The sequence below is a fragment of the Lagopus muta genome, chromosome 6 (genome assembly GCF_023343835.1).
Source record: "Lagopus muta isolate bLagMut1 chromosome 6, bLagMut1 primary, whole genome shotgun sequence".
Taxonomy (NCBI): Eukaryota; Metazoa; Chordata; class Aves; order Galliformes; family Phasianidae; genus Lagopus; species Lagopus muta.
Window position 1 is genome coordinate 51,576,208 of NC_064438.1, and position 142,041 is coordinate 51,718,248.

Below are 142,041 nucleotides of genomic sequence, written 5' to 3' on the forward strand. Positions count from 1 at the left end.
GATGTAGGTGACACATTATAGTAACCTGGTTATGTTTTCTTGGCCATAAACTTGCAGAAATTACCACTATGCTTTTCTCTTACCAAAGGATTTTGAATAAGGGAGCCATGAAGAAATTTCTGCTAAGCATTTTAGCTGAGGTTATTGACTTAAATGAAAGCAAGCGTTTTCTTGTGTGGCAGCCACATATCATCTGTACTGACTTTTCAGCCCTCCTGTTTACATCTACAGACAATAAATGGGGAGTTGTCTCAACCCAGAGTATTTTTCCCCCTCATGCCACATCTTCCCAGAGAAAGGCACACAGCAGCAGTGGGTTATCTGAGGATATGGGCTATAGGAACAGCAATGTTAGAATAGTGGAGTTTATGCATGAGATTATAGGATAGCGGGAAGCTGCTGACTAATCTGCCCTAGGATTACCTTGTGCATTGACACAGCAAAAGATTTGGGTGGTAATGCCTAATTTTTCCTTATGTTTTTATTATGATTGCCAGCCAGTCGTCGCATCCCTGTGTGGGGAGGGAGGTGAGCAGAGATTTGCATACAGAGACATCCTCTGCCCTGACTGCTTGCCCAATGTGGGCTGCATGCATGCATCCTACCATGCGATGCTGGCCTTTCTGCCTGGCACACACAGTCCCAGGCTGGCATAGAAGGGAGGTGGAAATGGAAAAGATGGGTTCATTGCCAGGTGCCACATGTGGAAATGAGCAGAAGAAAGCACACTGATGTGACTTAATGGCCTGTCTGTGAGTCTGGCTTTTTTAAGTTGCCTTATTTCAGGAATGGAAGCAAATGGAGGTCTGATATGGTAGGATGTTTGGTGTTGCTAGTCTGCCTTTTTTCAAGGTGCCTTCAGAGCCAGCAGGCTGCAGGCTCTTGGGAAGAAAAAGACAAGTTAGGGAGGGGGAAGGAAAGAAATCTCTTCTCGCTGCAGATACAGCCTAAAGTTGATGCTGGGGGAATTCTGAGTAACTGTTGCTTCATTCTAAAGTAAAACAGGATAGATTTGGCGTTTTCTTCAGAAAAGCTGTTTGTGATGTTAGCAGCTACTCAGGCAAAATAAAGGAAAACTGCACAACTTCCAAGGGCTTGAATGTTTTCCTTCTGCCAGCAACTGACAGCTCTGCTCTGCCTGTCATCTGCAAACAAGCTGAATTACTCACCGTAACAACAGTTGGAGGAATCTGTTTTTATAGCCCAGAAATGGGTTTTGGCCTTGCCCTTTTTTGGTAATCTGTTTGGAATTTGTTGGTGTTGGTGATCAACAGTTGTTCAAGGCTGCTGGCAGCCCGCTGGTCTTCACAGAATGAATTGGTGGTCTTGGGCCCTTTCCAGCTCTGTGCATTGAGCATTGCTTTCTCATGATGCAAGGGAAAGGGTGCAGTCAACACTAAAAGGCAGAAAATTTAAAACTGATGAAAGGAAATGCTTTTCCACACAATTAGCCTTTGGGATTTGTTACCACATGGAGCTGCTTACACCAAACATTTAGCATGTCTTTGGGGGAGGAAAGGGCATCAGGGTATTTATATGGAAAACAGATTTTCCTAGGAAAAAGGTTCAAACACATAACAGGATTCTGAGGTCCAGAGCAGAAGTTTCAACTTTGGTTTGAGCAATGTATGTTCTCTCTGGACCATGGCAAGGTCTTGAATTGCAAACTGAAGTCCCAGGTGAGCATCATGACCACAAGTTACACTGTTCATCTGCTGTTATAATTGTTTTCCCTGCCAGTGGCTCGCTCAGCAGCACGAACTTTCCAGGTGAAGGCATTTCAGCAGTGGCACAGCTAATATTGCTTTCCCTGTTCCTGTGCCACAAAGGACTGGTTTCATCTGTGCATTTATTAGGGGAGCAAATGAGTTCATAGAATCATAGCATCATGGAATTGGTTGTGTTGGAAGAGACCTTAGAGCCCAGCCAGCTCCAACCACTGCCATGGGCTGATTACCCCTACCAGCTCAGATTGCACAGGGATCCATCCAGCCCAGCCTTGAGCACCTCCAGGGATGGGGCACCCATGGCTCTCTGGGCAGCAGTGCCAGGGCCTCACTGCCCTCTGAGTGAAGAATTTCTTCCTAACATCCAATCTAAAATCTAGACTACTTTCTTTTAGGTGTAAACCATTACCCCTTGTCTTCAGATGTCTGGTGGAGGTGAGAAAGCAGCTCCTACCTCAAGCTCCCTGATGACTCTTTGTGTATTTGTTCCAGCCTGAGCAGGCCACGTTGGTTAGATCACCAGTTTGCCCTTGTGTTACTTGAGGAAGGAGATCTGTTTGAGTTCTGTCTCCGTGGAGCTTTGAGAGACAGGTGTGTGTTGCCCTGGGATGCTTTCCCTGTGCATCTCCAGGGATGAGGTATAACCTGTGTGCTCCTGCGCCTTCCTCATGATCTGTCTGTCTCTCATGCAGGTTCCAAGCCCAGCAGGTTTGTGTTTGAAAGGAGTTTTGCTGAATGGAGTGTTGAGAGTGAAGGATGAAGCAAGCCTGGCTCCTGAGAGAGTTTTCTTATGGCCTCACAAGCTCTGTTCCCTCAGGAGCCACCCAGGCTGGAGTTTCAGAGTGGTTATCACAGTCGCAGCCTCCTCATGTCACCTCATGATGAAATCAGCGTGGCATTTTGTGGTGGGTTTTCCTTTGTCTTTTGCTTTGAAAACACCTGATCTGTTTTTTAAAAACAAAAATCCCCCCTGGGTTTTCCAGCTCCCCCAGAAATGACAAGCCCTTCATTTGGAGTCCTTTCTCTACTCTCAGTTCAATGCTCACCTGACAGCCTGCATTTGCATGCAGGTGTTCCATTACACCAAATTTTTTCCAATGCACTGCAACTGTTTCCATACTGTAAAATTAGGCAGTTTGATGAAAAAGGTCCTTTTAGATAAAACAATCAGGTCACTCAGGTGCTCGGTGTGCTCTGACCTCCTGCTGGCCTCCACAAGAGCCATTCCTGTCCTGGCACTGTGCAGAGCCACCCAGATCCCCTCCTGTCCTTTCTTCCTTGCTGTCAGCAATATCAGTGACAGCCAGTCAAGGTTACAAAGGGCCTCTAGCTGATGTTTGCCCTCCATGCTGTAGCCAAAATACAACTCGTCCCATGTAATATATAATCAGTATGTAATCAGAAAAAAAAAAAAAAAAAAACATTGGGCTTGTCCAGGTCCCTGTCTCTGTCTGAATGCAGGCAGACTTTAAACATACACTACTTATATTGAGCAGTAATACAGTTGAACAAGCAAGGAGGAGAAGGTTTTGTCACTACTATATCATTTACATTACACTATGTGAACATTTTTTCGTATCTTTTCTAAGTCTCACGTCACTGTCTAAGCCGTGAAACACTTTCTGAGCCCTGGAAACATCTTGAGCCACTGCAGGTTGAGAGCAGGAGGAAGCAGCTTGTCTCTCACTGATGACCCAAGAGCATCCTCTAGTGCATACTTAAGGTAGTACTTCCACATTCCCTGCCTGTTTGGCTTGCAAAAATAATAATTAACGAGTAAAGGACCAAAATCATTTGTGGAGTTTGTGCTGAGTGGCAATACAAGGTGCTAGCTGAGGAAGCAATGCAAACACAGTAAGTGCTTGCTAATGTTGGAGGTTGGTTTCAGTAGGAGTCAGCAGCACCAAAAACCTTGTGGGGCCAAGCCTTTCGATGGTACAGTTGTGTAGCTCTCACATGAAACTCTGAGCATCACCCACTTTATAATGGTAAATGTAAGTGTTCAGAAGTGTTAAAATGAAAGGCTTATTGCAGAGAAACATCTTAAAATGAGTTAAAATGTGTATTACATATTTACAGATTAATGCCTGTAAGGGGTGCGTTTTGACTACAAATGCATTTTGCTAATTAGCAAAGGTAAAAGTTATACTGCCAGTGAGATTGTGAGACTCCTTCTTTTGCCACAAAAAACCTGCTCCACATGTTTGGTAACTGTAAGCCATTTTCCCACACTGGGCCACTTTTATTTTTGTTGCACTACAAAAAACAGAGCGCAGCTAAAGATTCTAAAATAGTCGTTACAAGCAATTATGCATATGTATGTTGTTATGGTATTATATTACATAAATCTAGTCCACCCCATGCCTTACTTTTTATCCTGTAAAGTGAAAAATGTTAATTTCCCTGCCTCAGAAGGGAATGAGCCTGTTACGGGCTGCTGAGTGTTCAGTTAGAAGATGATAGGGAGCTGTATAAGTATTTTAAGTGGGCAGATACGTGGCCAATGACAACATCCTGCTTTCCAAGTCCTGGATAAAAATGATGCCGTACTTTCCTTCCTCACCCCACTGTGCTATAGTGCTTTGGCTTTTCTCAGCGAGCAAACTACTCCTCTCTCCAGTGAAGTCATGGATATGGTTTCCTCTGGCCAGCTCCTTTTGCAGAAAGTCATGACTGTGTGCTTTTGAGCACTGTATGTTTGCTTCATAGTTATTACTTTCTGCTAAAAGTATGCAGCAAAACACAGCTGAAGACTTCCGCAGAGAAGGTTTAAAGCCCATATGATCAAATCTGGAGCAAATATCATGGCAAATAACACACAGCATTTGTGCACAAAATTAAAACAAGTAGCGAGGAAAGGTGAGCTCAGGACAGCCACAGGTTGGATTAATCTTACCTCAATGCGATGAAAGGCTTTAAAAGAAACTTTGAAGGAATGAGCAATTATTGCTATGGAAGCAATAGAAGATGAGATAATATTACCCCAAGTCAACCATGCCAGCCTAACCTGTTAGCTTTCTTTGATAGGAGAACTGATCTTCCAGATAAGATGTACAGCATGTACCTATCTTGTTTCCCAGAGCTGTTGATTAAGCGCCAAACAGGAAATTATGCATTAAGGTGGGAATTACTAGGAGTGTTTTGATGGGATAAGGAACTGGCCAGGGTGTTGTGAGCAGTGAGGAAGGCACTAGCACTGGGAGAAAGCTGCTGGAGCTCTTCCTACAGGAGGAAGGTGGAAAATGGCTGTGGAGAGGGAGAGCTTGCATGTCCTAGTGGAGCATGAATGGCAGGAGAAGAAGAAGATCAAATTCAGTTGCTCTGAGCAGGAGCTCACAGAGTAACAGTGGATCTTTGGCCATGAAACAGGCCATTGACACTTGGGAATGACTGGGAAGACCTCAGGGCTTCATCCAAGTGAAGGAGGTCCAAGACTCACCAACATAACATGGTGCTGATGGTGGTGTGTTTACTCTAAGGATGTAAGGAGTGGGGATGTGTTTCCAGTAGGTATGAGGAAGGATGAAGGCCATGAAGGTACATAAGCTGGTGAGACTTCGTCTGGGACGCTCTGCTCAATCCGGTTCTGTATGTGAAAGGAAGATGAATGTAGGAGGAGGCAATGAGAGAGCATTTCTCTCTCAGGAGGCTGGTATGGCCACCAAAGGGAGCAGTCTTGACAACGAAGGTGTGTGCTTTTTATTTGTGTGTTTTGTGCTGTTGTTGCTGTTGTTGTTTGTATTTCCTAATGAAATGATTTTAGCACTAGCACAAGCAAGGAGTATCCACAGTGTGAAGCAGGGCAGCAGCTCCAGTGAGAAAAGATGACGATTTCCAGTACTTCATAGCATATGCCCTTCCACCGTTGCTTCTTGAGCAAAAGAGATCAGAGACAGTCAGCAGTCAGGCAAACTGACAGAGATGGGCTGTGTGTCTGACCATGCTGTGCTGTGGGACTATCCACTGCAGAGAGGGCAGGCATTGGTTTTGTGCTTCAGTGGCAGCACCAGGGTCAGCAGGGCCAGGTTGTCCCATGAGGAATATTGGTTTGGAAGGAGACAGCTTCTAACTCTTGGGGCTGCAAGAATGTCCTCCTTGTAGGGATGAGTACTGGAAAGAGAAGCCCAGAGTGATTCTCAAGGTAGAGCCTGAGATGTTTATATTTGGGGTTTTGAGATGTGGTTGCCTGAGGACAGCAGAGCACTAGCCAGAACCTGGGAGGCAGCTAAGCTTTGTAATGCACATAAAGAAGTCTGTAATAAAGGGAAATGGGGAAGGGAAAAGGACCTGAAATTTGAGAGCACTTGGCTTTGAAGAGATGAATGTGAAATACTGAACAGTAAAAAGAATCAAATAAGGCGGCTTTGAGTGATTGATCTGAAAGGAGCTGACCATCTACATGCACACCACAGCAGGTGTGATGGTCACAGGAGGGCCAATCTTAAGGCATTCCCTGCTTTTTTCACCTCTGTATTGCATCCCAGATGCAATCATTCACGTGAAGAAACAATTTCCACTTCTGCTTCTGCCTCTCTAATTATACTGGCATCACTACAAGAGAAAATTGCTCATCCATCTCCATTCTTCACAAAGGCACTGTTTTAGTACAAAAGAGATTGTAACAATTCTAGTATTCATTTTTGGAAGAAAAGAAAGCCAGACAGGCATAAAACTCCCTATACACCACTTCATACTGGTGAACTGCATTACAATAAGCTTATTTAGTTTTCAAAACTGAGAGTTCATATTCTTAAAGATTCTCCAAGTGTTTGTTTTTGGGTTTTTTTTTGCTTGTTTGTTTGTTTGTTTTGTTTTTTGGCAGGTTGGTTATTTTTTAAATTCTATTTTTTTTATTTCACACGCATTGATGTATACAATTATTTGTATTTAAAACTAATGATGGTGGTATTCATGTGCTGCTCTGTGCAGGACCAGCATTACAACAGCTGAAGGAATCATAGAAAAAGCAGGAACTTAGAACCCACATAATCTACAAGAGTCTTAAAATTCCTTATTTCACCTAGGCACTGTCCAAGTGATTCTCTAATTAAGGATATCTCTTGATGTGATCAGGAATATGAAGGAAAAAGCTCACAGCCTATTACAGATCTTGCGGAGGACTAAAACCACAAAATGTTGAGCGTGGTTGACATAATGCCTTCCCGAGGTGAGGTTGGCATTGCTACTTCTAACTTCCTCTCACAAACCCATTTTCCCTTAGTTATGTTTTGTTTAAGGCTTAGTCATTTGGGTTAAAGCCCTCCAACCTATCTCTGTCTCGGGCCCATTAACTCAGGCCAGCTTTCTTTAGCTATTTCTAAGGAAAAGACAGGAAGAGAAAAAGTGTTTTACAGTAAACACTGGTAACCCTCCATTTTCAGAAACCCTAGCAATACTATCTGTGTCAACAAGACACAGGAGATCAGCCTGCTTCTCCTGCACACCTGTACTGCCTTCCTCCCCTGGCCAAATGAAGATGGCCAAGATGCCGTCTATGCCTCTGAAGGCCAATATACCAGATTTACTAGGCATATCATACAAGGCAAGGAAGGTGGCTCTGGGAAAAACATGTACGGCTTTTTATAGGCAAGCTATTTTGATACCTTAAAGAGAACTGCTGGGCAAACATCATAATTTTGAGCTTAATTCTTTTGCTGACTTGTGATTTAATCAGATCATGGAGCTAGACGCAGGATAAACAGGTTCAAGCAACACAGATCTTGAAAACCAAAGCAGAAATGTTCATGTCATCCGCCGCTCTGAGTTTTCCTGCTCCAGCTGTTAACTCAATTGCAGACTGCTCAATGTGATGAGCTAATGCATTTCTGTATGCAAAGGGACACTTGAATGTGTTGGGCATGGATGTGAATATTCACTCATGGACTTGTCAGGCTGATCGCTCACCTCCTGCCCTGCCCCACACACATGTTCTGGGTAACCCATTGCAATCCCACCTTGAGAGAGCACACAGACAGCTTTCAGCCTATACCTGCAGTGGTGTCATTGAGGCACTGAGGACAGCAGGGACATTGCAACAACCATAACTCACAAATGCCCACAGGTGGGGCCCAGTGATGTGTCATTTGCCCAGTAAAACGCCTCTTAATAAATACTTGATCTAGATTGTAGTGCTGCTGCATAACAGTGGGCAAGGGAGGGGCTGTTAGAGTTATCCATGCACACTGATGGAAAATCTTGCAACCCTGTGCCTCTTCCCATCGCACCCTGCTGAGAACAACAGAGCCTCGACTGCCCAGTGAAACCAACATCGCATCAAGAATTTCATTTTCATTTTCTTTCACTCTGCTCTTCATGGCACTGCCACCTGCACCACCTCTGCTCCCCAAATGTCAAGCGATGCCTCCCCTGCCCTCTTTGCATCTCTGCCTGTCTTCTTTCCAAATGGGCTGTTTCCTATCCCCAGGCCTGTGTTTTTTTCCCCATGGCTGGTGCAGCAGGGCAGATTTGGAGTCTCTCTGCTGTTCCTCTTTGCTCCTTGGCTTCTCTGTTTTGTGGAACTCCATGATACCTTCCCAACACCCACGCTGTTCCCAAACCCAGCCTTCTACCTACCTATGACATCTCCCTTCAAGCCTTAGATACCCCGAAGTTTTTTTTCTCCAGCAGAGATTTGATTTATAAAATCTATGGCTATGATCAGTGCAAGTGACTGCTGAATTCCTTTTAAGCCTCTCCTTTTCCCTAGAAGGCTTAGTAGTTGCAAGATCCTTTGTACTCACCTCCCAGATTTGCTGAGCACAGAGGTTGTAGCGGGAAGTGTTCCAGAGCCACATTGCCTTGTGTGTGACTCAATCCAGGTGAATCATTAGCATCCAGTGCCAAGGAATCACACTAATTTCATAAAGGCCTGCAGGAAAACTCAGTTCTGGACATCACTTACCATTAGATTGCAAAGAAGCAGAGAGGGAAGAGCCCCATGCAACTGTCTGCAGCCAGCAAAGCCTCATTTGCAGCAGTGAATTGATGAATTTTCATGATATCTATTATTAGTAAGCTGCATTCCTTGAAACAGACTTTTTGTTAATTAAGCTTCTAAATATGCTCTTTTTTTTCGTAACCAGTGAATGAATCTGGTGTTCAAAGTCTTTCCCACATGCCCCTACCTCTTCTTTTTCTCTTCCTTCCAGGTTAATGGCTATGTAATTCTTCATGGGGAGTAAAATAATTACCAGGAGGCAGTGGTGCTAATTACACAGAGCAGAATAAATGCACACAGTCAGACCCTCTGCTAACATAAATAGATTTCCACAGATTTACTCCATGAGAGTGTTCAAAGCTTTCCTTGCCTTTCTCCCTGCCCGAGAAGAGAAATTTGGAGCCTAAGCTCTCAGCGATGTGAAATCTTGCTCTGTAAGGACATTGACATGTCCATGTTTACTTCCCAGCTTTCTATTTTTAAGCTACCCGGCCAAAACTGCGAGAGCTCAGATGAAGCACTCAGCTGTGCTAAATATTCCCAGCATGACTGTTTTGATGACTGAAACTCTGACTCCCAAAATCTGTGCCTTTTGAGCTCTCCCATGGGTCCCTGCAGCTGGGTCACAGCACTCCTCCTTTCTGCTTGAGCTGGGACAGATCTCATGTATGTCAGCTGCCATCCAGTTATACAGTCATGTTTTTCCATTCGGGGCACAGGCCAAGCCAGTTGCAGAGGAGGCAGTGGTAGAAACTGGCTTTAGCAGTGACTCCTACAAACTGTGACATCATCCTTTTTTAACTGAAGTCCATTTTACACCAAGTGCACAACGCTCTCACCGTAGAAAAGAAAGCTGAGTGGTGCTGTGCTGGGTGTAGTGTCAGAACCTGGCTGCACTTTCAATTCCTGCCAACTCCTTACTGATGGTTGCATTTTACTTTAGATTTGCCAGTTACTCGGTTCTTAATTCACTTACTTACAAAGTTATTAGCTACTGCCTTAACTTAGAATGACAGTACTGCACAATCTACTGTATGTATTTAGTTGCTGTTGTCAGCCAAACGGATAGTTTCATGAAAATAGAAAATCAAGCTTCTTTCACAAGACTTTTTTTTCCCCATAAATCATGTTGACCTCTGTTACTTACACCATTCATTTCTTGACTTCTGTATCAGTATTTCATTACTTTGCCCAGAATTGCTATGCTAACTGGCTTAGAATGACTTAGATGCTCTAGTTATTTTTATTAGTTTGTCCAAACGCAGCATTTCTCCGATCCTGTAAAATGTCTGAAGTCCTCCAAGATGAAATGGGAGAGGAGCAGAGATCCCTTGAGCAAATTCACTCTGGTTGTGAGGGTGACAATTGCACGGACCTGTTAAGGTAATAATGTTTATCCCCAGTAATGCTGTTTAATAGCCTCCTTGGTTACTAATGGGATGGAAAGTGCATTGTCTCCTCATGACATCAGTGCATGATTCTTCTTGTTTCCAAAGTCTGAACAAAAATATTTATTGAACACCTCAGTCATCTTCACATCAACATCAACAATTTGACCACTTCCATCTTGTGATGCTCGTGCTTCTGAAACAAGCACCAGCTTACATGTAAACTACAGCCAAAAGGCAGCTTATTGCCTTGCTCTATCTGAAATCCCCGTGACTGACTTAGGACCTGATTGTTCAAGACTGCAGCAATGAAATCCAAAAGGCTGCTCAGGGATGAATGCAGCCTCCCAGGATGCTGCTGTCTTTGCTTCTGGACGCCAACACGACTTCAGATTGAAACGGGCAATGGCTGACACTGCGTATGCTCTTACTGATTTTGTTAAAGGTAAAGATGGCTGCAGTTCAAGATTTAAACTAGTGTGAAAGGCAGCACTGTATTCTCCTTAAGCCTCAAATTTGTTTTATAACTGCGGGCATTTTTCATTTGATGTTTTTAAAAGCTGATTTCTAGGCACCATCCATTCTAAGTGCTTCCAATGTAAAAAATTAACCAGCTGCAGCACAGAGATGGAAGAAAATGGATTAACTTTGATAACACAGCTCAGAAATGGCACAGACCTACAAACCTGCAGAGTGAGGCAGTGCCCGATGGCCGCTGACGTCAGTGCTCTCTCAGTTAATGACTATGGTCTGTGACCGGATCTTGTGATTAGGGCTCTGAAGGTGCCGACTTCCATTCATGTGGGTTGGGTTACATCACACAGACTGCTCTCTTCCTGGACACTCCTGGCACTCTGAGGTTCATGTGATGGGAGTGCCCTGGCTGTGCAAGTGCTGTGCACTCCTCCTATTCATTGCGTGCATGGCTCTGCAGTGTGCAAGGAATCACACTGTTGTTCTTGGTCTCCAATTCTGTCCCCTTTAAGGACAAACAAAAAGCATATTTTAAAACATAGGCTTTCTGGATGATGTTCTGCATTTTGGTTTGGTTTTGCCATAAAGCAGGAAATGTCATCTCTTGGAAAGCTGTGGGGGAGAGAAAGCATGAACCATGCTTCTGCAAGACATTTGCCCTTCAGGGACAAAGAAACCTGGCAAACGTGGACAGTGCACTCTTCAAAACACTTTCAAGTGTTAACCGGAAATTTCAAAAGGCCTTTTGTCCCACCAGTCCAGTACTGTATTGCTCTTTACCCTCCCTTCAAGTATGTGCAGAATATATTTGCATAAACGTTGCTGAATTCACTGTGAAAAGGCACAGTGAGCTCTGCGCGGTTAACCTCGGCTCCTCTCCCTGTCCAGACGTGTCCCAAGCAATCAGCTTACTGCTGAACAACAGATCACAGGACCAGTCAGGCCACACACTGGAGAATTTCCTGTTCATCTTCTCCTCATGTTAATAAGAGGGCTTCTTATAAATGTGATTATTGGAGTCAAAGATGTTGCTTAATTTCTTTTTTCTGTGTGTTCAGCTATTACAAGCTATAACAAAAAAAGAAATTACAGACAACACAATCAGCCTTAACTATACCATCTCTTGCCCCTCCTCACTTTATTGCCTTTCTTTTTAAAACTCTAGTAAGTTATCTCCAGTTTACCTAAGATCTTGGTGGGATTTGATTTTCATCTTCTCCGGTATACATTAGGTTCTACTGAATGATGATTTATACTTCAGCAGTGCTGAGCAGCTCAATGCATAGTACAATGTATGCAGTCCAGTCTCAAAGCACACCACTTGGAGTATCTCTTCGTGGCTTCTCTATGCTGTGTTTGCTCCTCTAATCTCCACCATGTGTTGGAGGTAATGGATATGCAAACCCAGACACTGAGAAATGCCTAACGTTAAAATGGAGAGTGAGGATGATAACTCTTGAGAATGAATGAGAAATTAAGACAATGCAGAGCTAATGAATGTCTCTGTATTTAAATTCAACTCACAGTGTGTGGGTGGAAAGCTCAAGGACGTTTCTTTAAGATCCCAAGAGGAGAAATCTGGCCTACAGCAGCTAGGGGAAAGACAAAATGCAGATAGACAAGATGGAGAGAGGAGGTGATGTGCATGGAAAAGGCTCTGCACTGTGATGTGTTACAAAAGGATTGTCAACCGCCTCCTTAGTGATATTTAGCAGCATAATCCATTCCCATCTTTAAGCAATTGGCTGTTAGGCATGATTGACCAGCAGGGATTGCTGCTTTTTCTCAGAGGCACTATTTGCTGGTGTTACACCTGCCTCCTTGCTGCTCTGGAACTCTCAAACTGGTGCTACAGAAAAGCACAAATCAGTGAAAAAAATGTGCACAAATCTGCTCCACTTCCAGGGAAAGTTTGGTGATGGCTGTACTCTTCTCTGAGAGCTTCTAAACCCTTCACAATATGTGACCTGGCCAGTGAAATACAACGTGGCCCTGCCTGCTTGTGGTAACAAGACTCAATAAATTGAGAGCTGCTTCTCCTGAAGATTTTCCTGCAGAAAGTGCAACTCACCCCCAAACAAACTGATACAACAATGGCAGTCAGACGGTGCTGTTATCTCCTAATGGGCACCCACACCATATGATAGATATTGGAAGGGTCCAGACAAACGGCAATGTGGTACCTCTGGTTCTTGTTCAGGTGTCTCTTTGCCTTCCTCTGCCCATCGTCTCACGTATCCACAAGTAGTTTTCAGGACTTAGCTTTCTCATGATGAAAATACCCCGCAAAATATGAAAATACCTTGCACTCTTGTGTCATGTAGACCAGCGTGGATGCACTGAAACAATACCACAATCCATGCCTGTCTTGCCTTAGCTTGTGTCAGTAGGAAATGCTCTGTTTACCTGAAGCAGATGGAGCTTTTTGGTGAAAAGCACAGCCCTGAGCATGTGCATGTATTTAGCTGGCACACGTACTTTGCAGGGTTTTAAGATGATTCAATGAATGTGGAGAACATGGGAGTTCATGCACCTGCTGACTAAAGAAGATTATCCCAAAGTATCCTGAATCTTTTAAGAACCTGCTAGTAATCAATCCACCACTCGTACATCATGAAAATACTGCTCTGCTGGTCTCCTTCTGGTGGCTTCTGCACTCCTATGGTGCTGCGAATCCAACTGTTTCCCCCAAAGAAATAAATATTACTCTGATGACTTCTTTTAAAATGCCTGGCAAGCATATAAATCTCCAGCTGATGGCTTGCATCCTATAAATAATTAAAGCTGCCCCCCCAGTTGACCCTGTGGAAGCAGGCTGGCTCATCCTGACACTGATGACCTTTTCATCCATATTCATATCATTCCCCACTGATCTCAAGTGACGGAAGCACAGTGCTGAAGATCAATACAGCAGGATATAATTTAACTTCCACCAGACAGAAAATGGGTGAATCTCCAAGTAAATTCCCTGCAGGCCAATAAATTAAAAAACTTCCCTCCCTGTAAGGCCTTCACCTCTGCAGTGGATATTACTGCAGAGATGTTCTTCAGTTTTAAGGAATTGTGATATTTTCTTTTATGTATGTTAGATATTCCATCAAAGCTTTCCATCTTACAGGCAAAAAGTATAGTGTAATAGAATGCAACAAGCCAATAAGATAGTTTCAAGCAGAACTGACCTTTTCATTAAACGTGAATGGTGTGATCTAGTATCAGTTGGCAGAGCAAATACTTCTTGCTACAGAATCCTCTAGAGAAGCAGCAATCTACTCTAACCTAAAAATCTCCTTTATTTGCCTTATTTATAAGGCCAGGAAAGAAATTTCAACAATTCCTGTGTGATACATTACTTTGATAAAAATGTACAGGAGCGTTTTCTCTTTTTTCATGAGGTCTCATTCACCTGTTGTGTACTCTCTAAGTCTGGTCTCTGAGACAAGGAAGAAATCCGTGCAGTTCATAAGTCAGTGATCTGCAGTTGAATGACAGCCTCAGTTTTCCTTAAACTGATGCTTAAATTCGAATCGGGATTTTCATCCTTGACAGAACAAGGGGGAATGGTTTTAAACTGAGACAAGGGAGATTTAGGTTAGATATGAGGAGGAAGTTTTTCACACAGAGGTTGGTGAAGCACTGGAACAGGTTGCCCAAGGAGGCTGTGGATGCCCCATCCCTGGAGGCATTCAAGGCCAGGCTGGATGTGGCTCTGGGCAGCCTGGTCTGCTGGTTGGTGACCCTGCACATAGCAGGGGGTTGAAACTAGATGATCATTGTGGTCCTTTTCAACCCAGGCCATTCCATGATTCTATGATTCTATGATCTCTTTCATAAATATCAATCAAATGGACTCCGTGAGCTAAATATCAATATTTTCCTGGAAAGGATGTTCCTGATATTTATCCTAGTGATGAAGTGCCATAAAGTATCTTCTGAACAGGCAGACTCCGGAGACACAGCAGTAGAGGATGATCTTCCTGAAACAGTCTCTACCATGGATGTGCTGTCAAAGTAAAGCTCAGCCTGGGTCTGAAAGTGCATGAGTGGAGTAAAAGGGGAAAAGGAAGAAAAAGAAAAGCAGAGGTACTGGAGCAAAACAGATTAAGGAAATCTTGCATCTATGGTATTCAACCAAAAGTACATGCCTGACCATTATAATCAAAGCCACAGAGGAACGGGAGAAGGAATTTGCTCATGTTTTGGAGGGCAAAATACAGCTTCCTGGCCATGTGTGCTGCACTGGATTCTTCAGGCCACGTAAAGTCATTTTTCTGTTTAAAGATGCATGCAACCTTTCTCATAACAAGCATGCACATACACAAATATTAACTGAATAAATAAGAGAAAAGAAACTGAAATGGAGATGATCTGAGGCTGCCCATTGTCCCCATTCTCCCACACAGGAATCCTCAAAACCCTGCTGCTTCTCTTATGAAACCCATCAACTTTCCCTGAGAAGCAATTTCTTTCAATGTGACATCGAAATAGCTCCTACTTGCCATAAGGTGGCTCCTATTTAAGATGCCACACCACACAGCCATGTATCATCTGACCTAATCTCATCATGCAGCACGACATCTTCATTGCTGAGCTTTCACTAATTAAAAATGCCAAATATAAGATCACTTAAGTATATTCTTTAAGTCTTTCGATAAAGTTTTATACTGCATGAATCCTAGATGAGACATTCTGACAACGCTCACACTCTACTATCTCCACTCTTTTATTGCTCTGATATTTCTTCTTGGCCCCCCGACTCGAGTAACGAGGGTCATAAATTGAACATCGCTCTATGATTTAAGTTACATAATAAAAATTAAATAATTTCTGTGGCATAGTGGGGGAATAAAGCGAGATGACTAGAGAAGGCCGTACTGCATATAATGAAAAGAAGTGTTAATGCACAGAAGGTTTTATTTTAATAAATTCCACTGTACTAAAAGTAAATGTCATGTTGGTACTTGAAACTATGCTGTGGATGAAGAAATACAGGAAAAGCTCTCAAGCTGATAAAAAGCAAGGAAGCCAAAGTGAAGCCATCTTGAGTGATACTACTATGATCCTGCTAAGAATCTGCCTCTACAGCTCTTTAATAAATGAATTGAAAACATTAGTGTTGTAAAATTCCATCCTTTAGAAGTGTTCAAACAAGAAGTCCGTCCCAGTCAGACTGTATCTCTGCAAACATTTGTCCAAGTGAATAACTGCACACATGAATGGTGCCATTGTCTTCCATTTGACTGGGCAGCTCTGCAGTCTGTTGCTGGCTGCACAGGAGAAGGGAATGCTGGCAAGCAGCACAACCAATACATTTGGCAGAGCAAAAGATTGATACTTAGAGAGGAGGAGCAGAATTGCTTTGCTCTTGCTGATACAAATCAGGATTCAGCAACGTTGTTACGCCAGCGTTACTAAATGGAAGATAAACATCCATGCGCTGGCAAATACCTTGCAATTAAAAGATAAATCAATCAATCAGAATTAAACAAGAAAAACCAAGGCAAAGACATTCAAAATGACACTTAAAAGAACATATTCAGAAAGCAGATGGTTTGCGAAGTGCATATTCAGAAGGGAGATGATTTGCATTCTGTGGTGAACCAGCTTGGGTTGATATTCAGAATTAGTGATGAAAGGCATTGGTCCTAAGCCCTACAGGGAGGGCCCAATCCTGTACTCTCTGTTGGCAGGCAATAGAACCATTTGCTGCATGAAGGACATGGGTTCAGACCTGCTTTGTCCTCTTCCAAAAGTCCACAGATCTTTGCAGCTGGCACTAAAAATGAAACTAGGAATTCTGGTCCAGAGGGAGAATGCTGCAAATGTGGAACAGGAGCACATCCAGCTCCCTGCAGCAGGGCCTGAAGAACCAGCCTTGATGCAGTTTTTTGCTTTCTGGGATAGAAAGTCATCACATGGGAGCAGAAATCATCAGAGTGAAGAAGAGCATTAAGGAAGCCTGTGTGACCTACTTATGAACCCTTCCTGATGCATCTCAAGTAAGTTAGTGAAGAGCAAATGAAATAATCCTGTGGAACAGTGCCTGATGACTCCTTCTGCAGTGCCTTTGATGCAAAGCAGCTGGGAATTCACAAGCTGTACACGTGCCTGTGAACGTATGTGCATGCTACTGCACGTACCTGATTTCAGGCAGCATGTGATGGGTTCCTCAGGCAGAGTTCCTCCAGCAGTTCTTACATCTTTACTTACAAGCTAACCACCGTGTGAGTACCTAAGCAGTAATATTTTTTTCTTTCACTTATCCCATTTGCATTAAAAATTGCCATTCTGGGGGGGGAGGGGGGGGGAGGATCTGCATGGTGTATCTGGATCAGGCTATGATCAGCCTGGAACAGAAACATTTTCTGCAGCAAGATGTGGCAAGATGCTTCACGTTTGGGAACTCTGTCAAGACTCCCCTGACATCAGAACCTGGCAAAAAGAGCATGATCTAATTCAGCTCCTTTGGAGTGGCAGGATCTTTGTTTTGAAGTAAGGAACTAAAGTCGTTCTGGTCCAAGCCATGATCACCATGGGCTCAGAGCGCCAAACAAAAGATATTTCAGTAAAGAAGATGATCTTTGTGTCTAGATTCAACAGTTCTGGTTACAAAAAACTGGCTTTTCAACAGGCCTATGACCCACTGTTATTCTTTCGGTGAGATTTTATCTCACCTTCCCTCTCTTTGTTTTCTGGGAATATGAGCCAAAGCTTCAGGACAGGAACTGCTCCTTACTCTGCACCTGCACAATGTACAGTACAGTGAACCTCCTGCAGCTTGGGTTGTGCAGGTTCATACAGCCACAGGCATGCCCCTTGGAGTTGAAGGTGACTGTTCTACAGTAATGTAGAGATTTGCATGATAAGCACCACCTGTTGCAAACACAAGCTGCACTGTGCTGCTGCTGCATCCAACTTCTCGAGGTCTTTCCTGAGCCTTCCCTTCTCCTTGCATGCCTGGGTGGCTGCCTCACCGCCCTGCAGCAGTACACGTTTCCCCAGTGCAATTGGAGGCAGACTGGGCGCATGGACAGATGAGGTCAGAGCAGGGGCATTTTAATTGTTGAATGTAAGTAATGTTCCCCAGTGTTTAGGGAATAGGGCTGAAAGCACTGTAATAATGATGTCTAGAGAATGTTTAAAACAGACAATATACCTGAGTGGGAACTGCTGGATTTCACATTCGATGTGCAACTTAACCCAGTCCTGCCCCTGGGCAGGATACTCAGCGTATCCTGTACACAAGCACCCTCAACACTTGCCATCACTTAACTTCATTTTCAATGCATCTTCTGTATTTTCTCCTCTTCACAGTCTTTCTTCCATGTCAACATTTTCTCCTTGAAACTCCCTCCCTCATACTCTTCCTCTTCTTCAAATATATTGTTCTTGTGTTTGCGCTGAACTGCCACACTGAGAAAACCAGGGGTGGTTTTAAGGAAACTATTTACTAGCATCATGCTTCCAAAGGCAGTTGCGTGTTTGGTGAACCCTTGGTGTCAACCAGGTCAGCGCACATGTTGCAAAGGCTGCCAACAGAATTCGTTCCAATGGGGAAAAAGAAGTGAAAAAGCAAAGAAGCAACAGCTTCTCCTTCCCACAGATGCATTCTTTTGGGTGGGATTTAAAGATAATGGTGTAGCACCATGCTATTCTGCAGCCCCCAGTGCCCACATGCTTTTTTAGGGCCCTTATTATATTTTAATTCCCTCTAGATCACTGGAATAAAACTAGAAGGCTGTAACAAAGCATTCAGGCAAGCCTAGTGCATTGGCCTAAACTGTGTTTTCAATCAGGTCAGAAGACACGTGGCACTATTTTTCTTCTCTATAAATAGTGAAGCACTGGCTGCTCAGATAAATACACATGTATTGGTTAAACCAAGCTTAAAGAGGAACTAAAGCAATCACTAACCTTTTTATAGTAACTTATAGCAAAGATTTGCCTAGATGGCAGGCTTGTATAAAGAAGTAAATTATCCTACCTCCTTATAGCTGTATAGAGCTGCATTGGCTGATAGAGCAGCATCTCTGGATGTAGTTCAGAGAGAAGTGAGAAATATTTATAAAATCCTAAACTATGGGGCAATTAAATCAATAATAAGATATGACTCAACAACAGGACAAGACAGAAAACAATAAGAAGTCTGCTTTTATTTATAAAGGATATACATCAGTTTATGACAGAGCTCAATGCAAAAAGCTTTTAAAATGGCCCAGAAGTGACTACTGCTCACCCTGTCCTCCTGCCTGGCACCCCAGGGATGCAGAGAGCAGCAAGGCATGGTGCATTTCTCCTCTGCAAGGAGATAGCAGGAGTGCTCCAATAAAATACAAATGCTGCAGCCTCAGCCAGCTTTTAGGCCTTTGAAGATAATCACACCTTAAAGTCACCCCCTGGGCAAGATGTATTTGCCAGAGAAGAGCTCAAATGTTGATTAAAGAAGGCAATAATACTAGTCATTAAGCAATAATGAAGTTCTACTGCTCTTTAGAAAGAGGAGGGAGGTGTTCCTAACTCCCTCCTGCTCCTGCTGTTGCTCACTTCACCCTTTCTGTTGCTGGTTCCAGAGGGTTGGTCCTACTGCTGTCCATGAGGAGGAGCAAGTCCTTGGAGGGATGCTGCGTGTCATGGAACCATAGGGTCACAGAGCATCCCAAGTTGGAAGGGACCCACAAGGACTGTCCAGTCCAACTCCTGCCTCCACCCAGGACCATGCACCAGACCTGCAGTTTCCATGTAATCAGATGTTGTTGAGACAAAATTTTTGGAAGACAGCATTGAAGCCATATAGGGAAGCTCCTACAGGTGACTGAGAAGTGATATTTAGAATTAAACATGCAATACAGAAATGCAAAGACGTCTCTTTTGTCTGGAAGGTAAGCCTGGGCAAGTATTGCTATGATCTTGACATCTTGGTAAGTTTTTCAGCACCCTGTGGAGACAGAGCCAGTGTGTGGCTGTTGCTGTTTCCAGTCGCACTGACTGCTGCTGGAGCTGAGGGGACAAAAAATTTGCATTAGGAAGCAGCCACATTCATTATCGCAATACTCAGCTTTCCTTTGAGCTGGGAAAAAAAAAAAAAAAAAAAGTGGTTATCGCTCTTCACACGTGGACTCTTCACTGATTTCCTGGTCACCTGGCCCGCAAGGGAACCTGGTGCAGAACGAGGGAGGAAGGGCTGGCGGCTGGGCGGGCATACCGGGGCACACCGGAGGGCTCCGGGACGGAACTGCCACAGCTCCCCAGGCTCGCTGAGGAGAAGGCCGCGTGGCCCTGAGCCGCGGAGCCGCGGCGGGGGGAAGGCAGGCGCGGCCCGGCCGCTGGGGCCGCCTCCTGACGTCGGGAACCTGCCGTGCGCGGGGCGGGGCGGGCGCCGGGAGCGGGCGGGCAGAGCCGGCTGCGGGGCGCGGCGCCCGGCCTGTCCCCGCGCCCAGGGCCGGAGCAGGTAGGGCGGCGGGCGGCTCCCCCGGAGGGAGGGCGCGGGGCCGGGGGGAGGCCGCGCCGCGCAGACAAAGGGCCGGGTCCGGCCCGCGGGGGGGCTTCGCGCTGCACCTGGGGCCGAGCTCCGCGCTCCGCCGCTGCTGACGGCCCGCGCGGTTCCTCCCCGAACGCTCGGGCCCGGCCGGGGCCGCGGGGAGAGAGCGGGGGCCGTTCGCCCCGGGTGCGTGACCGGGCCGCGGGGGCGAAGCGGCCGGATCAGCGCCGCCGGGAACCACGTACGGACGGGGCGTCGCGGAGCCGCCCGGCAGCATCTATCCGTCTGCTCTGCGTCGAGGGGCAGCCCTGCCGCACGCTGCGGGGTAGGGGAGACCCAGCCCTGTTCCTAAATGCACCGGGAAACGCAGCTTCGGTCTCGGGAAAGAAGAGGAGACGATGCCCTGACGTGCGCTGCTTTTTTCCTTCTTCCTTCAGGCAGAGAGAAGAGAGGAAAATGCGATATTGCGGGAGAGCGAGGAGGAGAGGCAGCAGGGCTGTGCTCTGTGCTGCCGGCCTGTAGCAGCGACAACAAACAGGTGTGGCTTTGCGTTCCCGAGAAGTGCTGCTTTAACCTCCCCCCCCGGGTGAGAGCTGCCTCTTTGCCATCCCTTCCGAAAAGGGGATGCTGCTTCCTGCCGGTGGGAATTGCAGCTTGTGATTCCTACCCACTGGTAGCACTTCTATCAGCACCTGTGAGAAGGGAGGAAGCAATTGTGAGTGCCCAGCTTATCTGTCTGGAAGTGGGATGAGCGATAAAGAGGCTGTTCTGCTCTCAGCACTGCTGTCGCTGCTCCTGGGAGTCTGCTGTGGAGCCTGGTTATGTCATCATCCTGATGTTTTGGCCCAGGTCTTGGAGGATGGAGAAACATGAGCTGTGCTTTGTGTGCAGTGAGTTGCTAACTACCAGAAAATGTTTTGGAAAAGTTTTTTGTTTTTTAAACCGTATTTTGGTATTTCAGTGGTTGGATTCAGACGCATATTGCATCTTTGAAATCCCTTGCTCAGCCTTACTTTGCTGTGGGAATATGTCCAGGGCTGCAGAGCAGTGGCTCCTACCAGCGGCACATGGAATGCATGCTTCACCAACGCTTGTGGTCAGAAAAAAATCAATGCAAACGCAGGTTGCAGGCAGCCACTTTGGCTCCCATGGCTCAGGAAAGTTTGGGATCTGCAGCTGTGCACTGATGTTCTTCCATACTTCAGTAGCAGCTCACTATGTGTTCCTCTTTTTTGTGTGTTTAGGATGCGTGAAGATTAAGTGCCAAGTGCCAAAATGAGTGTGACTTCGTGGTTCTTGGTGAGCAGCGCTGGCATTCGCCATCGGCTCCCAAGAGAGATGATATTTGTTGGCAGAGATGACTGTGAATTGATGCTCCAGGTAATGTGGCTTTCCTACTCTCTTTAAAAGATGCAGAAGGTGTAATGCTGGGGGTGTATAGAGATATTGTGTGCTTTCCTCAAAAGACATCTTTTAAAACATGCTTTTATGTTGAGTATGTAATTCCCACAAAGAGCTCATATATTAATGAAAGTGCAAGTGAGGCTTCTTTCAAACAGCTTTGTCATCAGATGGATGAAGGATAGGAGCATCCAGGATCATACAGATAGGAGCTGTACTGGTAGGAGATTAATCACGTGGAACAGATTAACCGTCTTGATGCAACAGAAGTAGTAAGCAAAGACATACCACTCCGTCCTGATCTGCAAGCGATTGAATTACTGGGTTTTGTGGCATGTGATTTGGAGGGGAGCAGGATGTTTTTGCCTGTTTTCCCCACTACTGGAAGTTTGATGAAATTTCAGAGCTTGTATCTCTTGGTTGGTTGGTTTACTTGTTTATTAATTTTTATCATGGTAGGAAATGCTGATCTCTAGCAGAGAAATGCTGGCTATTTTGGTGGGGTGACTAAGGCATTGTCCTCCTGCTCCCAAAGTAATTGTGTTACTTGGGCAAGCTTGCAGCTTGCATTAGTGCGCTCCATGCAAGCATATCTTTTTGCTGGACTGACTCCAACGTGCCTGAAGTGTTGACTGTGGTCTGATGTTTGACAGTGCCATGTAATGGACGTCACTCCAAATAAATGGAGCTGGAATCTTGTGAATAGCTTTTGACAGGAGCAGCTTAGCTCAGGACTTTGTAGAAGCTCACAATTAAATTGATATTTCTGCTAGACTTGTGTGTGAATATTTGAAGTACAAAAGAAATTTGGTTGCACCTGTCTGTCGCCCTTTTGCTCCTTTACAGAAGTGGCAGAAGATTTTGTGGATCATCTGTAAAGCCTCTGTGGCTGCTGGTGTTACTGTAAGGGAGTTTCCTGAACAACGGGGCCTCCCTCCCCATTGCTTCCACTGATAACCCAGTAACAGCTATTTCCTAAATGCTTTGCTGACATCCTTCCAGGCAGGCTGTGTTTGTAGCTACTGTGCAGATTTTGTATGATACGTCAGCAGGAGGTCTGCTGAGGGGACAGAAGTTCTTACTTATAGCTGTATTTGGAAGGCAGTTGTTTGTTAAGGTGTTGTCTGGCTCTAATAAAATGGTAGTGTCCAGAAAAGGAGAGCTTGCAGTATTTGTGCTGCTCTGCTAGTTGGCAGTGAAGGAAATGGCTCTGCCATTTGGTGTGTCAGCTTGAAGCATACTCTGGTTTGACAGCAGATCATTTGTTTGGGTTTTCCGATGAATCACACTATCTTTTATTTCATTTTTCCACGTCTGACAGGTGAGATGTGTAATGGTGAGACACTTACAATGTCTTAATGTTTTCTGTAAGTCTGCATTTGCTCAGAAACCTGATGGCTGTATTTTCTTGTGACTTAAAGGGAAACAACATGTACAATGGCCTTACTATGGCCTTACTATTCAAAAATGGCTTGAGACTCTGGGTGCACCTTAATTAAGTACCCTATAAAGGTATTCAAGTTTTCTTTACAGCCAGGGCTTCACACATGGAGAATCACAGTTCTCGAGCTGTGCAGTCCAACATGAAAGTACCCAAATATCACTAATTGTGAAGATGTGCTGCTTATTTCACTGGTTATTTATGGGGTTAACTGGACAGCATGGACTCTGAAGTTCCCCATACTTCATGGAGTTTTTAATGCTGCTTTAAAAGTCTAAACTGGCTTGTTAATGTTGCATGTGGGCTGGCAACCTTGCAGTGCTATAAACTTGTCATGCTCTTCTCTACAAGGTAAATGAAGTGGGATTCTTGGAGGAGCCAGCAGTATCAGTGAGAAGAAGGATGCAGTTGCGTTTGGGGACTGGCAGGTGGTGGGAGGTGGTAGAGGAGATTTTCGTAAAAGACATTTCTATTGTTTTGCTGGAATGAAGGCTCTGAGCTGTCAGTAAGAGCCAGCTGCTTATGTTTGTGGGCTGAATTATATGACCCTTTATAAACATATTAGTTTACTATATTATATAGTTCATATTATATTATATAGTTATATTAGTTTACTATAGTATTATATTAACATACTAGTCTTGAGTAATGCAGCTTTTTCTCAGATCACGTGAATGGTCTTATTTTGAACAGCATGTAATTTTCCTAGCCATTTGCTTATAAAGATGTTTTCCCAAGAGCTTTCTTGGGCTCCAGCTGACATGACTGTTGTAAGATGATGGGTAGGAGAGAGGCTCAAGTGCACTCTTGATATCCAGGCGAAGTTGCATGTGAGCAGATGGAGGATGAGGTCTAAAAATAGGCTTTTTCCCTACTGTGACTGTCCGTGTCACAGAATCGTTGTGCAGGTTGGCACAATTGATTGTCCTGGGGAAAGCTTAAGGAGCTGGGAGGTTATTGGAGCTGATGGACAGAGCTCTTGTGGCAGTGTAACTGTCATATTCCTCCGGTGATGACACTGAAATTATGTGTTCACTGAATGGTTATTTTGGATATAGACTTCAAGATACGGGCACTCACTACTCCCATGTGCAGAGTTGAGAACAGACTGGCATTGTCTAGGAGGGGGGCTGGATGATCTGGGCACTGTTTTTCATCTCTAAGATTATTTCTGCTTAGTGATTTCATTGTGATATGGTCTGTGGTCCCCTTTCAACAGGGCTCCAACATGCAACACAAGAGATAAGCTCTTCTAGTCCTGAAGATCTAGCAGACTTGCCTTTCTCATCTTACTGTTTTAGGAACGCCTTGTCTTTGGAAGTTTCTTGGCAAAGTTACTTTAAGGTATCAGATCCCTAAACAGCAAAAAATGATGTCTTTGTTACCAAACAATCAAGCCTTAGTTTCACCTGAGTTTACAGGTACTACATTTGCTTTCTAGTTAACAAAGAAAGCCATGGTCTTCAAGCTTAAAATTAAGTAGATTTGGTAGTGGGGAAACAATCTGCCTTGGAATCCTCTATACCTACTAAGAGGATTAGAAATATTGTAAAGGTTTTCTCAGCACTGTAAGGATCCTTGTACAAGTAAATGTGAGATTTACATTGGGTTTGAATGTTAATGCATGAGGACAATGCCACGTAGTGTGCTTTGGCATGCAGTGTTGTTATGCATAGTCAAGGGCTCGTTCTGCTCTCTTTCTGATGATCATAATTTGATTCCTTTTAGAATCCCATTTGCTCCCCTTGGATAAGTAAACCAACAGCAAGAGTGTGGAAACTTAAACCTTTGCTAATTTGCTCTAGCAGGTTTTTCGTAAAGCTTTGTGAAAATGGGAAGTAATTTTCTGAAAGTGTTCAATGTTTTCTTTTTCCTTTCTTTTTTTCTCCTAAAAGAAAGAGTTGTATTGGTGGCTTATTATGGTGTTTGGGTTTTTTTTTTTGACAATGTAGAGTGAAGTAACTCCCTCCCCCACTGCATTTTTCATGTGAAGTATAATTGCCAGCTTTATCAGCTGTGATCATTTGCTTAATGTGATGGATATTTACTTGCATTAGCAAAATGTTTATGTAGTGCGGAGTTTTTGTTTAACCATTGAAACCTTCTCTCCACCCCTAAACAAAGCATATTTGTCATTTTGGCTAAGTGTAAATATTTAATGGAAAGGAGAGCAGCGTCATGATTTCCCTGTCGTTGTTTAAAAGAGATGTTTATTGGAAAAAATGAGAAAGGAAAACATTTAAGCAGTTCCGTTGTGTTTTTGCCTCCTACAGAGCAGCAGTTGTCCTACACAGTATCAGTTTGTACTCCAGCAGGCAGATGGTGTGATGCTTCTGTTTCAGGTGTGGCCTTTGTCCTGCTTGTCAGTTAGGACAGCTTGGCTCTTCCTGTTATGAGCATCTGCTTTCAGTTGCTTACAACTTTTCTAAACTTTCTAGCTGTTTAAGGTGCAAGTTTATGTTCCAGGCATCTGCTTTAGGCAGAGTATTCTGGAATAGACTGACTCCATTCTTCAGTCTTCTTAGAGAATGGGTCTGAGGAAAACGCTGCTTTCTTCATGTAAGCTATTTAGAAGTATATTTAACCTGTACTTTGAAGTTCTTGTGCTGCAGAGCTGGAGGTGATGTTTATCAAGAGGGAATCCCCAGGTGATGGGTTTTCCCATTGATAATGTGTTTGGCTGAGGCGCAGACGTTTGAACAAGGTTGAAGTTCATATGCAGTCAGTGGGGACAGCTTAGAGACTATTGTTTTTAGTGATGTTTCATCTGAGAGTGAGGTTGGTGAGGTTATGGGTTGGAGGACAGGTTGGGCTAGGTGCAGGGATGCACAAGGCTGATATTTGTGGTCAGCAGCTTTGCGTCCAGGCAGAGGCCAGTCATGAGTAGGGTCCCCCAGGGGTCTGTGTTGGGACCAGTGATCTTCAACATCTTTATAAATGACACAGGCAGTGGTATGTATCGAGTGTACTCTCAGCAACTTCACTGGTGACTCCAAGCTGAGTGGTGCAGCTGACACAACAGTAGAAAGGGATGCCATCCAGAGAGCCCTGGACAGGCTTGAAAAGTGGCCCCACATGAACCAAATGAGGTTCAATAAGGACAGGTGCAAGGTGTGTTACACTTGGGTCAGGGCAGTCGCAGATAGGTGTACAGACTGGGGAAAGAACTCATTGTGAGCAGCCCTGCAAAGAACAGCTTGGGGGTCCTGATGGACAAAATGACAAGTCTGAGGCAGTGTTTGCTCTTGCTACCTGGGAGGTCAACTGCATCCTGGGCTGCATTAAAAGAGGGGTGGCAGAAGAGTGAGGGAGGGCTTGTTCCCCTCTGCTCTGCCATTGTTTGAATACTTCTTGAGTACTGTATCCAGGCCTGGGACTTGGAGAAGAAGGGTGTGGAACTGTTAGAGCCAGCCTAGAGGGCCACAAAAATAACCAGAGGTCTGGAACACCTTTCCTACGAAGAAAGGTTGAGAGAGCTGGGTTTAGTAATTCTGGAAAATAGAAAGCTCTGGGGACACCTCATTTCAGCCTTCCAGTTTTTGAAGGGAGCTTATGAGGAGCGGGAGTAACTTTTTACATGGCCTAATAGTGATAGGACAAGGGGGAATTGCTTTAAACTTTGAGGGGAGATTTAGATTAGGTGTCATGAAGAAGTTCTTTACTCAGAGGGCAGTGAGGCCCTGGCACTTCTGCCCAAAGAGCTGTGGGTGCCTCATCCTTTGAGGTGCCCAAGGCTGGGCTGGATGGGACCCTGTGCAGCCTGAGCTGGTAGAGGGTGATAGCCCACAGCAGGGGGTTGGAGCTGGGTGGCTTTAAGGTCCCTTCCAGTCTAAGTCATTCTTCTATGTGCGAGTAGCTGCCCTAGACTAGATTAGATCAAGGTTCATCTAGCCCAGTATCCTCACTGGGGCTGTGGTCAAAGCAGCTCTCGAGAAAGCTGGTACAGTACTTGCTCAACTTCCTACAGTTTATGTTTCAGAGAGCTAATTGCTGGCTCTTTGCTCATTTTGGTCAGTGGGTTTCTATCTCACAGCAGCTAGCCAACAGATCAAGGCTGGGCTGAGCAGGTACAACAGGAAGGTTTGTGTGCATGCATAGAGAAGGAGCACAGAGAGGGGAAGCTGCAGGGCTTAGAACATGGTGAACATAGGGCACAAGCAGCTCAGTGTGAGGAAGGTGGGTGCTGCTGTATGCAGTAGGGAGCAGCATTTCCCTCAGGCCTGAGGTGGGCTTGCTGTTGCTCTGGTGTCAGCAAATAGCTGTGGAAGCTACCAGCCAAGTATCTGTCACTGGTCCATATGGGGGATCAAGTGACACTTGTGCTATCAGCCAGTTCAGTTCACGAGCCCCTACCACAGGGTTATTCTTTGGGCAAATGGCATAAACGCTGACGATGCTGCTTGAATAGACGTTTTCCTTTAGCTTGTTTTGGTAAAAAGCGAGGCAATTACAAGCATCCTAGGCATTGAAAGAGCATTCCTATGGCTGCTATGTCAAGTGTTTATAACTGCAGAGCAGTTAGGATGTCCAGTGTGAAGACTGTCTGTGTGATCCTGCTTCTGTCCCTGGTGCATATGCATGAAGGTACAGTCTGTTCCTGTGCCATTATCCAGTAGTTTTACCTGTACGAGACCTGTCCCGTGCTCAACACACGAAGTGCATGGTGCCCTCTGCAAATAACGCAGTGTAGTTACGAGCTTTGTGTGTGTGTGACAAGTAGTTGAATTAAGGCTTCATTGACCTGACGTGTCCTGCATTCCCCAGGCTGTATTTGATAACACAGTGTCTCTCTGATGTAGCTTGATAATCATTTACATAAACAAGTGTGAATAGATGCAGCATAGCTTGTCTGTGCTGGGAGGAAGCAGGTGGTGTGAACTCGGTAGGTGCTTTTCTGATGCTTCTGGGTGAATGCACTGCTGTACAGAAGCCAGACCCTTCCATGACGGGTATCTTCTACACTGGAAACTCTCTCTGGGAGTGATAGGGGACCTCAGGCCTGGTGTCCCAACCTCCCTCCTGCAGGACCAGGGGTGGAGGAGGAAGCTGCAGACAGGACAGACTGTGCAGTTAACTGGAGGGTGTCAACCAGCACCTGTCTGTCCCTGGGTGTTAGGAACTGCAGTGGTTCTGAGACGTTCATCCCTGAGGTGCCACAAAGGAAGGAGGTGTCTTGAAGGCAGAAGGAAAAGGATGTGACCTTCGGAAGCCTCAGATTTCTGCTCATAAGTTCTTCCAGGTGCTGGGCAACAGCTGTGGCAATTCCAGACCTGTTGCTGTTTGGTTCCTGCCTCTCCTGTTGTTTCCTCTTCATGTGGGATTGATGGGAGGGCTGTGCCCAGTGAGGGGATGCGGTGTAGGGCAGTCAGCATGCCAGGACCAACAAACCATGAGGGGAGGTCATTGCTTCCCTGTGACATAAAAGACAGAAGGGCTGCGGGGGACTGGAGGGAGGATTTGTCCCTGCAGAGGACCCGTCCATGTCTGCAACTGACCACAGTCTTGATCCAAACTGTGTTATGCAGCTGTACTGAAAATGTAAAGGCTTCTCACACCAGAGGTGTTGCTTGCCCATGCCTCCTCTGTGGCCCTGCAAAATGGAGGGAAGGCAACCTATCTGCAAGCTGCACGCTCCCCGCCTCAGGTGAGGACCAGCGCTTAGATCTCTGGAACCTGTGCTCTGCTTCTAGAAAGGAACTAGCAAGCAAAACCCGATTCTAGCCCAGAATAACAGCTTAAATTGTTATGGAAACTGTGCCAGCCTCCAAATCCCTTTGCCAAGCTATGGGGATTACGGTTTCATTTTCCTGAGGGATTTCTTTCTTTTGTTCAGTGCCTTATTTTTGCATGAATACTCAGGCCCTGGCCCTGCAGAGGATTCACTAGATAGATCCACAACCTTAGCTGCAGCAAAACTAGCGGCAGGAACCTGCAGCTCAGAATGAGGTGCAGAATGAGGGTGGCTGCTCATGCTGAAGAGAGGTCTGTCTACTTGTGTGGAGTCATGCAGAAGCCAGCCTGTGTCCCTGGAAGCAGTGTCTGCCTTCTGGAGGGACATCTTGTCTGCAGCCAGAATGAGGCAGGATGGAGCATTCACACATCACTGATATATATATATATATATATCCTGGAAAAGTACTGAAGTGGCCAGTATGCAGAACTCTATGAAACACATAGCAATGAAAGAGGGAGACCCAGTGTACAGCTATCATTAAAAGTTACCGAGATTTTACTTTTAAGGCAAAAGCCTTAAAAGTAAACTTGGCCTGTGTGCCAGGTTATTTTGTTGTTGTTTGTTTGATGTTGCCTCTGTCTCTCTTCTTTCTAAAGTGGGGCAATGGGAGAGGTTTGTATTTCCTTACTGGGACGCTTGTGCAGAGCACATCGCTGGCAGAACTGCAACCTGTTCACTGTGGAAAGTATTCAAGCAAGTGTTTATTGCACGCTGCCACCAGAATGCTGCAGATATCCTGTGCCAGACGTGCAGAACAGACTGTGGTTAGGAACAGGGAAACTGCTCTTGTTTGTTTATTTTATCTCCAACACCACGATGCCTTGCAGCATTGGCAGGGCTGAGGTCCAAATCTCAACCCAGGGCAGTAGGCTTTTGCCCATGCTAATTCTGCTGGGGAAAAAAGCAGCATCTGTATCTGCATAGACAGCTGAGCTGCGTCTGCTCCCCGACCCCGTGGGGAAATGCAGACTGTTTGACTCTATTTTTTTCCTCCTGCCTGCTTTAGCAGGTCTCATTTCTGTGTGCGTTTTGCTTGGTGTCTCTGCAGGTTCTTGCTTCGTCCTGCATGTCGTGCTCCATACATCAGAGCCTTCCTCAAACACAGTGCTGTTGATCATCTGCTGTTTGCAGCACACATAAATGATGCGATATTTGCTTCTGTGGAGACTCCTGCATATTTGGAAAGCAGCTTTTGCTGCTTCTACGCTAAGCAGGGGCCTTTGGGGGTGTTCAGGGAAAGACTGGATGTTGTGTTGAGGGACATGGTTTAGTGGGAGCTATTGGGAATAGGTGAACGGTTGGACTGGATGATCTTTTAGGTCTTTTCCAACCCTGGTGATTCTATGATTCTATGATTTGCTGACCTGATGTGTGCAGTTATGAGAATCACAAGCAGGTTGTTGGCTGCATGCCTCATGGGGACTGATGCAAGGTTTTGGTCCAGATTTGAGACTGGCAGATGCTCCTTGAGACCAGGAGATGCTGTTCCTATCTGGTATTGGAGATAACTCCTCCTTAATGTCATCTTGGAAGAAAGGGCAACTGTAAAATACCTCTGTCTTTGGATACGTGCAGCATGTGCATTTCAGCTATGAGACATTTAAAACACGGTGCGTTCGTTGTAGGCATTATGTGGGAGAAGCAAGAGAGCCTTACATTAGGAAGTGATTTGAATGTCTGGAAGTGCAAATGCTGCACGAGTTCAGTATGGTAAGAAATCAGTGTCTGTTTTCCCTTCAGAGAAGTTACAATTGTTAACCAGAAAAGCATGCTCTGTGTTTTTCCAATAGTTGTTATTTGCTAATAGGACTGATGCTGGCACATGGTGAGAAGGCTGTGGCCCTTCTTTATGCCCTCTCTCTGAGTGTAGCCTTACTTCTTGCTGCCAGATCACTTGTGCCTAGCAGCAGACCTTCCTTCCCTGCCTTCTTTTCCCCCCTCAGTCTCAACTGAGATTTTGATAGCTTTACTATCTTGTAAATATGTGCTCTTAAACTAAGGCTTCCTTTGCTTGGTATTCAGTCAGTTGCAGTTTTTTGAGCTTATGAGACTCTGGTTTCCTAACTCACCTTTTGTGATTCAAAGGTTCATTCATTAGAAACAGCTGGCTTGCTGAACTGAATTGACTTGAGCAAGGCCTTCGACATGGGCCCCCACCACATCCTCATCTCCAAATTGGAGGGATGTGGATTTGGTGGGTGGACCACTTGATGGATAAGAATCTGGTTGAAAGACTGCAGACAGGGTGGTCATCAATGGCTCTATGTCCAGGTGGAGGCCGGTAACGAGTGGCATCCCCCAGGGGTCTGTCTTGGGACCGGTGCTCTTCAACATCTTTATCAACGACATCAATGTAGGAATCGAGTGCACCCTCAGCAAGTTTGCTGATGACACCAAGCTGAGCGGTGCGGTCGAAGGTTGCATTTCAACATGGTGGAAGGAAGGGATGCCATTCAGAGGGACCTCGAGAGGCTAGAAAGGTGGGCCCGGGTGAACCTGATGAGGTTCAACACGGCAAAGTGCAAAGTTTTGCACTTGGCCCAGAGGAATCCCAGGCATCCGTACAGGCTGGAAGGAGAGGTCCTTGAGAGCAGCCCTGTGGAGAAGGACCTGGGGGTCCTGATAGATGAAAAGCTTAACATGAGCCAACAGTGTGCTCTTGCGGCTCAGAAAGCAAATGGTATCCTGGGCTCCATCAGAAGAGGGGTGGCCAGCAGGGACAGGGAGATGATTGTCCCCCTCTACTCTGCTCTTGTGAGGCCCCATCTGGAATACTGCGTCCAAGTGTGGAGCCCGCAGTACAAGAAAGACAGGGAGCTGTTGGAGAGGGTCCAGAGGAGAGCCAGAAAGATGATCAGGGGGCTGGAGTACCTCCCCTATGAGGACAGGCTGAGGGAGCTGGGCTTGTTCAGCCTGGAGAAAAGAAGGCTGCAGGGTGACCTCATTGCAGCCTTTCAATACCTAAAGGGAGCCTACAGAGGGGAGGGGAATCAACTCTTTGAAAGGGTTGATAAATGCAGGACAAGGGGAAATGGTTTTAAGTTGAGGGAGGGGAGATTTACATTGGATGTCAGGGGGAAGTTCTTTACCCAGAGAGTGGTGAGGTGCTGGAACAGCTGCCCAGAGAGGCTGTGGATGCCCCGTCCCTGGAGGTGTTCAAGGCCAGGTTGGATGGGGCCCTGGGCAGCCTGGTTTAGCATTAAACGTGGAGGTTGGTGGCCCTGCCTGTGGCAGGGGGGGTTGGAGATTCATGATCCTTGAGGTCCCTTCCAACCCTGGTGATTCTGTGATTCTGTGACTTCAGCAGGTATGTTCTGGTGCTCTCATCTGTTGCCAGTGTGGAATGTGGCTAGGCTTTGCTTGGAAGTGGGATTGAGGCGTTAATCATCATCAGAGATGATTCTGCTCTTCTCCTAGAACAAAAGCACTATCAGCCTCCAGGCAGCTGCTGTCACTGCAAGAAAGAACAGCTCATGTTGTGACTGATGTTGAAATAAACCACACCTTGGTTCTCAAGAGTGACCTTTGGCAAATTGCATCAAAATAAACAAGGTGTGCAATTTTAGTTATTTTAGGTTGAGTTTCCTTGGAGACAGGCTCTTAGGAACTTCTGTTGCCAGTTCTTGTGATGTTTGCTGCTGAGAAAACTGAGAAAATTTTTCTCAAAAAAAAAAAAAACCTCATGAATTTCACAGGACTGTGAGCTGTACAACACTGCCTTGTCCTAATATGCTCTTTAAAGGGATGCTGAGAAGTTTCAAGACTGTGGGTCAGATATGCTATATCACTGCGACTGCTTTTGCAAAGGGCTGTCTTGAACGCAGCTGAAACTTCTGTGGAGGATGGGAAATTCTGGCATAAATAGGTCCCATCAGTGACTTTTGCTTTTATGTAGGGGAGTATCATGGTGCTGGAATACATCTCTGCCCTCTGGGTTGATCCTTGTCTGTTTTGGGACCGGGAGTGGCTCTAGTCAGCTGTTGTAAAATACAGCAGTCCAAAGGCTGAGCTGACTTACAGCAGGGTCAGGTCCAGGGCAGACCAAATTTTTAGGAGACAGCTGCTTCCCTGAAGTAAACCCTGTATATTTATTAAATGGCTTGCGACTTGGTGCAAGATAAAATCTGCCTTAACTTTTGTGCCTGGACTGAATTCTTGAGGCAGAAGATATTCAGCCCTTGCAGGGAGGCTAAAGGGTTTGTTCTGCCTTTAAATTCTGTTAATCTTTAAATGAATGCTGTAAAAAGCTAAAGCAAACACTGTGACACCAGTTATTCAGCTCTCCTTCCCGTCCCACTGGGGACAGTGATAGCCACCCACAGTACTGAGTTGCTGAGGGACGTGGGGATACCTCATGCATGCATCTGTGTAGTGCAGGTGGGATACTTGTGTGTGGTAGTCCTTGGGAAGAACAAAGTCCTGCAGATAGTTTAGTTTGTAAGGATAAAGCCTCTGTGTTTTCATCAAGGAATTCCCCTGAAATAGTCTCTGCCTCTGCTTGCCCACAAGGAAATGGGTAATGGCTTAGTGAGAGCGGTGCTGTGGAAACCAGCCTGTTCATGCTTGGGAAAAGGGAAGGACTTATTTTTCAACAAGAGCTTGTTGTTTGGTGCCCAGGAGGAAGGTGTGCTCAGTCTGGCTGGGCTCCCTGCTGGAGCAGCATGCCTTCCCCTGCTCTGAGATTCAGGGAGGTTTCAGCAGTGGATGCACCTCCTGATGGATTGAGTGGCTCCAGTGCCTGGCTCATAGCTACAACACCTATGGCATATTTCCAAGCTCTTCAGAGGCTTTTCTTTAATGGTTCTGCCTTGAAATGGTCTGACAGTATTTCTCCTGAAGTGTCATGCTCTGTTTTGAAGATAAGACGTTTGATAATGTGCATTCGGACAGAGCCGCTGGGACAAAATTGCTGTCCTGATCAGTGTCCTCAAAGCAGGCTTAACATTTAAATTTTCTAGAGCTGCTTTTTCATCCTCAGTTACCTAACCTTCCTCTAAGCTGGAAAACATCCTAGAGTTTGAATCAACTCCAGCACGTGATTCTGGGAACAGTATGCATTGTAAATGAGTTTGGCTTGAACTCAAGAAAATACTTTTTCCCTTTGAAAATTAGGAAGAAATCCTTCCAAATAGAAAGTCCATAAGTGGTGAGTCCACCAGCAGCAGATTATGGAAATGAGGTTTTCCAGTTTGCAGTGGATCAGATCCTGCCCCCCAGGCCTTTAATTTGACTGGTTTTGTTTTCAGTGTGTATTGATACTGCTTATTGAAATGCTGACATAGCTTTCCATAATATTTTTTTCACATAAATATTGTATTGTCTTCAGCGGGCTGTTTAGAACAACCATGGAAGCTTTAACTGTATTCTTTGGTTATTCATAGTAGCAGTAATATTTAATCTTTCCTGTTTTCTCTCCTCTCATCCCATATCAGGTTAGTTTAATGTATAAATGTTGTTGTGAATAACAGTGTCTCTTATGGCTGACTGCTCTCACATTCATTGTGCTTTCATTGCCAGTCCCGCAGTGTCGATAAGCAGCACGCTGTAATCAACTATGACAAGGAGAAAGATGAGCACTGGGTAAAGGATCTTGGGAGCTTAAATGGGGTAAGTAGCAAACCTCTGGCATAAGGGAGGCCAGCACACGGTGCTGAGTCTGTAAGCATTTTATATCCCTCTACTGCTAGGCCCCCTTGGGTTACTCTAGCCATTGGCATAAATTAATCTAAATGTATATAATTATTTGCAAGGCCTGAGACAGAGGTCATGCAGCATCTCATCTTAGAAGAGGAAAGCTTTGATAAATTAATCTTTTTTTTTTCTTTCTTCCCTTGCTGGTGCCCTTGCAGAACTCTCCAGCATTCACAAAACCGTAGTGTCTTTGAATTTATTTCCTGCTCTTTTCTATCTCATTTTGGGCATGTTAACATTGAACTGGTGAAGCTGGAGCAGCTGTTCAGCATGAGCAGGATGACCTTTAGCAGTTCAGTTGTCAGTGTGTGGAGTGATATATGGGATGATGAGCCATTTAATTTCTTTGGGGAGAAACTATTTAAAACCAGCTCTTTTTGGTAATGAAGATTGGTATTTCACCTGTTTTGTGTTAAGACTGAGGAAAAATGCAAACCCAGAACAAGAGCAGAGCCTGCCTCAGTTTTAATCCTTGTTGTGACCCTGACTCAGTCTTGTTAGGCAGCTTGGTGAGGCTTTGCCCCCGAATTCTGTGATTATTTAACACATTGGGTTACATTACACATTGACACATTAAAACTGTCCTCATATCGTGCATGCTTCTCTTTGGCTGCTGCTACACACCAGCAGAGCTATTCATCTTGGGGAGCAAGCCTCAGCTAGATTCACAGGCCTGTGTTTGCAGTAGTAGTTTTACTGCAGTCACTGTTTTCAGCTTAGAAACAGGAGCTCTCCACCATCACTGCCACAAAAACATGAGACAAACCCAGAAACTCGTACAGTAACTGTAGGTGAAGCAGACATCAACCTTTCTGCCTTCTCTGGCATCTGGCTGCAGCTAGAGTGAGTGATAATCCTTCTCAGCCTAATGGCTGAAGGCAGAGAGCCCTGCTGAAATGTCAGTATTTCTGCTAAGTGCTGTGGGCTCTGCCTGGTTCCTTGCTTCACAACCTCTGATTAAAGAATAGCTCAAAAATCCAGCTTGCAGAAAGGCGACGTTCCTGTCACTGCTTCTCTTCTTTCTTCATAGGCTCATGAGTAAGAATTTACAGCATTTTGGTAATAGACTTGCATTTACAAAGATGGATTGAAAGAAGTGAGCAATGCCTGTCTTCTCTGTCTGGTCCAACAGACTTCATTGGAGAAGGCTATTGTGGCCAACTCTGTTTATTTTGTGTGAAGTAAATAGGTCCTTAGTTGGTAATTTTCATGTGGATGTTGCTTCCAGGGGGAAAGTCAAATTTCTTCTGTGGGACTTTGATTTTAATTCAATTTGCTTTTATTTTGCATTTATTTTCCACTTTTTCAACAATGCATTATATGACTTCAGGCAATATAGTTCATAATATTATCAGATCTTTTCAAATGCTGTTTTATTATAATGTTCAGGCAGCTGATTCTGCAGTCTTTGTGCCTTTTGATTTTTGAAGATAGCATTTCTGTCTGCAGTAAGCAGTTTATTGGGGTTATTTGAGTGCCCAGGTAACAATCAAAATGGATTTTCTGGCAGACTCTTCTTTTGCAGAAAATCCAGCAAGTAGTTATTTTTGTTCTACATCTGTCTACTGTGGAATTTTCTTCCATGCAAATAGGAATTGCCTGTCTTTTGACCAGCTTCACCACTTTTATTCTGAAATTACAGACCTCTTCCCCAGCTTTTCTGGCAAGTGCCAGGAAGCAAATTACCATTGCCTCCTGTGTTCCAGCTTCCTGCTCTAGAATTTATTTTTCCCTCTTGTTACTACTTGGTTTTACAGTGTGTATTTGAGTTCACCAAGGTGAGAAAGTAAAAGGAGAAAACTGTGCCTTGGTGATGAAAGTTTGTCAGTTCATTTTCTAGCATGATTTTGACTCTTCACAGCTTAGCTGATGTTGTAGTGAGGCTGCAGAGACTCGGCAGCAGGCGCCAGGTCTGTGAGGCCGGGTCACTGCCCTGCTGCAAGATCAGGTAACTTCTGGGGTCTGCAGCTGCTGAGTGCCTGAGCCCCACCAGCATGCTGGTGCTGTTTCACTTGAGTTCCTGAGTTATTTTTATTTGGCTTGGGTTATTGCAAAAGCACACGGGCTGATCTGTGGAAGATATCTGAGTGCTTGATCTACTGTTCTGTAAGAATTATTCCTTAGGGGTTCCCCTCAGAGTGCAGGCAGCTGAGACATCTGAGGTGCTTGTTCTCAGCTGTGAAGCACATTTTTTGCACCTTACAAGGATAATTCAGTTTCTTCAGGCCTAAGCTAACTGTCTGTAGCATAGAAAAAAATGAGCAAGTGCATCTCTTGGGTGAGAGGCCTTTTGTACTGATAAATGGTGTCTTGGACAACATGGGCTTAGATACCACAGTGATTCCACTGAAATACCTGCTTCTCTGTGTGTTTCCATTTCCCTTTCCTATGTTATAGGCTTTGATAAATGACCAGGCCTTGGGGCTGGCACGAGTCTTGTTTGGTAGTTGATGGAGAGCTCATTCTCAGCTCAGTAGTTGGAAAAGCTGTAGCAGCTTCTCTCCTATATTTACTGCCCTTGCTGGTTTGGAGGAGAAGACCCAAGAGCACCCAAGGTTCCTGACTTCAGGCACCTCATTTACATATTTAGATCAGGAACTAAAGCTTCATTTGCAGTTGGTGAGAAGAATACCTGGCTTGAAACACATTTGGGGTGCTCAGACCTGCCCATGGGAGCTCCATGCTGGTGGTCTGCAGGGCTGAGGTGCACCCTGAGCATGTGCAATGCCCTTAGCAGATGGGCATGTGCCCTGGCTCAAAAACCACACCTGTGCTTCCTCTCTGCAGACATTTGTCAATGACGTGAGGATTCCCGACCAGAAGTACATCACCCTGAAGCTGAATGATGTCATTCGCTTTGGCTATGATATCCTTCCTCTCTGAAGATGTGTTTTGTGCTGTTCATTGCATGGAGAGTTAAATGTGCTAATTGTGGCTAATGACTAAGGGTGTTTGTTTTGCCTCCTGCAGCCTTTGGATGGCTCATCAGCTTTTGTTTCTCCACCGTGGACCTGATTCAGAACATATTAATCAGGATGCCTGCTGCCTCCGTTGGACTTTGAAGCAGGCATTGTGCTGACAGTAGTGTCTGAGGAGGTCTCTGTCAAAGGAAGGGTTGTTTGTTTGTTTTTCATTTGAGGTCTGTGAGTGGCATCTGTAGCTGATAAAAGCCTGGGAGCAGGCATGCTTCATATTGTAAAAAAAGCTATTTGTAAAAAAACTAACATTTTAAAATCATCATTCTTTGCTCCCATCTGCTTGCTTGCAGACAGTTTGCAGGTCTTTGGTGCATTTAGCTCTGGGAGCCTGCAGACAGACCCTTTGCTCTGTCAGTTGAAGGTTGCCTCTGTAAATTGCTGTGCCACAAAATGCAAGAATGAAACTCTCTTTAGCAATAGCAAATGTCATCTCTATTGGGGAAGGCCAGGCTGATGTTACTGCTTTGTTTACAGAGGCACAAGTTCTGATGGTGTCTGCTAAAATGCCTTCATCCCTTTCCTTTTTATCCTGATGTGGTTGTTTGACTGCTGTAGATCAGCAGAAGACTGCTGCCTTTTTTTAGTGTTATTAAATCTTTTTTTTTAGTTTCTTCTAACTGCCAGACGTACCCACTCAAGATGGATTATGAGGCAGCATCTTCTCCAGGTTTCTTGCTTGCTTTTGCAAGAAAAATTTGTTAAAACAGCTCAGACATCTCTGAGAACAGGAGGGTCGGGGGGGGGGAGGGGGAAAAAAAAAAAGGTTTCATTGGAAAACTCTTGTGCATCCTTGACCCCAAGGCCACATTCTTGTGTCTTTTGTTGTATCCATGATAAAGTATGCGTGCCTGGCTGTGCTTTAGCCCTTGAAATACTCCAGACCTTGCTAGAGCCCAGCAGAACCTGTAAGGGAAGGCTGAGCCTCTTCTGTGCTCTTGCCAGGCTACAGGTACCTCAGTTCTCAACTGCAATGCTTGCAGCAGGGATGCTTAAACAGATTTATGTGCAATTCTGGATCTGGTGGGAACGAAGATTTTTTTTTTTTTTTTTTTTTTTTTTTTTTTTTTTAAGACCTTGAGGTTATATTTTAGTGGCTGTGATACAGGTTTAAACTTTTTATAGAAAGTAATTCTGAGCATTAAGCAGCTGAGTTAAGCGCTTAGTCCTGCAGCCCTTACATGGCTATTCACGTGAAATGAATGATTGCATTTATGAATTGTAGAATTTATTACCCTCAACTGGAAAGCTTTTGAGGATGTAGGTTTTAGACTTGGCTCTTTTTCAGCATCACTGCTGTAGCTATTAAAGTCTCTTCCTCTCCTTTGCTGCTGTGGTGCTGTGCTTTTTAGCAATGCTTTCTGTGTTGACTGTGTGGCAATGGCAGCATCTCCCATGGCCTCCAAGTCAGCTGCACTCTATTGCATAAGAGCTGCCTCTTTTTCCATTTACAGCTTCACTCACAGACTGCATGAAGTCTCCATGCTCTGCCAGTATCTCTTGGTTTATTTTTAGTTTAACATTTTCCATCTTTCCGCTTTCATTCCTTTTGTGCTGTGCTGTCCTGATTGAGTTGTTTGTGATGCCATGGTCAGATGCTTCCTTTCTATTTATTATTTTTTTTTTTTTTCTTTTCACAGCATAGCTGGGGATTTTTGCCTAGTTTCAGGCATGTTGAATGCTTCCCTTCCATAGAGGTCACAGCAGCTCATGACCTGATTTACTTTTCAGTCACTGCTGTTTCCTGGATGGAAGGCCTTGCCTTGTTCTGACTGTGCAAGTCTGCTCTGTCTTGGCCAGGATGCTGTGGAGAGCTGGGAGCAAGCTGCAAGCTGAGCCAGGGCTCTGTTTGCTCCCTCATCCTGTACCGAGCTGCTTATGCTCCCCTGAGCTCCTTCACTGCTCCTCTTGCTTGCTACTCCCCAATTGGGTCCTGACAGAAAATATAGTTGCACCCTCTATTCCAAAATACACACATCAATGACTGTCTTGCTATGCAAGTGAGGCAGCTTTCAGCACCTCTCGTTGTTATTTTATGCTGTTTTCTTTATGACTAAACACTAGATTTCTCTCTGCATCCGATTCCTTTGGTGTTTCCTTAACAAGGTCTGAACATTCAAACATGTATGTCCTGGAGCAAATTCAACACAAGGTCCCAGAAGAAGCGTTAAAGGTAAGGGTGTGTGGGTACAAAGGGTGTGTGGGTGCAGGTGTTGTTCCTTTTGGTGCTTTAGTAATGATCATGCTGCCTGAAGTTTTAAAATACAGTGGCAAAATGTTCCACGTTGTTATGCTGTCCTTGGATTGAGGCTTGCCAAAACTCTACTTTGATGGCAGATGCATTTCCCAGTTATCTCGTCTCTGATCTCTCTTACTCTGCTGCTAACATTTAGATCAAGTTATGTATGATCTTGTGGCAGCCAACAGAAAGGCTACTAAAGCCATAGTGTGTTAAAGAATAGTCAGTGCATTAACTTCAGGGTGAAGCAGAGCAGAATTAGTTCTGCCCCAGGAGCGAAGAGCAGTTGCCTTTCCTTGTGCATAGTGACACTGACCAGCAGCGTAACACTTCCTCCAGCAGATTGAACTTTGCTTAATTTATTCCCATTATCTCATTTCTGCCTTCAAGCTCCACAGTCTTCCTTACTGACAGTCCTCTTAAGAGTAAAGTGTTCTTTAAACAAAAATTTCAGTATCAGGAATAAAATATACAAGCATCTCCTAATGTAAGGCAGAAAAGCAACCCTCAGAGGCAGGAAGGCTGCCTTTGTTGATCTGAGTTCAGCTCCCAGCACCAGGCATCATCTGTTGGCTAGCAGATGCTGTCGTCTTAGCCCTGGTTTCAGATTTAGGACTTAGAGAGGATCAGAAGTGTAACAGCCAGGAGTGGGTAAATGAATCACTGACTTTACTCTGGGGGTAATCTGGATGGGTACACCCTCTTATTAATTTGCTTGTAATAAACCCACTTTTAATTAGCCCATTTACTAAGCCGCAAGTTAATATGGAGTCTGCTCTAAGGCAGGCTCATTGCTTTCCTCACTGGTGAGAGAGTTTGGAGAGAAATAATTAAAATATATCTTAATTGCCTTTACTGAAAAATTGAGATAATGCAGTTGGGGCATGGGAAGAACTAATACTGCTTTAAGAACAAAGGGGATTTCAGAATTTGAATTCTGGATGGAAAATGGCATAAGTTCTGATTGTTCTTAGTTTACTCTTTAAAGGGTTTTCTAATTAGCTACTTTGCAGGGCTACATTACGGTGACCTCATGGACTGTAACTGTCATTTATTGTCTTCCAGATGAGGTATCTGAAAGCCTCTCTGACACTTAGCCTCTACTTAGGTGTGTTTCCCATTTGTCACAGAGTTTAGCCACAGCGTTTGCCTTTGCATTGTCACATTTGTGGGCAAGGGAGGTTATCGTTGCCACAGGCTGCCATGCAGATTGCATGGGCACTCTGCAGCTATCCTTATGTCTCTGCAGCATGAGAAGTACACCAGCCAGCTTCAGATGAATTTCAAAAGCACGACCATGAAGAGGGTGGAGCAGCCCATGGAGCACAGTGTCTACGCTGAGTCCCCACAAGCAAAGCTGGAGAAAGGAGAGAGGAAGCCAATTACAGGTAATTGCTCAGGAACCAGTTAGTCAAGATTCACAACAGTCAAACTGCTGCTTGATCACAGCACTGGATTAGAATCAAGTGTGGTGTGAGTTAAATGGTGTAGAAGCTGGTACTAAAGGATCATCTGTCTAAACCTCTAAGTATTTCACATTCCCAGTTTTAGGAGAAAAAATATAATTGGCATGGTGGTTCACACATGTCTTGTTGCTGTGAATGCTAGAGAGCCTGTGGGCTGAGCAGGTTTGGTGAGTTCCTTGGCACCTGTCTGGTCTATTTTTATTTTGTTAATCATGAGCTGGTGTTTGAACAGAGGTGGTGAGTCAAAGGGGAAGATGCATGGCTGCTGCAGTGTGGTACTGACAGGCAAGCGAAGTGGCAGCAAGGGATTTGTTGCAAAGAGTCTTGTATAGCCTTAAATTACTGTATTTCCTAACACCTCGATATGTGAGATCGAAACTGACTGCTGAACCTGGGAGATGTTTGCTTTAGGTTCATTGTTACCTGGCTGCATCATGTCCATTGGAAAAATTTATTCTGTTGCACATTTCTCTACTCACTGCTATCTTCCTTTGAAGACCCTCTTTCATACCTGCATCTCCCTGTTCCCTCCCATGGTGGGCTAAGACATCCCCAGCAGTTTTTTCCCCTCTTCTGAGCTTCCTACCTCCTTTATGTACTGCCCTCGTATGTCTTCTCCCTGTTTGGCTCAGTTGTCAGTTGGTGGTTTTCTCGATCTTGATGATACATGAAAAGAAGAAATATGGCTCTAAAGCATCCTGACGACTAATGACTGACAGGGGGAGTCTTGCTTACCAGAATGGCAGTGACTGGGAGCTGTCCGTGTGCAGAATGGATCTGTTTGAGGAAGGGGCAGGGAGAGGAAGGTGATGGGCAAAGACAGGATCTTGGGAAAGGTGATCTATTCATAGATATGGCAGCTTTCTAGAAATGTGTACAACTTTGGGTAAATCCGTTAAGGCCTTTTTTGATACCTAATTGGAGTGGGTTGGCTGACCTTAATCTCCTATGTACTGTCTTTGTGAAAGTCCCTCTAAGCTGACATCGTATACTAAAACAGAGTAATATTTCTCGCTCGTATATTTGCCTGTGTTTTTGTTCCCTCCAGCTGTGCGGGGAAATGCACACACCTATGTGTTTGACTGCTATTCTCACATTGTAGAACCTTTGTATGTTGATTTAGATGTGTTTGTGGGTCGCCCTCCCCCCCCCCCCGAGGGGGGAGCATTTGTGACTTTGCCTCACAAGCATGGGCTGAAAGGGATGAAGTCGGTGATTAGCTGTGACACTGTGGAGGGTGAAAGGAGGTGAACCTCGCTGGTGGAGAGCTCTCCAGCTGTGCTGTGAAGGATGCTGTGTTCTGGAAGATGTGGCTTCTCGCTGGTCTGTGAGGTCCAGGTAGAACCAGTTTGTGTTTGCTGCTGCTCTGTTGCATGAATATTGTCCTTTTTATTCTCGCCACCTTCAAAAATACACACTGGCTGGTTTTTAACCTACATACCATAAGTGGTTGATATTTTGGAAAATCTTCAAAGTCAGGCATGGAGTGACACTTCATCAGGGTGACCCATTTCTCATCTTGTGGCTCATGGGTATGTATTGTGTATTTGTCATTGGTAGTGAGTGCAAGTCCAAGGCCAAAAAAAAAAAAAAGAAAAAAAGGCTGTGAGCACTTTGTGAGGGCTAGTGATGAAGGATGCCACATGCAGTGGGGCTGCATGGCAGATGTGAAAAGTCTGAGGTGCTGCTAACCTGCTGAAAGGTGGGGGAATCCAGGATGTTTTGCTGGAATTATTTTGCTGGTATTATTTTGCTGGTTGGACTGAAGCCTGTGAAGGAGGGGAAAGAGCCTGAGCATTAAATCAGCGCCTTGCTCTCCCATGAGCATTTCTGTCACGTGAGCAGAATGATCAGTGGGTTCCTTTTTCATCTGCGGTGTGACTAATTCACCTTGTCTACTGCTGTACACATGCACAGCTTTTCTGTGGTGCTTGGAGGAGTGGCTGCAAGTTAAATGATTAGTGGAAAGAGGAACGTTGTGTTCCTAGGAGGAGAGGGCTTGCTTATGGCAGCAGAAAGAGGCTTTGGGGAGAGAGCTGTTTTGCTAAGCCCGTAGGTATTTAGGAATTTGCATTGACTAATTAAAGTAAGGTCTGGGTGACAAAAGCCTTTAGAAGGATCTCAGGGCCTGGCTGGAAAAGTGGTAGAGGCAATGCAGGCTTTCAGGGAAGAGGTTTAACAAAACAATGTGAACAATTAGAGCTGCTTAGAAAGGGGAGGAGGTGAGGGGGTGAGGATAAAGAGATCCAGCAGAGGGAATTGGAAACAGCTCAGCCATTTATTCTTTATGCTGTTGAGCATACAGCTTCTTGGTGTGTGTTGCCTGTAAGCAGGAAACCATCAGTCTTTGTGAGATGTTTTTAAGGCAAGAAGCTTGATAGGGCCTGTGGTTGGGTATTGCTGTGAGTTAGAAAAGCACCCGCAGTTCAGCTAGTTAATACTAAAGATGGCCATCAGCTCTGGTGCTTGAAACCTGAGGTGATGAGGAGACCAGGTACAGCCTTCAGTTGTACCTAACACTTGCATTCCCCATCTGTTGCTACCTGGGCCGAGGTGGGGGATGAGATAAGCCACTTTGTGGTCTGCTGTCAGCACAGGCTGATCTAAACTTACTGTAATTTTTTAAGCCCTCACAGGCTGATGGCACTAGATAATGCTGAGGCTGATGACTAACCTCTGAATAACTGCTGCAGGCCTGACTTTCCAGGCATGGAGGCTGCCCACAGCTTCTGGCTGAGATGGGCATTGCCAGCTGCAGGAGCAGGACTTGAGCTTCTCCTGAGATCCATGGGACAGTCTTCCTTGCTGGGTTAGTGGCCCCTTTGCCAATCCTGTCCATGTCAATGCTGAAGTCTGCAGGGAGCAGTGGGAGTTGTGCCGGGTTGTGCAGTGTTTCCATGGTCCTTAGCTGCTTTCCCCATGAGATCATGGTTGTAGCTACTTAGGCACACAGCTTCACCCTTGCCTCTAATGTAGGAGAGCAGTGGTGTATCTGCGTTTCATCTGTGCTAGTTTGGTGGTACCTGCAGCATGCTGAAGGCTTCATTGTGTAATTGGTACAAATAAATCTATGATTATCAGCCAGATTTGAAAGCCTGTGGGATTTTTGTGCGCTCACAGTAGGTACAAAAGTCCTGTATTTAGGTCTGCTGCACGCACGAAATAAGCACTGCAGTGAAGAGCCAAAGAGCTGTTTTGTGTTTGTTCCTGTTGTGTTTCAATTCTGTATTTTGAAGAGGAGGAAAAAAGCAGAGATGTCAGAAATTAGTTTTTAAAATATTTTAAAGCTAGATCATCATTTTTTTTTTCTCCTTTTTTCTCCCCGAGGCCCTTGCCTTAAGAAGCCCACTCTGCATCTTCCAGAGATGGATGTTTACCTTATTAATAATGAATCAAAAACAGCTTGACTTAGAGCAAGCTGGATTTCTCGTGCTGGTGTTCTGACTTGCTACAGACAGCTTCAAAGCTGCGTGTGCTTCTGTCAGCATTGAAATTTTGCTGTTGCTGTCTGTGTCCCTCTAGAGACTGTTTGAAGCTTTGTGTGGACCCAGGCAGAGCGCAGCCCTCATTCTTGTCCTAGCCTGGCAGCCACTTTCAGAGGCCATCAGACTGGTACTGTAGGAGCTGTGCTCATCGTGAAAGCTCTTCTGCCCATTTGCTGATGGAGAGCAGCATTAATGCAGACTTTCTGCTTTCCCTTTCATCGCCTGAACTCTGTTTTTGGTCCTGCCCTTGTGTTGTTCTCTGTGATTCACTTCTAAGTACATCCTTTGCATTGAAGCAACTCATTCTCTGTTACTCTGGTGCCTCTTCAGATGATCAATAGTTCTGTATTAGTTTAGAGTTGTAAAAACACGTGGGCATCCATTCATTTTTCCTTCTGAGTGGCTGCTCCTAAGACTGAAATTCAGGAGCAGAATGTGTGCATGTCAGTGCTTTCCCTGTGTTACGCTGTCACCCGTAGCTGTGTGTGTGTCTGGCTGAACGCTTGTGCTGACCTCAATTCAGTTATCTAAAAGCATGGTTTTCAGGCTGTCTGCCTGAATTGATGAGCCAAGGAATATATCTAAATGAATTGGCACCATCTGGCCAGCCTGGCACAGGATCGAGAAGAGGTGGTAACAAGCTGCCATCAATTGGAGGAAATCTCATATCATTAACATGGCTGTTAGTTCTCATTGGCCTTCCTTGCTTCACTGCTAACTCGATCAAGCCCTGAGCCTCTGTGCATCTAAGAGCTCCCAGCTCACACCGAGATCCATCGGGCAGGCTGAGGCCATGTAGCAGTATGTGTGGCTCAGGACACAGGCAGATGTGCTGCTCTGGGTGCTGCTGGTCCAGGTTAAGGCTGCTACCCAAAACGCATCCCAGCTGGCAGTGGGTAGCCTGCAGCACCACTGCATATGTGGCTGCTACCTGGCCTGCACCTGTCACTGCCATCTGTTTAGCTGCCTTCCTGTGTCTCCTACCCATTCTGTACAGCTCCATGGTGGAGCAGGAGGAAGGCATCAGGGCACTTCTGCTGGAGGATAAGAAGGGGCTGTGGTCTCTGACATGAGCAGGGCAGCAAATTCATGGAGCTCTTCTCTAGTCATGGATATTTTCTTCTGGCTCAGAATCTCATCATGTATAGCAGAAGTTGAGAAAGAGGGTGTCTGCATCACTTAATAATGTTAATCAAAAAGCACATTAACATGAAGGCTTCGTGGAAACATTAATCGCTCTTAAAATAATTGAAACTATCCTCCAATAGCAAGGTACTGACTCCCTGGTTTCCCATCTATGCTTTTTGCAGTCTTCAAAATGAAGTTTCAGTTTGTTGTGGTGGCTGGGAGAGGGGAGGAAGGGAAAATAACTGATCTGATGGGTTGCACTGAACAAGCACTGCTACAGATTGTTGCTGGTGGGACTTGGGAGCCTCATGTCATGGCCCTTAGAGCAGTGTGTGCAGGGCGTGTTCTCAGTGGCTCCTGCCCTGCTGGAACCCTGTGTACTCTGCCCAACCCCAAGCATGCTGGGTTTGGCCTTGTGCTGGCTTTTGTCAGAGAGGGAATTTGGGGAATTTCCAAGCACCTATTAGGGTTTTTTAGGCTAGTGGAGGAAATTTGAGATGGTAGAAAAAGTGGCTCGTTACTCTGTAAATTCTTTTTTTTTTTTTTTTTTTAAATCCTTTTTTGCTTTACATGCAATCCCAAAATTCCCTCAGCAGGAGGGTCTGACCAGGGTTGACCTAATTTCCTAGCTGCCTTCTCCCCTGCAGTAAAAGGCAGTAGTAACACCTATGTCCCACAGATGTAAGGAGCAGCAACTGGGAAGGTTTGTCCTGGAGTATATAGTGGGCTGTCTTAGCTTCTTAGTTTTCACACAGGCAGCATTTCCACTAGCAACTGGAAAGAAATCAGTATTGAACTGGTCACATTCTATCATACAAATCTGAGACAAGTGTCCTTTGTTTCTTGGGGGTTAAGCCCCTGAAGGAGATGGTGATCATCCATTGAAGAGTGTGCCTGAAAGCAGTGGGCACAACAGATCCCATGTGGGTGTGGGATGTGGGTCTGCTCCACGAGTCTGAAGAGTGGCTGAGAGCTCTCTGTCAGCTTGCAGGACAGATCTTAGCCTAACAGAGCCCAAACCTGCCTTTGGGTTCCTCTCCTCTCACAGGTTTCTGAATAGGTTGGTTGCTTTTTTCCCCCTCTTCCTGGAGTATTTTACCCATTTTCAGCTATAACACGCATTGCTTGGCAGTTGCAATTTATTCATGGTGAGAAATGCTTCCTGCTTTGAACTTTCAAGGGCTGCCTGCATAATGGGAACACAGTTTATCTTCTGCACATTCTAGGCAGAACAGAGAGTAATACTTCAACTCGTTTGATCCTCGGTGTGAAGGGAAGCAGTGCGTTCAGTTTTGAAATATGAAAATCTCTTGAAAAGGTCCTGTGGACTGGATCTGTACAGCAAAGCTTTTGCCTGTGGTCTGATAAAGTATAAGCTTATACATTTCTGGAACTGTCCTAGAAAAAAAAAAAAAACCTTAGGCAGTGGCCATTGGGTCTGGGTAGCTTTATAAACAGCAACATAAAGTCGGGCTTCTTTTTTTTTCCTTGACTCTTAATTCCCCTCCCCTCCTCATTTCCTTCATGCCACCAACTGCTGTCTGTGCTGGCCCTATTAAAGCAGGGAATGCAGAGCGGCAGGGTTGTGTGTGAGGGCTGCTTGGCACAGGCAGAAGGTGATTATAAAGCCACGAGCTGAGCAGCAGTTGGTGGTAGGAGCCCAACAGTGGCTTGGGCTGGTGGCTGGGCTTTGACTTGTTCAGTAAAGTGAGTGCTGATGGAGAGAGTGAGCAAAACTGGGATGTTAACCTCAGTCCCCAACCTGTACTTGCATCTCTATCACCTCTAGTTGAAAGAAGAAAAGCTACTTCATTTGCCTCTCTGAAACTATTATAAATAACAATGACTATTACCACAGGTAAATTGAGCTGTATTCTTTTTTTTACTTGAAACATGAACGGAGCAGCCTAAGGCAGTGCCAAAATACAGTGTTTCATGGTAGACAAAGGAAGAAGAGGTGAATCAGTTCTTTCCGGTACCTGTTGGTGCAAAGAACTGCTGATCTTCAGTGAGTGCTATTTGAGTAGAGACAGTGACTGAAGTCTGGCTCTTCTGGAAGAAATAACTCCGTGAGAAAAAAAATCTCTGTCCTGCAGTGACTGTGTGAGCCACTTGACTGACTTTATGCTTTTGAGAGCAAGAGTTTACTTCTGCTTCATGTATGTGTAAGGAGATGGTTTTACTGTTTTCCCTAAATTTGTAACTCTTCAAGAATTTCCTGCTGTGGGATGTGTGTCATTTAGAGTGGGAGGAGTGAATAGCTGGAGAAAATCCCTGGCCTGACAGCATCCTAGTCTGTGGTGGAGCAAAAAAGGGCATAGCTAAAATCTTCCTAATTAAGATCGGGATAAAAGACCGATTTTCACCTGAATTGCAAATAAGTTTGTGGTTGGTATTTTGTAGTCTGTCCTGCTAAAAATCTTCCACTTCCTGTGAATAATGAGTCTGGAGAGGGAGAAAAGCCAGTATTTGGGGATCACAGCTACTAAAGAGTGAAGGGAGGTGGAGTCAGCCTCTTCTGGCTGGAAGTGAAAAAGGAAAGGAATAAAGCTGAACACTCTCATTATTATGTATAATTTGCTGTTGTAATTACTGCAGTGTAACAGGTACATGATCTTATCTGATCCTGTTATTTTTCCCCTTTTGGCATGTGCTTGACTTCTGTGAATATCTTCTTCCTAGAGACCAATAGTTATCGCACCCCTCTTTATGGGCAACCTTCCTGGTGGGGTGAGGATGATGCAAACAATGAGGACAGAAGGCAAGAAGAGCATTACTCAGGTAATTAAGGTGATTTTGTGAGGAGAAGAATGGGGGTGGAAGGTGACAAAATTTCTGCACATTTCTTATCTTTCTTGTGTGAAGTCATCCTGCTTTAGGGCTTTAATTACCACTTTTTTTTTACTTGTTGTATTTGCACGTTGCTATGCATAGATTGCTGCCGATGAAACCAGGGTAAGGGAAAATTAAGTTGTTTCCACTACAGTAAGTGAAGGTTAAAAACAATTGTGGAGTAATTTAGTATGTATGAGAAAGCCATGCAAAAATCTTGAAATGCCACCAGTCACATAGATTCTGCCAACGTCTATGTGTGTATGTACACACTTGCATTTAACTCTTTGGGAACAATGGGAGTAAGGGTAAAGTGAATATGAGAAATGCTGGTCATTGGAAATCACCTATTTCAGTGAAGAGGCCAGAGTACAAAACAGAACTGCTATTTTTTCTTTAGTTCATTAAGTGATAATGTTTGTTAAATTTTTTTTTTTTCCTTTTCTAGAAAGATCAAAAGAGATGACCCAGCATGAAGAGGAACTGAATGGAAATATTTCTTCCTATAGAGATTCCCAAGAACAGTCTGTGTTTGCCTTCCGGAGGGAGCCAAGTTACTTTGAGATCCCAACTAAAGAATTTCAGCAGCCATCAAAATCTCCAGAAACACAGGTTCACGAGATCCCAACAAAGGATATTGATGCCATAGTAGCCCCAGTTGTGCAAAGCCATGCCTCTTTCACCATCGAATTTGATGATGGAACCCCTGGTAAAATAAAGATCAAAGATCACGTAACTAAATTTTCACTCAGGCAGAGAAGACCTTATAGCAAGGAACCAGCTCACACAGAAGTGATGTCAGCGGAGAGCAAGGTGGCTGACTGGCTTGTCCAGAATGACCCAAGCTTGATTAGACGGCAGTCTCCAGGGGAAGATGTGTACAGCACCAAGAGTGACCTGCCAGTTCATGTGAAGACACTTAAAGGTGAGTGAATGTCTTGTTATGTGGACAGTGTTCTCTGTTGACTGTGCAAATGCAACATACTAAAGAGGGTAAGTGGCAGTGGCAGTGATTGAGAAAATGATTTTGTTTTTAAGTGTTCGTAGTCATTTCCATGTGGTCCGGCAGGCTAGTGAACACAGGTATATAGTCAGTTTTCTTTTTTTGGCTTCTCCTGTCTGAAAGGCTTTTCTTTTTAGCTGAAGATTCTGAGTGTGATGTATCTTGGAATTATCATGCAATTACCAGAACCACATGGTCTGATGACCAGAGGTCTTGACATAGAGATTGGTAATAGACCTGAGATATGCATGATCACCAGTGGAGGAAATTGTGTTTGTGAAAGGTTTCTTCTCTTAAACTAGAACTTCTCTGTTCAAAAATGCCAAGTTTTATGGACCTAGATGCTGTTAACTCTAACTACAAGGAATTCTTTGGAGATTTTCAAATGTAGTTTTGAACACAGTTCTTAGTGCAGATGATGGGAGTTGCATGACTCTCAGGTGGCTGTGAATGCATTTGTCGAGATCTGAGTTTGCTTGGATGCCTCTCTTGAGTTGTGCACAGAACAGTGAAGAAAAGACCATGGTTTCCTGCATTCACATTGCCTTTGTATTCAGCTTTTCCAGCCTTGCCAAGTGCATTACTACAATTACTTGGAATGTTGAAGCCATGTTGAAAGTTACCAGACCTACCTGTGCTTGAGGTCGTTTTATAGAGAACAGTCATGTTTTCCCTCAAAGGAATATTTGTTCACAGTTTGAGAAATGCTCTCTTTCAATATGGAGAGTTTTATCTGTTGTGCTTCCAACTTATTGCTCTGGTGTATGGTTTTTTAGAAGCTCATATAGTTAAGAGGGTCTCAACTATCCAAATGTAATTTGGCATGACGTGGGAATTGCACTGTTTTGCTATCATTATTTGGGGGTGTTCAAGGAAAGACTGGATGTTGTGTTGAGGGATATGGTTTAGTGGGAGCTATTGGTAATAGGTGAACGGTTGGATTGGATGATCTTTTAGGTCTTTTCCAACCTTGGTGATTCTATAATTCTATGATTTTCTAATATAGGACAATATTGAGGTGGCCTGTCTGAGCTTTCAGCATTGTCTTGACTGTTTGATAGAAAGTATGGGTTTTGTTTGTTTGTTGACTTGCTGAAGAACATAGTCTGGCAGGGATTCAGATGTGCTTCTGTCACTCTACTTTCTCTCTTGGGAGAAACTAGAGAGTTAGGCAGCTCTTCTTAGGATTGTCCTGGGCAATGCATGAGAGGGTATCAGGCTGCCCACGCTTTACAGTCCATAAGGCATGGAAAGAAGCTGAGGTAACTTAATGCATGATTTGCATTTCAAAAAATCAACTATTTGGACATTTGATTAAAAAATACAGTGTTGGTGGCCTCAGGAGTTTATCTACCTCTGCTTTGGCAGAGGACAGCCTGTCATTTATCTGCGATAGTTGTGTAGCATGTTCTTCTTGTGGGGCTAATTTTGAAGATGTCTTGGAGGCTACAGCTGGCTGCCTACCAGGTTTGCAGCTTCTGAATCAGAGACAGACCCTGTTTGGTGTTCTTTAATAACATTTGTTCCATTTATTATCAATGTGATGTATGTAAAGCCTAGTATTGAGGGTAGGGAGTTCAGGTCTGAGGGGATGTGCGTGGTATTCTGCTGAGGGGTCTGTAGACACTTTTTGTCTCTTACTTGCATCCTCACAGTTTTGCATTCAGCAGGGTGTTAGCCAAGACCCTTTAATTTAGAAGCTTTCCCATGCAAAGACAAGGCTTATCAACCTCAAGGCACAATGCAAAGTCTGCTGGCTTTCTTCAGGAAGGTGTTAGGAAACTCCTCAGAGGACTGACTCCTGGGTTGCATGGTTCCTGTATTAAATTCTAATCTTTCACAGTTAACTTGAGATAATAAATGGTCTTCATCCTGTGCCTGGAGAACTTGCAAAGTAGGTTTGAGCAGTTTTCCTTTCAAACACGTGGTATTTTAGCCAGTATATCTTGCTGCATGTTACAGTCGAGAGCGCAGAGACCTCTTTCCCCATTCTCCCGATGACAGGTTCCTGGTTGTTGACTGAATCAAGTTGTGTGTCTTCACACCCGTTTCCTTCTCCAAAAAAAGGTTTGTGTTCGGTCTTTTTGTTTTGTTTTAACATACTCTATGAAGGTCCTGAACTAAGGTGCTGAGGTGCAGAGCATCCCTGATACAAAAGGAAGCTTGTAAAGATGCTGGTCAGTAACATACGTAAAAAGAAGGATAAGCTTAAAGTAAGCTTAGAATGATTTAACGTTTGTGTGGCTGGTGATTGGATGGTGTGATCCCTTTTCTATTAGCTGTTGTTTTATTTCTTCTTGTAGAGAGGGGTAACGTGGCTGCTGAGAGGCACATGCACTCATAACATGCTGACCTGGTGGCTTTGTCGTCACTGGGATTTGGTTCTGTGGGATGCAGTGCACAGGGTTTATTTACTGAGTCTGCAGAGATTTCTGCTCTGTAACTTAAGTGTTCAAGATCACCTCATTTTGTTCTGCAGTAATGGTCAGAAACATGAAACAGCGTCGTTGCTTTTACTTAAATGCCAGAAAGAAAAGAAACAGCACATTATGTTTCTAAAATAATCTGCTTTACAAAATCAAAATCCCTTGTTACAATGAATTTTTGCAGTATTTTGCAACAGTTTGATAGCAACAAATGAAAAGTTGATTGGGAGACAGCGCCCTTCTCTCTTCTCTCTCTTTTTTTTTTTTCCTCCCTGAAGAATACAAAGCCTGTAGCATAGTAGATGTCTTTGGGAGTTAATTATTCCTATAGGATTTCTTACCTTTTGACTGAAATCGGAAGGTAGTGACAGGGTCACAGAGTCTGAGAGCATGAAAGTCAAATACGCATCACTTGTTCCCAGGCAATCGGCACGAGGACGGGACGCAGAGCGACTCGGAAGACCCTGTGGCACCCAAGGCAGAGAAGGAGCCGACGACGGGTGGTGAGCGGGTGACAGAGCAAGCCAAGCTACAGCGCCAGATGAGGCGCGATCCCCACGAGATGCTGCACAACAAGCAGGCGTTTGTCATTGAGTTCTTTGAGGACACACCAAGGAAGAAGCGCTCACAGTCCTTCACACACAGTGCTCACTCCTCTCAGAGCGACACCGATCCTGGGCTCAAGACCAAGGTTGAGAAACGCAAGAATGCGGTGCCAACGGAGAAGCAGGGCAGCGCGGTGCCACCATCCCACGCTGGGACACAAGGGGGCAAAGCCACCAGCAGCTCCTCTGGGACCCAAAGGGCTAGCTCCTTCAAGAGGGAAAAGACAGAGGAGCGAATCAACTCTTCATCCTCCTCTGCCTCCAGAGCATCAGGCAGAGCTTATGGGAGCGTTGGGAGGAAATCTAAAATGGCTCAGGATTTTATGGCTGAGTACCTGAGGGAGACAGCTCAGACCGGGAAGGCAGGCTCTGAGAAACCAGCACCTCAGCCTGTGCCGGCGGCCCCACGTGTGGTCATATCTTCAGAGCCAGAGCCTGCCTCTGCTCCATCTCCAGAGCTAAAGGCTGCCCAGGGCAGGAGGAATGACGAGGAAGACAGCGTGAGTGAGACTGGCACATACACCATTGAGACAGAGTCACAGGATAAGGAGGTGGAGGAAGCACGAAAAATGATTGATCAGGTAAACGTTGCTTTTCTGTGCTTGGTTTGTGAGCTGAGGGCTTATGCAGCTGTTGCTGATGGGTCCAGCTTTACTAGCAGTTGCCATGAAGGGCTGCTCCCTTTATTGCTTGGGTGCAGAGGGGCTTTATAAAGGGGTGAGAAATCATCTTGGCTGACCTGTGTTAAGGATTGATGTCAACGAACTTTGAAGCTAGTCTTTCAAAAAAAAAAAAAAAAAAAAAGACAAAAACTCACTGGATCCAAGAAAGTAAAGTAAGCCATCAGCAAAGAGCTGTCTTGCTTCCAAAAATGAGATTTGAATGCTAAACTGCAAGTGGGCTTGCCATATGTTTAGAGGGAAAGGCACCAGCAGTATTGAGATCAGACTGATCCTGCTGAGTGCTTGGCTGGGAGTAGCTCTGCTCCCAAGGACTCTTTCTTGGCCTTATAACAGCACTGTTGTGATTACGGGAGCTGCAGCCCATTGCTGCCACTGCAATCTGTAGGCAGAGGAAAGGTAGGCCATGGGCTGATTGTCTTCATCGCTTGTGGTAGGTGATTATGCATTTAGTGTGGCTTCGTTAGGAAAACGTTGCTTCCTTGCAGGGCAAGTGGCAGCTAGTTGAAGTAGCAAAGGGTGTGGTCTGGGGTAGAGGCAATCCTTCATGGATCTATACTTGTTTAGATTGTGCAAGGTGAATGATAGCCTTACAAAAAATAAATGAGGGTGAGGCTTAATGAAACCCACCCAACTAAGCAACCCCAGGGCAAGCCAAAGTTTGGCTTCAGATTTAACTTTCATCTGCGGTCTATTATGAAAACAAAACTGGCAAGTTGCTGTGAAGAGTTAGTGAAGCGTGGGCAGAAGGATGGAGTGAGGTTTAAAGGGAGCCTTGAACCTGGGTTTAGAGCTTTGTGTAGTGTTCTGTGAGCCTAGATCTGGCCTCCCTCATTTGTTTATTATGCTTCTTCCTTATGTCTTGTTTGAAATGTGATTGAAAGTTTTTGGGGCAGGTTATTTCAGCCACAGGAAGGCTCTAGTCCTGACATGATGGTTAATTGCTCTGAAAAGGAAATACAAAGAAAATAACACAAAAATAGAATTATTTCTGGGTAGTAGCTTGGCAGGCTTGTTCCTTGGGCAGGCGAGCTGGCCGAACTCTGCTCATGACTGCCATGGACTTAATGTGGTGTAGATCTGCTGTTTGGGAAATATCTCATGCCAGACCTCTGTATTTTTGTCCAGGAAGAAAGATGATCAGGATTTTGATTTGCTGAGATTCTGGGGTGACCCACATACATTTTTATTTTTTAAATGGAAGTGAGAATGGAGAATTTTAGTCTGCCCAAACCTGGATACTCTCAATGATGGCATCTTCCTCTGAATCTATAGTCAGGAGAGAGGAACGAGCCTTTCTGAGGCACAGATCTTGTTTGCCCACATAGGAAAGCTGTTTATCTCCAAAGAGTCTGGCCACCTAGCTTAACTACCTGTCTTGGCAATACATTCATTCCCAGATCCCTTCATGGCTGTGTAAGGCTACTTTTTCTCACCCCAATCTCCACTACAGTCTATGAAAGACCCCAGAGATAGAGCTTTCCTTTTTTTTTTCCCCTGATTCTCCATGAATTAGATGGTAAATAGCTTTCCTAACCCTCATCCTAAATTTCTCAGGGCTGAAAAGGGGCTCTGTCAGTGAAAGCTACTACTGCTAAATGCAGCGCACCAAAATAATGTGGCAGGTGTGAGTGGGATTCTAAGAATAAATGTATTTAAAGCTGCAAAGTAGAGAAGAGAGTAGTTTTCTCACTTTGTATGGAAGGATTGGCAAGTGTTTCTGGCCTTTTGGAATCATGGGTGGTGTGTGGAGAACGCTTTGTGGATTGGAATTTGGGCTAAGATTTCTTTATCTGTTTTAATCTTTCTTATGTAAACATTTTTTCAGGTTTTTGGTGTTCTTGAGTCGCCTGAATTTTCCAGAATATCATCAGCTTTTAGACCAATAATAAAAGGTGAAAAAGACGACTCTGGTTCTCATCAGCATTTAGTCAGTGAAAATGGTACTTGTCAGAAGTCACCCTTGCTCCAGGCATTTGCTTCAAAAGCTGCGAGTGGGTCTCAGGCTGACATGCAGGTATGGGCAGTCTAGATGGATCTGTTGGCTTGGTGAATATTGATTTTTCTGGATGGATGGAAAGGTGATGCATGAATCGGTTTCCATTTTGAGCAGACTGGGTGGTGTGTGCACGAGAGGAGAGATTGAGTGGCTGTGTTTTGCAGGCAGTCTTTCTGATGCCACATCCCCACCTTGTTGCAGATGTCTGCAGCATCTCAAGGAAGTCAGAAGTGGGTGTCAAGGTGGGCAAGTCTTGCTGACAGCTACTCTGACTCTGGATCTGTCTCGGGACAAGCTGACGGAGCTCCAGGTAAGTCTCATCCTGATGTTACGTTTTGGAGGTGGCTGAATCTAAATGAGGATGATAAGAAAAACAGGAATTATGGCCTTCCGTGTGTCTGGCTGCGGTTTATTCTCTGTTTTATGTTGTGTTGATTGAGGGTGGGAAGGACAGAGTGAATTGTTCCCTGTGGACTGAAGATAGAAGGTGCTTTTCGTTTGCATTTCAGAGTCATCCAAGAAGTTCTTAAGTGTTATATTTGGCATGACTAAAAGGCACATGGGAAACAGAAAGGTTGTAAAGGCCTTGGGTGTTAACTAGCCCTGGGTAATTCTTTAAACTGCCTTATGATGCCAGAAAAAAAAAAAACAACAAACTTTGCAAGTTGTCCTGGAGCATAATTGCTGACTGGTTCTTTTTTGGGTGTGCTTCTCCCGTGTCTGGCTATGCTGAGAATTTTAGGTTGTTCTGGGGTTTGTCTAGTGGCAGGTTTGAAATGTGGAGGTAAGCATAGAATACTCAGGATGGAGAGAGAAAGGTAAACAAGAAGAGGTCAGGTTCTCATTGCAGTTAGGAAGACAGCCTACAAACCCCCAGGTCCTGTTGATGTGTGAGAAAATGAGAACAGAGCTTTGCTGGCTTCTGTAAATGCTTTCACTTTTTGTTGTTGTTGGAAATATTTGTTGTTACCTTTGTCATCAAGCTACAGATAGACTGAGTAAAGCTTAGAAGGAACCCTTATTTTGGAGGTTACTGTCACTATTTTCACCCCATGCGAGAACCAGAGCATTTGCAATATTACCATAGCCATCTAACCAGTCATCCAGGTATTTAAAAGCAGAATAAGATAAGAAGTCCTGACCAGCATAGGAAAAATTAAGAGTCCTCTTTCTATGAAGTTCTTTTGTGCTGACAAGAGCACCTATGCTGGAGCAGTGAGCTCTTATTCAGAGTTTCTTCATTATTAGCATCTTTCTCCTGAGACTTTGCTGTGAGATATGATCATATGAGAAACACCACCTATTTCGTCTTATGGTCTACGTTGTGTGAAATGACACTTAAAGCACTATTGGAGTGTTTTGGCTAATAGTGTTTTGTGTCCTTCCTGTGGCCTGATCTTATGGTAGGTCAGTGCCAGCATGCTCATAGGATGGCCTTTAAACATTTGTGGTTGTACTGAGAGGTAGATGATGGGAAAATATCCAGACAGGATTTCAGACCGAGAGGGAAAGTATTGAGTAGTCTGATCCAGCAAGGAAGTATACCTTTACCTTGAGTATTTTTTTATTGATAAACTTGCAGGGACTGAGCAGAAGCCTGGCCCTATTGGTGTTCATTTTGTACAGCCTTAGTTCTGAGCTCAACTTGTGTGTGCTTTTGTGGCCTTGCACTTTGCAGGATCAAACTCTCAATTAAAGAAAAAAAAGAAACATGTTGTACAGCAGTTGACTTGTGTCCATTTAACTCCCTTCAGAAAATGGTGCAGCCCCAAAATCTGGGGAACCTGAAAATGCTGTGCCCTTGAGAACAAGGCGTCTTCTTCCCCAGCTTCCACCAAGCGATAAATCAGAGAGCCCCACACCCACAGTTTTGGTCTGCCAGGAGTCCTATTCCGAGGTTACGAAGAGAACCATTGTGAAGGATCACTGCGTGGAAGCCTACAGCGATCACAGCAGCCGCCTCTTCATTCAGGAAGACTTAGATCCAGATAGCCTCAGCGATGCCAGCAGATCTGATGATGGCTTCAGCTCAGAAAAAGGAAGAAAGTATAAAGAGAACAATAAAATGCTAGAGCAGATGGGGGAAGACACAAAATCAGAGAGCCGGCAGCCGGGAGCCCCCCGGGTTGCAAATGTGAGAGCTGTGAGTGAGACGGTTTCTACTTCGTTCTACATTGGTGACGACAGCAGCGATGTGGGGATTCCCTCCAAGCTCTCTCTGAGCGTGGCCCATGCTCGAGCTGACAGAGAGGGAAAGGAACAGGAATTTTCCTTCAAGTCTACTGGCACGCCTGTTCCTGGAAAGCCCTTGGGCAAAGATGTCAGCGCTTACATTAACACAGCAGGAAAAATGGTTATTTCCATTCATCAAGATCAGGAAAACACGGCAGGAAAGGAAATATCTTTTGTTAGGCAGGAAAGTTTTACCAAAGATAAATCAAGCAGTGCTGTTCCTCAAAACAAGCTTCCTCATATTTCAAGTCACCCTCTGCTCAAAGATTTAGAGGCTGTTCGGTCAAACCGCATGGACTTTGGACAGGACACTCATCTTCTTCTTAAGGACACTGAAACTGCCTTGGCGGCGCTGGAAGCCAAATTACTTGGTCAAAACCAAAAGCTGGAGCCCTCGGAAACTGCTGGTCAGCTGGAGGACTCCCTGTCTGGTGACTCAGACGTGGACACAGCCAGCACGGTCAGTTTGGTGAGCGGCAAAAATGTCCCCACAAGCGCCCCAAAACGCAAAGCAGTGGCGAGCTTGCAGAAGGAGAAATCTTCTTCCTCACCATCAATCCAGGACCAGTGTGGGCAGCCCAGTGCACGGGACAGGCTGACGGAGAAGCGGAAGGCCAACGTGCCAGAGGCTCCGAGGTCTGTGGAGGCCACCAAGCGCTTCCAAATGAAGCGGAGTGCTGGGACTCGGGGGTCACTTGACTTTACAGATGACGAGAGGAGCTCGAGTCTGCCTTACTTGCCAGTCCCTGATGCAGTGGTGTCTGACCACGAGCACTCGGTGCCCCGACCTGCTCCCAGAAGGAAGCCTTTTACTCAGGCTGCCAAGGAGGATCACAGCAAAGCAACGGCAAATGTGCAGAAGATCCAGCAAGTTCTCACCCGCTCCAACAGCTTATCCACCCCGCGGCCCACGAGGGCCTCAAAGCTGCGTCGTGCCCGGCTGGGAGATGCTTCAGACAACGAGTGTGTTGATGCTGAGAAAACAGCCTCCAACCCTGAAGCTGTTGCACCAGGCTCCAAGCAGTCCACAGAGACAAAAAAGCTGTCCCGGCTTGACATCCTCGCCATGCCGAGGAAGCGGGCAGGTTCATTTACGGTGCCCAGTGACTCTGAGACAGCACAGTCAAGGACAGGGTTTTCTGGCCGGAGTGTGGAGTCCTATCGGAAGGCGACTGTGTCGGAGATCCGAGCTGCAGCGAGGAAAACAGCAGCTGCTGCCTCTGCCAAGCAGCCGTTCAGTAGGACCCGCTCAAGCAGTGTCAAGTATTCCTCCACCTCCAGTAAGTGCCTTTTTGTATTGCCTTTCAGATTTATAGGCTGGACAGTGCAGTGTTTGCAACGCTTCCTGGGCAAAGGGCTTTGGAGTCAACAGAGCAGCTCTATACCCTGGGAGATGTTAATGGGTTGTTGTCCATGAGGGTATTGCAAACAGCAGTTTGGCTTTTTTTGTCCTTGACTTCATTTCTTGAGCAACCAGCTGCGGTCTAGCAAGACACCATTAGCCTTCTGCTGTTGTTGAAAAAGATAGACTTTAATGCCTTTCCAAATCAGTTCTTCGACTTCTAAGATTTGAAATTTGCTGCAAGAACGCTTGTAATGTTGTTCATGAGAGTTAATGTCCAAGGTAGCAGGTTTGAATGCATCTGAAACAGCAAAACAGATAAATGTCCATGGGTTTTGAAGGTTGTTAGCATGTTCTTCCCGTAAAGGCAAATGTGGAATGGGACACTTGACTTAGATTGCTCCAAGAGATTCCCTCTGCTGAGTTCTTTCATGCAGCTTTGCCATAGGTAAGAAAGATGCACAGTTGATAGCCACAGGAATGATGTTTGGGGGGCTCTCTTGCCCTCTAGCTGTGCACTCAGCAGCGTTGTGAACAAACTTACTGTATCAACATTCGTCATATTTAAATCCGCCTTTAATTAAGAGGTGGGAGGGGACAGTGCAAAAGACAGCTCTGGCATGGTAATTGGCAATTGGTAACTGTCCCAGATATTGCTTACACCTTTGGTCTAAGCCCTGCTCTGTGCCCAGACTCCTTGACCTACCATGAGTGTGATGATGTGCTCAGGTTTTTAGGAATGACTGGGGTGAGACAGGACAAACCCCACTGGTTGTGTTTCTTAGGCCTGCTGAAAGGAATGCTATTTTGAGCAGATCTGTATTTTTATAAAGTTTCTTCAGAGTACAGGATGTGTTCTGTTCATTTTCTTTCATACACTTGAAATAAGCATCCTTCTTGCACTGCTTATTTTTATTGCATGCTAAAAATGTTATTTGCTGCTTGTTTTGATTTTGAATTGTTCTGGCACATCCAGCTTCCCTTTATTTTAATCATTTTTTTTCTTATACATTTGTATATGCATGTAAATCAGAACGTGAGTAAGCTAGTATGTACAGTCTCTCTCCTGCCTTTTCTGAAATGTTTCTACTGTTGACTTTGTGTTAATCAATAACAAACTCAAATCAAGATGACGTGGTCCAAGTTTTCCGAACAGGAGGTACTCTTCACATCTCCCTGCCTTTGGACCACATACTTCAAATCATTTGGAGAAAAATGATAAGAGCTGGCCAGTTTTTGTTTTTTAAATGAATTGGTTTTTGATTTCCGGAGCTTTGTAGCAGCATCCTAACACCTTGTGCACAGTTGCAGCAGATGACGCTAATCTTTCCTTTGAATTAGTTGCTCTTAAAATACTAACCTCCTAATTCCTTGATAGGATTGTGCACCTTGCACAAGCACTAAGTAGGCGTCCTCGTGCTTTGTAGTGCTGTAGCGGGTGTGTGGTGCATGTTCCTGTACTTATGTTACAGATACTGTGAATGAACGCCCAGAGCCCCGTTTCTGGGACAAAAACAAAAGGTTGCACTGTTCTATCAAAAGGTTTTTGAGCATGACACGATAACCCTTGAAAATACCAAATTTCAGGCCTTGGGAGTGAGGAGGCAAATGCGGTTGATTGATTCAAGGGTTTCTTAAAGCATTTAGCTACCTGCTATGGTTTCCAGCTGTCCCGGTGGGAGAAAGTTAATCTCACCCACTGAGGAGCAGAATGAAGTATCTGCTGTGGGGACAAGAGATGTCAGTAGGTTGTCAAGCAGTCCAAAGTAACTGGGTGAAAAGCACAGATAATGACTGAACAATCCAACTTACCAGTTCAGAAAGAGAAGAAGGATTGGTTTCCCCCCCCTGCTTCTCTGTGTACCTGGTTTGTTTGCTCAAGGTAATTTGAATGGTACTAAGGGACTTGATTCTGATTTCCCTTGGTGTATAGAGTTGGTAAATCAGGCCCTTAGTGTTTGAAATCCCTGTTCAGTGACAGGTGACCTCTTGATTCTTCTTTTTTAATATGTATAAAAGCGGAATACCTTTCTGCTAGTGGAATATGAGCTGATTTATTTTTTTATATATACATATATTTTTAATCCCAAGCCAAGATCTTTAAATAGCTGAGATAACAATGTCTAGGAACATGTTTTTTCTCTCTATGTGGTAACAGTCTGTAGTTTCTATCTCCATCTTTTATGCCAAATTCATTGTTTTTGTTTGCATGATTAATGATGCTGGCTTCATTCACTTTCAAAGGTTTAGCATTACGATAATCTTTGTAACACAGTGAAGCTTTCAGGTGTTGCAATTTTAAATAACCTGTCTGGCTTTGTGTCTGGTGGGTCTTCATTCTCCAAGGGAAGACAGAAGGGAATGAAGCACTATCTGTGAGGAGTGCAGTGAGATGGGGAAAATCTGGGAGCCACATTTTTAAGCAAGGAGTTTACTGCTGAGCACCTCAATGTTTGCCATGCAGTGAGGACCTGGATCATCTCAGAACTGGCTGGGACAAGTGGGTGCTCTGCTTGGCTGCAGGGCTTGGAGCCAGTCTTGCCTGCCCGCCTATGTGGGCGCTTTTTGTAGGGTGTCATTAACAGGGATGGCAAGGCAGGAGACCAATGTGAGGTGCGGACAAATAGAACCACACATTGCATCTCTCCCTCACTCAAAAAAAAAAAAAAAAAAAAAAAAAAAAAAAAAAAGCAAACCTTCTTTTGCTTGTTCTCAGAGTTGGTAAGGTGTCCACAGGCTTGAAAATGGGGCTCCTTCCAGATAATGATTTCTGTGGGATTGTGAGGAGTCTGAACTGTGTGCTGCTTACATACAGAGCTTCTGTGCACGGAGAACCAAGGCTGTGGTACTAATAAAATGCATTGGAGCTATTAGCAGTCATTCTGCTTTTGCACTCGAATTTCCCCCTCCAAATTTGTATAGTAGATGGGAGCCGTTCAAAGTGCTCAGCTTTGAATTAAGCTCTGAGAATGTGCTGTTTGACTTAAAACCTGCACAGAAGCTCTCCTCCCTTTGTGTTCCTGGGCTAGTGTTGTGTTACCTTTGTGCCCTTTTGTAGCGATTCTTCACTTTCCTTGGTCTGAAACCAATTCATTTTTTATAAGCATCAAGGCGGAGACCGCAGGGTTCAGATTACACTTCTACTTCGGAGGAAGAATATGGCTCAAATCACAGCTCCCCTAAACACAAACGCTCCCATACTTCAACAGCCACACAGACGCCGAGGATACGTGGCTCTGGGCTGGGCAAGCAGAAACACAATGGCAGAGAGACAGATGACGACGAAGACTTTGATGACCATCCCGACCCCTACAACTTCATGGCACAGACAGCAGAGATAGCAGAAATAGCCAGGTGAGGAGGTGGGACGTCAGGCCACATGCTTTCTGTTGTCTGGGTTTGCGTTAGTGTTCAAAACTAGAAGTGGAGGTAGGAAGAGACACTCAGTCTGTTTGTTTTTTTATATCTGAGCACTGATATGTCATCACAGAATAAAATCGTAGAATCACTGGAATAGAAAGGGACCTGTAAGGTCCATTTAGTCCAACATCCCCTGCAGTGAACAGGGGACACCTACAGCTCAGTCAGGTGCTCAGATCCCTGTCCAGCCATACCTTGGGTGTCTCATCCACCAGCTCTCTGGGCAGCCTGTGCCAGTGCCTCACCGCCCTTATTGTAAAACAACTTCTTCCTTATATCACGTCTGAATCTCCCCTCTTTTAGTTTGAAACCATTTCCTCTTGTCCTATCACAACAGACCCCACTATAGAACCTGTCCTCTTCTTTCTTGCAGTCTCCCTTTAGGTACTGAAAGGCTGCTCTCAGCTCTCCCCAGAGCCTGCTCTTCTCCAGGCTGCACAGCCCTGGTTCTCACCCTGCCCTCATAGGGGAGGTGTTCTACCCCTTGGGTCATTTTCATGGAGCTTTACAGCCTGTGCTCGGCAGTGCTCTTTGTGTGTTCTGCCTGGAAGATGCCAAGGTGCAAGGGAATCTTGGTTGTGTTTGAATTTATTGCTTGTTTGAGCTGTGGACAGGTATCCTCTTTTAGCTTTGAGTCTGTCAAAACATGTATCTGTTATCTGCTTATCGCTGCTATCTGCTGGAAGGCTTCCGTGTGCATGGACCAGTTCATGTGAACTGCCCTAATTCTTTGCAGATGGATTAGCAGAGGCTGAGGATGTAAACTGTTGAAGCTGCTTTGCCTGAAGCCAGTGAGGGAGCAGAAAGCAGTCACTGCAAGGCAGAGACCTCTTTGGTTGGCACAATTGAATCCAGACAAGAAAATCTGTCTGTAACTAAATGAGTTGTTGCTTAGCCTGATGTCTGTGCATACGGAGTCATTGTATCCTGGTGGTCCTGTGGTTGCCTGGAGGACATGGGCAGCAAAGCAAATACATGCTTTTTTTAAACAGTGGCGTTTGAGGTTTGACGTCTCTAATATGTGACTGCGTTGTGCCAACTTTCCAGAAATACTGGTCTTCCATTGTGCTGCCATAGCTGAAATACTTTGCACAAAGGGAGCTGTCTTCTGTCTGCTCTGGGTCAGCATTTCCACATTAGATGTAGTGCATGCTGCATGGATCTCCAAAGGCTTTTCCTTTGCTGAACACTGCAGGCAGCCTGTTCCAAGCTGCCCTACCTGTGCCATAGTGCATGTGCAAAATGTGTCCTTCCCTCGTAGCAGCGTTCCTGACGCGGGCGGGCGCTCCGGGTTGCAGGAGCTATAAATAAGCAGTTGCATCAGACTTGTCTGGCTCAGCACACTGCAGAACTCGGTCACAGTCTGCCTCCTAATTGCCGTTCTGATTTCCGCTGCTGCTCCCAAATTAACTGGGAGGGGTTTAAAGGAGGCAGGGAGAGTTAAAAGGGAAAATGTCACTTGTTTACAGAAGGCGAATCACAGAGCGGATGCAATCAGTGACAGCTCTGTCCGAAACCAGCACAGACAGGGCACCTTAGGCAGAGATCAGACTCCTTTTTCTTACTTCAATTACACATTTTCATTCCAAGGAAATGTTTCCATAGGCTGACAGCTTTATTACATTGCCTGTTCTTTTTCCAATTAAAGGAGAAATCATCTCTCAGCTGAAGCTAGCTAGCTAGAAGACCATCTTTATAACTACAGACTGCTTTGCATCTGAGCATCTTTTTTTTTTTTTCAGTCTGTGCTTGTAACAATCCAGAGTCTTAAAAACTGGTTTTGAGATCTGGAGCAGAGTGCTGCAGTCACTGAGTGCTCTCTGCACACCTGGCAAGGGACTTGAGGTTTCTGACAGTCACATCGCTTTGAGGTGTGTCCTGCATAGCCCCACTAGTGCCTCCTCCCTTGTGGAGATCCTGAGGCATGTTTTGAGTTTTAAACTACAGGGGAAAAGGAAATACATTGTGAGGATTTTACTATTTATGTGATAAAGAACAAAGGTTTTCTCTTTCCAGAAGAGTTCTAGCCATGTTGTAGAATGCTGTACTGGGATAATTTGCATAAGGCTGAAGGACTTACTGTTCTTTTGAATGATGGAGAAATGCTTTCATTATTTTTTTTTCCTGCTTTAACAGTTTAAGCATGGAAATAAGCCATTAATATAATGGTCACCAATGGCTTTGTTGGTTCTGCTTTGCTTCTATAAGGGAGAACAAAACTCCTAAGTAAAAGAAGTGACCCTATTCTATTAAAAAAAAGGAATGAGTGGGAAACAGCAATGTAGAACTTCTTCATGGATCATCTCCAACACTTTTTGCTAACGTGTAGTCACTAAAGTTTTGTTTTTCAAGTCTGTGTTGAAACTTGGATACAGGAGAGGATTTATTTTGTTACTCATGTATGCAGACAGTGTTCCTCAGTACTGTGCCAAGGCACCCAAAGCTCTGCAGAGGTTGTAAGTCATGCAAACTTTCTGTGGTTGCCAGTAAAAAAGTCTTTTGTGGCTGCTCTACTGATGTTTTATGAATATGAGGCTTGTATCATGGGTCCTAACTGCTGTGCTGCACGCTGTGCTTCAGGCTTAGCCAGACCTTGGTGAAGGATGTGGCCATCCTTGCTCGAGAGATTCACGATGTTGCTGGAGATGGGGACTCGCAGAGTTCGTCAGGGACAGGACCAAGCACCTCCCTCAGCTCTGTGCCCAACACTCCTGCTTCCACCATATCAGCAAGAGAAGAGGTAAGATCCTCTGGGACAGAAATCTTGGCTTCTGAATGCATAGCAAGTATGCAGGACCTGTGAACAGCCAGTGGGGTGAGCAAGGATGAAGGAGGTTAACGGGGGGGGGGGGGGAATGGAGGCCACTTCATAATTTGACTCAATCGATGCAGCTGCTCAGGGATTCAGCTCAAATTCATCTGTAAAGTCACCTAGAGGCTCCAGCTGCTAAAGTAAGATCGCCTTTGTTGCTTTATAAATCCCAATTCCCTCCTGTCTATCACTACTGTGGGTTTAAAAATCTTTTTTTTATTTGCTATTCAGGTAGGCCTCTTGGTCCTCAATTGTCTGTTGTGAGATTAGAGGCCTGACTAAATACGATTCAAAGCAGAGGCCAAACTTGTTACCCTGCTAGGAGAGGAGTTGGAGGCCCTGTGACCCTGCTGAAGGTGCAACACAGAAGTCTGGGGAGATTCCTTCGGGATCACATGTGGAAGGCTGAGCTCCTGTTAAACCCAACCAGCTGCAGCCTTCCCAGGGAGGGTTTTGTCCCCAGGTGTTGTTTAGCTTTGAGCCAGAGTACACAAACATTTCGCAATAAGTTCAGGCTCTGAGACAGTGTTTTATTGCTTTGTTTACATGCAAATGCCACACCTGCAAAACTGCCTTTTGTGTTGCCCTTTTTGAGCAGCCAAGGTGACAAATCTCTTTCTTCTGATTTGCAAATGAAACCTTTTACTGTGGGTTGGCAATGACCAGCACCCACTTCCTTCCACAAAAGCAGCTCGCCTACATCTTTGCAGGGTGCCACTGAAGGGTGCGGCCCTCAGTCAACATACACAGAGGGTGGTTTCCTGCAGCTAGGTAGCAGTGATACCTGCAGAACTCAGGCTGAGGGTGCTTCTACTCTGTGTGAAATGCTGGGCTGCTGATGCTGAGACAAAGAGCTGAATAATCGTGAATAGCTTGGGGTCCTGAACTGTGCTTTTCAGGGTCATGTTATGAATGGGTGTGATACAAACTAATGTGGAATTGAATAAATACGCATCACATCTTTGGAACTGGACTACAGTCAGTGGGCATCCTTCCAGATCTACCTCTGAAAGGTTCTGATGAATTGGTGCTCAAATAATTACTTCAGCTTAATGTAGGGAAGGTAATAGGAAATCTCTGAAGATTGGAGTGTGTGATGCTAAGCGCTGTGAACAACTTCACATTGAATATTCTAGGGAAGGACACAGTGATGAGAAATTACTATACTGTTCTAGTAATATTAGCAATGTTGTACAAAATATCTGGTAATAGAAAATATGTGAATATGCAGTGTTTACTGTGTCCTCTCCTCTTACAGCTCTAGCTTTTACAGTGTTGTATGCCATTCTGCTAGCCCTTGATTTTCTACTACTAAATACTTGCACCAGCTCTAAGAAACTGGAGGAAAAATCAGAAACAAGTGCTGATACTGGAATAACTTCTGAGGGTTTAGGTTTTTTTACCAGCAGCTTCACTTTAGACCTGTGCGTGCTGTGACATTTCTCAGCCTCACACAAATTGCTTTTAGAATTGCTTTTATTACAGAGCTTGATTAAAAGTTAAATTGTGTGTGTTCTCTTAAAAGTATAAGATGGAGCTTTAGATTTAAAACTTATTCTTCATATTTTGTCACTTCAGGTCCAGTGTTTGCTTGAATGTTAGGCAGGGAGGTTTTCAGTTCCCCCCTGCATGTTTACGGTGGCTTTGTTTTCAGAGCTGTCAACTGTATGGTACACAGTAATCCAGATTCCAGTGATATTGAGCTGAATTTTGCTACAAATTAAGCAAACCCAAACTAAAATGTGTTCAGCAGGAGTGAAACCTTTGTTATTCTGCCTTCTGAAGCCTTAGGCTGTGTTTGAGTAGGTGTCACAAGACCCAGCTTTCTGCAGAGCTGAGCAGCCAAGCTGAAAGCTTAGCTGCTGCAAGGGTAGTCAAGTGGGTCAGCCCAAAGCAGCACCACTTCATGATAGAGTCCTGCACAATTGTGTTTTTTAAAGTTGATATTGGTTTAGGAGAAAACTGAAGATCCCATTTATGTTTATTATAAACTGTTGCTTAACTTGCTCGGTGTGACTGTTGCTATGATGGGAGGAAACACTTGCAGCTGTGCAGTTGAAGTTGTGGATGCCCCCATCCCTGGAAGTGTTCAAAGGCAGGTTGGATGGGGTCCTGGGCAGCCTGAGCTGATGCCTGATTTTAGTGGTTGGCAGCACTGCCCATGACAAAGAGGTTAGAACTAGACAAACTCTGAGGTCCCTGTCAGCCCAAGCAGTTCCAAGTTTCTGTGAGACACAACAGAAAGCATGAGATCAGGCCAGCTCCCATATAAAGACCCCTTAGTGGTGGTGAAGCTGGTACTGCTCCTACAGTGTTTTCACGTGCTTGTGCTGAGACCTGCCAGACTGGAGTATCTCATTCCCTTCTGGTGCTGTTTCACTGCTGTAACCAATCTAACTCACTGCACTTCACAAAAAGATGCTTAAAAAAGGAAGCTTATTTTTAGCTAACCATTTTGGCTGTTGTATACCTACAGCATAATGTCTTATGCTTTCTGCCTGAGTATAACTCAAGTGCTACTGCATAGAGTTGGGGGAACCTGGGCCTTAAATGGTTTTCCTCATAAGTAGAGTGCTGTCGCCAACCAGAGAGCGTCCTGGGCTATGTGTCTAGTCCATTTTTGGTGCTCAGAGAGCTGCTGGGTTTCTCTCAATACTGTCCACAAGTTGGAGCTGCAAAACTGGTTAGGTGTCCAGGACCTCCGTGGGCTTCAGTGCATGCTGATGGGTTGGGCATTGAGTGCTGGTCCTTTGGAATGCGCTTCTGGGAATGTCACCCCAAGATAACAAGACGTGTTCTATGATACCTGCTGTCATAGTCATTCAGTAGCATTGATCTCTTTGTTTCTGTTTTAACACAGATTGCTCGTAGATCTTTTCGGCTGGCATATCCATCTCAGGTGCACTTTCCATCCCATTATTTTTGTGTTTCTGTCTCGTTGCTCTTGTTTTTCTCATCTTCTTTCAGAGTTTTTTGTCCGTCGGTCAACCAAACATGAGTAGCTGTCTTGCTGTTTCTGTTCTTCGTGTTGTCTGTATTATCAGTGGCCTTGTGTTGCTTTTTCATCTCTACCATGTGTTACTGAATGGTTTCTGATTAAGTTTAGTGTCACTTTAATGTTGCATTGATATATTAAAACACAAGATGTGGGAAAACAGGGCCTTTTTCAATTTTAGCCTATATTCCTAAAAGGCAGAGGTGTTCTTTTCGACTGCTTGTTCAAGTCTTAAAAGCATAAAGTGGAACAGCCTACTGAGTTCCATAGAATGACTCCAGTTGCTGGAAGTTTGCAGGATTGGGGTCTAGAATTGTGCTTAGGAACCCATACCTGTCTGAACAAGACTTGAATGACTCAGTGTTCCCCTGGGGCTTGCCTGAAAATCTGCGTTACCTGCAGTGAGTGGCTGTGTGCCTCCTTCCCTACTAATTTTAATGACTCATTACTCATTATTTCCAAGTTGGTGCAGCACATTCCAGAAGCAAGTCTGAACTACCAGAAAGTGCCTCCGGGATCAGTGGAACTGAAGAATTTTGACCAAAATATGAATGATAATAGAGAAGACGATCTATCCAAAAAAACAAGGACACGAAACCGTGAGGAGGCAAGCCAACTTTTTCTTTACTTTCTTACTTACTTTACTTTTACATTACTTGCAGTAGGCATATATGCTCTTCTAAGCTGCCAAAGGCAACTACTGACAAAAATGCACATCTTAATCAACAAAAGAGAGTTCTTGAGAGGTAATATTAAAAACAGAATAAAAGGAACAGAAAATCACTCTTAAAAGCAGATACTAACTGGAATTTTGCTCCACTAAGATGTGAGACTGAATTGCTGATAAGGAGACATTTAGTGGTAGTGCCCACATTGGCTCTTTCACTTTTTCTTAGAAAGGAAAACCACAAATGTCTAAACTTTGAAATGCTCAACATCAGTGTTCTCATGTCATGAATACTCTTCCATAAGCAGTGATGGCACCTTATTTTTCTGCAGAGGGCATGCTGGCCAGAGCTGCTCTTGGAACAGCTGTGCCAGAGTCAGGATATGCCTGGCCAAATGCCAGGATATGTGACCATGAGAGTGGCTTGAAATCTGATAAAATCACTTTAGAAGGTTTCATTCCCACTGCTTGTGGGAGTTCTTGGCTTGTGAATGTGTTTTGTTTCGTGTGTGTTTGTGTGTATGCCTACTTGGTTCCTTGCTTGTTTTTGGAGGAGAATCTTTCTGTGAGACTTCTAAAGTCTCATAGAAAGCAGTTATGTGTCTTTAAACAGCTCTGTGTTCCTCTATTCTTCTAGATAAGTCTGAACTGTTAATCTTCCTGCCAAAGTGCTGTAACAAAGCTGTACATCATTTAATCTCTCTTGAGCCTTGAATATCATCCCTGTAGCTAAAGATGCTTCAGCGAAGATCGTTTACTCTGAAAACTTCCAGGTTTTTTGATGTGTCAGTTCTGCTAAAATTGCTTTATCTGATCTTTCTCTTTTACTTTAGGTCATCTTTGACAACCTGATGCTGAACCCAGTGTCCCAGTTATCGCACACAATCCGTGAAAACACAGAAAACCTAGCTGAAAAAATGAAGTAAGCAACTTTTTGTCCTTGGCCTGAAATGCTGTCAATCTGCTTGTGGAAGGTAACAAATTGTCGTTTTTTGAGAGGCTTATTATCAAGGTGCGGGGAGTCGATGTGCAAAATGGATTGTATGGTGAAGGAAAGGTAATGTGATTATTTGCCATCTCTTTTTTTCAGATGTGTGGTCTTTGGAATCCTAGTGCTGAATTTGTAATGCCTCTTGTTGCATTGACTTTGAAATGCTCCTTGAGGAAAGAGGGGGGGGGGGAAATGTCTTCCTGTTGTTGGATTGTCTCCTCTTTTCTCTCAAGGGTCTCAGAAGGCCTGCAGATCACCAGGACTTGTGCAACAACAAAGCTTCTTGTTGCTCCAGAAGCCATCAGTTACAGACAATCCCAAGTCCTTCCCTAAATCAGCTGAAAGGAGCTTTGTCCTGTCACTAATCCACTAATCTCCTTTGTTGCCACATCTTGTGATAATTAAGTCTTTTAAACAATCAGCTTTTGGATGGCAATTTTAAGACTCGTTTCACATTTTTGTGGTGCAGGATTTTGTTTCAAAACTCAGAGAGGACCTGGGAGGAGATGGAGGCCAAAATTAACTCTGAAAACGAAGTGCCAATTCTGAAGACATCAAACAAGGTAGATGTGAACAAGTACACTCCTCAGGGCTTGTGTCCACGGAAGCTTTTTGAAAAATGAAAAGAACAAGTCCTGACCCTTCTGAAACCCATTTCTGAAATTGGTAGTACATTTGCATGTGTTCAGTTGCTGTTTCTTGGTGGTGTTTTCACTATGACAAGGTGAGTTCCTCCAGCTGTTCTGCTAGTCACTTTCACCAAAATCTTCCCTTCTGCCTTAATTCATATTTGGATACCCAGTCCCTTAGCAGATGTTCAGGGTCATTAGATTCCATTTAAACATCTTCTAAAGCATCACCTGCCCTGTGGTTGCTACAGCTTTAATTGCACGTTGGTGCTTCTCCTGTATTCTTTTTCACCTGTTACAGTTCTGTAATAGGGCAATAAAAATGTGCATCGTCCATAGGGTGTTTGTGCTCTCATAACTTCTTACTCTTATTTATGGGGACTGCCAGCCTGGATTTCAGTGCAATAGTGGGTCTCAGCAAGCCTGACTAATGCCAAGTTTACATATAACTATGTGCAGGACCTGTGTCTAAAGGGTCAGTGCTACACTAGTGTACACATGGCCAATTGCTTTGGTTGCAAGCATCTTTGTATACGTGGTAGTGAAGGAGTGTGAACGAGCCTAAGCACAGTGTCCAGCTATGTGGACAGTTCATCTGGCTAACATTTCAAATCTACTAAACCACTGAGGCCATGAACTGGGTGGTGTAGTAGCACTTGAGGAAAATAAGGCAGAGCAGAGGTCCCATGCACTGACCAGATACACCTAAATACAGATCACAGAATCGCCTAGACTAGAAAAAACCTTCAAAATCACCATGTCCAACCATAATGCTATATTTGTCTTTTCTGTTGTATAAGCAGTGTTGGAACTGACTTTGAATATTCTTGATAGGAGAGGGCAGGAAGAGTTAGTGCTAGATTCTTAAATTAGTTGAATAAGTTTTTTTCCTTAACTCTCTTCTCATGCTTTTGTTTCTAGGAAATCAGTTCTATCCTGAAGGAGCTCAGGAGGGTTCAAAAACAGCTTGAAGGTTGGTCATTTGAAATGTGCTTTTTCTTTCCTGTGTTAGTAAGTTTTACAGAATAAAACAATGTGCCTTGATTTGCCAGTGAAAGCTGGAAAGGGCTGCAAGTATAGTTTGCTCTGTGCTCTTTGAGTGGATATGGAACGAACAGTATATTTATTTTGTGCTGCCAGTTTTTAGTTTTCCAAAATTGTTGACTTCTGAAATGTGGAAACTGTTGCTGTGGAAATGCTTTGTTTGTGGTAATTAGGATATTCACATGAGATGAACTGGCAAAGGTCTGTTCTGCTGGAAGAAATATTTAGCAGCTCTTTCTACCAGTAAGCTGTGTTCTGCTTTCTGACTGTGTAAGCATTCACACTGACTTGAATCTCGTACATAGAGCTCTGTACATAGGGGTGGCAAGGTGATCTCAGTAGCTGCCTTTTACATCATCTGGAAGCTTAATAAAGACATACAAAAACACAGAGAAGTAATTTCAGCCTCCTGCTATATGCGGTTTACTGGTGTAGTTTGTCTTTTCCAATTCAACCAGAAAGCAGAGTGTCCTTGTAACTTCAGTTTGGGAGAGGTTTTGCTTATTAAAGCTGCTTAGGCTGAGGAAGAAAACAACATAATTAAATGAACACAGGTACTGCCAGCAGTTCTGTGGCCTTCAAAATGAAGGGAAGCAAATTTCTGTTTGGAAACTGCTGAGTGCTGCTAATATGTCTGTCTCTTTTTTTCCCCAGTGATAAATGCTATCATTGACCCTACTGGAAACTTGGATGTAGTTGCCAGTAACAAAGCATCTTCTGCTGCTAAACAATCAACAGCCACTAAAGTCAGGACTGCTAACGCTTCTGGATCCACACTGGAGACTTTGTCTCCAGCACAGATGAGAAACTACACACAGAAATCAAACTGTGGGTCTTCTAGCTTGCAAGATACAAATTTCATTCCAGATGGAGAGAAATACGTGATCTGATATTTTGTATTGCTATCATATTGTAATCTACTGTAGTATTGTGTGTGAGTGGTTTGTGGACAGTTTGTGTGGAGCAGTTGTTTAGATTGCTAATACATTGCACAAAAGAAAGGAATCTATGCTGTGAGGGTGAATGGCAAGTCTGCATATGCCTTTGAATCAAGACTAGCACTGTGGAGCAGCACATGTTCAGCATAGAGGCAAACTGATTTCTAACAATTTACTCACTCTTCCAGTGTTGTGCCATAAGCAAACAGGCTTTGCACACCCTCTGTTCAGTACTGCCCAGTGCTTTTGCATCAGCCTGTTCATAATGATTCAGTTGTAACGAGGCTCAATTTAAGAAACACTTTTTGGGTACTAGATTTGTTTTGGTTTTGTTTGCTTTGCTGTTTTGTTTTAATTGTGTAAGCAAGCATTGCAGCTCTGTTGGAATCCAAGTGCAAATCCAGCAGAATGATGGTGCAATATAGTGGGTTTCTAGGAGAAACTCTCATTACAGTTCTCTAAGTAGTCCTTTTCAGCAGTCTTAAAAAGGCAACCATACTGAAGTTGTACATTTTTATGTTCTTTTTTCAGCCCCAAAACTAAAACAAGACATAATTTCTTTTTTTTTTTCTTCCCTCTTGGTCAAGTGTAAGAGTTATTAATTGTGTGAATGTAATGACTACTAATGCAGTTGCTGTTTTTGATGTTTCAGTCCCAGGATTATTTGTAGGTACGAAAAGTCAAATTATGGTTTAGCTTGCCAAATTTTTGATACAGTTCCTGTCTTTACAGGTTCAAAAGATTTGCTGTACAATCTTTCACAGCGAGCTACAAATGCTCCAGTCTGGGCCAAAGACTGAGATGGTTGTGATTTAGCTAATTGTTAAGAGAAACATCTGTTCCAGTGGCTCATGTTATAAACTTAATTGCATAGCTGCTGTGAACTAGTGTTCACTTGATGGCACTCAAAACAGAATGGCAGAAATGTAGCTCCTCGTTTATGGTTAGTTCTGCTATGAACTTCTTATTCAGTGCAAAAGTGCTTGAAAACCACCATGCTGTGCTGTTCCTTAGGAACTACCTGCCAGTGTCAAGCACTTGGTACATTTGGGATTTTTGTTGGATTTTGTCTTTTTTTGTCTGTCTCCTAGACATTGATGAGTATTACGTGCAGTTGCACTAAGCAGTTTCCTGTTGAGAAAGCACTGCGTTTTGTATCCACCCTTTCAGTTACATACAAAACCCAAAGCAGTTTTTCTTACTTTAAGAACAAAAGGTTTGTTTTTTGAGGGGACCTCTTCCAGGTGTGTTTGCTCCCAGTTTTCTCCATCCTGTAGTAATTCCTTTGTCATTCATTCCTGGTCCACAAGCAGTAATCAGGTAGAGAAATCCTTCCATATTCATGGAGGAAACATTTGCTGGGAAAGGTGAGCAGATGAGTTCCACTTTGCCCTCATACAGTGTGTAGTTTAACCAGTGAAAATGGAACCCCAAGCTTGACTGCTGCTTCTTGTGTGCTGACTTTATATTTTGGGGTGGTAGTGGATCCCTTAGTTAGCTTCAGTAGTTACCTGAGCTTTTCTGCTGCAATGTCGTGAAAGTGGGAGCCAGCTGCAATAATTTCAATAAGTAGGGATGCTCACAAAGAGTTTAATCTTACTAGCAAAGAGCATGAGGGCTTTCCTGGTGAAGCCATTGGGAAATTTAAGTCAATTTCAGCAGAAACAGAATCAGTCCTGTGATGGGAGGATGCCAGCAGGCCATTAGCTTCTCTTGTCTCTGCAAGATGCTGGCTGTCAAACAATAAGTTCAGATACCCTTCCAAGATCTCCAGCAGCTTACAAGGCTCATCTGCTTGTGTGGAAATGCTCTTCCATGAAGAAATCTGCTGAATTTCACATAAATGAAAGCAGAATAAAAGAAAAGAGAAAAAAAAAATGCCCTTCATGTTCTTCTGCCTGTAATTTATGCACTGTACCTTCTTCTGCCTGTAGTATACTGAATGTGTTCATTTGGTTGTTTATTCTGATCTGTCTTTCCTTGAGATGCCTGGCTGTGTCTGTGATGAATATCCTACGTGGTGGTGTTGTTCCTGACATATGACACGTGTGTTCAGGCCCTTCTTTGTTAGGGCTTAGTATGTCCAGGTGCTACCCCAACTCATTAGGAGTTGAAGGACCTTCACAGATAAGGTGTTGCTGTTAGTTTCAGTTTTGCTATAGAAACACATGAATTACTCAGACATCTGAATTTTATTGTTCACTATGTTTCTGCATCTTCCTGGCTGTGCTCTGGTGGTTTTTGTTTCTCTGCAACACGTCCTTGATGTGACTTCTGTTTACTTTCACTTGAAAATTACTTGATTCTTACTTCTTTGGTAAACACATCAGGAATGGATTTTCATCCTTGATTGCTTTGCTCTGAATTTGAGAGAGAGCCTGCAGCCACCTGACATCAACCCACCAAACATGGGACCTCTTCAAGTACGGGATGCAGCAGTCCATGTCTGCTTGCAATTTGGATGTGTTTGTGTAGGGCTGGGGGGAGATGCACAGCTTGACTTATTTGTGACTCAGCCAGAATACACAATGCTTGTGTGCTGACACGGCGTTCATGCTTGGATCTTTGCATTCACAACACTCTTATTGGTGATGAAATGCAACTTGTCTTTCCTTGTGTTCGCTGCTTCTGAAATACATACACTCCATTTGCACTTGTCTGCTCCGATAAGCCAAAGAGAGAGCCACACAACCACAGCTCCTTCATCCTTTGGTCGTTCTTACAGTGTGCATGGCCATGAAAACACGCCTGTGTGTGACTGCAGTGCTACTCTCCAGGTGTATCCTGCTGCCCAGGCTCAGTGTGTAGGAAACCTGATGGCTTTGGCAGGCTGTGTGTGGAGTTTGGAGCGACCCTGACCCCATGGGCAGTTCTTGTACCATTTTGCTTTCATGTGTTTTGTATTTGACTAAAGAAATGTAACAAAGGGTGGGATTTTTCAAAGCCGCAGGGAAGCAAGTGCTCAGACCCTTTTGGGCTCCCAAGGGAATTTGGGTCCCTGATGTCAGGAGCACCTTTCAAAATCCCATTCCTCCGTTCTGCTATACTTGAAAACCATGTTCTCAGTTCAACGCTTTCAAATGTAAAAACCTGTTCTTTTGTTCTGATGGAATGAATGTAAATTTCTGCAAGAATGTGTGGGAGCTTTGCTAGGGAGGACCTTAACTACAGCCATGTCCTGTTGTGGTTGTGCTCCAGGAGGAAAGAAGTCTGCATCATCTTCAAGTATTTTAGTAAGGGTAAAACTAGTGGAATGTTTACATCCAGACTACTGGGAAGGAAAAAAAGAAAAAAAAAAAAAGGGTGAAAAAAATGTAAATAAGTGCAAGATTCTACTAGTTTTTGTTGTGTTGCAGATCACAGTAGCTATTTTTGAAGCTGGGTAAATGTGTATAACTCTTGCAAGGACCAGACAGAGCTACCTGTTCACGTTGATGTGCCCCGTGCTAAATCGTGCCTATTTCACTATCTGCTGTCGTTATGCTGCTGATTCTGCTCTTCTGAACTGTTCACTGGATCATTCCATTTGCATGCAGCACAAATGCAAGCTGAGCTGTCTGAGAGTAAAGCTGAAACACGTCGGTATAACTTGAACTGATTAATGACTTTCTCTTTCCCACACCCTCTTGAAATGCTGTGTACAATTTTGATTTCTTTATCCTACCCCGTTTTGGTTTTTTTTTGCTTTTTTTTTTTTTGAATGGTAATTTATTTTTGTTTGGATTATAGGCAGTATCTGTACATTTTGTTCCAAGGTGATATTGTGGACGTCTTTAAGGAAAAAAAAATAAATTGTTATTTTATATAATTTTATCATAAAGTTGCTCTAATAAATCATTCTTTTATCATGTGACACTACAACTCTGCATTTTGGTGTGGTTAATTTGCAGGAGGGGAGTGTTTGTTGGTACAGAATCTTTCAACTGCCTGTTTATATTGGTGTCAGTAAGTACAGGTTAGGGAAAGGATTGTGAGCAGCTGGGGGCTGACGGTGCACCTGGGTCCCTTGTGCTGACACCTGGCTGGCACAGATACATAGAGGCCTATGGTACGTGGGGCTCCTCTCACCTCTGCCCCTAGAGGTACAGGAGCAAAGTCTGCGTGTCCCATGGCTTGAGGGTGGTCTTACTGCTGAGCGTGGTTCAGTGATCATTAATGTCATTAATTTTGGATTTAGTGCTATTTGATTGTGTTGCCATGATTAACAGTGGTGTTTTTAAAGGTTAAGCCCAGCCTAGGTATGTTCATGCCCCAGTACGAATGATAAAAAATGGTGGCTTTACCCACTCTTGTGCCTTCAATTTATACGTACTGGAGTTTATATCTGTGAAATTCTCCTCTGCTACATCCCTGTCCTCCTTTCTTCCTGGAGTTCTCTCTGACCTTCGCATCCTTCCTGGCACTTCATGAACAATCTTTCCTCCTGCACAGCTTCAGCTGGCTGCAGCTTCACCCACCCCACTTTGCAAACTAAAGCACAGGGCTGAGTTGCACACACTGTTGCCTCTCCACGGGCTTTCCCAGCAGTGCTGAGAGGTACTTGAGTTCAGATGCCATGCAAAGTAGCCTTTTGAAATCAGCAGTGGCAGCTGGGGGTGGGGTCTTGCAGGGAATGGTTTCTTCTGCCTGCTGGTGGGCTGTAAGAGCTGTAGCATGTCTTCCCCCAGGAAGTGCAACTGCTGTGAATTAGTGAGGCCACCGGGAGCTTTGCAAAACAAAGGGGAGGAATGTAATATTTGGAAAGCAAAGGTAGATCATACTAAAGTTTTTCCTAATATTTGTAGGTCTTATTTCCTAGGTGCAGCTGGAGGGGCAATGAAAGAAAAGTGATGAGACCGAGACTGAAAACCCCCCTCTGAAAGAGCAATCATAGAGCTACACTAGTTGGTGATCTTTTACATTGAAGTCAGCACTTCCTCCAACCAAAATACAGCTAACGAGTCCTGAACGTTGTATTGAAAAGAATTATTTCAGATATGGAACCTGGAGCAGCTTGCCCAGAGAGGTGGTGGATCCCCATCCCTGGGGGCAACCAAGGTCAGGTTGGACAGGGCTGTGAGCACCTGATGGAGCTGTGGGTGTCCCTGTTCATGGCAGGGGAGTTGAACCACACGGTCTTTAAGGGTCTTTTCCAACTCCAACGATTCTATGGTTCTATGATACGTGGAGTGCTAAATGTTTCACTGTCTGAGGTTAATGATATTTACTGAATTATTCAAACAGTTGAGAAAATCTTTTAAAATTATTTTCAAACAAAAAGCCATGTTTTTCTATAGACTTTGGAATTTTCTGTAGGCTTGTCAGCTGAACCATTTCAGCGCTCTTGACCTGAAGTGACATTTTCGTTCAGCTGATTTTACAGTCCTTTGGCACAGAGCATAAGCAGAGCGTTTTTCCTCTCAGGCATGAGGACCCGGGCTGTTCTGCTTCCATCCTTCTGTTTGGCTGCTGGTGCCTGGATCCAGCGGCTTTGTTCTCGTGCAAACCAGAGTGTGATTTTGTAGTGATCTCTGCAGTGGTAGCAATGTCCCTCTGCATTAGTAGCTCTCTGAGATGAGAGTATGTTAAGCTGGCAGCTTCTTCATAGCAAACCTCCCGCATACGAGTTTAAAGACCTTCCACCGTGTACTTTAATACATGTTTGTAACAAACTGGAGACCAAGCGTGGTTTTTAGAGGGAGTCTGCTAACCAGAGTGTACATGGCTGTAAGGTGAGAGATGTATTTACTTTGTGTGTGGGAAGGTGGCAATTGACAGAAGGATCCTTGTCTGCGGAACAGAAGTGGAGATATGAAGCAAGTCACTTGTTTGCCAAGAACCTTGCTGGTCTTTTTTCCCCCTCTCAGATAAACCATTTTATACTGCTCCTCAAACCCACTTCTGTCCTAAATCACAGCTACAGCTGTAAGCTGTAGGGAGCTCAGAATGTGTTGAGACACCACTCTCAGACATAGGGTTGGATTTGGGTGATGCTGTAGGCTTGGACTTGATGATGATCCTTGTGGGTCTCATCCAACTTGGAATATTCTGTGATTCTGTGATCCAAAACTGAAGGGAGCAGTAAGCACTGGCTCGTCTGCAGAGGACAGCAGGGGAAACATGGGCACTTTCCAGAAGCAGGTTGGACCCTTAGCATGCCTGCTCGCTGGAGTTACCACTTCCCTGAGGGCAGACAAAACCTGGCTCCAGCACGATGCTGACTTCAGCTTTCTGCTAACTTGAGCCTAAAAAGATTGCAGCAGCCTTCACCTCGACCCAGCCCTGCTTTGATAGTGGGGTGGTCCTGCTGGTGGGTAATCTGTATAAAGCAGTAAATTCAGGAGAGAGCAGGATGGCGAGCAGGCTTTGCATCTGCTCCACTACTTTCTTTTTGTATCCGTTTTCCCCTATTTGAGTATAATTATATCAAGCAGGTGGAGATAAGCATCTAAGAACGGGGTATCAACATCTAGATGGCAATTTGGGACTCCTAACTGTTGGTATGCACCATGAAACTCGGAGGTTAAGGGGAACTGATCTGCAGCTGAAGGAGGAAGAAAGCAGAACCTGAAATGAATCTGCTGCTGTAAGTGTGTGCACCATCTCCTGTGTGCGTGGTTGGACATAACATCTGACTGCAGCAGCACAGCCACGCCGGAGGTCCTCCAGGATGGTGAGTACATGGAAGAGCTCTTGAGAGCGCTGGGGTGGCAAGGAGGGATGCAGTTTTTGCATATGAGAACCTCCAATCATCTGCTTGGGAAGATGGTACCGAAAAAGCCTCGCCCTTGTCTTTGAAATCCCAGAAAAGAACTGATGCTGATGGAGACAAGAAATAACAAAAAATATCTGGGGAGCTGGGAGAAATTAACCTAACACTAGAAACAGCAGTCGCCTGTGTATGCTGTGCAGGTTGTGGTGCAGACTTGTGTTCCTGCCCAGGGAGCAGCACTAAGCAGTGCTTGTATTTATTGTTCCTGAAATTGGCAGCTGGTAAAGCCCTGAAAGCTTAGAGGGAGCCATCGTTAATTACTGACCTGCTACGGTATTATTCTTAAGCATCCTGCCTGTCTGCCGTGTTTTCTTTTGTGAAAATTAAACTTCAAGCAGTGCCCTCCCTCCCTGCTTCCCTCCTCCCCCCCATGGATTTAATACAGTTCTTACAAGTTCCTCTAAGCAGCTGGGAACACAGCCCAGCCAAAACCATCATGAAAAGGACTTCATTAAAACCAAATGGCAGATGACTTTATTATGGCACATACAAGATCAGTTCACTCTCATATTTCGAGAGAAACGCTGCTTTTTTGAAAGCCATTTTGTGGCTGTTGCTGAAAAAGAGAACTGAAACAGGTTGTTTCTCAAAGCTCGGTCCTTTTAAAGCCATCACACCTGCAGCCCCGCCGGGCTTCCCCTGGCCTGGACTGAGGGGCTGCTGCCCTTGTTTTGCTGTTATTCTTCTTCTCCTTCAAAATCCCTTTGCCTCATTTCCTACCGAACTCCTTGGTCTCTTCAGCCTTAATACCCCCTCATTTTTTTCCCTCTAAGTCTTCTGGCTCAGTATTCAACCCAGACTTGTGGTGTTGTCACAGCTTTCTGCATTTGGACTACAAGCTCTTTGGGGTAGGACAGCATATCTTTCTACTGGGCTTAAAACATGAAATGGGATTTCAAGGTCATGAGGACCAGACAGTCACCACATGACCCTCTGTGTGTTCCCCAAATCAGTATTTCACACCCACCTTCCCCATCTACCAGGACATCCTCCATTCTTTTATTCACTCCCCCTCGTTCTTCTGAGTTGGCCCCACAAGAAGACTTTGGGGCTGTGCCCGTGCTGCATCCAAGGTCATAGAATGGCTTGGGTTGGAAGGGACCTCAAGGATCATCAAGCTCCAGCCCCCTGCTGTAGGCAGGGCTGCCAACCTCCATATATAGTACTAGACCAGATGGATGGGACAAGCCTGGCAAGACAAAACTAGCTACAACTAGCTCAAGTATGACCACCCACACAGCTGCGGGTATCTCGTATCATCACAGCATGTTCATCTTCAGGCTACAAATGCCCAGTGGTAAGGGATAGGAAGCTATAGTTTGGGGACCTGACAGGTGGTGGTATCATCTGGCATCGCTTCCTGAGATTTCCCATATCCCAGGATGTGCTTCTTGCTTCTCGGCACGATAAACGACAGCTGACTGACTCCAGTGGGTAAGTTCACCTCTGGTGTGTGTGCAGTGCTATCACGCAGGCATCACTCAAAGGCACATGTGAGGGGTTTGGACATTTGAGAAGGCAGAGCAGGCAGGTGGCTCCTGTGGTTGCCTCTTCTGGTGATAAGAGCGGGAGCAATCCTGCTTGCAAAGGAAGTTAACTAATTTCTTTGCCTCGTGATTATAGAGGGAAGGAGGAGTAGGGAAGGAGTTTCGATTTTACCCTATTTGGTTCATGTCCTATGAACAGAATCCCTTCTGAAAAAGACACCAGCATTGAAGACAACTCATGCGCATTAGGAAGAAAGGAGGAGACTGTGAGCTGCCCATGGCAGGGAGTAGGACTAGATGGCCTTTCACAGAATCACAGAATGGCCCGGGTTGGAAGGGACCTCAAGGATCACGAAGCTCCAACCCCCCTGCCACATGCAGGGCCACCAACCTCCCCATTTAATACCAGACCAGGCTGCCCAGGGCCCCATCCAATCTGGCTTTGAACACCTCCAGGGACGGGGCATCCACAGCCTCTCTGGGCAGCTGTTCCAGCACCTCACCACTCTCTCTGTAAAGAATTTCCCCCTGACATCCAACCTAAATCTGCCCTCTCTCAACTTAAAACCATTTCCCCTTGTCCTGCTAGGTCCGTTCCAACTCAAAAGGTTCTATGATTCTGTAGTAAGTCACACACGCAATGACATTGGTGTCGTACAGCATCACCCAAGGTTTTTGCACTTAGCCATTAGTGGTTGGCAAATGTGTTAGCCTACAGCAGGACAAAGTGTGTCAGAGGATAACCTGAAGAGGCAGTGATGCAGTTGTTTACACATTAATTACTGCAGAGGTTTCTCTGTGTAGGCAGCACAGGGAAAGACTGCAGGGGACTGTCTCTCTCTCCCCCTTTGGAATATGTTAATGTCACTCAAGATCCATAACACAGAGAGAACATTGCACACATTTGTACTTTAATCTCAGAGCACTATATAAAGCAATGGCGGTGACCTGCTTTTTCAGTCTGTAACTGGCTTTCTACAAATGCTGCCATAAAGCTTTATTTTCTCCCTTGCATACATTTCTGTTTTTCAGATTGTAAAAAGAGCATTAAAAGCATCCCCGATGGTTAATGAGTCCTCCAACGTGAAATTAAGCGTGAACAATCAAAAAGATGTCAAAATGGTAATTATTGAGATGCACTACATTTGCTCACAAGAGCTGAGATGACGTTGACACTTCTGAAAAGACAGAGCAGATAAAGAAGAATGATTTTATTGGTTCTTGTGGTAATCTGTGTAGATTTTAATCCTACTTGTAAGCAAGTGATGACAAACCCCCCATTGATTTATCCAATAGGATGATCAAACCTTGCTAAGCAGGAGTAATGTGGACCCCAATCCTGCAGCCCTCAGAACTGTGAGCCTTGCTTGTGCAGAAATAGCCTCACTTCCTTCATTAGCACAGATGCTAAATGAGAGCCAAGTGAGTAAAAGGTGTTGGTATTTCTTCTCCTGATGTAAATAAGCGCTGATTACACACAGTTCCTCTGAACGTACTGTATTCCGTTATAACACAAAGGAATTTGGTCTATATAACCTGCTGAAATTCATTCTAAGGCCTCACTTACCCCTTTTCACCCTACCTTGCAAAGCCTTGTGCTGTCTGATGCTGGGCAGACTGTCCTTCAGGTCTGACCATAAGAAGCTTCTGGAATCATTTGATTAATTCGGCATGCTTGTAGCACCTGGCATTACAGCATCAGAGTATGGTGATTTCAAAACACTCCTCTGGCCTGAGAAATGTCCTAAAACCTGTGCCTTCACTGTTCCCAGGGCGAAATTCACAACCGTTAAAAAGAGGTAGGATTCTCTTTGCCATCAATGAAAAGGAGAACAAGCAGGAAGGCAAAATTTTAAGTTGATAGTTGGTTTAACAGCATTTTTTCTCTATCTAGGTCAAATCACTGCCTGAAATTGATGGCAGCACTGTAGATCTTGAAAGAAGCATAGAAAATGAAAAGTAAGAGACTCTATGCACATAGAAACAGAAACAGATGCTTTCAGAGCAAATTGGCTTCCACTCAATTTTCATATGTGCCATTTCAGGAGTTCACATTTACAGCTAGAGCCTCTTGACTTCTCCTTCCCAGACTCACTTCTCCTGCCTGGAAGGGTCCAAACGCTCAGCTCTGAATTGCACACTGCCTTCCATGGGGTGGGGAATTCTCCCAGCTCCATTTTTTCCCCCATGACTTTATGAATTTCCTATTTGTGGTCCTACTGCACTTGATCTCACAGTTAGTTTTGTGCTGTGGATTTTCTTGCTTTGTTTTTTGACGGAGATACTGTTGAACACCCATTTGTCCCTCACTAAACTAAAAGTAGTCAGTGTCAAACTAATCTGAGGACCTGAGAGGAAAAGCTCATTTTTGACATGCTGGCACACGAAAAATTAAAAGATAACTAAACTCATGGTCCTTACACAAACCAACCCCTATTTAGGTCATGGTCTTCATCTGAAGCAATGCATCTAGGAATGCTGTCTGCCAGCAGCTGAAAGCACTGATGTTCAATGGTTTTAATTTACTCACCTGTGACAGGTAGTTATCCATTAGCTGCTGTATGGTGACTAAGGTGGGTGCTTAATTCTTATCCTGTTTGGATTCTGTTCCAGTTTCAAATCTCTGGGGTAATTTTGATGCTTGGTTTTGTTGCCCTGATGGCTGTTTACTTCATGAGGGCAGACAGCACAGTTGATCGTAAGGGAGAAGAAACAGTTGTCAGTGTTTACCAGGAGATAAAGGATGAAGAACTCTATGAAGATCTCCAGAGAACCACAGTAACTGAGGAGAACACAAATAGATCCAACGATTCCTGCAGGTAAGCTAGGCCTAATGGCTTGTGGAGAAGTGATCAGCAGGGGGAGAAATAGCTAAAACAGCACTGTTTGGATGCAGGGTCACTATTAGTATTCTCCTGCTGGAGGGGTGGTAGGAATAGGAACACAGCTCTACTATGGTCATGTACTTGAAGGTTCAGCATACCCTTAACCATCCTGCCTTTGCAGCAGAATGAGAGGCAGCAGGGAGAGCAGCAAGTACTGTACATTGTGGCAGGTGCATGGTTTCCTGCTTGGGTCACAACTGCTAACCTCAAACTATACAATTGCTGTTGCAGCTTTGAACTTGTGGAAAGCGTTCCTTATGACTTAGCTTTTGAGATAAATAGCACTGCAGCCAAACCCTTGTACCGTGCCTGGATGAACCTCCTTGATATAGCCCAGGAAGAAATCCATGTGGCTTCTTACTACTGGTCCCTTACTGGGAAAGACATCAGCGTTAATGACTCATCTTCAAAGCAGGTAGGCTGAAATCAGTGATTGAGGTTGTACATCTCGTGTCTATGGCAGACTGACTGTATGGCCTGCCTTAAGTCACTTAAAATGGGCTCCTATTGTACAGTTGTTCTCTTAGACACTCTGGCTCCTCTGCAGAGAGCAGATACCACAGTCCTGTTTGCTGCTGTGGGCAGAGCTGCTGCCTTCCTCCTGAGGGATTTCCTTATCATCCTCAGGACCCTGGCCCCTTCTTCCCAGCTGGCCTGGTGGTGTAGGTTGACTCACATCCTGCACTTGAGAAGTGGCAGATGAGGGACTGAACCCTGCCTCCTTTCAAGGGACAGCCCAGTCCAGCACTGTCTCTGTTACCTATATAATAAAATGCAACAAATAACACACAACGCATTGTGCAGGGTGAAGAAATTCTGAAGAGATTTGAGGAATTACTTGCAGAGAATGTCTCTCTGTACATTGCAGCAAGTATGCCAACTTTGGCTATGAATTCAACTGACCTTGAGCTTTTAGAGAGAAAAGGTAATTATCTCACTCAGTGGTGTCCTCTGAACTTCAGTATTGCTAAAATGCACTTAAGATAAACTGGCTGCTGAGGCCTATGCCAGCAACGTGCTTCCATGGCTCTGAACTTGAAGCCATGCTGTTCATGGAATGTGCGCTGCGTATTCACTGCTTCTCAATTTCTGTCTATGCTGTTGTGCCCTCAAAGTTGTTTTTTTTTTTTCTTCATGTTTTCTATGTATGTTTTTTGAAGTTACTTTACGCCCAGCAATCGATGCTTGTGAGTTTTGGTTGCAAATGGCTGCAAACATTAGAGATCCAGACTTGTCGCCTAGAGAAGAGCAGCAGAGCCGTGAAGGGTCTGGAGCACAAATCTTATGGGGTGTGGCTGAGGGGTGATGGGGTGGTTCAGTCTGGAGAAGAGGAGGTTCAGGGGAGACCTCATCATTCTCTACAGTGGCCTGAAAAATTGTGTTGAGGTGAGGGTCAGCCTCTTCTCTCAGGTAATCCCAATAGGATAAGAGGTAGTGGTCTTAAGTTGCAGCAGGGGAGGTTCAGGTTGGAGATCAGGGAAAATTTCTTCTTGGAGAGTGGTGATGTGCCTGACACAGGCTGCCAGGGGGTGGTGCAGTCGCTTGAACACCCTGGAGGTGTTCAAGAAAAGAGCAGATGTGGCACTGACGTGGCCTAGAGTGATAACATGTATGGGCTGATGGTTGGGCTAGATGATCTTATTGGTCTTTCCAACCTTAATGATTTTGTGATTCCATGGCTGCACGTTCTGGCTGTCAGAGAGACCGTGCTGTATGCCACCTCTATCTAAGCTTGCTTCTTTCTTCCCCATCTTTAGGAGCTCATATAAAAAAAATTGACTTTGGACGTTTGACAGGAGGAGTATTGCACAGCAAGTTCTGGATCATAGACATGAAACACACGTATATTGGTAGTGCAAATATGGACTGGAGGTCTTTATCTCAGGTAAGCTCTGCTGTTGCATATTCAAACGCTTGGCGGGGAAAATTAATGTCCAAGAACACAACAGAAAATCCTAACAATGTCAAATGTTGACTGAGAGGGACAAACAGCAAAGAACCCACTGAGGGAGGAGGAGGCTCTTTCTGGGGCTGTGACACAGCGTGCTGTCTTTGCAGGTGAAAGAGTTTGGTGCTGTGATATACAACTGCAGCTGCTTAGCCAAAGACCTCTGGAAGACATTTAAAACTTACTGGGATCTTGGACATGATGGTGCTACCATCCCATCTCCTTGGCCTCAAAACTATTCTACCCACATTAACAACTCTCGGCCTCTGGAAGTAGAATTTAATGGAACCTTGACAAAAGTCTATTTTTCTGTAAGTATGCTTTAAAATAACAAGACAGACTATAAACTATGTTCAAGGTTTGACCAGAAAAGTGTTTTTAGTGCTCCTTAGCTGCTTCTGCTCCAGATGGATAATAATTAAGGATAGGGTGCAGGTCTCCTGTGGGCTTAATGTATCAGTGAGTATCTGACCCACTGGGGCATGGAAAGCACGAGGAATACTCTGCCTTAAATGCTTTATGGTATTGCAATGAAAACTGAACAGACTCAAATGTGAATCCATCACAGTTTAACAAAAGAATGAAGTCACTGACCTGCATGTTTTCTTCTGACAGGCTTCTCCTCCTGCATTTTGTCCAGAAGGTCGCACCCATGACCTCTTTGCTATTATCAGTGTTATCAGTGCAGCACATAAATTTGTCTACATTTCTGTTATGGATTATTTCCCTACCAGCCGTTTTGTTCACCCAGAAAGGTATGATTTTAATCCTGACCTGGTTGGCTGCCAAACTTGGGCTATTCAAAGAGAAAATGTATGATTGGCTCCCCAGCACCAACTTGCAATGAAAATAATCCAACTTTTTTTGAGTAGAAAGAGCTGAGGCTTTGCTCCACATTCGTGACTGCTTTGTAGACTGTGCAACTTGTGATGTACAGGAAGAATATTTTACCATATTACCCCTGTGCTTTTCTAGCATTTTGAAGCAGCCTCCTCTGCCCTTCAAACAGCAGGAAAACTTCAAAATGCCAGAGGGACAGTCGGGTGTAGCTCTATTAAAAATACAGTACACCAGCTCTTTGAATAGAGGAAGGAATGGGAACAGCAGAAATATATATGTATCAGACTTCTCAGAGAAAATATTGCTTTGTCCCCTTCTTCTGCTCCTGTCTCTTTCTTTCTGTTCTTCACTTCTGAGGACTCTTGACTTCTTGCTCTACTGCCTGCTCGATGCACCTGAATCATGCTGTAGAGCCCAGTTCTTAACTGTTCTTGCTCACCTCTGCAACAGTAGTTGAGGTAGTCCCTCCCAAAAAAGTTCTGAGCTTTTATTTTCCTTTTCTACTACCTCATCTTGAACACCTAAGCTTGTTGGGAATGCTGGATGTGTGGAGGCAAAACTCTCACAGAGGAGGTGCAGTGGTCTAAATTGTTTGGTGGACCACTGAGCTGCCCAAGGTCCCAGCAGAATTGTGCATACTTCGTACATCAGCTCTGATCTAAGTAACAGAAAGCTGTTGTGTCATGGGCCAGCCACAAAGATCCCAAATCCTCTTTGATATGCTTGAATTAGAACACATATGTGCAACAAAGGGCTTTGAGTATTACCTGCTTACAACATCTGCAGGCTTTCCAATCATCTAAATATTCTGACTGAGAAAGTAGCTCAAGCAAACTAATTACATACGAGGTGGCTTGTCAAGAATAGAGCAAGCCCTAGCTTACCAGTTTGCCATAATTTTAACATGCATCACGTCCTCTGGAATGACTGTGGTCTGTGCCATTCAGCTGTGAAGCAGAGTGTTAACATGAAGTGTGAAGGTTAACAGATAGAGATAATTCTGCTGTCCTGGAAATAAAACCTCTAAGGCCAGTTTTCTCCTGGAGGATATTTTTGTAAATCCAACAGCTGAGAAGATTTTCAGTTTCTGTGTTGTTGAACCTGTGGGTTTCTCATTTCCTGCTTTTAACTAAGATTAGGTTCACAGAAACTCTTTTTTTCCCTGTAGGAATGGAAGTGCTAATACTACTCATTCTTCATCTGAAGCCTTAAATCCACCATTTTTGACATCTAGGACCTGATCTGATGTGAATAGGAGTTTGAAAGTCTGAGGGGAAGCAGTGCTGAGCCTCCAGCTATCTCCACAGCAACCAGCTGCAGTGGGGTGAATTGAGGCTGATTAGTTCAGCTTTGGTCTTTCCAGCAGCTGAGGCAGGGAATAAAACTGCTGTCCTAATGCCTGAGTGTTAATCAACTAGGAACCAAAATATGCCAAAAAAGAGGAAGCTGAATTAAAGCTGAAGGGAGCAAGAAGAGATCTTTACAGAAATACTCTTCTCTCTACCCACCTGCTTTTCTCTAGATACTGGCCAGCCATTGACAATGCTCTGAGACGTGTGGCTTTCAACTACAGAGTACAAATTCGGCTTCTGGTCAGCTGCTGGACCCACACCGACCCATCCATGCTCCACTACCTGAGGTCCCTGCGTGCTCTCAACAACCCTCACACTCACATGAGTGTCAGCGTGGTATGATAAATGACAGTGACCATCTGAATGAGGACTTGGTGGTCTTCTTGCAATGCTTGTCTGTATAGACTATCTCAGGTGGCTCTAGTATCAGTTTTTTGGTAGTTGAGAGCTCTTCTACCTGCCTCTATATATCGAGGCATTTTTTTTCTACAATAAACATTACACACAGGCTATAGACACAAGCACTGGAATGGAAAGCATGGAGTGAGGAGAGGGTTCAGGTTGGATATTAGGAAACGTTTATTTTCCAAAAGATTGGTGAGGCATTGGCATTGGAGGTGGGGGAGTCACTGTCCCTGGAGGTGTTCAGGAAAAGGGTAAATGTGGCACCAAGGGACGTGGTCAGTGGGCAGGTGAGGGAGGACTGGGGTTGGACAAGATGATCTTAGTGGTCTCTTCCAACCATAATGATTCTATGATATGGAACCTTCCAGCACAGCACACTTACCAGGACAGAAAGAAATAGCAGAAATGAGGTTTTTACCAAGGGAAAGGAAAACAAAACAAACCAAAACCCCGAAATCTAGATTTTAGTAAGATTTCACACAAAAAGTTTGGCATTATTGGTATCTGCAGTACTCCCTGTGCATGTGATCAGGCCATTTTAGCACAAAATAAGAGCGGCAATCAGTGGTAAATGCAGATCTATTAAACAGCTGCCTAAAACTGCATTTAATTGTCTGCCCTGTAATGATAATAGCTGTGTCACTAATGGAACATTGTGAAGCAAACGTTATCCTTATCTGATCTCAATTGCTTATCAAATTTTATGTATAGTGGAGATAGCATTTGTTAGTTTTCTTGGATAAGAGTAAAATCTCTTTTATGGGACATTTAATACCAGTGCGAGGATTACTCCCTTATTTCTCTAGCATTCTACTCTATGAAAGCAGAGGGAATCTGCACTGCCCTATTTCTCGTTCGATATTTCTGTGTATGTTTTGACTTCTCTCCATCCAGAAACTCTTCATTGTTCCGGTTTTGAATCACACAAATATTCCTCATGGGAGAGTGAATCACAACAAATTTATGGTCACAGATAAAGCAGCCTATATTGGTGCGTATCCTGTGATTACGACAGCTCAAAGCATCTTCAGATCTGCAGGGCTGAGATTGGGATGGGATGGGCTTCAATGTTAAAAAGGAGGTTGTTTTGCCATAGAAAGTTGATAAACATAACAAAATATTATGTCAGAATGTCTGCTTTGGGTATAGGAGTAGAGGTGGAAAAGCGAGACAATATAATGTATGTTAAGTTCAGGAGGAGATTATCTCGTATGACTGTGAACCATTAAGAACAGAGTATGCTGAGCCTGAGCGTGCAGCTTGTAGCAAGCACAGTGGGAACTTCACAAACGGTGTGCTCAGAATGATGCAGTGATAGCTAATGCTCTGGTATAGAACATCACTGTGCTTTAATAAAAGGGAATTGCTGGGAGGGTTTAATTCCATGCACTATTTGCTGAACAGAATTCTAGGAATGGAAATGAGAAAACTCTAGTGTCAGCTGTTGCTCTATTCCTGAAAATCAGGATGGTGTTATTTTCGTGCTCTTTCATCCAAATGCCTCGAAAATGGAATGCAGAAGGGCTCTGTCATTTCACTCAGTCCATGCTCCGAGCAGTGCGGCCAGCAGACAGCCTGACCTTCTGACAGGCTGAGGACTTGCAGCTCCAATCACCTTTAACGACCTTGCTTCTTATTGAGTTGTTTCTTGAAGATAGATGTGCAGATAAGTTGTTTTCATGCCTAAACACCCTCTGCAATTGACAGATTTTTCTGGCAAAGGTGAACACCAGAAGAAATGCTAAGTGCTAAAATGTGTATTTTTTACACAATATTTGATCATTTTTTTTCTGGATGGTGGCGGTTTTGGAGAGAACCCCACACAATGCTTACAGGTGGATCTTGGCTTTGCCTGGTCTAAAAGCAGGAACTGCATGCTGAGCTCAGAACAGCTGCTGAGGATGTATTGCTCAGGGATCCAAATTCTCTCTTGTTTTCCTTTAACATATAAAGATCCATTCTGAAGCTCATTTTCTGCTAGGCCTTTGTTTCTGATGGAATACGAAGTGCTTGAGGCTACTTTATTGGTCCCATGCAGCCCCACAGATTAAAAAATTAGGTAGATTGAGGATTTTTTGTTTTTAAATGCAGAGCCCCGTATCAAACACCAGCTTTTTCCCTCCTCATATACAAATACTGCACTCTGGTCCTACGTTTATAATGAGCAGATAACACAGGGTAAGGAATCAGAAGCCTTAGGGCAGCAGTCAACACCGACTTTCTGAAACTTGAGATGTGCAATAAGAAAGAGCTGACCTGATTTTTTTGCAGCTTGTTGGCCCTCATGAGATTTGCAGTTGTACAGCACCTCAGCAAAGTGAAGCAATGTGTACTTAACGAGTACAGAGATCAAACAAATCACTGTTGGAATGTTTTCTAATTAGCCCCTTTTGCATTACATAGGGACTTCCAATTGGTCAGAAGATTACTTCACAAACACAGCCGGTGTGGGACTGATTATCAAGCAGAGCTCAACCAACCTGCAGAGAAGGCAACAGCCTGTCCAGGAACAATTAAAAAGCATTTTTGAGCGAGACTGGAATTCCAAATATTCAGTGAATGTGGAGGATGTGCAAGGTCAGAAAGACTGCAACTGGAGAGACAGACTCTGAAGTGAACAGGAGAATACATTTTTTAGGAAGAAATATGTATCTGGATGTTGTTCCCTGTGCAAAAAGAGCAGCTTTCTGCTTTATGGCTTTTATCAGAGAAATTTCTTCCTGGTGGTGTCCACACTGCCCGACAACGTGGGAACTTCTAGTAATTGAGTTTCCCTTCCTACTCCTCACCCAGTGTGCGATGCTTCCTTTGCTGTGTACCATTAGCCCATCTCAGAGTTAATGAAATGCATACGGTGTTGTAGCACAGTCTGTCTTATATTAAAGAGAACATAGAGGGTATGATCAGATCTGAATGCACTGGAGAAGTACATCACTATTGCTGTACTGTGCTTACTCAACCATAATGTTTCATTAACAGTGTTTGCTTACGTGTGTTAAACATTTTTCAAATAAAGTCCTGGTCACTGTAAGATTTGAGCAATGCAAGTAATCACAACAGCAAGGTCAGATTTTTTTAAAGCATTTAGGCACTCGTGGCACAAGGAATGTATTTATAAATGCTGAATCTAATCAGGCTGGATGGGGCTCTGAGCACCTGATGGAGCTGTAGGTGTCCCTGTTCACTGCAGGGGGGTTGGATGAGGTGGCACTTAATTCAAATGATTCTGTGACTGCTCTTCACCAGTTGTACTTCACAGCTTCATTACCCTGCACCAACAAATACATCTGGCCACAAAGTGTAGGAATACGTGCATGCAGGAACAACATCAGCTCAGATCTGACCCACTACAAGGAGCATACATGAACAGTCAGTGATTTTGAAAATCTTTCTGAGACTTGTGTTTCAGCCTAACTATTTTCCATAGAGGAGTGCACTCCTCTAGATGGCACTCGAAGCCATGTTTTCACTGCTTTTGAGAGAGTAATTTGCATGAGCAGGAAAACTTCTTTCTCCTTTCCTTAAGAGCTCAAACCTGACAGTGCTGGATAAGTTGTGTAGTGGAGCAGTTTCTGGGTAAGATAAGAGAATGGAATGTTGGGATAAGGTTCAACTTACAAAGGAAAAATGGATGCTTACTAGAATGACCTTTATTTTCTTGACTGCCATCACCTGTCTTGTTTTTTTTCTCCACAGATGAAGGAGAACTTTGCAATTAAGACAATTAACTGGGTCTCAGTGGAACTTGAGTTTGGTTTCTTGGTATCTGCTCTTTAGCTTGATCGCTATTAAAAAGGTAGAACTTGGTGAAAATTACAACTGGGTTTTGAATCTCTCAGTATTTTCATTTTTCCACTTGCAAAACAGTATTTATCCTTATCCTCCCATCGCTTGTCTCATTTAGATTGTGATTTCTTTAAGGTAAGGTCTTTTCCAAATGTAATTAATTAGTATTTTTAATTACCATCTACTAGTTTCAGATGGATTTCTCTATTTTGGAGGTCAACTAAACTCTGGCTGCAGGCAGTTCAGATATCTTTTTAATACTGATCTACTTGGGTCTAGAGTTTCCCAGTCATCTCATTTCTGAGAGTGCTTGGCTCAGTGAAATGCCTGTAAATGCCTAGCAGGCTCCGCATGTTGGGATAGGACTACTAAGTCACCTGAGTTCATGCATTAGCCCAAAGCATTAGCATTATGTTTTTTCAATCCCCCACCCAAAATTTGCCCTTTGCAGTTGTTCCAGATAAAGCATACCTGAGTTGTTTTCATCCAGGTATTGGGAAAACCTTTCCTGTGTCAATTATACTACATTAGTGCATATCTAATTTTTTAATAGTGTTTCCACATTCCCTGGAATATAGCTCTTCTGCAAGAGGCACTGACTCCCAGATATCTGTTTCATTTCATTCAGTATTAACTTTAGCATTTGGAATGAGAGGTGATGGCTTTAAGTTGCTCCAGGGGAAGTTCAGGTGGAATATTAGAAAACATTTCTTCTTAGAAAGAACGGTGAGGCATTGGCACAGGCTGCCCAGGGAAGCGGTGGAGTCACCGTCTCTGGAGGTGTTTAAGAAAAGGGCAGATGTGGCACTGAGGGACGTGGGCAGTGGGCATGGTGGGGATTGGGCGGTGCTTGGACTGGGTGATTGTAGTGGTCTTCACCAACCTCAATGATTCTAGGATTCTTTGACATCAGAGGTTCCACTTCAAAGATCACCAGGAAATAGTCAACCAAGACGTATTATTATATAGGAAAAGGTTCTGCACCAGAAGGTGGTGGGCATGAAAGAGGCTCTGCAGGGCAGTGGGCCTGGCCCCAAGCTGCTGGAGTTCAAAAAATGTCTGGACAATGTTCTTAGACAGGATCTGATTTTAGGGTGGGCCTGAGTGGAGCCAGGGGTTAAACTCAATGATCTTTATGGGTCATTTCCAACTCAAGATATTCTATCGCTCTTTGCATTCGTGTCTCAGCAATGTGGGATATCGCAGGGCTGGGGAGGCAAAGTATCTTTCTTTTTAAGGTGTTTACACCTTCCTTTGCATGCGCAGTTGTACGGCTGTTTGGCTGGAGGCTGGATGCAGATGTTTAGCTGAACAGCCCACTATTCCAGGTGTTAAAAATGAAGTAGCATTAACCAAGGAAACCTAACACAGCTCAAAAACAAACAAACAAACAAAAACCAACCTGATGTTCTCAGACTGGGTAGGTGGAGCCAGAACCACAGGAGCCTGTTGACTAAAGTATGTGTGTTTTGAAGATTTGTCTCTGTGTTCCTTGTACTCTTTTGGGTTCTGTCTTTAGCTATTCCTGTGGTCAGACCCTTGGGTTACGCCTTGTTAACCTGGTTGCTTTTTGTCCTAACTTCTGCTTTCCCTACAGCTGACAGGAGCCCATTTGGAGGAAGGTTTTACTGCTGCTTTTTTCTCTCCTCTTCCTTCCTCATCTAGTGCATTCATCTTTTAAAAACAGAGTCGCTGTCATGGTTCTATGTTTTTTGTTTTTGTTTTGTTTTTTGTTTTTGGGTTTCAGTATTCCACATCAAAACATCATGTAGTGTACGGGGCATTGAAGTGTCACTGCCCCAATCCCACGTACCTATCCCTGTACATTACAGCAGTCACGGGATCTGGCCCTTCCGGGTGGGGGGGGCACTCTCTTGCTGCCTTGCAGTGGGTGCTGGAGGTGCTTTCCTAGCCGTTCCAAGCTTTTCAGGTTTGAATCGGTCCCGGGAACTCTCTCTCTCTCATCTTGTCTGATTTATTAATCTCAATTGCAATTAAATCGTATCTATTGTGTTATCTTGTATTCCAATATTATAGTAAAATAAGTTTTCCTCCATAGATTGTTGCCGCTGTTCTTTTCCTCCCTTCCTTCCTTCCCATTTTGTGGGACTGGGGTGGGGGGGGAGAGGGCAGAGGCCTGTCGCCCCTGTCACGGACATAGATTGATCTGGTCAAATCCGTGACAGATTTTTGGCGCCCAACGTGGGGCTCGAACTGCTTTTTAGCTTTTTGAACGAATCTCTTTTTCTCTCTGCTCTTAGAGAGCTTCGTTAGGGAGCATTATCAGTAGTTCAGGTTTCTGTGCTGGAAAACCTGACCTTGAAAGATTAGGCGTACTGCCAGTGTTCTGGGATATTTGTAAACTTTGAGCACTACTTAGTCTGGGTAGTGCCTTTTTTTTTTTTTTTTTTCTCTCCTCTTGTTAGCTTCAATTCATTAACCCTTTTTTAGCAAGCACCAGCGATGAACCCACTCGTTATCGTGGGGGTGCTGGGTAAAGGATTAAAAGCAATGGTGTTAGTCACAACCTACTGGCCAATAATCCAGCTCATAATTATGTGTTGTGGAATTGCAACCATATATAGGTACCTAATGACACTGATGGAGATACCTATGTTTTACCTAGTTGCAATGTGGTATGATTTGAACTTTGACATCTACATCCCAGAAGGAATGGCTAATTTCTCAAACAACTACATCCCAGAAGGAATGGCTAATTTCACAAACAACTACATCCCAAATGGAATAGCTAATTTTACAAACAATACGATGTTCAGACCAGTCTCCGGGTTTTCTTCTCGGTTTGTCAAACGTTTTTTGAATCCTGAATTAATAGTCATGTTGGTGTGCGTGTCATCAATTCTCCTGAATGTATTCCAATTCATTTGTAATAAGGGAAAGGAGTCTCTTCCGAAACTAGAGAATGATGATTGGCAGGGAATATGGAGAGGTTTAGGAAAGGTTTTAGAAGCATGGGGACCCGCAGTGTCATGGGATTTTACTCTTGAACACCTGTGGGATCCTGAGAAACTAAGCCAGTATTTGAGTCAGGGACTATGCGGCTTACATAAATCTAAGGAGGTACAACTTATTTGGGGTTTGGCTTGTGCTTACCGTGCCCTATATAATACCATTCTGGAGAGAGAGAGTTTCTGAGCTGAGGTTCAAGCCAAAGGGGAAAATCCCCAAGTCAAATCTAATCAATCACAGGAGACACCAGTAACAATACCAGTTGCTCCTGTGGAGGGCAAGAAATGGAAACGAGTGTCTTCGCGTCTTGAACGAAAAAGAGAAGAAGAGGAGGAGGAGGAGGAAGATCCAGGCGAGGGGCCCTCCTCAAAACCACCACCATCGCGAAAGGCAAAAGCGAAAACTAAGAGACATGCAGAAGAGAGTGATGAAGAGGAAGTCTCTATTACTACTCGCCGGCCTCTAAAGATGACTGAAATCCAAGGTTCAAGAAAGGAGTTCACACGGCGCCTGAATGAAAGTATTGTTTCCTGGTTGGTTCGCTGCTGGGACAGTGGGGCCCATAGCTTGTCTCTGGATGGTAATGAAGCTCGCCAACTAGGTGCCATTGCCAGAGATCCAGCTATTGATAGAGGAATTAGTCGATGTTCGGATGAGGCTGCCTCCCTCTGGGAACGAGTGTTAACAGCTGTGAAGGAAAAGTATCCCTTCAAAAATAGCTTGAAGATTGCAATGAAAAAATGGGATACAGTTGAAAAGGGTATCCAGTATTTGAGGGAAATAGGCGTGGTGGAAATGTTGTATGACCCTGACTTTGTTCCTAACCACCCACAACAAAACCGCGACCCTGAAAGAGTGAGGACAACGCCTGAGATATGGCAGAAAATCGTGACAACAGCGCCGGACAAATATGCCGCTACACTAACGTCAGCGTGTGACAGATACCAGGAACAACAGAGAACGCCCTTAATTTATGAATTAATTGTTACGCTTCAAAACTACGAACAATTGCTGTCCCCAATTCATTCTGCCGTTGCTGCAATATGAAGAATGACGGAGCAAGTGTCTCAACTGATTAACCGTGACAAACCTGTAGCAGTATCAGAAACGCTTGATGAAGATCAGGATAATCAAACAAGTCTAGCGAAGGATGTGAAGGAGATGAAGGAGACGATGAGACTTCTGCGAGCCCACCTAACTAAAGACGATGAACCTTCCTTCTTACGTGCACGATCAAAAATCTCAGCTGTTAGAGGCAGACGCTCTCCGGCTCAAGTAAGGAATAATACACCGCGAATTACCTTATGGTATTACCTACGTGACCATGGAGAAGACATGGGGAAGTGGCACGGTCAACCTACTCCTGTACTACGAGCCCGGGTGAAAGAACTACAAAGCAGATCAACCACCAGTGCAGTTGCTCCAGTTACCACAGGTAATGAATAGAGGGGCCCTGCCCTCAGTCAGGGGGGGGAAAGGGATAATAGAGTATATTGGACTGTGTGGATTCGATGGCCTGGCACATCAGAACCACTGAAATATAAGGCCCTGGTGGACACTGGTGCACAGTGCACTCTGATGCCCTCGAGTCACCAAGGGACAGAATCAATCCATATTTCTGGAGTGACCGGAGGCTCTCAAGAATTGACTGTGTTGGAGGCTGAGATAAGCCTCACTGGTAAGGACTGGCAAAAACATCCTATTGTGACGGGCCCAGGGGCTCCATGTATACTAGGTATTGATTATCTCAGAAGGGGGCATTTCAAGGATCCTAAGGGATATCGATGGGCCTTTGGAATAGCTGCTGTGGACACAGACAACATTAAGCAGCTGTCTGTCTTGCCTGGCCTGTCAGAAGATCCATCTATTGTGGGGCTGCTGCGAGTAAAAGAGCAACACGTACCGATAGCTACAAAAACGGTGCACAGGCGTCAGTACCGCACCAACAGGGATTCTTTGCTCCCCATTCATAAATTAATTCGTCAACTAGAGAGCCAGGGAGTGATCAGCAAAACTCACTCGCCTTTTAACAGCCCCATATGGCCAGTGCATAAAGCCAGTGGAGAATGGAGGCTGACGGTGGACTACCGTGGCCTGAATGAAGTCACACCCCCACTGAGTGCTGCTGTGCCGGACATGTTAGAACTCCAGTATGAACTGGAGTCAAAAGCGGCCAAATGGTATGCCACCATTGACATTGCTAATGCCTTCTTTTCCATTCCTTTGGCCAAAGAATGTAAGCCACAGTTTGCTTTCACATGGAGGGGCATTCAGTATACCTGGAACCGTTTGCCCCAGGGGTGGAAACACAGCCCGACCATTTGCCATGGGTTGATCCAAACTGTATTGGAACAGGGCAGTGCTCCTGAGCACCTGCAGTACATTGATGACATCATTGTGTGGGGCGATACAGCAGAAGAAGTCTTTACAAAAGGAGAGCGAATGATCCAAATTCTTCTGAGTGCTGGTTTTGCTATTAAGCGAAGCAAAGTGAAAGGACCTGCCCAGGAGATTCAGTTCCTAGGTATAAAGTGGCAAGATGGCCGTCGTCACATCCCGACAGATGTGATCAACAAAATCACTGCTATGTCTCCACCCACTAGCAAAAGAGAGACACAATCTTTTCTGGGTGCAGTGGGCTTTTGGAGAATGCACGTTCCAAACTACAGCCTCATTGTAAGCCCCCTTTATTATGTGACGCGAATGAGAAATGAGTTTACATGGGGCCCTGAGCAGCAGCAGGCTTTTGAACAGATTAAACAGGAGATAGCCCGTGCCGTGGCCCTAGGGCCAGTACGGACGGAACAGGGTATAAAGAATATCCTCTACACTGCTGCTGGAGAGAACGGTCCCACTTGGAGTTTGTGGCAAAGAGCCTCAGGAGAGACCAGAGGCCGACCCCTGGGATTCTGGAGTCGGGCGTACAGAGGGTCTGAAGAGCACTACACTCCAACTGAGAAGGAGATCTTAGCTGCATATGAGGGGGTTCAGGCTGCTTCCGAAGTAGTCGGTACTGAAACACAGCTTCTTCTGGCACCTCGACTGCCAGTGCTGAACTGGATGTTTAAAGGAGAGGTTCCCTCTACCCATCATGCTACTGATGCCACTTGGAGTAAGTGGATTGCGTTGATTACACAGCGAGCGCGAATGGGGAACCTCAGCCGTCCAGGAATCCTAGAGGTCATCATGGACTGGCCTGAAGGTAAAAAGTTTGGAACACCACCAGCAGAAGAAGTATCACGTGCTAAAGAAGCCCCACCATACAATGAACTACCAGAGAATGAAAAGAAATATGCCCTGTTCACAGATGGATCGTGTCGTATTGTGGGAAAACATCGCAGATGGAAAGCTGCTGTGTGGAGCCCCACACGACAAGTTGCAGAGGCCACTGAAGGGAAAGGAGAATCAAGTCAATTTGCAGAGGTAAAGGCTGTCCAACTGGCCTTAGATGTCGCTGAACGGGAGAGGTGGCCAATGCTCTATCTTTACACTGACTCATGGATGGTAGCAAATGCCTTATGGGGGTGGTTACAGCAGTGGGAGCAAAATAATTGGCAAAGAAGGGGTAAACCTATTTGGGCTGCTGAACTGTGGAAAGACATTGCTGCCCGAACCAAGACTATAGTTGTAAAGGTGCGCCATGTAGATGCTCATGTGCCCAAGAGTCGGGCTACTGAAGAACAGCAAAATAACCATCAGGTAGACCGAGCTGCCAGAATTGAGGTGGCTCAAATAGACCTGGACTGGCAGAACAAGGGTGAATTATTTCTGGCTCGGTGGGCCCATGAGACCTCAGGTCATCAAGGGAGAGATGCAACATACAAATGGGCCAGAGACCGAGGGGTGGACTTAACTATGGATGCCATTGCACAGGTTATTCATAACTGTGAAACATGTGCCATCATCAAACAAGCCAAGAGGATGAAACCTCTGTGGGAGGAAGGGCGATGGCAAAAGTACAAATATGGGGAGGCATGGCAGGTTGATTATATCACCTTGCCACGATCTCGCAATGGTAAGCATTATGTGCTTACTATGGTGGAGGCAACCACTGGATGGCTTGAAACATATGCAGTACCCCATGCTACCGCCCGAAACACCATACTGGGTCTCGAGAAACAAGTCCTGTGGCGACATGGCACCCCAGAAAGGATTGAGTCAGATAATGGGACTCATTTCAAAAATTCTCTTGTAAACACTTGGGCCAAAGATCATGGCATTGAGTGGATTTACCATATTCCCTATCATGCACCAGCCTCTGGTAAAATTGAACGATACAATGGATTGTTAAAAACGATGCTAAAAGCACTGGGTGGTGGAACATTTAAGCACTGGGAGAAGCATTTGGCAGAAGCCACCTGGTTAGTCAATACCAGAGGATCTATTAATCGTGATGGTCCTAACCAATCCAGTTCCCTACATACCGTAGAGGGAGATAAAGTCCCCGTTGTACATGTAAAGAACATGTTAGGAAAGGCAGTTTGGGTTCTTCCAGCTTCTGGAAAGGGCAAACCTCTCCGTGGTACAGTTTTTGCCCAGGGACCAGGATCCACTTGGTGGGTAATGCAGAAGAATGGGGATGTCCAGTGTGTACCACAAGGAAACTTGATGCCGGGGGAGTGCAGTTACTAATTCTATGTATATGTATATAGCCATGTGTGCATTTTAATCATTTTTTGTTTGTTTGTATATATGTATATATATTTTAAGCATGATGTAACGATGTAGAATAAGGGGTGGAATGTCATGGTTCTATGTTTTTTGTTTTTGTTTTGTTTTTTGTTTTTGGGTTTCAGTATTCCACATCAAAACATCATGTAGTGTACGGGGCATTAAAGTGTCACTGCCCCAATTCCAAGTACCTATCCCTGTACATTACAGCAGTCACGGGATCTGGCCCTTCCGGGTGGGGGGGGCACTCTCTTGCTGCCTGGCAGTGGGTGCTGGAGGGTGCTTTCCTAGCCGTTCCAAGCTTTTCAGGTTTGAATCGGTCCCGGGAACTCTCTCTCTCTCATCTTGTCTGATTTATTAATCTCAATTGCAATTAAATCGTATCTATTGTGTTATCTTGTATTCCAATATTATAGTAAAATAAGTTTTCCTCCATAGATTGTTGCCGCTGTTCTTTTCCTCCCTTCCTTCCTTCCCATTTTGTGGGACTGGGGTGGGGGGGGAGAGGGCAGAGGCCTGTCACCCCTGTCACGGACATAGATTGATCTGGTCAAATCCGTGACAGTCGCGAGTCTTGCTCTGTGGTTATTGCTATCTCAGAGCTCAGTTTTAACTGACCATCTCCTTTCTGCAAAGATGAAGAACACCTCAGGTCCCACATGGTTACACACCCAAGTACGTTTCCTTTATAACTAAATTTCTAAACAGTTTGCTTTGTCTCTTTTCCCTGTTGTAAATAGAATACAGAGGAAGAAAATACAGGATGAGAAAAGCACCATAAAGAAGCATGACTGCACACTCAGAACTCAGAAATGCATTGGGTGAAAAGTCTCAGATTTGTTTGTGTCCAACACCATCATATTTAGAAACCATGCTGCCATTAGGCAGTCATTTCAGCAGAGGGTGGGTGATGATCAAATCTTATGCAAATTTAGGCTGGCATTTCCAGCTGTAGTTTTGAGAGTGAGCCAAGTGGCGCTGGCAGTAATTCAGGCTACTCGTGTTATTTTTCATGTAGTGAATTTATTGTGAGTTAAGAATGTAGTGTTTTAATGATACATATGAAGGCCGTCATATATGCACTCTGGTTTTGGCTGTGCACTTGAGAGAAGCATTAATATAAACAAAGAGGTAAATAACTATATACATCTCCTTTCCCAGAAAATATCTGAAGCAATTCCACCAAAGCATGGCAGATCATTCTGTGCATTTAACTATTCAGTAAATATACACATAAAAATTTATTTATCCACATTTTTTATAATAGTTTTCACCATTATTTGGATACCTTAAAAATGTGAAATAATTTTTTTTTTTTTGTCTTGAATTTATTTATTTGTTAATCTTTTAAGGCTAAATATGACCCACCACGATAATAAAAAACATGAGAAGAGAGGAAGGGGTAAAGCCTCTGTCTGTCTACACTAGTATTTTGTTTTCATTTTGCTTTTTAAAATGATTGTGGAGTATATGTTTATTTTAGCTGAAATAAAGAAAGATTTACTAAGAAAGCAAAAATAAGTCAGAGAGATCCAAAATCTAAACAGGTAAATATAATTCTCATAGTACTAGTTTATACTCTGCTCTGCAAATAATATATCATCTAATCCTAACTGGTGTGTTTTTGAGAAGCATATTTAACAAGACATTTTGCTGTCATTGAGTCTTTCAAAGGTTTACTTTCATGGTTCAGGTATCTTTTCAGACCTTATTAGAACTATGAACTCTCCTGTACCTGTTCTTGCCTTTGGAGCAGATTTGGAAAGATCACTATTTTTATTACTACACAGTATAGCACATTCAAGTACAGGAAGGTTTAGATGTGGTAAATTCTCTTCAAGGAACTGTTTTTGTAAATATCACCTGTAGGTTTTGTTTAATTTTTGGTTACTGGCAAATTAGGATTGTTTTTTTTTCCTTTCCTTTTCTCCTGTGTAGATTATTCTCTTTTCTCTGGGTGGTTGGCACAAGGCAATCTTCATTTGGTTGCATCTCCAGGGATATTAGGTTGACCAGCTTTTTCTTGCTCCAACAAGATTAGTTCAGTCCTTGCTGAAGATGTAACGATAGTCTGAGAAACTGGAATATTAGATGAAGTCCCATCGATTTCTTGTTTTTCGCTCTCTGCTATTTCTTTAGGTGATAAGCTTTCCTGTGCATCAAAAAATACGTCAGGTTTATCTGAAGGGCTATCTTCATCTGATATTCCTCTCTCTTTATCACCTGTCTCTTCTTTGTCAACAATCTTAGCTTTTTTGGAAGGAGATGTGAAACCTAGTTTGGGAAATCTAAACCATCCAGTTTTTTCAGTTTGCTTGGAAGAATCACTAACTGATGTGTCAGCAGGTTTCATATCTTCTGGCCTTGTTTCTTCTGATTTTTTTACTTCTGTTTTTGAATCTGAGCTTGTTTCATCACCAGAAGATGAAAAGCCAATACTTGGAAGCCAAAATTTGAACCTTCCAGGAGACCTTTTGCTGTCAGCCTTTTCTTTTTCATCAGTTACATCCTTTTCTTCATCTTCTTGTGCTTTGGCTATATCCTCATCTTCAGAGAGAGGAGCTGCAGCTGTTTTCTCTGGTGCCTTATCAGGTTGACTCTCTTCAGGTTTACTGGAAGGCTTTACTTCAGCAGCAAATGTTTTTAATGTTGGTAAACCTATCATTCCGCTAGATTCTTCAGTCTCACTGTGTGGTTTGTCAGGTAGTTTAAGTTCAGCAATGACAGTCCTCTGTGCACTTACTACAGAACTTTCATCAGAATGGTCAGATGTGTTCACTGATGATGCATTTTCCGTTGAAGGGCTTTGCTGGACTAGCACTTCTAAGTTGCTATGTGATTCAGGCAACTTCGCCTTGAGCAATGAAAATCCCAAGGTAGCAGTTTTAACCTCTGATGAGAGAATCTCTGATTCCTTCAGTATCTGGGTAGAGTAAATTTCACACCTTTCAATAGAAACATGTTCAGGTTCTACTTTCTCTCTCACTTCTTGGCCTTCTACATATGACCAATGAATGTCTTGCCCTGCATTTGAAAGGCAGGAATCTATGGTAGCAGTCATCTGTGCTGTTTTAATGTCAGGTTCAATCAGTGTTAGAATTTTGCTTTTTGCTTTTTGAATATCACCTTCCAGAGTCTCTGGTATTTCCTCGGGGATAGTAGAGCTTGCTTGCAAGTGCACCACTTCAACGTCAGCACTAGTTCCTTTTGGATCTGTTACCACTTTTGACAATGAAACATCAGCTTCACTTGGGAGAACTCTGAAAGTGAATCTTGGTATTTTTAGTTTGGGAATTTTTATATTTACTTCTGGACCACCTTGTGATTTGTCCACTGTAATTCTAGCAGATGATTCTTTGTGATCTGTAGTTGGACTTGTTGGGCCAATGGATCCTTCTGATTTTTGTAACTGCGTTTCCACTCTGCCTATTCCAGTTTTAGACACTGAAACAGCTCCTGACTTTGGCAAACTGATATCATCTTCAAAACCCTTCGCTTCTGAATGTAATATTCCAAACCTTGGAATCTTAAACTTGTATGTTTTAATTTTACTTGTTTCTGCTCTGTCTTCTACTTGCGCTTCCACATTTGCAGACATGTCCTTTTCAACACATTTCACTTGACATTCCATGTCAGGATCTACCCTCTCAATTTCAACATCCGTTTTCACTTCTGGTACATCTACCTTTACATCTTCCATCTTAGCTGCAACGTAAACAGCATCTTCTGATCCCTTTTCAGTAGCCCACTCACCTGTAGACCATTTTAATTCACTGTCTTTTCCTATAATTTTTATCTCACTTGTCCTTATCTTTACTGTTTTAATCACTGCCCCTTGATTTTGAAGGTCTAATTCTCCCTTTGCAAGACTTGCATCTGTTTCTTCCTGTGTTCTGTCCAGAGTAACTTCACCTGATAATGTTTTAAATTCTGCACTTGAAGTCTTTACTTCAGTGGAACTTTCTACTTTTGGAGTATCTCTGTCCTGTGATTTGACTTTCTGGTCTTGAAGAGCCAGGGTACCCATAGGGAACTTACTTTGTGAACTGTTATCTTTGTCAATTATTGAAGCACTTATTTCCATTTTAGATAATTGCACGGAAGACACTGTGAATTCTGAACTGTGCATTTTTTGTCCGTCAGCACCACGCTTAACTATGTCTGCATAAGTTTCATGTTTTTGAATATTTACTCTACTATCTTTGCTTTCTGCAGATAATGAAATATCTCCTTCTACCTTTGGCAAGCTAATAACAGAACTCTCTGCAGAATCTCCTAATTTTGGAGTTTCTTCTTTTCCAATAGTAACTTCAGCTTCAGTTTGTACTTTGGCAGAAGGAATGCCTGTCTGAGGTTTTTCTAGAGTTCTTTCAACATCTGTATCACCCTTCTTTTCCTTTAAAGACGTGCGGCCAAATGCAGGTATTCTGAATTTTGGCATTTTAAACCATCCCTGATGTTCTTCAGTCTGAGCTTCTTCAGCTTTCATTTCTTCTTCTGTTTTGATTTCTTTCTCCTTAAGGCTGTCAGTATCTCCCCCTATCACTGCTTTAGACTCTGACTGGGGGCTTACATCTACCTTTGGAGCTTCAATGACAGCCGTCAGAGCTTGGGGTGTTTTTGCCTTTGAAGCAGAAACCTCTAGCCCAGGATCTGACATATCAGATGTAAATTCTGATGCTGGCACTCTCCCAGCAATGTCAGCAACTTCTGCTGTCATTTTTAGCTGAGGTAGCTCAGCTTCTAATTTTGGAGAGCTGATCTCTGGATCTGGGCCTTTCCCTTTTGTCAGGGAGATTCCAAACTTTGGCTTCTGGAATTTGGGCATTTTAATCTGTACATCGTGACCTTCCAATTTCATCTTTCTTCCATCCGTAACTAATGATCCTTCTGTTGCTATTTTGGTGCTTCTCGGTTCAGTTGAAGCTTCTCCTTCAGGGAACTCAGTGCCTGTTTTTTTAATAGAATCTTTATCAGAACTCGATTTTAGGACAACCTGTTGAAAACTCTCCTCTGAGACAGTCAGAGCAGTATCAATCTTGGATGAGCTGACTCCCAAATCAGCTTGGAAGGCTTCTGTTTTGGAAAGCTCCAAAGTGGGGATCTTAACTGCAGCTGTTTTTATGCTTATTTGTGCCCCTTCTTCTGTCTGTATGGAATGACTTCTTTCTATATCAGGTATCTGTATTGAATCAACTCCATCTCTTTCTGTTTTAGTTACAGTATTTCCAGCTTCAATTTTTAATGAATGTCCCTGAGATTTGGGAATCTTGATCTTGGAAAGTGAAATTTTAGGCATTACAAACTGAGGCTTTTTAATTGGACTTTTTTGTTGATCTTTTCCAGCAAGTATTTCCAGATCAAGGGCAGGCCTGAGTCCTTGATCATCAGCTACAGTTCCTTCCACTTCTGTGTCTATTCCACCTGACGTTACAGCAACTTGACTGTCTTCTAAATTTGCTTCAGAATCTGCCTTAACAGTTGCTTCCTTCTTTGGTGACCAACTGAAGGATGGAAGTTTGAATTTTGGCATTTTGAAATGTCCTTCTTTCTCTTCTCCGTCTTCATTCCTGTGCTTTGTTTCCTCTTTAATTTTTAGTGCCATATCTGAATCTTGCATATCACTGTCTGTTTTTGAGATAGAAATCTCACCTGTTGGGAAGTGAGTATCAGCTTCCGATGCCTTCTTGTCAGCTTTGGTTATTCTCAATTTAGAGCTGGAAGATTCTTTTCCTTCAGTATGTTCCACCTCCAAATTTGGTGCTTCCACAGCAATATCAGCTATTTCTATCGTAGCTTTTAGTTGGGGAGCCTTGGCTTCTGATTTGGTTTGGCCGACCTCCTTTTCTGATCCTTTCCCTTTAGCATTTGTCATTCCAAACTTTGGCACTTGGAATTTTGACGTTTTTGTTTTCCCTTCAGGACCTTCAACTTTTATTTCTACACCACTCGTGGCAATTTCACTCGATATTCTTTCAACACTTGCCTCAGGACTCTTCACCTCAACTGAGGCTTCAGTTGTCATCTTAGTACCTGAGGAAGGAGTATCAGCAGCAGCTGATTTCTGGTTCAGGTCATCTTGTTCACAAGCAGTAAGAATGACCTCACCTGCAGGTATGCTAATGTCCATTTCTATTTTGGGTCCTCCAACTTCAGGTTTGGAAAATTCAGAAGTTAAAACTCTAACTTTTGGCATCTTTACACCCATTTCTGCCATTTCTTCACTACTCCCTTTGTCAGATTTCTGTACTGAAGCATCTCCACATTTTTCTTGTTTGAGATCACAAACATCAGTTTCTAGTATGGGCAGAGAGCCCTGGACTTTTTGACCCTTCACTTTAGTAAGGGAGATCTTTGGCATGATAAATTGAGACTTCTTGGTTTTGCCCGTTTCACCATCTTTTTCTGTTGCTGTATTTAATTCCACATGAAGGTCTTGATTGTCGGGGGTAATTGGTGCTAATTTAGATTCTGTGTCTTCAGATGAAATAGTGCATTCTTCCAGGTGTCCTTCAGCTTCAGAAGGAGCAATAGCTTCTTTCTTTGGGGACCAATTAAATGACAGTAGTCTGAATTTTGACATTTTAAATTTGCTTTCTTTATCCTCAGTGTCCTTCTCACCAGAAATTAACTCCTGCTCTTTCCTGCACTCTGGACCATGAATATCCATTTCTAGCCTTGGCATGGTAACCTCTGGGGATGGAAGACTAACATCCAACTCTGAAGCACCCGTAACAAGTTCAGGTGATGGCTTTGGCATTTTTAGGTCAAACTCAGAATCAGGAATCTGAGCTGGATTTTCAATATCAAACATTTCAGATGTCATCTGTTCCTTGGAAAATTGAGATTCGGATTTGGAACCAACATCAGTTGCTGGTGGTTTTCCCTTTGACCAAGAAAATCCAAACTTTGGTTTTCGGAACTTAGGTATTTTAACTGTATATTCTGAATCACCAACACACTGCTCAGCAGGTGGTGATTTTACTTTTTCTGGCTTCAAACTTCCTTGCTCACAAGAACCCTCTATTTGCATAATCTCAGAATCTGTAAATGAAACGTTTACATCAGTAGAAGATGAAATTTTTGATTCAGATTCTGCTACATTCATCTGATATTTGGTAAGAGTTATATCCCCTTTTGATAATGGGGAATCTTGATCAAATTTAGAAGAACTAATATCAACTTTGGAGAAACCCAAACTAGGAATTCTAAATTTACTGCTTTTAGAAGAGCTGTCTCCCTTAAAGTCAGGAACAAGTTTACTTCCGACACTGCCAGAAATAACAGCAGGAGACTCTTCTGTTACTGAATAACAAATAGATTCTGACTCGGAACATTCACTACTAGACTTACTTTGAAGCTCATGCTTTGAACTTTTAGAAAGTGAAACTCTAGGCATACTGAATAAAGAACCTTTAGATTTACCAGTAGAATCCTCCTTCACAGAGGATGAACTAGAGGTAACAGCAATGACAGGTGCTTGTATCTCAGCACCAGGAAGGGACAAGTCACGTGGAGGCTCCTTGAGGCTCACGTCCACATCGGCAGCTACGGTGCCCTTGGCCTCTCTGCTGCTGGACCAGCCAAAGGAAGGCATGCCGAACTTGGGCATTTTGAACTTGCCGTCTTTTGCCTTGGTGGCCTCCTTCTCCGGGGCTTTTACCTCCCCCTCGAGGCTGAGAGCCGCCTCGGGCGCCTGCAGGTCGGCACCGGCCTTTGGAAGGGTGATGTCGACGGAGGGCAGGCTGATGTCCACCTTGGGAGCTTTGATGTCAGCTTTGGGCATTTTGAGGGAGGGCTTCTCCAGTTTCCAGCCAGCCCCTTCGGTTTTAGCACCGGCTTTGAGGTCCAGTGAGGGGCCTTCCCCTGAGACCGTCACAGCGCCGGAGGGCAGCTCGACCTCTGCGGCGGGCAGGCTGACCTCGCCTTCGGGCCCTTCCGCCTTGGGTACCGACACTCCGAATTTGGGCTTGTCGAACTTGGGCATCTTAAACTTGCCTTTGAGGCCCGCGGCTTCCAGCTCGGCTCCATCGAGCGAGCCTTCGGCAGAGGGCACTGTCAGGTCTACCATGGGTGCCTGGAGGTCGAGGGAGCCCTCCACGGAGGGCAGCTTGATGTCGGGGCCCGAGATGCTGACGTCGACAGCGCCGGCCTTGACCTCTGCCTCGGGGAGGCTGGCGTCCGCTTTGGGCACGCTGACGTCCACCTCGACTTTGGGAGCCTTGACGGTCGGCTTGGAGAAGGCCACGCTGGGCACCTTGACTTTTGGCATGTGTAGTTTCATGCCGCCGCCCTCCGCTTTGCCGGCAGCCACGTCCAGGCTGCCTTCGGCATCGGGGCCCTGCAGGGCGAGCTCTCCCTCCGGGATTTCGCCCTGGGCTTTGGGCAGCGAGATCTCGGCCTTGGGCAGGCTGACTTGCACGTGGGGAGCTTTGACTTTGGGCAGCTTGACGCTGGGCATCTTGACGTCGGGCATTTTGAACCGGCCTTTCTCCGCGTCTGCGGCTGCCTCGATGGTCACCTCGGCGCCGGGCGCTTGGATCTCGGCCCCGGGCAGGGTCACGTCAACTTCGGCGGTTCCCGAGGGTGCCGTCACCTGGGGCTCCTTGAGGCTCACGTCCACATCGGCAGCTACGGTGCCCTTGGCCTCTCTGCTGCTGGACCAGCCAAAGGAAGGCATGCCGAACTTGGGCATTTTGAACTTGCCGTCTTTTGCCTTGGTGGCCTCCTTCTCCGGGGCTTTTACCTCCCCCTCGAGGCTGAGAGCCGCCTCGGGCGCCTGCAGGTCGGCACCGGCCTTTGGAAGGGTGATGTCGACGGAGGGCAGGCTGATGTCCACCTTGGGAGCTTTGATGTCAGCTTTGGGCATTGTGAGGGAGGGCTTCTCCAGTTTCCAGCCAGCCCCTTCGGTTTTAGCACCGGCTTTGAGGTCCAGTGAGGGGCCTTCCCCTGAGACCGTCACAGCGCCGGAGGGCAGCTCGACCTCTGCGGCGGGCAGGCTGACCTCGCCTTCGGGCCCTTCCGCCTTGGGTACCGACACTCCGAATTTGGGCTTGTCGAACTTGGGCATCTTAAACTTGCCTTTGAGGCCCGCGGCTTCCAGCTCGGCTCCATCGAGCGAGCCTTCGGCAGAGGGCACTGTCAGGTCTACCTTGGGTGCCTGGAGGTCGAGGGAGCCCTCCACGGAGGGCAGCTTGATGTCGGGGCCCGAGATGCTGACGTCGACAGCGCCGGCCTTGACCTCTGCCTCGGGGAGGCTGGCGTCCGCTTTGGGCACGCTGACATCCACCTCGACTTTGGGAGCCTTGACGGTCGGCTTGGAGAAGGCCACGCTGGGCACCTTGACTTTTGGCATGTGTAGTTTCATGCCGCCGCCCTCCGCTTTGCCGGCAGCCACGTCCAGGCTGCCTTCGGCATCGGGGCCCTGCAGGGCGAGCTCTCCCTCCGGGATTTCGCCCTGGGCTTTGGGCAGCGAGATCTCGGCCTTGGGCAGGCTGACTTGCACGTGGGGAGCTTTGACTTTGGGCAGCTTGACGCTGGGCATCTTGACGTCGGGCATTTTGAACTGGCCTTTCTCCGCGTCTGCGGCCGCCTCGATGGTCACCTCGGCGCCGGGCGCTTGGATCTCGGCCCCGGGCAGGGTCACGTCAACTTCGGCGGTTCCCGAGGGTGCCGTCACCTGGGGCTCCTTGAGGCTCACGTCCACATCGGCAGCTACGGTGCCCTTGGCCTCTCTGCTGCTGGACCAGCCAAAGGAAGGCATGCCGAACTTGGGCATTTTGAACTTGCCGTCTTTTGCCTTGGTGGCCTCCTTCTCCGGGGCTTTTACCTCCCCCTCGAGGCTGAGAGCCGCCTCGGGCGCCTGCAGGTCGGCACCGGCCTTTGGAAGGGTGATGTCGACGGAGGGCAGGCTGATGTCCACCTTGGGAGCTTTGATGTCAGCTTTGGGCATTTTGAGGGAGGGCTTCTCCAGTTTCCAACCAGCCCCTTCGGTTTTAGCACCGGCTTTGAGGTCCAGTGAGGGGCCTTCCCCTGAGACCGTCACAGCGCCGGAGGGCAGCTCGACCTCTGCGGCGGGCAGGCTGACCTCGCCTTCGGGCCCTTCCGCCTTGGGTACCGACACTCCGAATTTGGGCTTGTCGAACTTGGGCATCTTAAACTTGCCTTTGAGGCCCGCGGCTTCCAGCTCGGCTCCATCGAGCGAGCCTTCGGCAGAGGGCACTGTCAGGTCTACCTTGGGTGCCTGGAGGTCGAGGGAGCCCTCCACGGAGGGCAGCTTGATGTCGGGGCCCGAGATGCTGACGTCGACAGCGCCGGCCTTGACCTCTGCCTCGGGGAGGCTGGCGTCCGCTTTGGGCACGCTGACGTCCACCTCGACTTTGGGAGCCTTGACGGTCGGCTTGGAGAAGGCCACGCTGGGCACCTTGACTTTTGGCATGTGTAGTTTCATGCCGCCGCCCTCCGCTTTGCCGGCAGCCACGTCCAGGCTGCCTTCGGCATCGGGGCCCTGCAGGGCGAGCTCTCCCTCCGGGATTTCGCCCTGGGCTTTGGGCAGCGAGATCTCGGCCTTGGGCAGGCTGACTTGCACGTGGGGAGCTTTGACTTTGGGCAGCTTGACGCTGGGCATCTTGACGTCGGGCATTTTGAACCGGCCTTTCTCCGCGTCTGCGGCCGCCTCGATGGTCACCTCGGCGCCGGGCGCTTGGATCTCGGCCCCGGGCAGGGTCACGTCAACTTCGGCGGTTCCCGAGGGTGCCGTCACCTGGGGCTCCTTGAGGCTCACGTCCACATCGGCAGCTACGGTGCCCTTGGCCTCTCTGCTGCTGGACCAGCCAAAGGAAGGCATGCCGAACTTGGGCATTTTGAACTTGCCGTCTTTTGCCTTGGTGGCCTCCTTCTCCGGGGCTTTTACCTCCCCCTCGAGGCTGAGAGCCGCCTCGGGCGCCTGCAGGTCGGCACCGGCCTTTGGAAGGGTGATGTCGACGGAGGGCAGGCTGATGTCCACCTTGGGAGCTTTGATGTCAGCTTTGGGCATTTTGAGGGAGGGCTTCTCCAGTTTCCAGCCAGCCCCTTCGGTTTTAGCACCGGCTTTGAGGTCCAGTGAGGGGCCTTCCCCTGAGACCGTCACAGCGCCGGAGGGCAGCTCGACCTCTGCGGCGGGCAGGCTGACCTCGCCTTCGGGCCCTTCCGCCTTGGGTACCGACACTCCGAATTTGGGCTTGTCGAACTTGGGCATCTTAAACTTGCCTTTGAGGCCCGCGGCTTCCAGCTCGGCTCCATCGAGCGAGCCTTCGGCAGAGGGCACTGTCAGGTCTACCTTGGGTGCCTGGAGGTCGAGGGAGCCCTCCACGGAGGGCAGCTTGATGTCGGGGCCCGAGATGCTGACGTCGACAGCGCCGGCCTTGACCTCTGCCTCGGGGAGGCTGGCGTCCGCTTTGGGCACGCTGACATCCACCTCGACTTTGGGAGCCTTGACGGTCGGCTTGGAGAAGGCCACGCTGGGCACCTTGACTTTTGGCATGTGTAGTTTCATGCCGCCGCCCTCCGCTTTGCCGGCAGCCACGTCCAGGCTGCCTTCGGCATCGGGGCCCTGCAGGGCGAGCTCTCCCTCCGGGATTTCGCCCTGGGCTTTGGGCAGCGAGATCTCGGCCTTGGGCAGGCTGACTTGCACGTGGGGAGCTTTGACTTTGGGCAGCTTGACGCTGGGCATCTTGACGTCGGGCATTTTGAACCGGCCTTTCTCCGCGTCTGCGGCCGCCTCGATGGTCACCTCGGCGCCGGGCGCTTGGATCTCGGCCCCGGGCAGGGTCACGTCAACTTCGGCGGTTCCCGAGGGTGCCGTCACCTGGGGCTCCTTGAGGCTCACGTCCACATCGGCAGCTACGGTGCCCTTGGCCTCTCTGCTGCTGGACCAGCCAAAGGAAGGCATGCCGAACTTGGGCATTTTGAACTTGCCGTCTTTTGCCTTGGTGGCCTCCTTCTCCGGGGCTTTTACCTCCCCCTCGAGGCTGAGAGCCGCCTCGGGCGCCTGCAGGTCGGCACCGGCCTTTGGAAGGGTGATGTCGACGGAGGGCAGGCTGATGTCCACCTTGGGAGCTTTGATGTCAGCTTTGGGCATTTTGAGGGAGGGCTTCTCCAGTTTCCAGCCAGCCCCTTCGGTTTTAGCACCGGCTTTGAGGTCCAGTGAGGGGCCTTCCCCTGAGACCGTCACAGCGCCGGAGGGCAGCTCGACCTCTGCGGCGGGCAGGCTGACCTCGCCTTCGGGCCCTTCCGCCTTGGGTACCGACACTCCGAATTTGGGCTTGTCGAACTTGGGCATCTTAAACTTGCCTTTGAGGCCCGCGGCTTCCAGCTCGGCTCCATCGAGCGAGCCTTCGGCAGAGGGCACTGTCAGGTCTACCTTGGGTGCCTGGAGGTCGAGGGAGCCCTCCACGGAGGGCAGCTTGATGTCGGGGCCCGAGATGCTGACGTCGACAGCGCCGGCCTTGACCTCTGCCTCGGGGAGGCTGGCGTCCGCTTTGGGCACGCTGACGTCCACCTCGACTTTGGGAGCCTTGACGGTCGGCTTGGAGAAGGCCACGCTGGGCACCTTGACTTTTGGCATGTGTAGTTTCATGCCGCCGCCCTCCGCTTTGCCGGCAGCCACGTCCAGGCTGCCTTCGGCATCGGGGCCCTGCAGGGCGAGCTCTCCCTCCGGGATTTCGCCCTGGGCTTTGGGCAGCGAGATCTCGGCCTTGGGCAGGCTGACTTGCACGTGGGGAGCTTTGACTTTGGGCAGCTTGACGCTGGGCATCTTGACGTCGGGCATTTTGAACCGGCCTTTCTCCGCGTCTGCGGCCGCCTCGATGGTCACCTCGGCGCCGGGCGCTTGGATCTCGGCCCCGGGCAGGGTCACGTCAACTTCGGCGGTTCCCGAGGGTGCCGTCACCTGGGGCTCCTTGAGGCTCACGTCCACATCGGCAGCTACGGTGCCCTTGGCCTCTCTGCTGCTGGACCAGCCAAAGGAAGGCATGCCGAACTTGGGCATTTTGAACTTGCCGTCTTTTGCCTTGGTGGCCTCCTTCTCCGGGGCTTTTACCTCCCCCTCGAGGCTGAGAGCCGCCTCGGGCGCCTGCAGGTCGGCACCGGCCTTTGGAAGGGTGATGTCGACGGAGGGCAGGCTGATGTCCACCTTGGGAGCTTTGATGTCAGCTTTGGGCATTTTGAGGGAGGGCTTCTCCAGTTTCCAGCCAGCCCCTTCGGTTTTAGCACCGGCTTTGAGGTCCAGTGAGGGGCCTTCCCCTGAGACCGTCACAGCGCCGGAGGGCAGCTCGACCTCTGCGGCGGGCAGGCTGACCTCGCCTTCGGGCCCTTCCGCCTTGGGTACCGACACTCCGAATTTGGGCTTGTCGAACTTGGGCATCTTAAACTTGCCTTTGAGGCCCGCGGCTTCCAGCTCGGCTCCATCGAGCGAGCCTTCGGCAGAGGGCACTGTCAGGTCTACCTTGGGTGCCTGGAGGTCGAGGGAGCCCTCCACGGAGGGCAGCTTGATGTCGGGGCCCGAGATGCTGACGTCGACAGCGCCGGCCTTGACCTCTGCCTCGGGGAGGCTGGCGTCCGCTTTGGGCACGCTGACGTCCACCTCGACTTTGGGAGCCTTGACGGTCGGCTTGGAGAAGGCCACGCTGGGCACCTTGACTTTTGGCATGTGTAGTTTCATGCCGCCGCCCTCCGCTTTGCCGGCAGCCACGTCCAGGCTGCCTTCGGCATCGGGGCCCTGCAGGGCGAGCTCTCCCTCCGGGATTTCGCCCTGGGCTTTGGGCAGCGAGATCTCGGCCTTGGGCAGGCTGACTTGCACGTGGGGAGCTTTGACTTTGGGCAGCTTGACGCTGGGCATCTTGACGTCGGGCATTTTGAACCGGCCTTTCTCCGCGTCTGCGGCCGCCTCGATGGTCACCTCGGCGCCGGGCGCTTGGATCTCGGCCCCGGGCAGGGTCACGTCAACTTCGGCGGTTCCCGAGGGTGCCGTCACCTGGGGCTCCTTGAGGCTCACGTCCACATCGGCAGCTACGGTGCCCTTGGCCTCTCTGCTGCTGGACCAGCCAAAGGAAGGCATGCCGAACTTGGGCATTTTGAACTTGCCGTCTTTTGCCTTGGTGGCCTCCTTCTCCGGGGCTTTTACCTCCCCCTCGAGGCTGAGAGCCGCCTCGGGCGCCTGCAGGTCGGCACCGGCCTTTGGAAGGGTGATGTCGACGGAGGGCAGGCTGATGTCCACCTTGGGAGCTTTGATGTCAGCTTTGGGCATTTTGAGGGAGGGCTTCTCCAGTTTCCAACCAGCCCCTTCGGTTTTAGCACCGGCTTTGAGGTCCAGTGAGGGGCCTTCCCCTGAGACCGTCACAGCGCCGGAGGGCAGCTCGACCTCTGCGGCGGGCAGGCTGACCTCGCCTTCGGGCCCTTCCGCCTTGGGTACCGACACTCCGAATTTGGGCTTGTCGAACTTGGGCATCTTAAACTTGCCTTTGAGGCCCGCGGCTTCCAGCTCGGCTCCATCGAGCAAGCCTTCGGCAGAGGGCACTGTCAGGTCTACCTTGGGTGCCTGGAGGTCGAGGGAGCCCTCCACGGAGGGCAGCTTGATGTCGGGGCCCGAGATGCTGACGTCGACAGCGCCGGCCTTGACCTCTGCCTCGGGGAGGCTGGCGTCCACTTTGGGCACGCTGACGTCCACCTCGACTTTGGGAGCCTTGACGGTCGGCTTGGAGAAGGCCACGCTGGGCACCTTGACTTTTGGCATGTGTAGTTTCATGCCGCCGCCCTCCGCTTTGCCGGCAGCCACGTCCAGGCTGCCTTCGGCATCGGGGCCCTGCAGGGCGAGCTCTCCCTCCGGGATTTCGCCCTGGGCTTTGGGCAGCGAGATCTCGGCCTTGGGCAGGCTGACTTGCACGTGGGGAGCTTTGACTTTGGGCAGCTTGACGCTGGGCATCTTGACGTCGGGCATTTTGAACCGGCCTTTCTCCGCGTCTGCGGCCGCCTCGATGGTCACCTCGGCGCCGGGCGCTTGGATCTCGGCCCCGGGCAGGGTCACGTCAACTTCGGCGGTTCCCGAGGGTGCCGTCACCTGGGGCTCCTTGAGGCTCACGTCCACATCGGCAGCTACGGTGCCCTTGGCCTCTCTGCTGCTGGACCAGCCAAAGGAAGGCATGCCGAACTTGGGCATTTTGAACTTGCCGTCTTTTGCCTTGGTGGCCTCCTTCTCCGGGGCTTTTACCTCCCCCTCGAGGCTGAGAGCCGCCTCGGGCGCCTGCAGGTCGGCACCGGCCTTTGGAAGGGTGATGTCGACGGAGGGCAGGCTGATGTCCACCTTGGGAGCTTTGATGTCAGCTTTGGGCATTTTGAGGGAGGGCTTCTCCAGTTTCCAGCCAGCCCCTTCGGTTTTAGCACCGGCTTTGAGGTCCAGTGAGGGGCCTTCCCCTGAGACCGTCACAGCGCCGGAGGGCAGCTCGACCTCTGCGGCGGGCAGGCTGACCTCGCCTTCGGGCCCTTCCGCCTTGGGTACCGACACTCCGAATTTGGGCTTGTCGAACTTGGGCATCTTAAACTTGCCTTTGAGGCCCGCGGCTTCCAGCTCGGCTCCATCGAGCGAGCCTTCGGCAGAGGGCACTGTCAGGTCTACCTTGGGTGCCTGGAGGTCGAGGGAGCCCTCCACGGAGGGCAGCTTGATGTCGGGGCCCGAGATGCTGACGTCGACAGCGCCGGCCTTGACCTCTGCCTCGGGGAGGCTGGCGTCCGCTTTGGGCACGCTGACGTCCACCTCGACTTTGGGAGCCTTGACGGTCGGCTTGGAGAAGGCCACGCTGGGCACCTTGACTTTTGGCATGTGTAGTTTCATGCCGCCGCCCTCCGCTTTGCCGGCAGCCACGTCCAGGCTGCCTTCGGCATCGGGGCCCTGCAGGGCGAGCTCTCCCTCCGGGATTTCGCCCTGGGCTTTGGGCAGCGAGATCTCGGCCTTGGGCAGGCTGACTTGCACGTGGGGAGCTTTGACTTTGGGCAGCTTGACGCTGGGCATCTTGACGTCGGGCATTTTGAACCGGCCTTTCTCCGCGTCTGCGGCCGCCTCGATGGTCACCTCGGCGCCGGGCGCTTGGATCTCGGCCCCGGGCAGGGTCACGTCAACTTCGGCGGTTCCCGAGGGTGCCGTCACCTGGGGCTCCTTGAGGCTCACGTCCACATCGGCAGCTACGGTGCCCTTGGCCTCTCTGCTGCTGGACCAGCCAAAGGAAGGCATGCCGAACTTGGGCATTTTGAACTTGCCGTCTTTTGCCTTGGTGGCCTCCTTCTCCGGGGCTTTTACCTCCCCCTCGAGGCTGAGAGCCGCCTCGGGCGCCTGCAGGTCGGCACCGGCCTTTGGAAGGGTGATGTCGACGGAGGGCAGGCTGATGTCCACCTTGGGAGCTTTGATGTCAGCTTTGGGCATTTTGAGGGAGGGCTTCTCCAGTTTCCAGCCAGCCCCTTCGGTTTTAGCACCGGCTTTGAGGTCCAGTGAGGGGCCTTCCCCTGAGACCGTCACAGCGCCGGAGGGCAGCTCGACCTCTGCGGCGGGCAGGCTGACCTCGCCTTCGGGCCCTTCCGCCTTGGGTACCGACACTCCGAATTTGGGCTTGTCGAACTTGGGCATCTTAAACTTGCCTTTGAGGCCCGCGGCTTCCAGCTCGGCTCCATCGAGCGAGCCTTCGGCAGAGGGCACTGTCAGGTCTACCTTGGGTGCCTGGAGGTCGAGGGAGCCCTCCACGGAGGGCAGCTTGATGTCGGGGCCCGAGATGCTGACGTCGACAGCGCCGGCCTTGACCTCTGCCTCGGGGAGGCTGGCGTCCGCTTTGGGCACGCTGACGTCCACCTCGACTTTGGGAGCCTTGACGGTCGGCTTGGAGAAGGCCACGCTGGGCACCTTGACTTTTGGCATGTGTAGTTTCATGCCGCCGCCCTCCGCTTTGCCGGCAGCCACGTCCAGGCTGCCTTCGGCATCGGGGCCCTGCAGGGCGAGCTCTCCCTCCGGGATTTCGCCCTGGGCTTTGGGCAGCGAGATCTCGGCCTTGGGCAGGCTGACTTGCACGTGGGGAGCTTTGACTTTGGGCAGCTTGACGCTGGGCATCTTGACGTCCGGCATTTTGAACCGGCCTTTCTCCGCGTCTGCGGCCGCCTCGATGGTCACCTCGGCGCCGGGCGCTTGGATCTCGGCCCCGGGCAGGGTCACGTCAACTTCGGCGGTTCCCGAGGCTGCCGTCACCTGGGGCTCCTTGAGGCTCACGTCCACATCGGCAGCTACGGTGCCCTTGGCCTCTCTGCTGCTGGACCAGCCAAAGGAAGGCATGCCGAACTTGGGCATTTTGAACTTGCCGTCTTTTGCCTTGGTGGCCTCCTTCTCCGGGGCTTTTACCTCCCCCTCGAGGCTGAGAGCCGCCTCGGGCGCCTGCAGGTCGGCACCGGCCTTTGGAAGGGTGATGTCGACGGAGGGCAGGCTGATGTCCACCTTGGGAGCTTTGATGTCAGCTTTGGGCATTTTGAGGGAGGGCTTCTCCAGTTTCCAGCCAGCCCCTTCGGTTTTAGCACCGGCTTTGAGGTCCAGTGAGGGGCCTTCCCCTGAGACCGTCACAGCGCCGGAGGGCAGCTCGACCTCTGCGGCGGGCAGGCTGACCTCGCCTTCGGGCCCTTCCGCCTTGGGTACCGACACTCCGAATTTGGGCTTGTCGAACTTGGGCATCTTAAACTTGCCTTTGAGGCCCGCGGCTTCCAGCTCGGCTCCATCGAGCGAGCCTTCGGCAGAGGGCACTGTCAGGTCTACCTTGGGTGCCTGGAGGTCGAGGGAGCCCTCCACGGAGGGCAGCTTGATGTCGGGGCCCGAGATGCTGACGTCGACAGCGCCGGCCTTGACCTCTGCCTCGGGGAGGCTGGCGTCCGCTTTGGGCACGCTGACGTCCACCTCGACTTTGGGAGCCTTGACGGTCGGCTTGGAGAAGGCCACGCTGGGCACCTTGACTTTTGGCATGTGTAGTTTCATGCCGCCGCCCTCCGCTTTGCCGGCAGCCACGTCCAGGCTGCCTTCGGCATCGGGGCCCTGCAGGGCGAGCTCTCCCTCCGGGATTTCGCCCTGGGCTTTGGGCAGCGAGATCTCGGCCTTGGGCAGGCTGACTTGCACGTGGGGAGCTTTGACTTTGGGCAGCTTGACGCTGGGCATCTTGACGTCGGGCATTTTGAACCGGCCTTTCTCCGCGTCTGCGGCCGCCTCGATGGTCACCTCGGCGCCGGGCGCTTGGATCTCGGCCCCGGGCAGGGTCACGTCAACTTCGGCGGTTCCCGAGGGTGCCGTCACCTGGGGCTCCTTGAGGCTCACGTCCACATCGGCAGCTACGGTGCCCTTGGCCTCTCTGCTGCTGGACCAGCCAAAGGAAGGCATGCCGAACTTGGGCATTTTGAACTTGCCGTCTTTTGCCTTGGTGGCCTCCTTCTCCGGGGCTTTTACCTCCCCCTCGAGGCTGAGAGCCGCCTCGGGCGCCTGCAGGTCGGCACCGGCCTTTGGAAGGGTGATGTCGACGGAGGGCAGGCTGATGTCCACCTTGGGAGCTTTGATGTCAGCTTTGGGCATTTTGAGGGAGGGCTTCTCCAGTTTCCAGCCAGCCCCTTCGGTTTTAGCACCGGCTTTGAGGTCCAGTGAGGGGCCTTCCCCTGAGACCGTCACAGCGCCGGAGGGCAGCTCGACCTCTGCGGCGGGCAGGCTGACCTCGCCTTCGGGCCCTTCCGCCTTGGGTACCGACACTCCGAATTTGGGCTTGTCGAACTTGGGCATCTTAAACTTGCCTTTGAGGCCCGCGGCTTCCAGCTCGGCTCCATCGAGCGAGCCTTCGGCAGAGGGCACTGTCAGGTCTACCTTGGGTGCCTGGAGGTCGAGGGAGCCCTCCACGGAGGGCAGCTTGATGTCGGGGCCCGAGATGCTGACGTCGACAGCGCCGGCCTTGACCTCTGCCTCGGGGAGGCTGGCGTCCGCTTTGGGCACGCTGACGTCCACCTCGACTTTGGGAGCCTTGACGGTCGGCTTGGAGAAGGCCACGCTGGGCACCTTGACTTTTGGCATGTGTAGTTTCATGCCGCCGCCCTCCGCTTTGCCGGCAGCCACGTCCAGGCTGCCTTCGGCATCGGGGCCCTGCAGGGCGAGCTCTCCCTCCGGGATTTCGCCCTGGGCTTTGGGCAGCGAGATCTCGGCCTTGGGCAGGCTGACTTGCACGTGGGGAGCTTTGACTTTGGGCAGCTTGACGCTGGGCATCTTGACGTCGGGCATTTTGAACCGGCCTTTCTCCGCGTCTGCGGCCGCCTCGATGGTCACCTCGGCGCCGGGCGCTTGGATCTCGGCCCCGGGCAGGGTCACGTCAACTTCGGCGGTTCCCGAGGGTGCCGTCACCTGGGGCTCCTTGAGGCTCACGTCCACATCGGCAGCTACGGTGCCCTTGGCCTCTCTGCTGCTGGACCAGCCAAAGGAAGGCATGCCGAACTTGGGCATTTTGAACTTGCCGTCTTTTGCCTTGGTGGCCTCCTTCTCCGGGGCTTTTACCTCCCCCTCGAGGCTGAGAGCCGCCTCGGGCGCCTGCAGGTCGGCACCGGCCTTTGGAAGGGTGATGTCGACGGAGGGCAGGCTGATGTCCACCTTGGGAGCTTTGATGTCAGCTTTGGGCATTTTGAGGGAGGGCTTCTCCAGTTTCCAGCCAGCCCCTTCGGTTTTAGCACCGGCTTTGAGGTCCAGTGAGGGGCCTTCCCCTGAGACCGTCACAGCGCCGGAGGGCAGCTCGACCTCTGCGGCGGGCAGGCTGACCTCGCCTTCGGGCCCTTCCGCCTTGGGTACCGACACTCCGAATTTGGGCTTGTCGAACTTGGGCATCTTAAACTTGCCTTTGAGGCCCGCGGCTTCCAGCTCGGCTCCATCGAGCGAGCCTTCGGCAGAGGGCACTGTCAGGTCTACCTTGGGTGCCTGGAGGTCGAGGGAGCCCTCCACGGAGGGCAGCTTGATGTCGGGGCCCGAGATGCTGACGTCGACAGCGCCGGCCTTGACCTCTGCCTCGGGGAGGCTGGCGTCCGCTTTGGGCACGCTGACGTCCACCTCGACTTTGGGAGCCTTGACGGTCGGCTTGGAGAAGGCCACGCTGGGCACCTTGACTTTTGGCATGTGTAGTTTCATGCCGCCGCCCTCCGCTTTGCCGGCAGCCACGTCCAGGCTGCCTTCGGCATCGGGGCCCTGCAGGGCGAGCTCTCCCTCCGGGATTTCGCCCTGGGCTTTGGGCAGCGAGATCTCGGCCTTGGGCAGGCTGACTTGCACGTGGGGAGCTTTGACTTTGGGCAGCTTGACGCTGGGCATCTTGACGTCGGGCATTTTGAACCGGCCTTTCTCCGCGTCTGCGGCCGCCTCGATGGTCACCTCGGCGCCGGGCGCTTGGATCTCGGCCCCGGGCAGGGTCACGTCAACTTCGGCGGTTCCCGAGGGTGCCGTCACCTGGGGCTCCTTGAGGCTCACGTCCACATCGGCAGCTACGGTGCCCTTGGCCTCTCTGCTGCTGGACCAGCCAAAGGAAGGCATGCCGAACTTGGGCATTTTGAACTTGCCGTCTTTTGCCTTGGTGGCCTCCTTCTCCGGGGCTTTTACCTCCCCCTCGAGGCTGAGAGCCGCCTCGGGCGCCTGCAGGTCGGCACCGGCCTTTGGAAGGGTGATGTCGACGGAGGGCAGGCTGATGTCCACCTTGGGAGCTTTGATGTCAGCTTTGGGCATTTTGAGGGAGGGCTTCTCCAGTTTCCAGCCAGCCCCTTCGGTTTTAGCACCGGCTTTGAGGTCCAGTGAGGGGCCTTCCCCTGAGACCGTCACAGCGCCGGAGGGCAGCTCGACCTCTGCGGCGGGCAGGCTGACCTCGCCTTCGGGCCCTTCCGCCTTGGGTACCGACACTCCGAATTTGGGCTTGTCGAACTTGGGCATCTTAAACTTGCCTTTGAGGCCCGCGGCTTCCAGCTCGGCTCCATCGAGCGAGCCTTCGGCAGAGGGCACTGTCAGGTCTACCTTGGGTGCCTGGAGGTCGAGGGAGCCCTCCACGGAGGGCAGCTTGATGTCGGGGCCCGAGATGCTGACGTCGACAGCGCCGGCCTTGACCTCTGCCTCGGGGAGGCTGGCGTCCGCTTTGGGCACGCTGACGTCCACCTCGACTTTGGGAGCCTTGACGGTCGGCTTGGAGAAGGCCACGCTGGGCACCTTGACTTTTGGCATGTGTAGTTTCATGCCGCCGCCCTCCGCTTTGCCGGCAGCCACGTCCAGGCTGCCTTCGGCATCGGGGCCCTGCAGGGCGAGCTCTCCCTCCGGGATTTCGCCCTGGGCTTTGGGCAGCGAGATCTCGGCCTTGGGCAGGCTGACTTGCACGTGGGGAGCTTTGACTTTGGGCAGCTTGACGCTGGGCATCTTGACGTCGGGCATTTTGAACCGGCCTTTCTCCGCGTCTGCGGCCGCCTCGATGGTCACCTCGGCGCCGGGCGCTTGGATCTCGGCCCCGGGCAGGGTCACGTCAACTTCGGCGGTTCCCGAGGGTGCCGTCACCTGGGGCTCCTTGAGGCTCACGTCCACATCGGCAGCTACGGTGCCCTTGGCCTCTCTGCTGCTGGACCAGCCAAAGGAAGGCATGCCGAACTTGGGCATTTTGAACTTGCCGTCTTTTGCCTTGGTGGCCTCCTTCTCCGGGGCTTTTACCTCCCCCTCGAGGCTGAGAGCCGCCTCGGGCGCCTGCAGGTCGGCACCGGCCTTTGGAAGGGTGATGTCGACGGAGGGCAGGCTGATGTCCACCTTGGGAGCTTTGATGTCAGCTTTGGGCATTTTGAGGGAGGGCTTCTCCAGTTTCCAGCCAGCCCCTTCGGTTTTAGCACCGGCTTTGAGGTCCAGTGAGGGGCCTTCCCCTGAGACCGTCACAGCGCCGGAGGGCAGCTCGACCTCTGCGGCGGGCAGGCTGACCTCGCCTTCGGGCCCTTCCGCCTTGGGTACCGACACTCCGAATTTGGGCTTGTCGAACTTGGGCATCTTAAACTTGCCTTTGAGGCCCGCGGCTTCCAGCTCGGCTCCATCGAGCGAGCCTTCGGCAGAGGGCACTGTCAGGTCTACCTTGGGTGCCTGGAGGTCGAGGGAGCCCTCCACGGAGGGCAGCTTGATGTCGGGGCCCGAGATGCTGACGTCGACAGCGCCGGCCTTGACCTCTGCCTCGGGGAGGCTGGCGTCCGCTTTGGGCACGCTGACGTCCACCTCGACTTTGGGAGCCATTGCTGTCGTCATCTCACTTACTAGAATTTCAGGTTTGTGTGTTTCATCTTTTGTAGTTCCCCAGGTAAATGTAGGTAATTTAAACTTTGGTAATCTCTGTTTGCTTTCTTTTCCATCAACATCCTTTTCTCCTTTCTTTGCAATATTTTCTATCTTTGAACTTTTGTCACCTCTCTGTATGTTTCTTTCTTCTGTCCGATCCTTTTTTACTGTGTATTTGGTTTCAGCTTTGCTGTCTTCTATGTTAATATCATCTACAGGTGACGTGGCCATTTCAATTGGTGGTATTGTTATTTTCCATGTAGATTCTTCTTTTTCTGTAGCGGGTATCTGAGCTTTGAAATCCATTTTCCTTCCTTTCTCAATTTCTTTCTCAGCTTTTGTTTCTGGTACTGAATCTGTAACATCTATTTCTGGTTTTGTTAATATCTTTTTAGTGTCTGTTTCTTTTCTTTTTGGCACTGACATCCAAAATTTTGTTTTCTGAATTGTTGGTATCTGTTTGTCATCTTGTGCTTGTTTTTCTCTTTCTTCCAGGTTCTCGGGTGATTGTAATTCAATTCTAGCTCTACCTATTTCTAAACTTCTTTCCTCTATGTTTACTTCTGCTGTGTGATCCATTACTTCTTCTTTAATTCCGTTTTCTCCTTCTGTTTTATCTTCTGTACCTTTTTGCTTCTTTTTTCGGGATTTTGATGAGATTTTTGGTGCTTGTTTTGTTGGGGTTTCTTTCAGATCTGATTCTAAACTTGGCTTTGATACCTTTCTTGTTATATCTTGCACTTCAGGTACAGTATACTTCAATGTTGATTCCTTTTCCTTTTTAATGCTTATTTCAACTTCAGGGCACTTTTTTGCATATGTAGGAATACCATTTTCCACATCTTTTAAGTCTTTTGTTGAAGTTTCATTTAATTCTTCTGTTTTCATTTCAGAAACAGGAGAAGCAGTATATTCAACAGTCAGTATTTCAGGACCTTCCAGGCTGATATCTTCTTTCTGTATTATTTTTTTTTCATATAACAATGTAGTATTTATTTCTTTTTTTTGCTTGTCTTGATGTTCTGTTTTGGATCTGTGCATTTTGAATCCAATACTAGGGAACTTCAGCTTCTTTTGGCTTCCTTTTTTTTGTTTGATATGAATTTCTTGTTGAGACTCTGTATCTGTGCTTGTAGGGGAAATATCTTGTATAGCAGGCTCATATGCATCTGATGTACTGTGAGATCTTCTGTGTCCCAGTATCTTTTTATTTTTAATTGACTGGAATTTTGGCCATGATAATCTATCTTTTTTAGGTCTTTTGCTTCTTCCAACCCTTTGGTTTACAATTAATGTTTCTCTGTCTTCTTCTGAAGTAGCTTTTCCTGAAACGTGCAGTGTTTCTTCAGGAATGCTTTCACTGAGTTCTTTATCCTGAAAGAACAAATGGTAGTTACTAAATCAAGTGTAAAATAATATGGAAACAACACAGAACAAAACAGGTAATATAAAGTATATAGAAAATTGAGCTTTGTATTCACATTATCTACCTGTTACATTAAAAAAAAAATCCTAAAAATGGAGAAGATAATTAAATAGATTACTATTACTGTTAAGTAAATGGATTTTGTGAATGTAATATGTAGATTTAAGAAGGTGTACCTTCTTTGCAAAATACTGTAGTAAATAGAATTTTCAATAATTGTCTATATTTATAATCTATATTTATAACAATGTTTGTAAAAATATGATTCATTTTTGTATGATATGAAGAGAAAATTTACAGGAAGAATTTTGAAGTGTTCCAGAGGCATCTGGATGAGCAGCTATGACATATGGTTTAGTGTAGCTTTTATGCCAACAGGTATTAATTTTATTAAGTTTAAACACATAGCTATGTCTTAAGAAGACAGGTGAATGTATTTTCTATTCTGTATTTCCACACAGCATGTCACTATAGTGTTATCCAAACTTTGTAAATAAGACAAGTAATGACCTGACTTAATCGTTCCTTTTTGTACTGAGCTGTGGAGTGAAAATGTTCTAGCTCTTCTTTCCCAGCAATTTTTCTTTTCAGGCTGAATTGGACTCTGTATGGCTCTGAATACTGAAGAATCTTGAGTGCATCTTCATATTTGATATTATCAAAAAATATTGTAGCACTTAGAAGCTGATCACCTGCAAGAGGAATCAGATGGATATTATTTTAATTAGTTTGTATCTTCTTGTGATTCTTCAAATTCTGTTGTGTTCATGTTCACACGCAGAATAAAATAATCAATACCTACCATTCATTTAAAATTCAAAATAATGTTCACAGTCTAGAGTCAGAGAACAGCAAATCATCTAGTCAAACTGCTGTCTGGACAGGGTCTTGCTTGGAGCATGCTCAGCTACAACATGTTGCTCAGGTCTGTCAGGTTTTGAACATTTGTAAGCATGGTGACCACAACTTCTGTGGGCAACCTGCTTTGGGTTCTGATCACCCTGACAGTAACGTTATTTTCTTATATTTTTCACTACTTAGTACTCGGAGTTTTGTTCTTAATTAAATCATGATTTATTGTAGTTTTGTTGCATAATATTTTGCAAAAGAATCAAAGGCAGGTTCTTTGTGAATGGAATACGTTGATCTTTCTTTTCATTTCAATTGTGTGTATACTACTTTCTGCATATTCTTTTCACCATTAGAGTAAAAATAAGATTTTTTACAGTATATAAAACAATTCACATTTCATTACTCTTGAAGAAACCAATTTTAGAACTATTAATATGGAAAGGTTATATTATTAGCTGGTTTGGCATTTATTATTTCAATTATACAAAGAGATGACAGATCAGAAGGTATCCATAGGCAAACACAGCTACGTGTCTCATTATTCTAAGACTAAAAATATATCAGAAAATCAGACTGTACCTTCTCTCAGACTAAACACTTTTGAAGCAGGAGATTCCTTAAATACTTTTTTAATAAATATTCCTTCATTTCCTCCACCAGCCACGCTAAAACCACTAGCACCAGCTTCCACTTCTGTTTTCAAGGTCACTTCCATTGTTTCCTAGGTGTAGAAGAAGATGTGAATTTAAAAGTATTAATTTGTATTGAAGTGTTTGAGATCATAGAATTACTGTCCTCAAGTATATTTTCAGTAGCTCAGGAAAGTATATTTAAAGCAGAGAATGCACCTGTTTGGTGTGGGTGTCCTAAATTAAATTAAGCATATGTATTAGGCCATGCTGCATCGGAGCCACAGGCAAAATAGGTTATAATTTTAAAATGTGAAATATATGGAATTTCTTAGGGCTGAAAGATTGCATTTTCTGTGAAGATGCTAGGCACCTGGATTAGAATTAATCAGTCAGAATAAGAGCTACTGCTGTGCTGTACTCAAATCAGAGAAGACTGAAGAGTGTTTAGAAGAATTACAGAAGGACTCCAAGCTAGGAATTAAATGCACAGACCTGTGCCAAATCTGAACAACTTGTTAGGTTCTCGTCCAAAATAAGTCTGAAGTGATTCTTTACCCATTTTTTCTTTCTGTTCACCCATCAACATCTGTGTGTTGTAACAAAATATTTTTTCAAACCACATTCATAAAACAGTTGAGTGCTTTTAGACTGACCTGTGGATGACTCTGTTTTGATTTGTCGGTACTATATTTTTTGTTTTCTTCTTGCAGCTGAAACATAGATTTCCATTATTTAGTGTTCAGAAGTTGTGCTGTCATAACATACAACAAAAGCCCAGCCTCAGTTATAAAGCCTGGTTTAGACCAAGAATTGAGGCTGACTTTATTAGCAGCAGAGACAAAACAGGAATGTACAAGTACGATGTACACTGGTAGTGATTTAACTATATTATCCCCAGCTGTAGATTAGATGCCTTTGAAAGAAATGAATGCTGGAGACCAGCTGTATTAAGACATTGATAATTTTTCTCATACAACACCTTTCTCATGCTTTCATCTTTGTGAATAACATACATGTTTTCCATTTATTTGACTTTCAGCACCAATTTAAAAATGTTGCCTACTTAACATGACTGGCAATAATTAAATCTTTACTCTTGAAAAATTAATCAATACAAGGTGATTTTGAAATATATACTAGATTCAAGCCAGTTAAATATCTTAATTATAGAAAACGTTGCAATTTCTTGATGCTTTCTGTCCCATATTCCTTAAAGAACGCAGACAATCGTATTTTTTGCTGAGAAACAAAAAGATGACCAACAACAAATCCAATACAACATCAATGAACATGGCCTGGATTTTGGTGAGGGTAGGTAGGAAGACAGTACAGCTGCAACTACATTATATACATGACACAGGAGTCTTGGCTAGCTATGGGAGCTAAAGCCTTCTGAATCAATCCAATAAAGCCATGCCTGGATAAAACCTCAGTATTCTTACCTTTAAGTATTCTTCTTCTACGGAATATTCATAAACTGGTGAGGATCCCTGTGGCCTTGGACGGATGTCTTCTACTGCCACTTCATTAACCTGCAGGAAAGAAATGAGGGGTGGGACAGACACATCCACCATTAAACGGTGACCCAATTTTTAGGAGAGATTTTTTCATCTCCTTCTGTGTAAGCATCTTTCTTTAGTAATGTTTAATGAAGATAAAGCAGTAACTCTTTGGTCAGCAATACGAGGGATGCCCTGAAAATGATGCCTCCTGTTTCATTACATTGACTCACAACATCAGAGAAGATGTGTCATTGAATTCCTCCACATGGAAAAAATGGCACCTATTGGCAGAAGAGCTGATAGAATTACTTTGATGTTATGAATTGTATGCATCTGTGGGCTGGACAGACTGAAAGTATTAACAGCTCAATTAATAACAATTCAAAAAGGCCATCTTCATGCCATCTCTTGCTTCATTTGCAAGGTTAAACTCTGCATCATGTAACTTCAAACCATATTGCCCTCTATAAACAAGCAAACCATATAGGAGTCCCAGAAGGAACTTGGCTGACAAACTCTCAGCATACTTCCTTGTGGAGTCAGTCAATGGTGAACCATAGATAAAGCTTTAAAGAAATGAGCTTGCAATCAGCAGCCATAATTTGCTAGGTTTTGGGATAAAACAACCTAAAAAACTCACAGAATCTTCTTCTGCATCAGCATCAGCATCAGCATCTCCCGGAGGCTCTGCCGGTCTCAGCTGTCGTCCAGAACCTGAAAGCAGCACACAGGCTGTTGGAGTTGATATGAGCTGTGCAAAACAGACAGCAAAGAGCTGTCAAGCCAACCTCCAAGCGGCACACCTGGGAAATGCGCATGGCTGGCTGTAGAAAGGACTGCTTTTGTTCAAATTCCTTATCTCATCAGGCTGATCTTTCCAAAGTGGTTTTCAGAGAGTAAGCATCATGAATCTTTGATTGTCATACAGACTCTTTTCTCATGGGTTTTAAAAGTATCCAGGGCAGAGAGGGATGGGCTAAAAGAGACAGGCTGTTTGAAAGTAGGATTATTTTGAAATGCCTGAAGTTATGCCACAAAGAATGAAACCAGAATGGATATATCATCATTTTTAGCAATTCAAGCTTACCCAGTAGCTGACAGTACGGCTGAGATGAACACTCCCTGATGTGCAGGATATTCTACATACATATAGAAATTATTGTCCTGATGATCATACCTCCTTTCTGTCTCCATGATGTGTTATTTTCAAGGCATTGGGCTGTCTCTCTCTCTCTCTCTCGGATCCGATTCTGCAACTGCCATTATCATACATAGTTTTGGCTTGCCTAAACGCGTCTCCTGGCTTAAAAATATGCTTGAACAGCCACAAGCAACATCGCATGACTCTTTCATTGTCTAGTTTAAACAAAGAATTATTGGGCTGGAAAATAATATTTCTGACTGTGGATATTGCATCCTGTATGTGCAGACAAGCTAGCATGTCTCATATATGCATGCAATCACTCTACAAGTTGCTGAGCTCTTGATAAAATGGCTGTGATTTTGATAGCTTGTTTTCAGACTTTACTGATATTCTACTTTTTTTTTTTCCCCTTATCTTTTATGCATATGAAAATTGCTTAGTGTTGGCAAGTTCATTAAGATCTTTGCCATGTAATCAGTGGTGGTCTACTTCATTAAGATGAATGGTGATATTGTGCTTCCAATGGATATGTTCCATGTCAGTCCGAGGCCAAGTTCATCATTTAAATCATCTTAACTATCTGTCCTATGACATTTTAGCTCCAAAGAACTAAGATCAACTTAGAAAACTGCAGAAAATGGTCTTCCTGCAGGTCACAATTCAGATTAAATACCTACAGAAATTGGTTTTATTTTTTCAAAAGCTCTGGTACATGAGGTTTTCAGAAGCTGAACAAAATTAGAAAATGAGTGTTCAAATGTGTATCTAGAAACCTGATTTTCGACATTTCTGCTTAAAGTTCTGGAATTCATTCGTGAAATTCTTCACCACATCCACATTAATAAGTATCATACTGGGAGAAGACCTGCAGGACTGAGGTTTTACTGTCTAATTTGTTTAGCGCTTCTAAAGATTCAGGTGCCAACAGCAAATTTTATGGCTGTTACTAAAATTCCAAGAAATAGTAGGGACTTAGACTTGTGGCATTGCCATATTTTTCACTTGGGAAAATCCCACCCACAAGATTTGAAGTCCATTAGAATGATTTAACAGAATAGTGCTTGGGTTGCTAGAATGTTTGCTCTTCAGTGCAGCACTTTAAGGCTAATTCTGCATCAATCCCTGGTGGATGCCAATGATTTTACTACTGGAAAAGTGAAAGGAAAGAATTATCTGGAAGGATTCTTGGACTGGTTCACTGCTGTTTCTCTTGTTTTACTCTAGTGATGTTTTATTTGTTTAGAACTAGAGCACTGCAATTGTGGGGTTCTCCTTTCTTGGGATTTGAATGGTCCTGCACAGTTTGCACAGTTGATTTATCTCACCATCCAGTAGGGTATATCCTACAGGTTCTAGCAGAAGTAAAACTTTTAAAACCAGTTGCTTTAAACCAAGGATACTTAGAATGATTAGGCAGCCAATAACTTCAAAATCCTCCTGTTGCTAAGAGCAGGCTACTCATAACCCCAGGATAATTACATCACTTCCCACAGTGAAACTTGAACACTTACTTCCCATCAGGATTACATTTTAAAACAACAAATGATTCTGCCAAGTCTTATTTAGTGTGGATGTGGAAAGGTAGGCTCAGGCTAGATAATATCTCATCTGTGCCTAGATCAGGAGAGATGTTTCTTATTTTTCATCAGCTATTTAACAGGCAAAGCAGTGCTGTATGAGGCACATGGGTGGCTTCAGTTGCTTGGATGCTTGCTGACAGGTGCTTGTTTTCCTTGTCCTTACTAGGGATCAAGGCTTGACAAAATCTCAAATGTCATCAGAAACATCCTGAGCAAATCTGTGAGCTTTCACCCACCTTCTGATTTCCCCAGACTCTACCTATATAAATTCTCTCTCCTACCATAGTCAACCTATGTCAAGAAGGCTTGTACCCCTCATTCCCACTGTAGAGTAGGTCCATGACTTGCTTCAGATTTTTTTTCCTTAAAAGCAAATCTGTAAAAGAGAGGAATTACAATGAATTCCATTTTCAGCAAAGCTTCTTTCTGTGTGTATAAGATTGTGCCAGTAAACTATGATTTATATGCATGTCATTCTCACGCCCCAAATAGTAGTGATGCCAACGTTTTATAGGTTTGAGGGTTTTCTTTTTTTTTAATAAATTCTGGACAATTAATGCTTTGTTCAGAATGTTTTCATAAACAAGATGGAATTTACATCAGTGACTGCTTCTAATAGCCAGTGAACTGACTTCAGAACAAGGGAATTTTTTGAAAGTAGGCAGTAGGAGTTATATAGAATGGGGCGTTTTCATATTATATGACTGAAAATTGTGTTTGCTTTTTAAAACACATTTAAAAAAATAATTTATCTCTAATTTAGCAATCCAGCTGGGCTGTTTGGGCTAAAACTGCAAAAATGTAAAACCAGCTCTATTTTTTTTTTTTTGGTATATGCATTCTGTGGGTAACAGTTTCCAAAATCTCATTAGAGATATCACAGTCAATTTAAAGTATGACAGTGTCATCTAATTCAAGCAAAAGTGTGTGTTAATGTATTGTATAAACTAAAGAGGAACCCATCCTCAACTGGGACACCAGCATGTAGATTTATCATAACCTGAATGCTTTAAGATCAGATTGACAGTATAACAGCAAATGATAATACCGGATGTGTTGTTAAAAAAAAGAAACTAAACTATTTTGCTGTTCATTCCAGATCAAATTCTTACAGACTGTATTCCCTTCTCTGTTCTTCTTAAGGTTTCATAGTACTGTTATGTTTACACATGAGTTTAGTGAATTGAAGTAGTCTACTCGTATTTTTAAGTATGCAACTTTTCTTTGCATCAAATCCTTTGGCATTAGATTTCCTGCCAAAAGTGGCTTTGTTTTATTTTATTTGTTTATTTTTGTGGGAGCAAACTAGAATGCCACTGTTGTCTTGTTTTCCCTGGGATTTTAACCCAGACTGGGGAAATCTGAGATCTGAGCAATCATTGCAGTGCACATACTTTTGACGAAGACTAAGCACTGCTCATTCTCAGGTAAGATCCTGATCCAGGAGAAGAGGTTTCATTCTGCTATGTACTGACTGGCATGAATTATCCAACTTTGCTTCAACACTGGGTTTCTCTTAACAGACAGAACCTGAGCTGTGGTAAACATACAAGACATGTTTATGCTCTGCTCACTCATTTATTATTCTTTGTTAATATATGAAAGAGACAAAACTGTGCCTTTTCTCTACTAGGATTTGGTGTTGTTTAAGAAACTACCATTTCTTAGCTGCGGTAAAACACAAACCTTTCCATTTGTCCAGTGTTGACCTGGCTTTTATGGAAATAACAGCCTCGAGCCCACAGCCAGTTACAGGACTCATGCTCAGACACTGCTTACTCCTGTTTTCTAAATGGAATGCCTTTCTTGAAACAAACACTGTGCCCAAATCTTTAGTCCATGGCTCATTCTCCCCCTCTTTCAGGTATCACAATTGCTTGGATTCCTTTTCTTCCCTCAGAGCCCCACAGTCCCAACTGATTCACTTCTCATATTTGAAATAGAAAATATTTAGAATAATTAGAATATTTAAAATTCTAGCTCCCAGTTCAGAAAAGCACTTGATAATAGGAACACTATGCACATGCTTGGCATTTAACACAGCCTCTCAAGAGTACATTTTCTGATAGGTAAGTTCACCTGACTTGAGTTTGCTAAGAGAAAATCCTCGCTTTGAGGTAAGAAGTAAGAAGGCAGCATTCAAATATTTTACTTTTTCTTTGGTATCCTCGGTGTTTTCCATACCCAATTCTATTTTTTATCTATCCCAATCCATGGTCTCAGTTATTTTGATGGGTTACTTAATTAATGCATGTATCTTGCACTGGGTTCTTTGGATTTCCAAGAATATTCCAGGAGACTGAGGAGTGATGAATAAATGTAAATCAACCAACTAATTAGAATGTTATTTCAGCTAGGCAGCATCACCAAGTATTTAAACTCATGACTGAAAAATAGTCTAAAACTGGATTTTTTAATAGCCTTCACAAGGTTACATTGACTGCAAAAAATCTTTTCAGCTCGGCTACCATTTTCCGAACATGAAAATGAATTCTTGGCACTTAAAAAATGATATTCACTACTTTCCAAACTCAGCTGTACTACAGATCTCTGAACCCACAAGGAGAACTTTGTGTTCTCCTAGCTGCATCAAAGCTGCATCGACTGGCTTGATGAGCCATGACTTGCCAAATCCCCCTGCTAAATGAGATGTACGAGCACAAAAATACTTACTCAGTATCAGCAGTGGCCTCAAATGCTTTACTATTTCTCTTTGTCTCCCCCGGAGCTTTATTCTACAGCTCAAATTACACATGGAAGTGATGACCTCAAGCTACATTAAAGAAGACTAGAAGCCTTCAAGGGCTGTTGTTAAAAAGAAACCATGGCTGATTTGCTCTCCACAGACTGCTGTCAGCATCTGCCTTAACACCACAGCTTGGATTCAGCTGCAAATTTCCTTAAATATATGTGTCAAAGATTAATGTGAGGACCAAAACAAACAAACAAACAAACAAACAACAACAACAAAAAACGACTCCAACAACAACAACAAAAAACACCCAAAAACCCAGCAACTAAGAATATACAGGGGTATGCTAAGCATGAGGGCCTTGGCTATGGCTGTTCATTCCCACCACGCACATCATCCCAGGCAATGTGGAACAGCCACAGCCTTCCAAGCAAACAGTGCTGTCTATGAGACAAACTATCCTGCAAGCAGTGCTTGGTGAAGGTAAGAATCTGAAAGGGACTGCAAGTAAACCATACACATGCACCATGCTCCTTAGGGAAGCTTTCTGAAGGCATTACCAGTAAGCAGCTCCAACTACACTGGGGAGAAGCATCAGCTAAAAACCGAGAGGTCCATTTTCTACAGAAACTTGCAAGCACGTTTCAGAGAACTGGTTTCATTCCATTGTCCTGCGAGATCCCATGGGCTGAGTTACAGCAACTGCTGGGCAGAGCTGCGGGGCATGGCAGGACCGCAGCAGGAATGCTTTGCCTGTCACTCTATCTGGGCAGCACTGCTGGCAGTGGGGAGGTGCGGGTGCAATGTCACGCAGAGGGCTGCTTCTCCCACCCTCTGCCAGGAATGCTATGTTACTTCATTTGAACCACTGCCAATGAAAGAGCAGGGGCACCCAGTGCTCCACCTTGCTTAACTAACTTGTCAGCTCCCTAATGAACTATTGCCACAGTGGAAAAAACTGCCATTCTGCCTCAGAAAAAAAGTGATACAAGGAGGAACAGCAACCCCTGTGTTGGGAGAGGGACCCTCCCCACCAAGCCCTGAAATTCTAGGATTCTGTGGGATGAAGGCCAAAGGTCTAGCCTGTGGAATGGCAATAATGATGATGCATGCAGCTGAAGGGGTTTAACAGGCCTTCCTATCTGCAGGATGCTATCAGAACCAGTTTGGTCTGTGTTTGAGCTCCACTCCCGCCTTTGTTTTGCATTTGGTTTGGTAAAACCCCCTGGCTGCACTCTGTCACTTAGCTGCATACTTGCACTGTGATGAATGTAACTGAGCCTTCGAGCTGAAAGCAGGGGCTTGGAGCACCGCTGAAGGAGCAGCTACTCCCAAATAACCAACGTGTGAATAGTTTCCTTCCATTCAAGGCATGGACAAGATGTTTCAAATCAAAGCCTTGGTATGTTAAGCTGCCCTTGTCGGCAGTTAGAGTACTTCATTAGAAGCCTTCAAATCATCTCATCTCAAAATCTTCTGAAATCAGAAAATGCACCTATTACAATCATCAGCCTCCTCTCCCAGCCAGAGAGCTGTTTGTGAAGTTAGCTCCTATTTTCATCAGAGTACAAGCCTCTGCTCTGCAAATTAGAGCAGCATTCAGGGAACTAAAGTTTCTTACACCCCAGACTGGGCTGTATAGGATTTTGCAGAGCATTTTCTACAGGTTGATAAATATCAGGGAAGATGTGGAGGAGCACTGGCATCTAAGAACAGATATAAACACTACCATAAAAAGAGAAACTCACAGCCCCCAGATGAAAAGGGGAATGAATGGCTTTCCCATGAGTGTGTGTTTATTGATAAGCTCTGTCCACAGATTTAAAACTATTAAAAGCATGCCTGCTCAGTCTTCACAATGTGAGCAAAACCTTTCATGATAGCAATCAGAAGGGAGCTCTTTATTTTTATAGTCGTACATCTTTCCTCTGATCGTAAAGATAAACTTAATAGAATCCATAGGACATTACAGACCATCAGAACAAAAGCACCCTAACAGGGCTCTGCACAGACTCTCAGCTTGAGTCATATTTAAGCAAGAAAAGTACAGGGGATTTTTTTTTTCCCTTTTTTTTCTTTTGCCAAATTGAAATTTCCCAGATCCTGGGTTAGTGGGTTTGATCCAGCTATCACCATTTCCCACTACTTGGGTGAAAATTACCGCAACATGATTTCAGTAGTTCTCGTGATCAATGAAAGCATTTAGCTGGATCCACACAATTCTTCTGGTGCTAGAATAAAATATTTAGTAAAACATTTGAATAGTCCAATATCTCACCTAATACTGAAAAAGAATATTTTACAGGAGTGACAGAGTGTTTGAAAAGAAACTCCCTACTCAAGTTTGTTGTGAGAACAGTGCTAGAATGATGTCCAAAACAAACAGCAAAAGTGGGCAGTAGTGGCTGATACCCATTTTTCTCTCCTGATTTATCCTTTGTCTTGCTGGTTAAAATACAGCTGAAAATGACTGGGTGAAAAAGGCAGCTGGAAAATGCTCTTAGCACCAACAAAACAACCAGGGATGTCTCTGATATTCCTCAGAAATAAACTCCTCCATCTATATAACAAACAAGCCTTATGAAAGTGAGTGTGAAGCTGCCCTCCTCCCATGGGCAGCACTCTTCTTGCTGTCCTCCCCACTAGATAGCTGTGAATTCAGCTCTTATCATGGCTTGCCTAGAAGCAGCGGCAGGTGGGTGCCTATTACAGATAAGGCCCATAAAGCTCACATGAATTCACTTTCCCACATTCCTTCTCCTCACTGATTCATCACCCCAAGAATCTAGGTTTTTCCCACAGCAGACTGCCTGCTACATTGCCAAAACACAGCCCTCCAGAATTAGAAACAATCAGACAAATATATTAAAAACCATCATTCTCCCTGTGTATTCTTGATTGACAGCCCTGGAAACTAAATTTCTCAGTCTTCAGAGAAAGTATTGCTTGAGAAGTAGCAGCCATAGCCCAAGGCTGTCTCTTAAAGTAGTCTGGTGGTGATCTAGAGATCACTAAGGTTGGAAAAGATCATCAAGATCATCTATTCCAACCATCAACCACTAAACCATGCCCCTCAGGAAGTAGCAGGATAAGCTGACTACTGTCTGCTCTCTCATTAAAGAAGGATGCTAATTCTAGGTGCTTTTGATAGGATGCACGTTCTTCCCTTAAGAACACGTCTCAGAAGCTCTACTAACATGTAAAAAGCCCAAATCAATGCATACAGGCTTTCTATAAATGCCACTTACCGCCATCCAAGTTAGAAACAGATTTTTCAAAAGGGATCACTCCTCAAAACCACTTAAGAAACATCATAACCAGAATCAATATGTTGTAAAAAATAAAAGATTAGGTTGGATGTTAGGGAATGCTTGTTCTCCAAGAGAGTGGTCGGTCAGGCACCGGAACAGGCTGCCCAGGGCGGTGGTTGAGTCACTGTCCATGGAGGTGTTCAGGAACTGTTTAGGTGTCGCACTGAGGGACATGGTTTAGTAGGGAAATACTGATGGTAGGTGAACGATTGGACTGGAAGATCTTAGAGGTCTTTTCCGACCTTGGTGATTCTGTGATTTTATGATTATATTTATATATTGTGTGTTTACATAGTTTAAGCTAAAGGTTCTTGCTGTCTTGGAAAACTTTTATTTCTCTCGACGGCACTGATAAAATTCAGTCAAAATTAAGTACCCAGATTTAGCAGTATTAATGGAGTGATGTTACTGTGCATGTCTCTCTGGTATGCTGGGTATAGCCCCTCTCAAAACAGGAATGCAGGAAAAAACCCTGTAGCTTTTTCACAACCTTTTATGGGGTCTTTTATATAAATAACAGCCCTTGGAAGCAGGTTTTCTGTTTGAGAAAGAGTTCCCTGGGCAACTTGTTTGGACATAAATCACGACAGAAGAAAATATCTTCTAAGCTTTTAAGTTCCTTAATGTATATGTAATACCAGAGATATGGGGAAAAGGTGACAGAAAATACTTGTGGGAAAATATTTTACATCAAAGATAAAGTTAGCCGTTCCCTCACTTTGTTAAGATAAAAATATTTTCTGTCAATAAACAGTGATGCTAGCAAGGCACTATTTGGCACGGCCCAATTTCTCTTGTTTTTATGTAGTGTACGGAAGTCTCCCTAAAAACTAAGAATTTCTGGAAACAAACTGAGAGTTCACAAAAGCACAAAAGCTCATTTTCAGGTAAATTCATGCACCGAGTCAATAAATTTATTAATATGGCACTATTCACATCAATGTAGTTCAAATGTGAACTACAGACTGAGTTTTCAGCCCCTAAATAGTCAGTTTTCAAAAAGATTCCACAGGTGACCTGCCAATTCTTTCTAAAAGCACAGCCTCTTTGTTTTGGTTACTTGGTGCTCACCTCTGTTTTGGAAGGCTTTCCCTAGCAAAAGTACACCAGAATTTCCTTTTGCCTCAGCATATTCTAAACTTCAATTTGATAACCGTTTCTCATTTACAAATTCAATTTGTGAACTTAATCAGTACTCTTTGAAATTAGAATTAAAAAGTTGAGGCTGAAAAGCACTGGATTTATGTATTAAGTTATAGAAGGAGAATTATTTGAATAATCTCATCTTCCCCCTCCACACCACTGCGGAGAGGGGACAGCCACTGAGGCACCCAAAAATAAAAAGCAGCATGCTTGCCTAACAGATTAGATGAAAGCATAATTTAGTTAAGGAAGTAGATTCCAGTTTTATGTTTCATGGAGGCTAGTATAAACAACTGGGGGAAAGAAAAAAAAGCAGTTTTTAAAGACTCATTACTACAATCTTGGATTTCTTTATGATTAAAGACTGAAATAATGAGAAATTAACTGTGCTGAGTTTCACCCATGTAGTAACTGGGGGAATAATTGAGATGGGTGGAGTTGTTTGAAAGCATCAAGAAAACCATTTTTTGGGTTTGATTATCAACCCTCGGGCTGAATCATAACAGTTGCAAACATTCAGAGCCTTTCTTGTCATAAGAAAATAATGCTGTTTTATGGAAATGAGTAACTTTCTTTATCATAATGGTCTGTTCACACATAGGGTAAATATTTTTTCAATTCATTTAAAACAGGATGTGCTTCTTTTGAAGGCACATTGTAATATTTTTCTTTATGAACAGCTGCTCTAGATTGAGGCTAACATATAAGAGAGTATAAACAGAGTATAAACCACATAAAGCTTACAGTGAAGCCTGAAAAGGAAAATGATTCCTACCTTGAAATCATAAGCTGGAATAATTTTCAATTTACTGTCAAAAAGCAAAAGCTTCATCATTGTCTTACTGTAGTATTTTTGAATTCTGTGTTCCCAAGGTTCTCTGTGAAGGTAGATGTCAATAACATTTCAGCAATGACCGAACAATTTGCTTTATATAGTACTGTTTGGGGTTGGATTTGACAGAATTCTGCAACTACTCTGAGAGCAAAATTTGTTTTTTCTTTATTACAAGTAATTTGAGCACTACTTCAGAATCATAGAATCACCTGAGTTGGAAGGGATCCTTAAAGACCATCCAGCCCAACTCCCCTATACTGAACAGGGACACTGACAGCTTCAATGGGTGCTCAGAGCCCTGTTCAGCCTCACCTTTAGTGTCTCCAGGGATGGGGCATCCATCACCTCTCTAGGCAACCTGTGCCAGTGCCTCAACACCCTTTGAACGTTCCTATGGGAAAGGTCTGTCCCTTTTTGACAAAGGGAAAAAAGGAAACAGAAAAATGGCCAGGCTGATCTTTGAAGAGGACAAGCAACCAGTGCGTACCTGCTTTGAAAGAAATTCTTTGGCATCTGTCAGTGCATGGTTTGATGCACTTGGGCATGGATGGGAAATCAACAAATACAACCCATCCATTGCCTACAGTCAGTCCTATTTCAGGAGCTGCTATCTGAACAATAAGTCCTTTTACACTTATGTGCTAGACAAATCCGATACGGTAAGATTATCTCAAAAGATTCTGAAAAGACACCAATGCTCAGAACTCAGAGCCATTGTGCTAAGCTAAGCATAGCGAGCAGGGCCAGGGCGAAAATGTAAGGTCGGCTGAGACATGTTCTTCCACTGATTGATTCAGTTAGGGAAAAGAGTTCTTTGGTTTTTGGAACACAGCTTGCCAACACTTGGTGCTAGATCTTGTTCCTGATCCCTGGATGTCAAAGGCCCATTTTAAGAGTGCCATGCAAAGCACATGTTGCTGTGGGCTTATCTGCTGCAGCTGGAACCACCAGTCCATTTAAGAACTTCTGGACTGCTATTAGCATCATATAGGGATATAAAGGCTCTGGGACAGTTGTTACTCATTGCTTGGACACACGTGGATAGTACTCATATCTTATTCTACATACAGCTTAGTAGAGGAGGTCACAAACACTTCTACAGCTAAATGCCTGAAGAGAGAGGTCTGAAAAAGTATCCAAACGGTTTCTAGGGAAGTATAAGCCCTCCTTTCTGAACAATGCCAGCCCAGGGAGACTGGAAAACACATTTCTTGTGCATGTGTTTTGCATTAAATACAGCTGTCAAAAACAAGGAGGGCTCATGTTCCTGAAAAGGTGCAGTGAAGGCAAACAGTTGGAATAAAGCATTAACAGGAATGTGCCTGCCCTGCCTAGGCAATAATCAGCACTTCCACAGACCCTCTGAAGCAACCTTTAAACGAGCTGGCTCACGGACTGGTAGCTGTCTAGCTGTGGGATTTCAGCAAATGCTGCACAGACCCAGCCAGCTCCTCAGAGATGCCAGTGCTTGCTGCACAAGCCACTCCTCTCGTCCCCAGAGCCAGATTGACAGTGGCTCTGCACAAACCGCACCTTCCCAGTGCTGCATCAACACATCCGGAGAGAGACTATCTTTAACCAAGCCTCTCCGTCCCTGCCATGCTGCAGATAATGCTTTCCAACTGTGCTGGCAATGAATTGAATCCATCTACTGCAATCTGATAATGCTTACCTCTCATCATTTTGCTGCAGTAAAATTATGGAGTTGAAACAGCAAAGGCAAAGTGCCTTTTTGCTTGCTTGATGATGATTTTCCTCTTATTCGATAGATCCAGGGTGAGATATTGTCCTCTGACCTAAGTATACATGATGAAGGAGTTCAGACTGACTTACAGCAGTGCAATAGCAGAATTCAGCTTACGATCTTCAAATGACATCAATCCACTGATTTGATCATTTCACTGTAATATACTCTTTGTATTTTTTATAAAGCTCACATTCTACAATAGTAGTCTAACTGGGATTCAGTTGTGTGGCAACAGTGTACCACATAAATTAAGCTAACTCTGGGTAATATCACAAAAAAAAATGTGTTTATATCTTCATGCCAGTTTCTGACTAATGCTTTTGTTTGTTGCTATAGCAAACCACGCATGAATCTGATAGCCAAAAGCAAGTTTATGACTAACCTTAGCTCTCTGGGGATTGAAAATATGGAATAAAAACAAAATCCTCGCAACACAATGCGAGCAGAACATGATAGGAAACACCTTTTTTGGCACAAGCTACTATGAACATTAAAAGTGAAGAACATCAAGAATGGAAAACATTAGGAAATGGGAACTGTGGGAATAACCGGCTTTAACCCTCAGCAACTCAAACACAACTTTGATTTCACATTACAGACTTGTCAGTATAGCACTGGAGTACACTGCAGGAAGTCCTGGCTGGGTGTTAAGGGATGGATTTAAGCCTATGAAGTCTGGAGAAGCTTTGGATCACACTATAAAACATTCAGATCACTTTACTGAAGATAATTTTTACACTTTATCTTGACATCTAAGACAGTGGTATTCACTTAATTAATTTCTAGTACGATTTATACCTCGGGATTTTCCAAGAGCCTGTCCCAAGAGTGACACCTCATTGCATTGTAAAAATACACAGTGAAAGAACACTGCTATCTCAATGAGCTTTTTCATCAAACTAGTTGGAAGAGCCAAAGGGAGAGAGGACAGTGGACAGAGCATTGCGGAAAGCAAAGATGAGAGGCAACGTGACTGTGCTACTACCAAACATAAGGATGAACACAGGTGTCTTGCACCCCAGTTCACTTGTCTGATTCAGGTTGCCAAGCATGTTACCGTGGGAAGAAAAATGCATGTCTACCCTGCACGGGAGAAAAGATCAGTGCAGTTAAAGTGATTCCTAATCTAGAATAGTTTACAGCAAATCTACATTACGCCAGGCAAAATTTGTATCTTTGCTCTGCATCTTCACAAAATCTGTATCATTGCTCTGTAATTCTTAATAATTTCTCTCCTTCAAGGGTGAAGAAAATAAATGAGACTATTGCTGCATAATGAACAGACACAGAAAAGATCGGTGTTTTCTGTTAATTACTCTGGCCCTACACCGCACACTGCATCTTTATTCACGGATTCTACTCTGAATAAAGACAGAACTATCACAATTCATGGCAAGTTCTCCCATCGTCTCTCCCAACACTTAATAGAGAAATGTGTGATTGTATACAGCTCTGTGGAGAGGACGGTCTGACCAAGCTTTAGTGTTCCAGGCATTTTCAAAGGGATATTCATAAAAGCTATTCTGACCCATCAGTAGCTAAATGGATAGGAAAATGTCACAGCTGGAAGTCTACAAAACTCTGTAGGACTCAGATGATATCTGCTGGTCGTTTAGTATCACAGGATCAAATCATGAAGCACTCAGATTTCATTCTGTCCATACTCAAGGAAAACATCCATTGGCTTCAAAGAAACTATAGCATGCTCATCTTGTAAGATCATAAGCACAGATGAGAGGCTGCAAATCTGACTCATGCCGTGAATGACCTTTCCATCTGTAGTAACAGAAGGCACTGGTTACTAGTACCTATGGTAGGTATTCACACTGGTGCAGTGCTACACAGTGCTACACCTTTCACTTTGGGCTCTCCAACAGCCCAGCTCTGGGGTACTGATCACCTAGCCAGCATTGTCTGATATAATGCACATAGACATGCTGCAGCATCTAGTCATGGCCACCAAGAAAGTCCCTGCACTTGCCCAGAGCACCTCAAGAAGGTGACCAGCACTCCCTGCCTCACAGAAAGTGAGGTAGCAAAGCAAAAAAGTGACTTGCACAAAGTCACAAAGCAGGTTGGCAGCAAAGCCAGCAATAAATACAGCCCAGATGTCCTGGATCCTACCTCCTCCCTGCACCACGCTGCATTCTCTGAGCTCAATGTTGAAAGGAAATGTTTTACATTTACTCATCCCTCCTCTTCCTTTGTCAATAGAAATAAAAGCAAGCATCTGACTGCCTAAGTTTTGAATACTCTAATGGTTTCCAAGGCTTGTGATGAAGTCAGCCAACATTTCTATTGAATCCAGCCCTGATGGACAACGAAAACTGATTTCTCTGCCAACTTGCCTATCAGTGCAAAACTTGCCTAAGCACATATTATATAGATATGTATTGCATATACACATATTTGCAAAGAACTGCTAATTGCAAAAACACTATAGTTGCAACTCAGCCAGCAAACACTTATCTGCTATTTAAAAAAGAAGCAGCATCATTATTTTTATAAGTACAGGTTTAGATGTAGGCTATGTGCCTTTGTATTCTGTTGAAAGGTAGAGAATTTGACAGGACAATTCTTGGACTGAATGTTCTGGGTTCTGCTTAAAGATTGGTGGCTCATTAGTATTAATTTTCCATCTGTTTATTTTTTGAACAAAGTATACAATTGTTTAATATCAGGTCGCTGAACTACTTGTGGAGTCTGTGCAGAGGGCCAGTTCCATGTACTTTCTAAAACCAACGTAATCTAATTTCATGAGAACAAGTCGTGCCCTTCCAGCAGAATATCATTACCTCTTTCAGCCCAAGGTGAGTTCAGGTCTCTGAGTAGTTAAAAGCACACTATTTTTCATCCTCAAGGCAAAAGACACTCTGTTTTTCCTGCCTGTATTTATAAAAGTCTGTCAGAGAGCGGTAAGTGTCGTGTTGTGTTGCCACAACTCTGCTGCCCGTGAGCTGCTGTGGCTACTGGAGGGGAACTCAGAGGAGCCGGACAGACGTCATGAGGAAATGCAGTGTTCCATGTTGTGTCTGTCTTTCCTCCAAACACTCACGGGGCACGACTTGATAGTGGGAAGAAAAACTTCAGCAGCTGCAGTCTACCTAAGATATTAAGCTTCTTTTTGCAAGACTCCCTTTATTTCAGAAAACAAATGCACATTTTTGAAGCAAGATTTTGCATTCAGGTATGCTGTACCAAGCTCACAGCATTCACGTGGCCATTCAGTGTGCCTGCACCACAAGCACTTTGCATGCACCCACTTGCTGGATTACAGCATCCTCAGCTTTGCTCCAACCAGCAGGGATTTATTATGACTGCAAATTTCTCGGATCTTCTAGACAATGAGACAGACCAAAACACAGCCCAAAAAAGCCTCTTTCCTTTCCCTGTAAATCTATTTCCTTATTCCTGCCACCCCTGTTTTGCTTGATTGGCTGGACACAAAGCTTGTAAGTCCTCTGAGACACATCCAGTAGGTGGCTATTTTTCACTTATTGTGGTGGGAACATTCACCTGCCATCAGCCTGCAGCAGCAATAAATGACAAGAATAAATCTCA

At 45.5% G+C, this 142,041-nt stretch overlaps 3 protein-coding genes across 12 annotated transcripts in view; 2 read left to right on the top strand and 1 right to left on the bottom strand.

Annotated features, from left to right (window-relative positions):
- The first annotated feature begins 19,880 nt into the window (after positions 1–19,880).
- Positions 19,881–75,434, top strand: CEP170B (centrosomal protein 170B). 6 transcript variants are annotated; one of them, XM_048948022.1, is made up of 21 exons: positions 19,881–19,971; positions 20,439–20,539; positions 21,246–21,381; positions 34,095–34,184; positions 37,056–37,134; positions 39,358–39,416; positions 40,732–40,870; positions 48,244–48,342; positions 48,842–49,318; positions 52,245–53,008; positions 54,936–55,124; positions 55,308–55,416; positions 56,861–58,618; positions 61,785–62,034; positions 64,681–64,840; positions 67,773–67,811; positions 68,371–68,514; positions 69,408–69,496; positions 70,035–70,128; positions 71,116–71,167; positions 71,893–75,434. In XM_048948022.1, the coding sequence occupies exons 3-21, from the start codon at positions 21,277–21,279 to the stop codon at positions 72,126–72,128; spliced, it is 4,932 nt and encodes a 1,643-aa protein (XP_048803979.1). In that variant the 5' UTR covers positions 19,881–19,971; positions 20,439–20,539; positions 21,246–21,276; the 3' UTR covers positions 72,129–75,434. The 6 variants fall into 6 exon arrangements, with proteins under 6 accessions (XP_048803979.1, XP_048803981.1, XP_048803980.1 ...); XM_048948024.1 differs by having other exon boundaries at positions 61,890–62,034; XM_048948023.1 differs by lacking the exon at positions 67,773–67,811.
- Positions 75,435–78,502: 3,068 nt separating this feature from the next.
- Positions 78,503–90,891, top strand: PLD4 (phospholipase D family member 4). Of its 5 annotated transcripts, XM_048949105.1 has the most exons (12): positions 78,503–78,828; positions 81,447–81,536; positions 81,711–81,836; positions 83,028–83,233; positions 83,531–83,714; positions 84,104–84,224; positions 85,057–85,184; positions 85,358–85,558; positions 85,863–86,002; positions 87,610–87,775; positions 88,739–88,835; positions 90,248–90,891. In XM_048949105.1, exons 1-12 carry the CDS (start codon positions 78,826–78,828, stop codon positions 90,454–90,456), a joined length of 1,671 nt encoding a protein of 556 aa, XP_048805062.1. In that variant the 5' UTR covers positions 78,503–78,825; the 3' UTR covers positions 90,457–90,891. The 5 variants fall into 5 exon arrangements, with proteins under 5 accessions (XP_048805062.1, XP_048805065.1, XP_048805064.1 ...); XM_048949108.1 differs by lacking the exon at positions 81,711–81,836 and having other exon boundaries at positions 78,507–78,828; XM_048949107.1 differs by lacking the exon at positions 81,447–81,536 and having other exon boundaries at positions 78,507–78,828.
- Positions 90,892–100,577: 9,686 nt separating this feature from the next.
- AHNAK2 (AHNAK nucleoprotein 2) overlaps positions 100,578–142,041 on the bottom strand; it is a 47,934-nt gene continuing 6,470 nt past the window's right edge. The window contains exons 2-8 of the mRNA XM_048948409.1: positions 138,406–138,529; positions 126,669–126,742; positions 125,969–126,058; positions 125,180–125,236; positions 124,474–124,615; positions 123,553–123,734; positions 100,578–122,990 (exon numbers count right to left, since the gene is read on the bottom strand). Coding sequence (XP_048804366.1) covers positions 101,250–122,990; positions 123,553–123,734; positions 124,474–124,615; positions 125,180–125,236; positions 125,969–126,058; positions 126,669–126,742; positions 138,406–138,415 — 22,296 coding nt within the window. The 5' untranslated portion in view covers positions 138,416–138,529 and the 3' untranslated portion in view covers positions 100,578–101,249. The remainder of the gene's footprint in view (positions 122,991–123,552; positions 123,735–124,473; positions 124,616–125,179; positions 125,237–125,968; positions 126,059–126,668; positions 126,743–138,405; positions 138,530–142,041) is intronic.

Coding starts and splice junctions, on each gene's coding strand:
- CEP170B (XM_048948022.1), top strand. CDS start 21,277: ATGAGTGTGACTTCGTGGTTCTTGGTGAGCAGCGCTGGCATTCGCCAT. Junction 39,417..40,731: donor TCCCAGAAGAAGCGTTAAAG/GTAAGGGTGTGT, acceptor ATGTCTCTGCAG/CATGAGAAGTACACCAGCCA. Junction 69,497..70,034: donor AACCTAGCTGAAAAAATGAA/GTAAGCAACTTT, acceptor TTTGTGGTGCAG/GATTTTGTTTCAAAACTCAG.
- PLD4 (XM_048949105.1), top strand. Junction 85,185..85,357: donor ACTGGAGGTCTTTATCTCAG/GTAAGCTCTGCT, acceptor CTGTCTTTGCAG/GTGAAAGAGTTTGGTGCTGT. Junction 86,003..87,609: donor CGTTTTGTTCACCCAGAAAG/GTATGATTTTAA, acceptor GCTTTTCTCTAG/ATACTGGCCAGCCATTGACA.